We start from the raw sequence: 144,179 nt of genomic DNA, 5'->3' as shown, positions 1-144,179 counted from the left end.
TACCAAATCACAGTCTCTGTAAAGGCAACACCTGTACCTTGTGTTTGCATACTGACTTAGCAGTAAAGAGATATTTCTGTGAAGAGTGACTCTTGTTCTGCTTTCCTGTGTCACTCTTCTGGGCACCAGCTCCTTCCCTCTCCTTTCAGCCAGCCTTGCATCTCCCTTCCTCCCTTCAGTTGGATGATTTTTGAGGCAGCTGCCGAGTGTCAGGAAAGTCTTTGAGCAACCACTGTGAAAGAGTAGGAGAGATATGTGCTCTTCAGCCAGAGTGGAAGAGGACAGTTCTAAAATGTAAGTACCAGACAACAACTATGTGAGCTTATGCCCTTAGGAGGCAATTGTCTTCTCCTTAATTTACCCTTCTAGAAGTTGCTGCCCTCTCTAAAGCGGTCAGCAAACAGAGGGGAGAGACAAGGAACAACCGGAGAAGGATTCCTTTGCAATCAAGGTCTAAGACTAGCGGGAAGATTCACTGCTCCCAAAGGTGTTTACGTTCCTGCACTGATTTAGAAGTAGCCTTGTTTTACTGGCGGACACAAAGTTGGGAACATCTTTGTCATCATGCTGGGTGAGGCTCCCTTCAAGTACCTCCGATACATGAGGTTGTGGTACAGGTCCAATGATACTCCTCAGAGGATACTGAAAGAATGGAGGGAGCAGGAAGGGTGGATATTAAAACAGCTTGCAGCAGCACTGCACTTCATACCTGTCCAGATTGCAGAAGTAATTTTTCCTGTAGCCTACTTCAAGATCCAAGGAAGCAAATGGGCATGCAACTATACTGCTGCAGTCTTCTCATGCACCCATGAGTTCAGCACAGCATATTAATTACCTTACAGTTGATGCTGTAAAATCCAAAGGGAAAGCTAATTGCCTTTTGTTTCTGCACCAGTTTGCATTTCCTTTTCTCAGGATGGCTTTCCTACAGCTGAAGGAAAAGAAACAGAGCAAGTGTCCAGACAGCAACCATTGTTTTTCTCTTGCCCAGTGCTACCCTAGCTGCCAGAGCAATTTATTACCTCCTCTGTGCCGTGGCCACTAGGCTACATAGCTCAGAGTGAGCTTAAGCAATGCCCTACAAAACAGGTGGAAGCCACCTGTCAGAGCTGGTCATCTCCATCCTGTTCACCAGAGCACAGGCCTAGTAAGAGTCTGCCAACTCTACATGTTCTGTTCATGTTTTGGAGGACTGCCCAGCCACAGATCAGGCCTAAACCACGTTCCTAACAAGGAAGAAGCTTCCTCTGCCTGCTGGCCAACAAATTCCAGTGCTCCTACCAAATCCACTCCTACCAAGCCCCCCCAGTTAGATGCCCAATAGCTGAGAAGTGAACTAGCATACCCAGCAAGGACTTCCTTGTCTCAGGAAAAGCTATCAGCCTAACATGGGTCCCAAGTTCAGCCCAAAACAGGCTTAAGCAGGTATGGCATGGCCTGAGCTCCTGAGAGGGAAAGCTGAAGCTGCTGCCAGCATTTCAGTACAAGCTGAAGCACTTTGAGTGCATGCTCTGTGTCTGGGGACCTTCCTCAGTGAAGTGGGAAACATTTGTCTCAGTGGCCTGTTGACAGCCAGCAATGTGCACAGACAACATAACCTGGGGTGCAGGACATTTAAAGCCATCCTAGGTCATGCAAACTATGATGCCCATTTGCTTTTGCAGCTCCTTTTCCAGAAGGACACTACTTTTTGTGCAGTCCTTTACATTCAGTATAGGCAGAATGAAAAGCCTGAAATTTCTCTTCCAAAAGGTGAAAATGAGTCTCATTTGCCATCTAACTGTTAAAGAACCAGAGCTATCTCCTCCTACCCAGTTGTTATGGAACTGCAGAGGAAGAGTGTTGCATGACATCCTGACCTATTGTCCCATAAAAGCAAAGCTTTTCTCAAATTAACTTGCTGCCCCTCCATGAAAACTCAGTGCCATCAGTGTAAACAAAGAAACATGGTCTGATTTTCTCAGCATCAAGTGATCACAGAGGTTTTTATTCAGCAGCCCTGATACGCATGTGCTGATGAAAATAGTGTAAACTCTGTTGGAACCCTTCTGTGAAGAAGATATTTATTTGTAAGAGGTTGTAGCTCATAATAATCTGAAGGAAGGAAAGAATTAATGTTTGGAACTAGATTGTTGTAAACATTAAGAGACTTCAAAGCCCCAGGGACACCAATGATTTGAAAGTAAGGGTGGGTGCAGCATAAACTTGAGTTTATTGAGCAACCTACAACCTTCCTGCACCATTTATGGCATCATGACTGGTAACTCCCTTTTGCCCAGAGAATTAGTAAGACTTAAGGAGTTCCATCCCTCTTTCCTACAAGGTCTGAGATGCTTTTTTCCCAGTAAATTACAGGGTGAATTTATTCTCCTCCTGGGACTAGATGTATTCCAAGGACTACCTTTGTCCTCAACATAGAGCAAACCACCCAATCATAAGCAGCCCTTGGACTTACGCACTCTCAGAGCAAGCCATGGAGTTTGGCTGTGATGAATGATACTTAGCTGCAGGTAAGTATGTATGTGTAGATGCTGCGGGTGCACCAGGGGCAGCTGGTATCTCTGCACACACTTATGTTGCACAGTGTAAGTTCAGCACAGAGAGAGATCCTTAGGCACAACACAGCCAGCATGTATTAAGGTCTTTGCATGTGAAAGTGACTGCAGTGAGTATTGCATGATGTCAGCAAAACATCACTTGGGATTATCTTGGCTGCTGTTCTCTGTGTGGCATTATACAGTGTGAACTTGCTGTCAGGCATGCCTTCACATTTCTGCCTAGCCCAGATGCTCTGACTGCAAGCTTGAATAGACATTTTTTAATACAGTTCTGGGTTGGGTAAATTTCCTTCTCACAGATCCTTCATCACCCAGAATCCAAAGAAGGCACTGAAGGAACATGGAGGTTCATGGGGTCAAAATGTATGTAGTATCATCTACAGTGCTTACTCTACACAGTTGTTTTAGGAGGCCACTGTGGAGTCTATGTGCTTTTACCTTCTTTCAGGAAGCAGAGATATCAGCAAAATGCAGATATTCAATACAGCTAGCTTTCTAGTGCCCAGAGTGGACAATAGCTTCGTGAAGACAGTAGAGTCTTCAGTTGGTAAAGCAGAAGTTTGGATCTTGAAGGGAAGGATCTGGGTTCTGTCCTTGGCTTTAACAGTGTGGAACATAGGTCAAGTCCTAGTTTCTCTATGACCAGTACCTTCTGTTGGTGAAACACATGTGATCACCCTACAACTACATCACAGGAGTTTAGGGGAGGTTCAGGTTGGATATGAGGAAAAACATTTTCACAGAAAGGGTTATCAAGCAGATAGGCTGCCCAGGAAGATGGTGGTATCTTCCTGGAGGTATTTAAGACACATAGATGTGGTGCTTAAGGACACAGTCTAGTGGTAGTGCTTTAGCAGCAGTCATGGGATTGCGAGTTCTAGGTGAGCGGTTGGACTCAATGATCCCAAAGGTCCCCTCTAACCTCAACAGTTCTATGACTATATGATTTTTAGCAAAATTCTTTCACATATACCTCTGAACAGCTTTATACAAAACCAAGATGTCAATGTGCTAGCTCTGTTCTGTGAGAGATATCATTCTGGTGATCTGTCTAGAAAGTGTCTTACCTCTTTAGGGGAAGGACTGCTATGTTTAGGTTTTGTGTTGCCTATCCAAGGAGGTATACAGACAGGAGCAAGGCATGGGCCTTCTTCTGAGATAGCTTAGCCAGCAGGACCACTTCCTTCTAGGGGCAACACTGTAGCACTGCCAAAAAGGGACAGTAAGGATGGCGTCACTTCAGTGAAGTCTGGCTGCTAAATGATGAGTGACATGAAAGCAAGGACAGCTACCTTGAGCAGCTGGACATAGAGGTAGGGAGAGTGATGACTTCAGCTCCTTTTTTACCCCTTCTCTCCCACAATTCTGCCATTAGTCTCTGCATGGACAATGAGGTTCTGGATCTGTTAGGATTTATTTTTTTATTTAAAAAAAGAAATCTGGGTTTTGGACTCCTGCCTCTTTATGGGCTCATGAAGGTGGATGCAGAAGTATGGGATTCTCTGAGTACGTCAAACAATGCTGCAAGCCTTTGCTTGGACAGCTGTCACTTGAGGTTGACAATCTGGAAAGGACAGACTTGCACAAACTTCCATATTGTGGTTAAGGCTGTGAAGTATTAGAAAAAGCTAGATGTTCTCATCTAGCTGGCTTCAGCGTTGCTTACATTTCTGAGATTACACAGATGGCACTGACTTGCAATCTGCTCCAGGCTATATCTGTGAATGAGCTCCCAAAGTGGTATCTGTAGAGCTCACTGATGACTTTGGCATCTTTCATCACCAGGTGCCATCACCTGTCTGCCTTCCCCTGAGCAGGGATGCCTTGCAAGGACAGTTGGGTTTGTTCTTTGGAGATCCCAAAAGACCATCAGGAACACATTCACATTTAAAATTTTCAAAGCTGACTAAGATGCTCAGCCAAGCAAACACCATTCATTTCATCTGGGAGCTGCTATTAAATCCCCAATTCACAGTGAAGAGTCAGGGCTGCTTAAGTGACAAATTAATCAGAAATATCCTTTAACCTAATAGTCTCCTAAAATGTTATGTAGCTGCTTTTTTAGTATTACAGATGAGTGTGTTGAAAGAAATACACTGAATTCACACTTGCAGTGCTCTCGTTATATTTCACTCTTGGAAACTGATGGCTCTGTTTTAAATGCACACATGTATGAACACACATATAAATATTATCGGTGGGTTCATATATACACATATATATATATATATGTACACACTGTAAAATGAGTTCATCCTGAATTGTAACAGAACCCTCTCTAAAATGCTGCACCATAAAAAAAGCAACTTTAAGCAGAGCTATAGAAATAAACCATATAGAGACCTTGAAGATCAGGAGGCATCAATGTGCGGAAGTTAAAATTTTATGTACTCTGTAGCATGAGGAAAAGAGAGAGACAAAAACATGAGCGACATCTGTAGTTTGAAGATAATAGTCTATTATTCTTTGATTTTTAACAAAGTAAAGAACCAATGCCCAAGCAAGCACAATGTCAAATCAATGCACTAACTTTTGGATTGAATAGTCATTTTCTTGAAGAATTATATAAGTACTGGTAATGCATGTATATATGTGTATGCACCATGCACATGATTAGAATCTATATGGCAAGTCTAGTCAAAACACAAGAAAAGTGAAACATTAATTTGGAGATTTGGAGCAGGTTTGTTGGTTTGGTACTCTTTAAGGTAAGGGAAAGAATGGGAACTGAAAGCTGGAGCCCAACACAAAACACTCTGACAGTTGTCTCCAGAGCCATGTTGGGCAGTTCAGAAAATCTTTCTGGGCCCTTCTAAAATGATATCAGCTATTTTGCCCAGCAACTGACCCTTGATTTCTTGTGGGGATACAAGAGAACTGCCAAAACCCCAGAAAAGGTGCCCTTTATTGCATGGCTTTAAGAGGCATTTCATCTGGTAGTTGTATTGATTACCAAGATTCACCCTGCCCACTTCTGTGAGGATCACAGATACCCAACACAAGGAAACAGGTCACACTGCTTTGGCATTTTTCTGTATTCCGCCTTTTCCCATGCAGTCACGATAAACAAGTATTGGAGAGTCATACATACCCAGTTTGCAGTTGTGGTAAGTAACACACATCCTTTCCACTATGTGTTCAAAGGTGTTGGCATCTTCTACTGGAAGGATCTCACGCTGATCCCAGAGACTATTGTTGTTGCCTTCAATTGCACATTTTCTCACCCAAGTCTGCATGTGAGACAAAGCTCAGTTCTGTGATGATGTTGCCAAACTTCTGGACCAGCAGAGAACTCAGAATTTTTTATCTGTCATTAAAAATGATGTGACTGAAACAGTAATGAAGCATTTTCTAGAGTCTGGTTTCCCACTGCAGATCAACTCAGCAGCAACATTTGTTTCTCATTAAGTTTCTGTGGTTTGTTTTTTTTTAGCTCAATGGATAACCAGGCGGAGGAGGGTACAGAACAAAGCTATGGTCTCTGAATGAATCACAGTCTCAGACATGAAATTGTTATCCCATACTAAGTTTTCTTGCTGTAACAAACCGAAGCCATAATTTTCAGTCTGCAACCCTCCACAGCCATTCCTGTGAAGGTGCAAATACATTTAGAAATTTCCAGGATGGACTGTCATAGCGTTGATATAATTAATTTACTTTTCTTTGTAACCAGACCTCTCAGCAGTAAATCTACAAACAATAAGGACTGAGGTTTCCAAGCCATGAACAAGAGCCAGAATAAGAGGGTGGTGGCAGCCAGAATAAGAGGACAGTCTGCTCTTCTATCACCTAAGAAGATGACAAGACAGGAATTGGTTTTAGTTTTCATAAAAGACAGTTCTTGAAGTTGATAAGCACACAGGGTAATCAGACTGAAGAAAAGAAGATCTTCTCTTAGAAGTATTTATTTTCAAGCTGTTATTCCTCCACTAGTAAGCCAAGGAAAGCATCTTACACCTATAGGTATTTCTATTCATCCTGTTTCTAGAGGTTTTGTACATTAAGCCTGGACAGTAAAAGTTATCTTTTTTTTATCACCCAATATGGCCAACTGCATGTATCTGCAGATCTTGACATTCACAATTTATTGCAAAATGCATTTGAGTCTTTTTGGTCCCAGCCAGTCTGATCTAGAGTTTACTTCTGATCTACTTCAGTGCTAGCTTGGTTATCGATAGCAGAAACTGCTCTAAATTATTCAGACATGCCTTAAAGGACAGCACAAACACAGCATTATATCACCCAGCTGAAAAACAAACTACTGACATGGTTAAACTCAGAGATTTTAAGATTATAATTGAAAATTATATTCTTTCAGGCCCTGTTCAGGCTAAAACAACATTGTATTAAAGCACTAAACATTCTCTTCCATGCTGAAGGGAACCACCCTGTTCACCACCTCCCTGTGTGGCTGCACTTCATGCTACACAAATTTGTGCTTCCTTGTTTGCTTTGGAAACTTTTTGGCAGCAAGCCATCTCCAACTGCACATGGCATCTGGAGCTCAGTCTTTGATTTAGTGTGTTTGCCTCAAACTGCTCTGGATGAAAAGGGCAGATCAGTCAAGCAGGTATTTTCTTCTTCAGTTTCCAGTACCATGACAACAGCCTCCTTCTCCTTTTGTTAAAAACATATCTTTAAAAGACGCACCTTCAGATTTCTATGAGGACCCCAAAGGGGGAGGCAGTTCAATTCAGGTTCTTTATCAAACTCCAGCACAAACAACTTAATGGAAAACACTCAAATTCGATGACACAGGGCAGCTGCACTTTTTCAGGCAGTATCCTTTATTTTTCATTCAACCTGTAGTAACTGAATTAAGATTAAGGACAAAAATCACAAAGAATCTAGAAATAATATTTTTCAGAGCTTGTGCTTTCTAAAGGACACAAGACTTCTGCAAACTTGTATCTCAGTGTTTGATCCTGTGTACTCCCTTCTTCCTCTCCACCATCAACCCACTAGCTCTTGAACCACTGTGTTAAATTAAATCAAATTTGATATGAAGATCAAAACCACAATGATACAGTAAGACCCAGCAGCCTACCTGAGCGGAAAAAAAAAAAAATACAAACACACCAAAACACTCAGATGACCATTGCTACTTCATTAGACACCTGATAATCCAGCCATGAGGCACAAATCCCTAGGCAAAGCATGCTTCATTGCCTGTATTTCTGCTAGAGCAGCTCATTTGAAAAGAAGCTTTAAGAAAATGTCTCATTCCTTTCATCCATGTGACTCCTTTGACCTCATTGGATTCCAGCATCTGCATCTATCCTGCACTCTTTCAGGCTCATTTCTTTACCTGATGTCAGCTGATAATGGTTAGGCGGGTAGCAAACCAGATAAGACTTCTTTTCCCCAGTGCTTACTGCCTAATGCAGGGCAAAACAGATGAAAAATGTACAACATCGTCTATGTTCCCAAATTCTGAACTAAGGCATTCTATGCTAAAAGAAAAAAAAAAAAAAAGTGCTACCTGTTGTTTAAGGATAAATGGAGCTTTTCCTATTTAATCTCGTTGTAGAATATTTCCAGAGCAGCACCCATTTTTGAGGAAAATACATTAAATGTCCAGGAAAATGTTTATTTTGCATTCAGCTTTCCTCCCAACATTTTTAATTATTTCTAAGTAACCTTTTCCAGCTAAGACTAGTTTTGTTACCATCTTCTGTTCTCTTGCACATTCTTTGGCTGCTTTTCATGCCTATTATTTACATCTTGACTTCAAACCAATGCATCTGTCCCAGTCTTAACCCCTGGGAAACTACAGTACCACAGCTGGGCTTCCCATGTAAAGATTTAATTTCTGGTCAAGAACATGCACACTGGGCCTCAGGGATGCACCTACATGAACACTTCTGATCTAAAGTACGCCTTTGGAGCTAATCCCCTGGCAATCTCCACCAACCATGCTTTTTTTTCTCATACCACTGTGGCTTTTAATGGACATTCAGACCATGGGACAAAGCTAGAAATAGTTCAAAGTAAAAACTCCCTGCAATGTCCCCTGTATGGGTGTCATTACTACAAGGACCAACTGTTTTTCTCCCTGAATGCATTTTAACATCATCTTTTCCAGTGACAGCAGACATCATTGTTTGTGAGAGAAGAAATTGGCCAAGAATCTCAGGGGAGCATTTCTGCAATTTCAATGCATCAGTGTTTATAAATAACCCAAGTGTACCCTCAGCATTTTCCCTCTGCTTGTTTGACTTGTTTGCTATACATGAGGGTGAGTTTGCTGCTGCCTGAGCCCATTTTGTGACTAAACTGTTTTCCAAGTTCAAGTTCATTAGTAAGAGTCAGATTTGAGATTAATCCATCCGTTCGGGATTCAGTCAAGCTGGGAAGATTAAAGCTACATTACCTCCAGGGCAATAAAATACAGAAAGCAAAATACCAAAGAAAGTTTTCAAAGCTGAGGTTAGCTGTGTCATTTGGGAATGTGAACATGGCACCTTTGTTCCATATATAAAATCCACTGGTTCCATAAAAGGTTGGGCTGGGTTCTGTTGTCTGCTTGATCTTAAGGTAACCTGGATGATCACACATGCAGTGAGTTACAACAAGTACACTGTTTTGCTGTTGTACTTGTGATACATTGAGACCTGATTTCTCTTGACTTCTCATTTGCTGATTCTGACACTCGCTGGACTTCAGTGGTATATACCTAAGTGAATAAAACCTTTCTCAGTAACCACACTGGGTATTCTTGTTTTTTGTTTTGTTTTTCATTTGTAAGTGCCATGATATTTCTATGTAATGATATTAATGAAGTTACAAGGCTGAAGACAAGATATGAAGAGACATAGTATTCTTCAGTGCTACTGCACTGAAAAAAACAACTGACTCCTAAAAGCACTTATTGTGTTTCTTTCTTTGAGGTTTATTCTGGTTTAGATGGAACTAGAATCTGTAAATAATAATTTAGCAAATCAAATTAATGACATCTAAAGGAATTACAGAGGCATCTGGGTTACACATTCATCTAACCATATGCGAGTTTCCCTTAAATGGCACTTTATATTTTTGCAAATTGAATTAGACACAATCTCATCGTGTACATTAGCAGGAATTAAAGACTGAACTAGTTCTAGAAAAGCTACATCCCCAACATGCCCCCAAAACCGTTTTATTGATGAGTATGAAACAGTTTATGTAGGCTCAACAATAGTCCATGCATCTTTATTGAGATGAGTGAATTTTACATGGCAAATAAATCAAAATTACAGCAACCATGAATGCTCATCATTCTCTGACCTAGTCAGCCTGGCTTCCCCAGGGGCTCATGAGGTTAGTTCTCAGTTGCCACTGAGATTCACATAATGTTAAAAACAGACAGGAAAGGTTTAGTTTTTTTTCTTGGCTTCAATCACAACAGCAGACAGTTATGAATTGTGAGCCAGGGAAGTAGCTGTGAGACAGAAATGCTCACCCAAGGTCCTTCATCCTGAAGCCATGCCTGCTTGCTGTGGGGTTATGACAGTCTGGCATAGTTGCTATAATTAGCTTGCACCGACTTCAAGAAGTTACTTTCTGTTGTGGCTTTTTGTTGCCCTTGTTTGGTCGCTTAGGGGAGTAGTTTTGTATGTTGTTTTTTTCAGAAACCATCCATGTAGTCTATATTTACAGCCCTTAATATCCACCATCCAAGGAGCATGGAGGGTCAAGAAAAACAGCCGCTGGCCTCTCTTTCTGCTTTCCACCCCTGTACACAGGTGTCACACTCACTCACAGTTAAAAGTTTAAAAAAAACCCAAAAACAACTCCATTTGATAAGACTGTGAACGAACTGAAGCAAGCACCTGCCTCACAGTAGATGAGGGCCACCAAGAGAAGGGAAGTGATCTTTTCTGTTTGGAAATCCCTTTGGATATAGCTAACACCCCCTTATATTCAAGCCCACTGTGTATCCATTCAGGTTTATTTGTTTTGCATTGGTCTGGACTACAGACAACCATGGCAAGGAAATACTTAAGCTAGGAAAAGAAAGGACACAAGCCGAAAGGTGCTGCAGTCAAGGCATTAACTGAAGTGAACTGGAACTGGAACTGGAAGGTAAAGAGAAGCATCTGGCAGTTAATGTAGTCATAGCGATTTTGTAATTAAAGGAAAATAGCTACTGTGCTGAGGCCATAAATATCAAGGCACTCTGGCCTACTTATCGTTCTAAATCGCAGACTATTGCCAAGCTGGCAAAGCTATATGGACTTTAATGATAACAAAATAGCTTGTGTCAGCACCCACTGACTTTGGTAGAGGTGTCTGACAGAAGCAAAGGTGTGTTGCAGCACACCCTCTGTACGCTGACCAGGAGGAATTACAGGCACGATAGAAGAAAAGACAAACACCCATTTCTTTGACCTAGCCATGCCCTACGAGAATACTGAGAGCTTAAGAGCTTCCTAAGTGCAATGCTTTGTTCCTTTAATAGTACTTTTTTCCTTCTAGTGTCTCAGGAGTTCACATAAAATATTTGAAGGAAGGAGGAACTCTGATAATGTCCTGTCAGACCTACTTTAAAACGTGGTCAATATTCTGCTGTTTGTATCAATCTAAAGAAATTAGCTGTCTGACAGCTTTTCCTCCCCAAACTCATTATGGGAATCTACTCCAAATTAGGCCATTCATGCTACACTGCCTCTTACAGACAGCCTTAAAGTCCAAATATTTCATTCTCCTTTGTATGCCTACACATTGCAGCCAAACCCAACTATATTCTTGCATCAAAAGAGATCTGGGTGATCTATCAGAGGAATTGTTAGCTCTGTTCCCTCTTGTCTATGGGTTAGATGCATACATACATGTCTCCTGGTGGCATTTCTCTACACAGGTAACTTTCTGAATGTTTTTCCCTATCTCTGTTTGGACCATAGCTGCTGTACATTTGTCTGTTCTCCTGCTGTTTGATAAATCGCCATGTTCATGACATTATTACCAGTACTACTGTGAATTCAGAAGCCCATGTGTATGCAAGAAGTGCAAAGGGGAAAAAATGGAGAACCTTTTTGCCTGAAGTATTTGTGGTGGTTTCTCTGGATCACTGTGTAAATTGTGATTCTCTCTGGACTTCTGCTTTGTGGTCAGATGGCTTCTGTTCTCTCCTGCTCTGCTTACAGGTGACAAACCACCAGTTTGTATGCACCAGAAACCAATTCGCTGTTGTAGCTGTCTAAAGCTCTGCTGCTCCACATGCTGCCTTCAGACTACATGACACAAACACAGCTGAAAACTATTCCTCAGGGCACAGGTACCAGTTCATGTAGGAGCCAGATGTAGCTACGTGCGGTGTTACCATCCCACCTTGTTCACAGTGCTTGTCACCACCCCTTTTCTGAGGCTAGTTAGAAGAGTAATGCACCAAGGGCTGCCCTGATGTGTTTAAAAGAAGGCTGCTGCTGGGTGGAGGGCTGAGTTACATGACCAAGCTTCATACTGAAGTTCACATGCAGGCACTGTTCAGTCACCTCTGCTTTGGAGCAAGTGACCTATGGCAAAGGAATAAAGATAAGACAAATGTGTCGGATGAGTGCTGTGTAAGACCATGAGCAGCTATGTGCTCTAGCACATATTTTGTGGCATTAATCACTTTTGTTGGTGTAATGTAGTACTGAAATACAAACTGGAGACACTGAAGAAGACTAAGGACCCTTTGTGCAACATGTTACGCTCATCCATAGCAAGAGATTGTCTCCAGGCCAGGCAACACCTAAAGGGCTAATTGAGGAACCAGATGAAGTGGAGAACTAGGTGGAGCTGGTAGATGACTCAGCCCTGAGTAGATTGTCACCAGTGACAGAGCAAAGACATGCATCCTGGAAATGATCCATGGTGAAAACAAGGAACAAAACTCTAATAAATTGTTCTACAAAACCTTTTCCAGTGAGGTGTGCAGAGTCCCCATTTGACCTTACAGAGCAGGTACAGGTTAAAAGCAGACTTATTTGAAACTTCCTTTACTAGAATCATTCAACCATGACCCAGAGATTATCTTGGTGAATGCCACTCTGTATCCTGCTCTCCCTGAGAGAGGCTGATAGCTTGCAAAGCTGGTCGTCAAATGGAGGCAGCCTATGAATTGTCACAGATTTCATTTTTTGTTGTTACTATTATTCTGTGTGCATATAATTCACCTGGTCACTAATTGTTTTGTTTTTTTTTTTTTTAATCTGTTGCATTTTTTCTAGTAAAGGAAAGGTTGGAAAAGAAATCTCAGAAAATGAGGCGTTTTTATTACGGGATCTGCCACACTGGATGCTAAAAAGATAAGAAGATGCACTTTCACTTCCTAGTTTAATGTCATTTGCTAATTCTATTCCAAACACTTTCAGCCTTTGACAGAAAACTCGAGTGGAACTTCAAATATGTACTATGAATTATTCACTACAAATTCTTATTCTCTATATTATTGGTTTTCAAAATAATGTGTATTTGTAGGGATTTGTTTCTAGCAGCAAATTCAACCATAACTTAACAAATATGCACAAGCAGTCTTTCTTGTGCCAAAATAAGCATGCAGTATGCAAGAGCTAATCCTCAAAAACCTATCAAAAGCATGCTGATTTGTCCAAACCTCCAAACAATGGCATCTTGGTAGAAACAGAAACATTTTTTTAAAACTGAAATCTTAAAAAAAAGAACAACCTGCCACAACAGACACAGACAATGAGGAGAAATCTGTGTGACTGGACAGAGTGCACATCTTCTGTTCTGGGCAGTTATTTTAAACTAATTTAGACTAATTTTGTCCATGGTGTAAACTTTAGTATTAATGGTGTGGTGACTACTTGCACCAATTAGATTAGCACATACCTCTTAAAGACAGAACCATTTAACTGTGGTTTTGAAGGCTGTTAACTAAAATAGATGCTTTAGGAAGAGAAGGTGTACAGGTACAAGTCGCTGGGGGCTCCTTCTTCAAGAGCAAAGGAACAAACTCACTGAGTTCAAGAGAAATCGAGATTGTGATGTTCCTCCAAGAAAAGCAGGCTATATCCTTGTGGCCTTCAGGGAGACACAACTTCCTCAGGTTAGAATGATGAGGATGAGTGAAGCTGACTGTGGTAGACGGTAAAACAAGGGAGCTGTGAGGAAGAAATAGAAGAGAAAAGACGACTGCTTGGGGGGGATGAATATTTTCAGAGCTAGTGGCCATGCTTGCAGCCCTATGGGGCCAGGATAACAGTGCAACAGAGCTGGATATCTAGGGAACAGGGAAAGGTCCTTCCATTTTGGATCAAGGCCAAGCAGTCTGGTGCTGTCTCAAATAAAAAAATGGGTCTATGCCTGGGCATATCCAAGGAAACTTCTCTATTGAACACAATAGAGAGGAAAAAGTGCATTTAATACAAGCTCTTCTTTCTCCAAGAAGAGAAACAACAATCAATCCAAAGCCAGATAACCTATTTCTGAATCTGAAGCTTCCTAGGGCTGCAGAATTAGTGTTGCTTTTGGGGTTTATGCTCTGTTTCCTAGGAGCATAGGAGAGCAACGATTCTCAGAGGAATGACAGTTTTGAACAAGTGTCTTTCAGCTTGAATACGGGTCCTTGAAATTGTCATATTTTAGCTGGATGGTTTGGATGTTAATACTTTGGACATTTCTAGGACTTTCTCCTGAGATATCAGGAGCTTTGTCCAGCTGTCACAAAATTACAAAATTGAGTATGCAGCAAAAATATATCTTAGTGTGGATGAATGCTTCAATTTTAATAATGATAGCGGAAGACCTTCAGTTAACAAACCCTTCTGGAATAGCTCTGTAAGGGTCTCCTCATCTACATGGTTGTTAGTGGGAAATATTTGGCTCTCAGCAAAAGACTGCGGGCTTTGTAGCTGTTCACGAGGCAACCATAAACTCCAAAGTTTCTCTTCAATATTATGTTCCAAAAACTCTGACAGATTTTCACAACTGTCTGAAAATTTGTTTCAGAGGGTCCAGGGTTAAACTTCTATTTAGATAGTAGCAACTTTCTTGCATCTGCATATTTTTCCAGTCCTCTGAGGAAATGATGCCTGGAATAAGATATGTGTGTTAACCATCATGCTGCTTTTTCCTATGCCTTTTCCTACGTATGGCTTCCGTCACAGGTAGCATGACAAGTGATAAAAGACATTTCAGCATAGCGCTTTTCCAAGGTAGCTTTTGACTGCAGTTTTGCTTGCAGCCATACCATCCACATTCAGACACCTTGCACTGTGTTGAAGCAGTCGAAATAGTTTGAGACTATGGAATTGGTAAATGGCAGTAGGCAGGTATGTAGCATATTGTTTTTAAGCATCTCACTGCTCAGAATGAAAAATGACATTGAGTATTCAAGCGTGAGCCAAAATTAATCCATTTTTAAATGGTGGTGTCTCTCACTGAATAAAAATTGAAGGACCATACTCTAACAACAGAGTATAGCCACCTACTTATGGCATGTCAGGATAGCAGTAAGTGACTCACTCACCCACCTACACACCAAGGATACCAGGGCTCGGTATCTCTATCACAAAGTTGTCACAATACTGAACTCAGGCAAACAGTTTTTCCTACTGCCCACAGTCTGTACATCACTCCTCACTTGTTCACTTTTCCAGGTCACTGACTCCTAAAATATCTCAAGGTGAAAATGAGTGGGAGTGACATTAAGCAAACACTTCCCTTTATTAGTAAGCTTGTACTAATATTTGCTCTAAAAATTGTTTGTTGATAAATGTTAATTAAATACCAACTCAAAGCTCTATTTTGGCTCTTTCTTAGGGTGTTTTGAACTCCTTCATTTGCAGGGCAATCAACAAACCCCACCTAATGTGTTCTGTAAGGTGATTAAAACCACCACTAGGGGATAAAAACAGAAGAGGATTTTGTATAGTGAGAAGAAAGCGGAGAGAAACATATGGAGCAGAAAGATTATGAGAGTTCCCAGCTGTGCTATAAATTTGTTGATGATGTGAAAATTAAGCACAGCAGTGGCTTTTTCATGTGATGGCCAGTGAGCTGCAGAGAACATTCCATCTGAAAAGAGATTCAGGAACTGGTTTGTCCAACAAGACATCAGACTGCTTCCTGAGCTTTCTTTTTCTTTTGAGGAGCAAATATCTGTTCAGGAGCTAACATACGACCAAACTTTTGTGTGTGTTACATGGACATAGAAATTACAGTGAATGTTGTCTACAGGTAAGAAAAATCATTGTCTTCATTCACTATGAGGACAAAGAAAGCTAGTTAGGTGGAGAAGATAATATCACAGATCACAGAATCAAAGAATGTTAGGGGCTGGAAGGGACCTAGAAAGATCATCTAGTCTAACCCCCCTGCCAGAGCAGGATCACCTATACCAGATCACACAGGAACGCATCCAGATGGGTTTTGAATATCTCCAGAGAGGGAGACTCCACAACCCTCCTGGGCAGCCTGTTCCAGTGTTCTGTCACCCTCACAGTGAAAAAAACTTTCCTCACGTTTCCATGGAACTTCCTATGCCTCAGCTTCCACCCATTGCCCCTTATCCTGTCACTGGGCATCACCAAGCAGAGGCTGGCTCCATCCTCTTAGCACTCACCCTTCACATATTTATAAACATGAATGAGGTCTCTCCTCATAAGGAAGATGTTCCACTCCCTTAATCATTTTTTGTGGCTCTGAACTTGACTCTTTCAAGCAGTACATAATGGGAAAAGATAAAAATCATGGGTTAAATGCAGGTGTGAAAGGACAAAATTTCAGCCTCAGAGGTTGCTTGTACAATAATACATCAAAGGGGCCAGAGTCTGACCTCTGCAGGCTATTCAGTTAGTACTGTTCACATTTGAAGAGCTGAACTGTATCCTTCATATTCTTCCCCCCTCTCCCCAAACACCTGGTAGATATTATGCTCTAAACTATTGACTAGACATTGCCTGAAAGACTGGTAGGTGGCACAGACTAAAACGATATTGGGGACCACAAAGCGAACTAAAAATTAAGCACCCCAGGAGACTACATGATAGTGCTTCTGCACAAGGTTTGTTTCTACCTTTCTTTTAAGCACAGAAGAGTCAAAGAAGATGGTGTTTTGCTCCAAGGATTAAATATGGGGTCCTTAAACACAGAGAAGATTGAGGTTAGGGGGAAACAATGTGACTGAACTCTGTACTATCTGCATAGTTATTCCATCTGTTTTAGCAGTCAATTTGAATCACTTGATATTTAAATAACATATTCTCACATGAGTTCCTGGTCTTCCAGAATAACCTCAAAGTTTCATGCTCACTTGCTAAAAGATAGGATCTCAGCCTCTTCAATCAATGACCACTATGTTATGGCAAGAGCTGAACACCCTTTACCCTGTGGGTTCTTAGGTATTCACTCAGGAGTGATGTTAATTCCTCATTACACCAGCACAAGTGTAAACCCCCAGGGTCACTTTGTATGTACAGTAGAACCAGAAGTTCTTCTGTCTTTGATAAGGCAAGACATCCTTTCCTTCTCAAATTAGTTGCACTGCAGTGAATGGAGTCTTAGCATTGAAGATTAAGGGTGACTGTTCATGTCTGATGGCACTGCCCAAGTTGATCATTTCAGTATGAACAGCCACCAGCAGTGAAACAGTAGCTCAGATCTGAGTGCTTCCTCTTGCCACTCTTGCTACTGACACAGCCTGAACCTTGGGAGCTGGGGAAAGATTAGTTGATTTTCATGGGGTTTAAGCACAAAACGAGCAAGTATTGTACGGTTTGAAATAGTTTCTTCAGCAAAAGGCAGGTGATAAAAAATAATAATCCCTAAACCTCAAGATACTCAAATTGTGTTATTATCTAAGAATCTGAGTATTCATACAAGAACTAAAGTAGAAATTTAGTCCCAACTGCCTGAAAATTACTCCCAACCTTTCAAATACCAGATGGCAAATAAAAAAATACCCAAATGTACTATTTTTTGTCTATACATTAGGGGGGAATTAGGGAACAAAAAGATTCATTTTATATGCCCTTGCATTAGCAATCTGATACAAAAATGCCTATATCTAGGTAACAGGAAGACAATTTTCAGAGGGCAGGCATGAGGCAGTAGAAAGTGTGTGGAGAACATAACAGTAAATTCAGACTAAACAGTGTAAATGGTAGTGAGATGAAACATGTTTTCTTGGATATGTTTGAGAGGAAACATACAGGACAAAGCAGGACCATGAGTAAGGATGTGGGCAGACGGAGCCACAGCAATGATGTGAGTGTAAGAGATATTCTTAACTTTGATATCTGCAGTGCAGAATGCTGAATTTATACTATGAGTGCTGTATGAGATATCTTGGTATTGATAGGCTACATTCCAGCAAAGTGTTCATATTCCAGTTGCAGGTTAGACTGGGAAAACTCCACTTCTGCTGATGGAGCTTGTTGCAGCTGTCTTGAAGGGAAAAAAAAAAAAAAAAAGTAGTTACCCTGTAAAATAGCACTTTTGCTGATACATCTTAATCCATACTAGGGGTTTCTGCTGGCACAGCTATACTGGTTGCAGATCACACTTCAGCACTCCCCTGACTGATGTACATACCTTGCAACAGTTTGTCATGCTGACCTGGCCACGGTCTGTGCTAGGAGAGAGGGAGTCAGAGGATCAGGCAGGGAGGATCAGGGAGCAGAAGAGTAGAGAGGTTTCCATGTTGCAATCAATATGAGAGTGAGTAATAGCAGAAACAAAACCAAGATATTAAGAATAAACAGTATTCACCATGGTTTACTGGCTGGACTTCTAATTCCAACAATATAAACTTGGAGATTTTTTTGTTTAAAAAAGAAGTCTCTGTTTTTCACTGCTGTATTAGGTGTCTGGTGTTTTGTTGAAAGAGAACTATAAGATATATACTTTCTTAATATGAAGATACACGAGCTTGTAAATTTGAAAGCCAGCCTGTGGTTGCATGGGTCTTTAGAAATCATCGTCTAGTGCTTCATTACATGTAAAAATTGCTTTATTTTGATCAAAACATTGTGTTACCATTGCTGTTCTCTCCAACTTTTAAATTTATTATGCTGGCTGCTCTTCAGATTTCTTCTAACTACTGTTGATACTCTATATGCTGACATTCCATCTGATTTCCCATATATTATTTATTTAAAATATTATTTATTTCAAGATAACTAATATCATCCTGTTGTAGTGTGAACTTGCTGTGGCTGTGGCTTAATGAATGTAACTGATTTAACAGAGACAAGCAAGGTGCACTGAAATTTCTCAGATTACAACATCATTACTAAACACTGTACCGCATCTCTATATACTACACAGAGACTGATCCAGTGTGTGTATATGCAGACTACAGGTATACATAAAATGGGTGCATGTTTGTGTGCTTATATTGTGTGTATATAAGGTGGATGATGTACAGTATATATAGCCTATTTATGGTCACTCTGTCATGCAGTGATTAGTAGCATTACCTGATAATATAAAAACACAGATGATAAAAGCCTGTTTAAACTAAGGCCAGCAAGGAAGGCTAGAGTAAGGAAAGAAACATGGATCACTGATGCTGCTGACAAAGCAGAAGCAGCAAATTCCCAAGCCAATAAGCAAACACAGCACCGTTAAAATTCTGTTCATAGAATCATAAAATCAAAGAATCATAGAATGCATTGGTTGGAACTGACCTCTAGAGGTCATCTAGTCCAGGCCCCCTGCAGTAAGCAGGGTCATCAGTAACTAGAGCAGGCTGCTTAGAGCCCCATCAAGCCTAACCTTGAATGTCTCCAGGAATGGGGCAACCTGTTCCAGTGTTCCACCACTGTCATAGTGAAGAACTTCTTACTAATGTCCAATATAAATCTACCCTTATTTAGTTTAAAACCATTAGCCCTTGTTCAAGTGCTACATGCCTTTGTAAATAGTCCCTCTCCAGCTTTCTTGTGCTCCCTTCAGGTATTGGGAGGCTGCTGTAACACCATGGGGAACCAGCTTGAAGAGTTAGGTTCTGGACAACAGAGGAGGAAGAAATACTCCTTTTTTTCCACCACTGAGAATTACTTCCAGATCAGAAAAATGCCAGCACTCATTTTCTGTTTTCTCCAAATACTGGGAAAGTTAATTGATTACAAAAAAGCCTCCCCTTGCACTTTAATATAGACTTTTCTTATGTACAGGCTTCTATTCATTGCATTAGTGAGTGATGAACTAGAAAACATGTTTCAGCCATTTCTGTGACATACAGTCCCTGCTGGTACCTAGCTGTATCTGATGCTTATATACCCATGACTGCCATGCAACCTTGACTAACTATTGCTTGCTACACAACAGAAAGGTCTACAGAGCAGTAACAAGAACCACTATACCTACAGAATACCAATTTCACTATTACACAAGGAAAAAACAAGCAAACAATTATCTAGTGTCTCTGAATCTCCATAGGTTTTTAAACTGCAGGGAAAATCTAGGTAATTCATGAGTTCTATTGAACTGACTTCAGTAGAAGCCAGATCAGGTCTCATCAATGTTTTAGCATTGCAGAAGCACTTGGTTAGATACTCTTATTAAAAGCAGACCTTCACTGAAGTTCATTGTTTACTCTGCCAAAAGTATGATTTATTTATTATGGTCAGTGGCAGATAATATAAACACAGACAGTAAATTTGACATGTCCCACAGTGTTCTTAAAGTATGTGGTCTTTTAGAAGTCTGTGCTTGGAATTTTTAAAGGAGTAGCAAACAACTCTATAATTGGTTCTTGACATTCAGCACTGAATTTGGGCACAGGTATTAAAAAAAGTAATCAGAAGCTTCTGTTGCTGTGTTACAAGGAATTTTCTATACTTTGTTATATTATTTTGTGGGTAGTCTGAATTGGTCCCAAACCACTCCTGTACTATTCTTCAGGATGCAAGTTACTAAAATAATTTGACAGTTTCTCTGCCAATATGAGCAGACACTTTAAGAAGCCTGCAAACTGCCAGAGGAGCAGAACAGCCTCAGCTACCAGGGATGAGTGCTGCAGAGTCAGGGATCCCAGATCTTAGGTATCCCTTGCCACCAGTGCAAGAGGAAAAGCAGTCTCGGCAAACCACCCCATGAGCAGTATCACAAGTCTCCCCACAAACTCAGCAGGTACCACAAAGAATGCTGCAAAAGTTCTTCAGGCTATTAGATTTCAGACCAAGCAGTCAGGCTCAGTGAATCAGATTGTTTTTCCAATCAGTTCTACTTACAGATGAGTTACCCATAGGCAGGAAAGTCACCCTTTTAATTCTCCAGCTGTTGAGGGCTTTTTCCTTCTTTTTCTTTTCAAGTCTTGTTGTTTACAGCCCATTTACGCCATTTTGTACTAAGCCTGGCCATTCTGAGTCAGCGCAAGGCAAGAGATGATCAATCAGCACTGCTCCCGACCTGCAGCAGACTGAAAGCCCCAGTCGCCTTCCAAGAAGGAGAAAAAGCCTGCAAGCAGATTTTTTTTTCTCAGTGTAACCCGCATCTGAGCTGAATGGGAGTCTTGTTTTCACCCTGCAGAGTCACAAAATCCAAAGGCAAATCTGACTGTAGTGACTATCCAGCAAACAAAGCACATGGTAACACTGGTTTGCACAACTTTCTCTTCAAGCAATCCTGAGTAATGATCAAACAGCAGAAGAGCCTCAGGTTTTATTTTTTTTTTTTTGTTAAATCTCCAGTGAAGGCATAGCTCCCCTCACACAAATCCTTGTAAAAACTCGTTCAAGCAACTCTAATTGGCCTTTTGGGGAGGTTTTAATAAACCTAGGTATAGCAAAACATAAGCATGATAGGTTGTTAAGTATCTCTTAATTTGAAAAGGCATGCAATTTAGCATTCAGGAACAATATCCTGAGACAGTATTTTCTTTTTTTGAGAGATATGAAACTGAGGTTTTGTCTCCATATGTACAGGAAATGTTACAGCAGCTTCTATATAAGTAGAATCACTGCCAAGCGATTGGCGATTAAAATCGCCAAGATTTCAGAAACTCACAGAATTGCTTTAAAAAGCAGTTTCCAAAAGCATAAATGTGTGTCCTTTCCTATTCTCCTATTTATTTTCTCTTCCGAAGTCCCCACTTTCAAGCTTTTTTTTTTCCTTAGTGAGCTAAGATTGTTGCAAAATCCCATTACACAAGGATATGCAGTTCTAAGAACAGCCATGAATATTGTGAGACTCACCATAAACCAGCACATTGGCAGCTCCGTAGTAAGGATATTAACTTTTGTGTCCTCTCAAACAGCAGTTTCTATAAATAGCATTTGTCTGCCTTTACTCCTGCAGTTAATTACACAGATTCTCCTGAATTTCTTCTCCTGCAGTGTCCTTATGAATCAGTATGTTAGATGATAAACTGAAGCAATGCTTATGAATGTGTCCCAGCAAACATTAAGCATTAATACCAAAATAGCATATTTCTGCAAGTGGGGAGCTTAAGTGGGTCAGAAGGTGTCTCTGCTTTTCCACTGCAGAAGGAGGTAAGCTGCCACTGTGTATTATATTTTCTGTCAGGTGTGCCAGACATAACTGAGTGGTCACAGGATCATGACATGGCTGACGTTTCTCCTGCATGCATCTCCTATTGTGTGTGCCAAATCCAATTTAACCATTTCTTTCACAGTAGAGAGCTGGTTGTTCTGTGCTGTGGACTGGTTTGGCAGGACATTAAGGGATACCACCAGGAAAACACCTTCCTCAGCACTAGTCAGTCATGACTTCTATAGTTATCAGAAAGGAGTAAGTGCTTTTAAGCATAAGCTTCACCTGACCTGTTTACCTACTCACCCACTTTAGGATGGTCTTGGTGCCCTAAAAATGTCAATCTCACTCCACCAACTGTGATAGCACTTTTTCAGTAATTTGAGATAATTAGAGGAAAGTTCCACATCTGAAAGCTCTAAATGCTGATCAATAGCTCTGTATGGTTAGTCATTAGACAACTCAGAAGTTACTGGTCATTAAGTATCTGCTGAGTGGTATTTTCCACAAGTGTCATGCTTATAAGCTAACTACAGCTACCAGAACGCATGATTTCTTTACTTTTCAGCCCTTATCACACCTTGACTAGTTTCTTACCTATTTAATTATATGGTAGTACAGATTTTCAAATAATTTGTCATCAGTTTCTGCAGCTCCACAGGGAACAGATGGCTTATTTTGACTAGGGCCATGCGTGCAAACAGGTTCAGAAAGCAGGTGATGGAGGAAGGAAGTGGCACCCCTTTGCTTTCTGGGCAGTCTTCTTTCCACGCAAGACAATGATCAAAGGTATGTATTCCACAGTGCTGTAGCCTCCTTCTCACTCTAGCACCCCTCTTACCAAACACAGTCTGTTTGTGAATCATAGATTGGGTTGGGACCACCTCATGGTGTGGTAGAGCAGGAGATCCTCCAACAGTTAGCTGGCAGGATGCAGACACGGGTGCCCTAAGGGAATGGCAGATGGGAAAAAACATTTCAGTGAAACACAAGCAGAATGTGGGAGGCTTGCTAAGTCCTCATAACATTGATCTCACTTGCAGAGGGAAGAAGCTGTTCCTCAATGTCTTACCATTGCACTCAAAACATCTGTCAGGGCTGCTCAGGCCCTGCACAAGATTCACTCCCTCAATACTACAATACTTTCACACATGGCTCCTACTGACCTTGGGACCCAAACCTCCCCTCTCCAGCTGTTGAGAAACTAAGGTATGGGATTTGGAGGCTGCTTGTGGTACATACGCATATATACCTCTGTGCATGCATGCATGTGTCTATGTGTATCTATGTATCTCCTGTAGAATGGAAGAAAATGAGGAATGCTGTAATTTTGGCTGTCATCTCATTCGATTGTGGCAATTTTAGCAGGCTGTTCACACCGAAAGTCTCTTGCCTTCTTCCTGCTAGTTCTAAACGTGTATGCCTGTCCCCTTTATGGAGAGCCAGATGGGATATGTCTCATCTGCAAAGGGCAGAACAGATTTTGTCTGATGTGTGGTACCATGTCTTTACAGCTATTTTTATAGTTTTTAAAGTTCCAGATTCTGACTGAGGCCTCTAGGTGGTTCCATGATATTAAGTATGTTAAAACATTAATATTAATGTTAAAATGTTAAAAGAAGTCCTTTGAAACAAAGGTGTTCCTTTATGAGAATCAATTATAACTTGATAGATGTCTCTGGCAATATCCAACATGAGAAACCTTTATTTTAGGATAATATAAATATTACAAAAGTGGCCTAGTAAATTAGACAATGTGTTACAATTAGACCTGCTTCATCTTCTGATGATAAGAAGTTAATTGTTAAAATGGAATAATGATAACTCCAAGCATTCGAAAATGCTGACAAGTCAAATAATGAGGAGTATAATCAGTAATATATTTGGGATCCTTTCTCTTCATCTATTAGGTTTTCATTCTCAGAGTTTTTTGGTTCATGTCGTGATACTCACATACCCACAAAACCCCAAACCACAGAAAATACTTCAAATATAATCAGAGCTGATGACTCTGAGAATAAAATAAACTGTATCTCACTTCTAAGCAACCAGTCTGTTCACATAATAAGAACTAGTTATGGAACCGGTCATCCTGACTGCCATCACACGACACATACAAGACAAGCAGGCAATCAGGCCCAGTCAGCATGGGTTTATGAAAGGCAGCTCCTGCCTGACTAATCTGATCTTCTTCTACAATAAGGTGACCCACCTAATGGATGGGGGAAGTGCCTTGGACATTAGTAAAGCCTTGGACTTTAGTAAAGCCTTTGACACTGTCTCCTACAGCATTCTCCTTCAGAAACTCCTGGCACAAGGCTTGGATAAGTGCACTCTGCATTTGATTAAAAACTGGCTGGATGGCCAGCCCCAAAGAGCAGTAGTGAACGGAGTTAAGTCTCGCTCTCAGTCACTAGTGATGTCCCCCAGGCTTCAGTACTGGGGCCTGTCCCCTTTAATATCTTTATCACTGATTGGGATGAGGGGATTGAATGCACCCTCAGTAAATTTGCAGACAACACCAAGTTCGGTGGCTGTGCAAATCTGCTAGAGGGTTGGGAAGCTTTACAACACCATCTGGACAGGTTAGACTGTTGGGTCAGGGTTAATTCTATGAAGTTCAACAAGGCCAAGTGCCAGGTCCTACACAATAACCCCATGGTAAGCTACAGCCTTGGGGATGTGTGTTTGAAACACTGTGACTTGGAGAGGGACCTGGGAGTATTGGTTGACAGTTGATTAAATATCAGTCAGCAGTGTGCCCAGGTGGCCAGGAGAGCCGAAGGCACACTGGCTTGTATTAGAAACATGGTGGCCAGCAGGAACAGGGGGCTGATTGTGCCCCTGTACTCAGCACTGGTGAGGCCACACCTCAAGTACTGTGTTCAGTTCTGGACATTGAGGTGCTGGAGCGTGTCCAGAGAAGGGCAACAAGGCTCATGAAGGGCCTGGAGCACATGACCTATGGGGAGCATCTGAGGGAGCTGGGGTTGCTCAGTCTGGAGAAAAGGAGGCTGACGGGAGACCTCATTTGTCTCTACAACTACCTGAAGGGAGGTTGGAGCAAGGATGGGTCCAGACTCTTCTCCTTGGTGTCAAGTGACAGGACCAGAGGAAATGGTTTCAAGCTGCACAAGGGAAGGTTCAGGCTGGATGTTAGGAAATACTTCACAGAGAGGGTTATCAAACCTTGGAATGGTGGAGTCACTGTTCCTGCAGGTGTTCAAATAGCCTGAGGACCTAGCACTTAGGAATGTTGACCCTTCTGTGATGAGTCAAGGGTTGGACTGCATGATTTTTGAGATCTCTTCCAGACAGATATATTCTGTGATTCTGTAACTTAATAATGATTTAAAGCTGTGGGGTGTGTGACATCTAAAAGACCAAGTTAATACAGTATCTTGGGTCAGACAATCCTTTGGTTCCTTCTAGACTTCAAAGCAGTGTCATAGCTGAAGACTCAGCTTTTAATGGCCTAGGCTATCAAAGATGACCTCATTAGGAATCTTTTTCATCTTTAGCTCTTATCTGAAGAAAATCTGTACAGTTGAAAAAAAAAGTCAGACACTGGGAAAGGCTCTGTGAAGAGCTTGAAATTCAAGAGATATTTGGTGTTAAAGGCTAGATTCAAGTTAATGGCAGGAGAAATCAGAGAGCAGACACTTAGCAAAATGCAGAGTGTTTTGGCCAGTGAGATGGAGGATGGTCAGAAGCAGCCATGTGACAATGAAGGAAGAGCTGCTCACAGGGAGGAGCCATCAATGGATGGCAGGATTTGCTCAGTTGGTGCACACAGTAATCCTCAGGCACTCCCCAGTTTTACTGCTTTGCTCCAGTGACCCTGAAAAATAGTAAATGGCCCACATTTTTTGTTCAGATTATCCAGTAAATCTAGTCCATGACTTCTCAGGATTTTCCAGTTAGCTCGTGTTTCTGGAAGGTGATACCTGGTAGAGAACATGTATTTTGGACTGATTTAAAGCCAGACTCCTTCCATCCCCTTTTCTCCAGAAGACACTATAAAAAAAGAGGTGCAACAATGCAGTGAACAATGAATGCAACATACTTGCAATTTTTCAATTCAAAATCTTGGGACGAGGGTTGTGCATGTGTATTTGGCACAAGACCAAAACTCAATTTGGTGCCCGCCTCTTATTTGCAACTTCACATACTTGGACTGTGTGGGCAGGAAGAGCTCAGATACAAACACTTACGCTTTCTCAAACCTCTATGTGCACAGCTTTACTTAGAAAGGGAATGGAAAGACTAAATTCTTGGGAGTGTCTACATTCCCAAAATCTTTGGCTAGCAAAGCCTGGCAAACATTAGATTTTATAAGATTTTTTTAAATAAAACTGACTCTTGATTTTATTTATCATAGATTACATGTTCTCAGGTTTTAATATAAATATACAGGTCTTTGGATTCCTCACATGACTGAGAAGTTTTTATAGTCAGTGGAAAAATTTTCACTATGTTATGATACTCTAGCTTGCCTGTATTAATACAAAAACTCCAGTCTACTAACAACAGAGAAAGTTCCAGTCAATTATATGCGAACAAGTGTTTTTCAGCTCTTGATTTGTGGGCTGCTGCATACTTTCTACTCTTTTTTTGATACTGAAGCTTTGCAAGGGTGGTCCTTGATTCTGGTGTGCTCAAATGCAAAGGCTTTAAACTGTTTTGAAATTAAGGATTTAGCAAACAAACACAGGAGACTTCAGAGGCTCCCACCCAAATGTTTGTTATCTTTCTGCTGCTGTTCTAGAACCCAGCGATGTAAGATGGGGATCACACAAGAACTTTCTGCCTATGCTTAATATTTTTTAAATAAGTTTCAGTCCTTGTGGAAGAAAGCCTGTTAACGTGAACTCAAAACACTTCAAAACAAAATGCCAGTAAAACAGGTTTTAAAATATAGGCCACTGACTTACAGACCATTTCTCATATTTTTCATAACTGACAGTTTTGGATAACTGGTGTCATGGGTTCAGACAATACCACTAAGTGTCGCATTACAGGTAAGATCCCGATGTTTGCCTGTCTTCAAGTCCAGGACTCTTACTGGAACTATTTGGCAAAATGAACATTTGCCTCTCTTATTCCAGTGCCTCAGTAAGGACTTGCACTGACACAGCTTCAGAAGTTAAAACAATCAAATGGTTTAATTTTCTAAAGTGACGGATACAAGATCAGAATTGCTGTTGATAAAGGCATTAACTCCATGATGACCTCAGGTTATTAAATCCTAGGTAACATCCAGCACAGTCAGAGACACAAATCTTTGCAATAACTCCAATATAAAAGTGCAGCAAAAGTTAAGCTGTATATTGAAGGCACAATTCTCACCAAGAAAGGTGTCCCTGACTTGAGTGGAGGAGGAGCACAGCCTTTTGCCCCTCTGCATCTCTTTCTTTCTCAGCAGTGCAGTGCCCATGCATGCACCAAGAGAAGTCCCTCTCATGGGTTTTATACCCTAGCCCAGACTGTCCCTACCTTCTAGATAATGTTTAGCATGATTTGGGAGGGAAGTTGAGTAACATAGTCGTATATTTTTACCATGTACTTAATTTTCCTCATTAGCATATTGAGGAATGTCAACTTTAGTATTAAAATTGCAGTTAACTAGGCAAAGGTCTACGCTTGGGCACTGGTGCTCAAAATCTGCTTTGAAGTTGGGTTATTTTATGTTATTTTAGCCTAGCTTCATCAGTTTTAGCCAAAACAGAGGCATCTTATCTTCCCAAGACTCCTTTCAGCTCTTTGGCAGGCCAGCTTTGCAGATCTTCATTTAACACAAACACCAGCTGATTGTAAACAACCTTGGTCCCAAAGCATGCTAAATCAACTTGCCTTTGTGTCCCACGGGGAGCTGGGTGGTTTTCCCACACTAAGTGTAAGTACAAATCCCCTTAGGTTAGGCTCTCCAAAGTTGCCAATACACAAGTGTTTTCCTTAAACAAGTAGCTTAAGGGTTATGTGAGCATTTGTCTTTTCTTGTCTTGCCTTGAGCAGTGTGATTAAAAGTTTAATGTCGCCACATATTCAGTTCTTAATTCACATTCAGTTACTGTTTGTATCTGTGCCACAGTTTGAAGTGGCAACCTCTTACACTACCTGAGGAATCCTGTGTTCAAAGGGTCTGCTCTTAAATTCCAGCCCACAGTGATGCTGCAAAGTCTCATATCATGCTTGGTAAAAGTAATCTTAATTATTATCATATTTTTGTTATTTAAACATCTGCATGCATTTATTTGATTGTGACATAAGACTAAGTTTTTTTTAACCTGGATTATGCTCTCTTCTGTCTTTCAAGACTACCTGACACGCTTACAGTCTTCATTCACAACTGCAATCTCTCTCCAAGAACTGCAGTACCTAAGCCTCAGAGTGAGAAGCGGGCATTTTCCCTCCCTCACCAGAAAGACCTGCCGCAAAGGAAAACTCCACGTAAAACCCAACACACGTTCCAGCACAGCACTGCCTGGATGCGTGTGGGGCTGGTGCCTAGTGCCTAACATTTTCCATCAGAATCTTCGTTTTTGGTTTCTGACTTTTGGGGTTGTCCCAAGCACGTCAGCTCATCGACTCATCTACCAGTGGACCAAGCAGAAGCGGGGAGTCAGGAGACTCCCCGCTCAGCACAGCGCCGGCTACAGTGGTGGCACACGATTTCGGTCAGAAAACGGAGTAAATATTTGGACGTGAGTCAGCTCGTAAAGACTCCCGCCGGCCGCTGCTCGAGGACCTTGGATAAAGGCTGGTGCAGGGCCCCGAATGCTCAAGTGGAATTTGCCTCTTTCCACACCTAAACCTCCTCCTCCTCTCCACGTGTAACAGAAAGTCCAAAGCAGCCGACAAAATGTCACCCGTAGGTCTGTACCCGAGGACGGGGGAGCAGGGCGGCGGCGCGGTCGTTGGCCAGGCTGTGCGCGGAAGCGCTGCTCCTCGTTTCCCGCCCGCGGGCCCCTCCGGCCCCGCTGTTCCCCTCCCGGCCCCGTCGGCCCTGCCTGCGCTCCCCCGCCCCGCCAACGGCCGCCCCATGGCGCACAGGACGGCGGCCGCCGCATCCCCTGCGCCCTGGCCCGGCCCGGGAGGCTGGGGCGAGGCCCGCGAGAGGAGGGCTGGTCTCGTCGCCTGCCCACGTCCCCTCCCCGGCCGAGAATGAGGAGGAGGAGGAGAAAGCGAGAGAGGTCCCGGCAGAGCGGTTAGGAGAGGTTTCGAGAGAGCCCTCCTCTACCCCGGAGGGGAAGAGGAAAGGAGAGCCGTGGCGGACGGCGGAGGATGATAACTTAGGGCTGTGCCTGCCGGTGGGAACTGCCCCCGCTGTACGGACTAGAGAGGCTGAGGGCGGCAGGGATGTCCCAGGGCACGGCAGGAGGAGAGAGAGCGCTCCAGGTGCTGCCGGAGGGGAAGGAGAGACAGAGGAAAAGGAGGCGGAAGGAGAGTAAGACGCGGCTGGTGCACTCCAACTTACTGTTACCTGAGGCCGAAGCAGAGAAATCCAAGAGGACGGTTCTGGCCAGCAACCGTCTTAAGACCACCAAGTACACTGTGCTCTCCTTCCTGCCCAAGAACCTCTTTGAGCAGTTCCACCGCTTGGCCAATGTCTACTTTGTGTTCATCGCACTCCTCAACTTTGTGCCAGCTGTTAATGCTTTCCAGCCGGAGCTGGCTTTGGCCCCTGTTCTCTTCATCTTGGCGGTCACTGCCATCAAGGACTTGTGGGAGGATTACAGCCGTTACCTCTCTGACAAAGAAATCAATCACATGGAGTGTCTGGTGTACAGCAGGTGAGGTGGGGCAGGTGGGTGCTGGGGATGAGGAGCACTGAAATGGCAGCCAGCAGTGGAGCCCCACCAGGCACAAGGATTTGTGCGAGCAGAGGTGTGGAAGCAGGGTAGTGAACAAGTACCTTGTGGAGGGCTTTTGTTTCTACTCCATGCATGAAGAAACTTTCTCTTGTCCCTGGAGTTGGTGTCTCCCATCTCTTTACTTAGAACTGCCCGAGTTCCGACAGTCCTGTACCTCAAGGTGAAAGTGAATCCACTCTGATCAGTGGGGTCCCACAGTAAATCACTGATTTATGAGTAAGCAACACTTTTATAAGTCTGCGCATATGCTCTAGGCTTCTTAGTGCTTTATGCTTTAAAGGAATGATAGTGCATGGCAAAGGGAATGTAAACATCACAAGCAGTTTGATTTGCAAGACTTTATGCAAACACTTCCCAGTGTGAGTTGTCAGTTGTGTATGGTTTCGAGTATTACTTTGGTTATGGCAATATGAGACTTCACCTAAGTACTCTGCAGTTAAACCATCACTGAGTAAAGGAAGGATAGAAGCTGGAGTCTTATGCATTTTAGTTAGGTTAGTGAGGTTTCATGAAGTGCAAATTAGTGAGTGAGCCTAAGCTGTGTTTGCATTTCTGAAGAATGAGGCAATCTTTCCAATGAAAATTAAGTGAATGCTTTTTCTTCATTGTCTCGAATGTCATCATTCCCTGTGACTTTGCTATTTCTTGATGCTTATGGGTCAGTTATCTCCTTCAGAGTTTTATCATTTTTTAAATGATCTGGGCTATAAATTTAGAGCACAGTCTTCATATCTGCAAGTCAGACTGAACTGACTTATGGACCAACATTTATGTGATCAGAATCCAGCTTTAGGGAATTTTTGTTTTGCTTTTCTCTAAGTATCAGATAGTCATCTCATAATAAAGGCTAAGTTTTTCTTTGGAATAAGAGAATAACATATTTTTCTGAGAGAGCAAGTTTTAGTTCTGTTTCTTATCCTTCTAAGTCTAACAGAAACGAAACACATGCCAAGAAGCTTAGACTCTGATTCCACAGGCTGTCTGGGAGGGGTCCTCTGGGCTGACGTAAGCACTGAGGCAGACAGCAACCCTCCTATTGCAAGAAAGGCATATTAAAAAAAAAAAAAAAAAAGGAAGAAAAACTTAGAATAGGCTGCAGTTTCAGCATCAGCAAACTCAGCTTGCTATTTCACAAAACTGTACCCACAAAAGAAATCTCACCCTGGGACATTCCTCCGATAGTAGATGTGCATGCATAGAAACAAAAGTAAAATGGCCTTATTTCTGCAAACTAAACCAAGAATAATCTATCCAAATCCCACACGTAGGTGTTGCTAACCTGAGGCTGTGCTTAGTGCCTTCTTTGCCTAAAGTTGTCCTTAATGCTGAATACTTCTGGTATTTGAGGGTGATTGGTGGCAGGAGGGAATCGTCCCCTAAGAGTAAGGGACTATTCTTGAAATAAAATAATGCTATGGTTCTCCTGTCCTTTACCAGACAAAATCATTTTAGAAATAAGCTCTCGTGTCATGTTGGAAAGAAGTACCTGTTGCAGAAGCTGTTTAAAATATACTGGGATATTTAATCTGGAATGCTTCTTCCCCCTGCAACTTTCCATAGTACTTTCCGCTGCCAAAATAAGTAGACATGACTATGAGAAAAGTTGTACCTTTGCTGTTAATATCACTTGTGCTCTTTTGGGAGTGCCAGCTAAGTGCATTGCCCTCTGTAACGCTTGTGCTCTTCCAGAGTAAAAGTTAGAATTGTTCCTTTCACTGAAGAGTTTAGATTACTGTTGAGTGACACTTGCAGAGATTAATTTGGGAGTAGTTTGCCTTCGCATTTGCATCAAAGGTGAATAACAGCCTAATCTCTGTGGGGCAGCAAACGTGGAAGTTTAGGAGCTCCTGTCACCTCTTCAGGCACGGCTTTCTGGATGGTAGCAGGACTGAACAGTGCGTCCTTAACAGCCCACTGCAAAAGCCTAGTCTCTGGTAGGAGCTCACCTATTTGCTCCTTCACAATTAAAAAATAGAAACAAAACAGAAGATTAAAATAATTTGCTTATATGTTTTTAATCAGCCCACTTTTTCTTTTCTTTTTAGTCTCGTTTTAAACTTCACTCATCACCTTTTTGAACATCCTCCAGCCCCAGTGAGAGTTTGGACTAGAAACTTGCTATTTTTTGAGATAAAAACTAAGTTCTTAACTAACTCGAGTTACAGGGAACCAAGATTGAGAGATTTGTATCAAGGTCATGAAAGCTGCTGGGTATGAATTCAGATGAGCTGTTTCCTCAGAAGGGTGTCATGCCAGGAGTAACAGAAGTGATTGGATGTAACTTTTACTTTGTTTCCTTACTCTGTTTCTGGACAATGTTGCAGTATACATGCCACATAAGGAAGTAAAAAATGACAGTTTTTCTCCCCACGTCCTTTTTATCAGTTTTACCACCTTTTGACCAAGCCAGACTGTCTCTCCCCACAGCTCTGCTACTTCCTGTGGTGCCATGGAACTAGATTTTGATGTAAATGCTGTCCTTCATAGAGATGCTTCTGTAGATACAAGAGGTTAATTAATATAGTTGAAGTCATGTGTTCCTCTAGGTCTACCAAAGAGCCCTGACTCTTCTCCAGTGGTCAGTACTTAGTAGCTCTGAGAGGTCTTCTGCGAGACAGGATGTATCTGAGTGCCAGAGTGGTCCTCTGTGCAATGTTCTGCTCTCTTTCCTTCCATCCTCCCACACAGCTGCGAGAGCCGCCTCAAAGGTGAGCTACAGTGTTCAAACACAGACACCAGCAAATGACAGTGAATTGCAACGGTTAGCAACTTGAGACAGGGACTTTTGCTTCACAATAGCAAAGAAAAGCCCTCTCTCTCATCTTATGTACTGTTTAGTGTCCAGGTAAAGATTCAAGTTGTGTCACAGAATCACAGAATTGTCAGGCCTGGAAGGGACTTCAAATATCATCCAGTTCCAACCGCCCCACCATGGGCAGGGACACTTCTTGCTAGACCAGGTTGCTCAGAGCCCCATCCAGCCTGGCCTTAGAAACTTCCAGGGATGGGGCTTCCACCACTGCACCATGCTGGGTGACCTTTGTCCTTTGTCTTCTGTCATGTATCCTCCATGTGCTGCTTTCCTGGCAGATGACATACCCATTCCCTGTTAGATACAAGGAGCAATTAATGATGCAAGATCTACAGGAATGTGACAAAACAGGAGTTGGCAAAACCTCCTCACCTTGAGGAGGTTCACCAGCATCCAAGCAGTGTCCACTGAGAGGTCCTTTGAAACAGCCTATGCAGGCAGGTCAATTCAGAGAACTGGTGTGGGAGAAAATACTGTTCTGGTGTGCAGACTAGGCCTTCTTCCCGCCTGCCCAGTGGTGTGGACTGGGATGACCCGTTCTCATGCAGCCACTAGTGAGTCAATGACTCAGTGGCTCATAGTTGGCAACACTTAGAAGACGAAAGAACAGCAAAGGATGATGCAATCTAAAGTAAACTGAAGAGGGATGCAGCTTGTTTTCACAGAGAGAGGACAGCTTTTTTTTTTTTTAGAAATTCTGGATATTTTGGAGAGTCCCTCAAAAGTTACTGCTTTCTAGAGTCAGATGATAGGAAGGAAAAAGACCTGATTCTTTGGATAAATTGAAAGAAACTGTTGAGTAATGAAACATGCTGAAAAACTGCAGACTTGTGTTACTCTCTGATCAAGTTTGCAGATCTGCCTTTAGGAACAGTCATGGTCTGAAAGACAAAAGGTTCCTTAGCCTGGAGGCATTTAAGGACACCTCTCCTGTTTGTCAATACAGAGGAAATTAGGCACTACTTTAAGAGGACAGTTTCACAGATCACTAAGAATTTAGATTCCATGCAGGTGCTTAAATTAGACATGCTGGATCACAGCCCAAACTTATCGTTACTTTAAATGGAGGGAAATCAGAAAGGCCTTAGAGCCCAGCCTGTAGAAAATGGTTTTGTGTGTGTAACCTTTGGAAACCTGTGTTAATCTTAGTCTCCTCTTTTTGTTCCTATTCTTATTACTGTTACCAGGAATAGAAGCTGAAGACTGGAGATTACAAATTTGAAATCTTAATGGTGAAACCTTGTTTGGCTAGTTACTTTTATGCATTATTATCTTAGACTTGGGGGGATGGGAAGGAGATTTTTTTTCTTTGCGGTTGCTGTCTGCCAGTGCTCACCAGCTCTGGCTGGAGTTGTGGATCGCATGTAAATGTTTGCTCCAGGTAATTCCAGGATGCACATATTGCTGCTGCTGTTCTTTAATAGAACTAAATTTGTCTCTGGAGCAGAAGTGTTAAAGCTCTTCTAAGCAGGAGCTTTGTTTTCGGTGTACTGTTACAAAGCATGGTATACATTTATGTGGTATGTAAATAGAAGATGAATAGTGATTACTACAATCACAACAAATAATGGCACTCATCCAGCAGGGAATTAACTACATTTTGTTACTGACTCAGTGCTGTGTTGGTGCAATAATCTCTGCTAGCGTTTTTCTAGGAGCCTTATGTTCAAAACCAAAGGGCTTTGCTTTTTAAGTCTACCCTCTAACTCTTGCTGTGTTCATCAAAGATTATTGCTAAAGAGTGTCCTGGGCTCTGCATACTTACCAGAGAGCGACAACTGCTTCTTCTGTCAACCTGTGACTTAGAAAATTCATGAAAAATCAGAATTTATTATTGGATATTGGTCTCCCTGGAGGTGTGCAAAATGTTTAATGGGGCACTCAGGCAGCTGTCAAAGCAGCCTGTTTTACATTAAATGTTCGTTTCTTTCTGCAAAACTCAAGAGGGGGAGAGAAGAGAGCTTGATTTAGGCAACGTGTTTCATACAATTTCCAAAATATGCTCAATTCTTCTTCCCCTGTGTCAACGTGCCAGTGAAAGCAGTTCCAATCTTAGGGAAAAAACATACAGCAGCATTACTAAATCCTCACAAGGGCATGGCAGATTCCATTCGTGGCCTCTAAAATAGCCACATGATGACTTGTCCTGCAACCACTTCACTTCTTAGGTGACTTTCCTAGCAACCCCAGTCTCTGGGGAGTCTAACTGGAATTATCTCCCGCTTCTACCCAAATAGACCAGAATAGCTTCTTGTCCCAAAATGTCCTGGCAGGATAAGACATTTCTCACTAGAAGAAATAAGCTTGTCTCATACCTTCCAGAGCACAAATGTCACTAGATGTGATTCAGAAGGAAACTACCTGGGATTACTCAGTTTCCTTCGTTGAGTGTCCTTGGTTCACAGAAAACTGAAAGCAGAAAGTAGTGGTCTGAATCTGCTGGTGAAGTCAGGTTTCTTTCCTTGAGTTTCAGAGAGGAGTGGCTCTGTTCCTCTTACTGTGTCTGTCTTTCATTTCAGATTGGGCTAGGCTGGCAGATAGTAAACTCAGAAGGTGATGAAGTAGAGGCTCTTCTGTTAGACTGATAGGGAGCAATTTCATTCTGCATTAAAGTTTATCCTAGTAGCAAGGGATGTCTGTGCTAATCTCCTGAGAGGTAGATTGCATCTGCAATGCACAGAGAAGCCATCTGTCTGTTCAACTATGCGTATGCAGTTTATTTGCTCTTCAGTGTAGGAAAAATGTTTTAAGTGCCTTAGCTTCACTACCAAAAAAGAAGAATGCTTGCCTCTTACTACTAAGCTCTTTCATTTTTATAGGATATCATGAGAGCAGTTGCAGGCTGTTTCTCATGCTTCTGGCTAATTGCCAAAGAAGATGCTGTTAATCACCACTGAAAGACCTAATGATGCCCTCCATTTTTGCAGATATGTGCTGCACTCTGGAGATACACCATAGCTTGTGCTAAGCACTCCAGGGCCGAGAAGTATAGGCGGCCACCTTGTGTGCAAATGTACTTGCTCTCGTGTATCAGAGTGTTGTCTTGAGACCCTGATTACTGCCAGAGGTGGCCAAAAAGATAACAGATATACTTGATTCTCTCAGAGCACATTTCGAAAGAAACTATAGAAGAGGAAGGAATTACATGTATTGTTCAACTCTACCTGATACCCTGATTGCAGATTCTGCCTTCTGTCATCTAGTCTACAGAACCAAAAACCAGAATTGAAAACCCTGGCAACCATGCTAAATAGCAATGCTTTATGGAACTGCTTATTAGCTAGCATGACATAACTTAGCCAGGCACTCCTCTTGCTAGCAGACCAGTCCTCCAGAAATACTTGTTAGAGTAGTGCCCTGAAGCTGTGACTGGGAGGCCTTACTTTATTGTTAGAGGACTCCAGGGAATAAAGAATACTTGAAAGGCTTCTTGTATTTTTCTTTTTTTCTGTCCTAATTCTGACTAATGTGAGCTGATAAAGAAGACAAAAATAGGAGAAAGAAGGAGTGTCCCTGCCACTGTGCAAAACAACATCCAGGGTTACACAGCATTATGGATGGACAGGCTACCTACCTTGTCACAGCAGCAGAAGTCTGAATGGTAGATCTTCCCTTGCTACGTAATCCAGCGTGCTCCCCATTTGCAGGGTAGTTGCTCTGCCCAAGAGCAGTCTAAGATGTGCCTCTTCCCATGCAACAGTTGGCCTTTTGGGTATATGAAACTTTTGTGTATATACACAGTCAGGGCAATGCAGCTGGCAAGTCAAATATACAGACTCAGGGTTATGTCCCGGTTGCAGGATTTATGCTGTGCAGGCTTGGTTTTAGCAACCACATGTTTTGAAAGCAATTAAGTTCATGAAATGCAGAACAATTTGTTTCACTTCACGTAGTTGGGGAGGGGAACCAGTTTCCACGGCTTACCTTCACTCTCAGTGTTTTCCCTTGGGAGTTGGCACTAATGCAACTATGTTAGTGGCCACTCATGTTTCTGATCCACATAATAAACACAAACCCTGCTGCTACCCTGCAGCAATACACTCTGCTGTGCCTTGCTTCACCAGGATGTGGAAGCAAGGAAGAGGGAGTCTCTATGCACAGGGCCAAGGAGAGTGGTTTTCAGTGAATGGGAGTAATCATGAAGTGAGGAGCCAACTCAATGTTAAAAGCCAGGACACTGACCTCTTACTGATAAATTTGTCTAGGTATCGGCAGCAACTTCTTCTGATGTATGCCAAGTACAAAAGTTGGCACAGACTCAAAGTGCAGAAACAACACAAATATGTGAAAGACACTAGCTTATTGTAGTGGTGTGGAGGGAGAGTAGGTGCAAAGAGCATGATGGTGACATCTTGTCCCAGGAGCTTGAGTGGCCCAAATATTGAGCTCAACTGAGGAAAAGTACATATACAAATAAATCTTTGATTCTGAAAGATTTGATAAAACAAGTGTCAGATTTATTTTGAAGAAGGACCTGCATGTTTCTGAATGAATTGGTTTAATCTTTGCTGTGTGTTGAGGAAGTGTGAATGAAGGGAGTTCAAACTAAGAGCTTACATTGTCTACAAGATGTAAGCTGAGGGGAGCAACTTTCTCTCTTTTAATCCTTCTAAGATATAGCTACACAGCTTGTCCATAGAAGGCTGCTAGCCATCCAGCTAAAAGGGTGTTCTGACCTGTGGACTGGTAGGGATATCTAACACGAGCTGGCAAAGTGCCACCTAGTGCTTTGCACCAACAGGAGTAATGTTTTATTCTGTTTCAGGACTATTGCAGGTGAAGACCTCTGCCATGATCAGTCTACATCCCTAAACCCATGTTGGTCAAAGGACAGTCTGGGTGCAAGGCATATGTTTTAGGGGTGGGCAATATGTGCCATTTTCTCTGCTGCTTTATTACAATGTTATTCTTATCTGATCACAGTTTCTCTAGAGTGACAAATAGGCCAGTCTCTCCAGTGTAGTGGCCAACATTTGCATCATACCCAGTTATTTCATAAACCCAGACTTTGCTGGAGATTTGTTATAACAAGCATGGGGGTTACTTGTTTTGTTTTTATGTTCTGGTTGCCTGGAAATACTGACCTACTTCAAGGAAGAGTTTAAATATTTCACACTCCAGTTCTTATGTGTCTGTGCTGCTATTGTATTAACACTGAGGGTGTGAATGGCATTGCAAAATATTTAGTATTTCCATAGTTTTAAAGGAAGGTTTAGTTTTGACCTTTTGAAGAGAAAGTCCATTATGACATGACAGCATTTGTTGTAACCATAGCACTTTTACCTTTGTATGTTATGCTTGCTAGGCTTTTTCTAGGTTGTACAGCCACAGACTGCATATACTTGCCTCTTCCCTGTTCATCTTCCTGCCTTCCAGTAACAATCTCACAGAATCAAAGAATGTCAGGGGCTGGAAGGGACCTAGAAAAATCATCTAGTCCAACCCCCCTGCCAGAGCAGGATCACCTATACCAGGTCACACAGGAACGCATGCAAGTGGGTTTTGAACATCTCCAAAGAGGGAGACTCCACAACCCTCCTGGGCAGCCTGTTCCAGTGTTCTGTCACCCTCACAGTGAAAATTTTTTTCCTCACGTTTCCATGGAACTTCCTATGCCTCAACTTCCACCCATTGCCCCTTGTCCTGCCATTTGGCATCACTGAGCAGAGCCTGGCTCCATCCTCTTGACACTCACCCTTTACATATTTATAAACATTAATGAGGTCACCCCTCAGTCTCCTCTTCTCCAAGCTAAAGAGTCCTTGAATATGCCTGTTTGGCTATGTTACCTGATTTTGTTTTTTTCACTAACAAGTCTTTGGGCAGGTTGTTGTGAAGTCTCCCAAAATGTCGAGGCCAATGCACCAACTCACCCAAGTCTGATCTTGCAGTTGCAATGCATTATTTATGTGTGAGCCCACACTTACATTTGGGAGTTCATATGCTTCCCGTATTTCCTTTGTCTCCCCTTTTAGAGTTCCCAAAAATTTGATCTTACAGTTTTCCAAAACAGACATATATTGTTTCTATCTATACACGTGAAAGCACTTTGATCTTTCTTCCTTCACTATTGTGTGTTCATGTTTTATCAGAGATGCTTGGATGGCAGTGCCTGTCTCCTGATAAACAGGTTGATTTGCATCTTAACCCTTCTGCATAGGCGATTAGTTGTCTTCCCTCTAAACAGCAGTGAGCTGCTGATTGTAGTTGGCTGGCAGGAAACTCTCTCAAGTGCTAATTAGGTTCTCTTTGGCCTGACAAGGGTGTTTAAAGAGTTTGTAAGGCTCTTTCTTGGACATGAGCTGAGATTTATTCCACATTGCCTGTAGATGAAAGGTTTGTGTCCAGTCTGACAATTGTCCACAATCAGTGGAGAGTATTGAACACTTTGGGGTGAAGGGTGAAATACTTCCAGTTTATTTAAAACACTTACCTTAGGTTAGTTTGAATCAGGAGGTCCTTACCTCTCTCCAGTGATCATACAGGTGAAACTGAACTAGATGACTTGCTTATGCAGCTGAATTCAGGTAAGGTGAATACTATTAGTAGAGTTGGAGGGGATAGACTTTAATTCCCTTTAATGCTCCATATGATTTTTGGACTGCAGAATAGTAGCTTGGTTTGTTCAGTATGTTTAATGATTTAAAAACTATGCTCTGAGAATCACAGATCCAAGTATCTTCACCTGTCAGGTGAAGGGGATAACCCAGTACCCACTGCTTAATCTCCTACCACATTTTGCTTTCAGCATTATCCATTAACATGTTGTTAATACTTGTGAAATATATATGTATCATTTATATTAGTGCCAAGGAACAATGTAAGAGATGAATTTGCCTTTACTTTTGCATTTCCGTGGAGTTTTTCAGGCTGCCCACATAGTGTAAGACGTCTTGGTATTTGGGATGTTACTTGCGGAGCTTTGGGAGAGTGTTGGTTCCTAAATCTGCTTTCTTCTGTTTGAAAGTTCCTAAATATTAGGTGAACTAAAACCACTTTGAAAGCTGTATCTCTTAAAATACAGAGGGTGGTTGTGGGTTTGACATAATCATAGCTGTTAAAAGAGCAAAAGTGAAAGTAGAGCTTCACTGTCAGGTATCTCACAGATATAAAGTATCAGGCTTATGTTTTATGTGCAGTAGAATTAGATGTAAAAACCTGCAAGCAATATTGCTAGGTGATCAGGGACTGAATCAGAGGGATCAATGGTGAAATTGTTCTGCTGCATCTGAGTATTACTGATTTACCCTAGGTTTCCAGTTTCTGTGCTGGCATTTTGGTGTCTGTACATACAGGAACATAGGCACATGCAGACATATCAATGTAAGTAAGATGTCGTGACACTTGGTATCTTGAAAGCCCTGAGTTCTGTTCATCTGATTGTAGCATTTGACACTCTGCTCTTCCTGATTGTTCATGCTTGAATGTGCTGTCTCCTATCATGTTTTTCTTGCATATGTCTCACATTTATTTTCAGTGCAGTTCCCTGTGTCTGCCTGCTTTTTGTGGTGGGATTATGGCAGTGTGTGGGAGCTCCTATTTCTGTCAGATCCTGTGGGAGCTTTCCAAAACACAAGTTCAACAGAAAAGCTGTACCACAGATGAGCCAACCATCAGTCTAGTAGTGCTGATGTTTAATCTGCCACACCCATTTCCCAGGAGTCCAATTTAAAGTCTATAATAGCCCTTGTCATGGACTGAACAATTCATGCTATCCTTTCAATTTGAGGAATACCCCAGTGGACTTACTTTTTAAGTTGTACCATATTATATAATAAATTTGACTTATTAGCATTGACTTATTAGCTTTTCTTTCTGGAGTGAGACATCTACCAGCTCATGCCAGAAAAATGTAAGACCAGTAAGACCCATCTGCTGAAGAATATTACAGTGTAGGATCCTCAGCCTGACCATCTATTGCTATATAGAGAGCTAACAAAGATAGCACTGAAATGTAGTCTAGGATAAAAAGTCCGCAACAAATGGATTTTGTGTGTTTACCAAGTGTTTGGTTCTTGATGTGTTTTTTATAATTTGTGGTTTTGTATGTGTGTGTGTCTGTGCGTGGTTGTTCTTTCAGTTGATACTGACTTACATTGAAAACGTTTACTCCTTTTTCAAACAGAAGTACTGAGGAAAAATCTAGCATGATAAAGACAGAAATAGTGTCTTTGAAGCTGTCCAGCCATGGACTGCAGGCCATTAACAGTGCTGAGTCAAGCCAGGGCAGGTGACTCTAGTTTGCTACAGGTGTATCCCATACCATGAGCATCATACTCAGTAAAAAGGACAAGGTCTTCAGTAAAAAGGAGGGATGTCTTCTGTTGGTGTTTCCTGCTTTGGCTCCTCTTCATTTCTTTCCTGTTCTTAAAAACTGTCTTTCTGGATATTGTGACTGCTGCATGTTTGCTGGTCTGAGTATAACTATATATCTTGTGTTGACACTGGTATTAATTTGTCTATTTCATTAAATCTGTTTTCAACCTGTGAGTCTCATTTCCCCAGTTTCTCTTCTCTGATGGAGAGGAGTCATTGGGTGATAGAGTAACTGCTGTAGTTTAGCCCCAAATAGGAACTAAATGTAGCGAGGAGCACACAGAGTCTCTCTATTTTTTCAAAGCCTTTGTCAGCATTTTACTGTAATTTTTCTCTAAAATTCCCCATGGTTATTCTAAATTTAATCCTCCTTGGAATGCAGGGAGCAGAAGAGGAGAGTTTCTGAGTTTATTTTCAATGGCAATTGGTTTGGCTTGGAGGATTTTTATAATTCTAATTTGGTTCTTGCATGTTAATTCATATTCTTCCTCTGCTGCTCCTAAAATTGGAAACTTTCCATTTTACATCTGTCTGTCTTGTCCTCAGTTGTTTAACCTTTGTGCTTTATCACCAGAAATAGCTATTTTGTGCAGTGAATCCAGCCTCTTGTCATAATAACATTCCCTTCAGCTGTCCTATCCAAAAGCTTCTAGAAAGGTTTGGGTTTGGTTTGAGTTTTTTTTTAACCTCTGTCCATATTTACAGAGAGTATCCCTGAGCTGACGGTGCTGCACTGTACTAAAAGGTTTTAAGCAAGAAAATATGTGTTCTTTAAACTTTCTTCCAGTGTTAGAAATGCAGCCACAATCAAGTGCTTAATACCAGTGGTGCCTTGCCCCATCTAGCTGAGCAGTGTCCATCCTAGATGAAGACCTGAAGAGCTGATCATTTGGGAGCAAAATTCTCACTTCGCACATTTCTGAATATCCATCTAGCTGTCAAAAGCTTTGTGGGATGTCTCCTTATCCATGTCTAACTCTTCTGATATGATTTTGTAACTCATTAGTTCCAGTTAGATTCCACAGCAGTTTGCTTCACAGGGATCATACAAAATATGAAATACAATCTGCAGTCAGTGTTCCCTGTAACATTTATTACTGTGCTACACACATATTTAGTGAGGGCTCTCAATGTGTACTGCATGCCACCTTGGAAACTATGCACAGTGTATTTAGAAAACTTAGTCTGTTTACTTTTTTGCTCAATTGTAACTCAAGTAAGAGACAAAGTCCAGAAAAAGATACTTTGTGACTTCCTGTGCATTTGGTTATATGAATGTCAGTCCTTGGAACTCAGCTGTAAAAAATGCATTTATCTGGCACATTCAGCATGAAGCAGGGCTGTCCCAAATGGTATATCTAAACACCCTCAGAGCACCATGCAGAGGTGCCTGCTGCTCTAGAAGCAATATGGGCCGTTCTTGCTATGCTGGACAAGTTCACATGGAAAACAGTTTTCATGAATGAGGCATGGCCTGTTGGACCTTGCACCTTGCTCTAAGTTATTGTGCTTCGACTGTAAGAGGGTTCAGTAAACACAGATGCAAATTGCATGACTATGCTTAGTTAAATTGAAGTACCCCCCCCCTACAAATAATGAGCAAATGGGTGGTAAAACATGATTCTCATTACTGACAGTCAATACAGCAGTGTTTCCTGGGGAATTTTTGGACGAGGAACTAAATTGTAAGAAATAAATCCTTGTCAAAACACTTTTTTTTTTGGAGACGTATTTATAATAGAAGTGATTTACCACTTCAGCACAGATCAAATTGGCACAAGAATCATGATTCAGGATTGAAAAGCAAATTAAACAAGCTGAATATAGGCTTAAGATATTCAAGTGAGGCAGATGTAAACAAGTGCTACTGCAATTTGTTATCCTTCTAACATATTTCTGCTATCTGAATCCATTTTTACTGAAAATTTAAGTGAAAAAGCTGCTTTTGAATTCCTAGGAAGGAGCGATTACATTTTTAGGAGCTTTCTGAAGCTTCAAAAAAGTAACCTGTCAGTGCTAGAGCCCTGTAGTCAGTTCATGTTTCAGTGTAATGTTTACATTACAGGAGGAGAACTCCCTTTGAGCCATGAATTTTCCCCTGGGTTTCTAAAATAAGACCCTTTTTGCAAGTCAGACCTTCCTTTGGTCAATCTGACATCCCCTCTATGATGTACAGGAGCACCTCCCATGGCCTTAAACTTCACTGCCTTTCATGCTTGACATCCATCTGCATCAACCCCTGCTGTTGTAAGGGAAATGTCTCATGATTTGTGTTAGGAACTCAGAGGCACCTTTATGCCACCCAGCAAGGAGGTCTGGGTTGGCACTGTGGCAGGCTGGTGTGTTGGTATGGGCAGAGCCCAGCACAGCATTACTTCAGATTAGCATCTCCGAGCTGCTTAGCAAGGCTTGTTAGCTACTCTGTGTGAGGCGTGTAATGGTTTGTTACAGTCATACTGCTTTGAGAGGAAAGTCAGGTGGACAGTAGTTGAGTCAAACGTTTCCAAGTTGAGTTTCAAGACAATTTTGCTTCTCAGAGGACTCTCTGAGCCTAGTTTACATACACTTTCTAAGCAAGAAAAAGTATTGAGATTAAAATTATTACAGCTGTAGACAGCACTATCAAATGTTCAGTCCTTGAACTGGGAAAGTATGAAAAAGATGATTGGGAGCTTATATAAGTCTTAAAATATTTATTAGTAGAGTTGTAGCTCTTTTTCTGTAAAGAACCAGAGGGCATTTTGTAAACATCCATTGATTTGCTTTACAACAGAGTGCTTACAACAAGGAGAAAACCGCCAAGGTGACAGTTTCACTGTCTTGTCAAGAGAAGGTGTGACTTCACACTTAACAAGTTAGCAGTTTGTATGCTGGGACAGCTCTCTGTTTTGCATAGTTGTATTGAGTGATGGACAGCAAACAGTCACCAAATGGGTAGCTATTACAAAAGCAGAGGCAGATCATTTTCCACAGGCCTTCAAAGAGTCCAGAAAGTGATGACCAAAATAACCAAAAGCCGACAATGCGTAACAGCCAAGAAAATGAAAATCCAGCTTCACATGATTTGAGATGATGTGTTGGCAATCTGAAACATTCGGTCCTGATTTTACAATTGCGGGAGAGGTGCTTTACTGCTGAAGTTGTGCTTTGAACTCTGCTGGCACAGAGACAGCTGATGGTTGACAAAGAGATCAGGCTGCAAGGGTGGTTGGTGCAAGCAGTCCTTGATTCAGCCTGCTAGGAGAGAGAAGAGCAGGCCTGAACATAGTAGCACTGGCTTTGTCTCCTATTTCAAATTATTAAAATAACACTTCAGTGGTTTTCTAAAAGGCATTTTCCTAAATGCTCTGTAATGCCCATAACAGTTTTAGATGCTGGAAAGTAATATTTTTCTTCTACCAATGTGTTTAGGTGGTTTTTTTTTCCCATTTGGCAAGAACTGGTATTTGGGGGATTTGTGTTTTGTTGTGGTTATTCTTCTACAGTATTTTGGATGAAGTAGAAATTAGCTTTGCTACCAACACCTTGCAGTTATACAGACACAAAATACTTAAACTTACCAAAACAAGTTATTTTTTGCATCAACATTCTTGAGTTTTTCTGCTTGCATGTTTTCAGAAAAAGAACAGTTTTTACCAGCTGCTGTGAACAAAACATCGTATCTGGCTTATTAGTTAGTACTGTGAAGGTCAGATGTGGGAGAGATGGAGAAAAACAGGCAAAAGTTGATTATTACAAGGCTACTTAAGACCAATGTTAAAATACAAACTAAAATATAAGGCAAAATACAAATGTGGTTCTGACCTCTAACATTAGAAAGAGGAAATGTTAGTACTTGCAGCTGGACCTGGAAATGAACCCTAGGAGTAGACCAGTGCTCTGTGATGGTTTTGATTTATGTCCAGCCCTTAATTTTGATTTTTGTAGACAGTTTTCTGTATCGTGTCAGACTAATTTTGTTTCACAAGTGTATGAACCCCCCTGCAACAAAATGGGACCGTCACCTGTAAGAGAAAGTCAACAGTCCCAAGACAAGCTATGTCCTCCCCAAGCCATGGTTTTAAGGATGTCAGTGAAAGAAGATTTGCTTATCATGTCCTTCCCGTTCATTCAGAGCACTGTTAAATATTTCATCTGCGCTAGAGTCACATTCCCTCCTGCCTCATTTTTTTTCTTGTTTGGTCTACTGTTTTGTTGAATTGCTGAAAGACCTTCAACCATTTTGTGAAAAAATCTTAAACACACTTGTGCAGACAGCAGATCTCCATTAGGATCTTTGATAGGATCCTGAGCAAGCTGCATAACCCTTTCTGTGCATCACAGTCTACAAAATGGGAACAGCATCATTTATTGCACAGGAGTTTTCATGTTTGAGTGTTTGAAGTCCCAGTTCTGCTGGTGATTCAATTGCACTTGAAACTGAATGAGAGTTCAGTATCTTGATTTTCTCATTTCAGGGATTTTTCAAAGCAGTTGTCTTATGTGGCAAATCTTGATTTTATTTTTTTGTTTTTATTGTTGTTTGTTTTCTTTGGATTTTTGGGTTATTAGTGGTCTGATTTCAAAATCTCTTTAAATGCAGTAACAAACAGGTTATTGGAAAACTACAGTCTCAGTTATAAAAAAATCCATATCTACCATCTGTAAGGACCTGATTAGTCCCAAGACTGCTGTGGCAAATGCATTATAATTGCTCTGCTTCTATCATGATTCTCAGAGAAACTCTGAAATTTAAAAAAAAAAAAAAATAAAAATTAAAGGGGCATTGTCAAGCACACCAGAACAAAAAGATGGGAATTTAGTTAAGATGAAGCAAAACATTTGGAGGTACCCTGAACAGAAATACCCCCTTTCAGAAATGCCTCTTTGCAGAAAAAAAATTACTGCACAATAAAAACAGTTGCCAGCTAGTAGAGATAGAAGAATGTAGAAGGAAAGCAAACACATAGACTTAAATGTGCTACAGGAAAGAGTATTTCAAGTTTGCCCTGATGTTCCTTATCTACAAATCCTGTCCTTGTTCCAAAGGACAAATATTAAAAAACTTCAGTTAAAAAATTGTGATTTTTGAAGCTATCTTTAGAAGGTTTATTCTGTAAATATTTCTGAAGGTGAGAAACTTTTCTTGTGCAACAGTCTTACAGGTTTTCACTGTAGGTAATGAGGATTTCTGCAAACACCTACAGGTGAGGATAACTCATCAGCTTAAAACAAGGTGTGGGTTTGGAAAACCTCTTTAGAGGAAGTGCAGATAAAGAAGGGAAATGTTAAGCTCAATCCTGTGTTCGCTGACTTTTTCTACAACTGGACTATGCAATGATTTTAAAGTCAAAGATTTAGATTGAACATTAAGAAGACTTTTTTTTTACCATGAGGGTAGTGAGACACTGGAACAGGTTGTCCAGAGAAATTGTGGTTGCTCCATCCATGGAAGTGTTCAAGGTCAGGTTGGATGGGGCTTCAAGTAACCTGATGTAATGCGAAGGATGCCTGTGCCCATGGCCAAGGGGTTGGATTAGATAATCTGTGAAGGTCTTTTTCAGCCTAAACCATTCTATGATTCTGTGCAGCAAAGTAAAGGACTTCCACATGAATAACTAAGAGGAAAAATGAGGATTCCCATAAAGGGTGAGAGTAAGGCATTAATTATCCTCTGTACCCACCAACCAAACTTCCTTTAAACTTGTTTGGTCTTCTCTGAAACCATCTAAAGCAGCATGAGATTTGTCTTGCTTTCCATCAACTATTTCGATATTAGGTACTCAGTCCCACCAAACTCGCTATCCTGAGCAGAAAGAATAGCATCTCCAGAGAGCTGTTAGTCCCATCCATCGTCTGCTGGGAAGAACCACCCACTAGAAGTACCCTTGCCATCTGCTGGATGGAGATATCTAGGCAAGTAAAACAGATAAGATCCCTCACATCTGGACTGCTGAAATAAGGTGAAATGAAAACTTTGCCTCACCAGGAGGGTGTATGTAAATGTGCATAACGATGATTTTAACAGGAAAGTATTTTACCTTTGTACTGATAAGAAAATTGAATCATACTAACAGACCCACCACCTGCTTGTTTGACTTTCTTGTAAATATCAAACTTTTTTATGAATTTTAGCCTAAATATTGAGTTTAAGGCCTAGTTGATGCTGTTCTATTCTGTAACACAAGCCAGGGATGTGCTCTCTCAGAAGCAGCTCTTTTCATCATGCTGCACGTATCACTAAGCTGCTCATCAGCACCAAATCCCATGCTCCATTATAGGCCAAATTTTGTCAAAACTCCTGTAAATTTGTTAGTCTGTCTGCAGTTTTTCTAACAATTGTCATGCTTAATTTCTCACTGGAGAGACTGTGTTTTTCCTGTCAAGTCTGATTTAAGCTATCAAACACAGCAGTAAGCCAGAAGTCCAGACCCAGACCATCTCCAACCCTTTGCCCACATGGTGCCAAGGGAGCCTCTCCAATGTCAGCCTGATGTTGGCAGCAGATGGAACCTTTCTGCCAGTGTGCCTCTGCCATAAATCTCACCTAAGACATGCAGACTTTCAGAAGCTGTGGGCATATCCGAATCCGCTCACATCTACTAACAAAAGAGAAATGTGAGGTTAGCTCTCTATGGGAGACCTTATATTTCCTGAATAGTAGTCAGGTTTTCTTATATAAACCTGGGTACCAAAATGCTGTTTATCGTCATCTGTAATAAAGAAGTTTACATTTAAAATAGACAGTGCTAAAATCTTTCTGACAAAGACTTTTATGCTACAGGAAGCATTCCCCTATTAGATACACAGCCATTTTGAAGGCAGTAGCATTGACATCTCTGTAGTATGGTATCCTCCATAAAATGGGCAGATGTCTGAAAATGTCACCTACTTCTAAGTCTGCTCATTGTCCCTGCGATCTTCTGTGCCTTTGTACTTTGTAAACATTAGGCTGTTTCAAGCAATGCAGATGTTCTGCTTGATCTGGAAGGGAAAGAGACCTTGCTGAAGAGCTAATAGAGAAATAAAATACTGTTTTGTGCAGAAATCCAGAAATGGGAAATTCACATCTAGTGTGACTTTCTCCAGATTCTTTTGGCCATTGTCTACAGTTTTCTCCTGTTTCGCTCCTCATGGGGCGGCAGGGAGAGGAGCAGGAGAGGGAAGGAGGGCAAGTTTATAACTAAGATGGGAAAAGAAGCAGCAGTTTTCTTTTGCAGAATGAAATACAGATGTTATTCACTGAAACAGAAAAATGAGCCACATGGACAATATTTAAACCTTAAAAATTAAGGACCACTTTTCTACCAGGCCTATAGAAGGACTTTGAATTGTAGCAATTAAGGTGTAGGAGTGAATGCTGGGACTCAGCACCATTGGGGTCTATTCCCTTCACCAGGTCTGACAGTCAGCCTGTGTACTCTTGCACATTTTCTCCTGAAACGTACTTGGCAGTAGTTTTCCACCTGCATCTAGAAATCCTAGGACATGCGGGAGGCATTACACATAGGTTCTGTGAAAGGTAAAAACAGGCTTCTTGTCAGCAGGCTTAAGAGGATGGATCTGTTCTTCACTAGAAAAATGCTTGCATACGAATAAGACAAACCTCAAAAACCTCTGCTATTGCTTACGCAAAATAAAATTTTCTGTCTAGGGTTTGGGACTGAAGCTTGCTTCAATCTCCAAGGACTGGGAGACAGCCTGCTTATTTGAACATATCCAGTTTAGCTATTTTAACCAGTGTCAACCCAGCACCTTTTGCACTGTTTTGGAACATTACAAGTATAACAAGTGGACGAAATCTAATTTAGTGCTCTCTTCAGGGGGGAAAAGCAGTACTCAGTCATTCTGTTATCACACTTATTTCTGCCACCCCATTGTTTATTTCCAGACTGGTATTTATTTAGGGTAAGTTTATTCTATAAATACAACCTGAGCAGACTTGTAGGAAGGGCTGAGGTACATATTTTCTTTAACTAGGGTTGTGCGGCATGCCTCCAATAGAGAGACCCTTACTCAACAGGTGGGGATTATGAGTAAAGCCTCTTTACTCCAAAGAGTACTTAATTGTTTTTATTTGGGGTGAAAAAAAAAAGGCATCAAACAGAAAATAGAAGGGTTCCAACTATCTTTAAAAGTTCTGTCTTCAATATCATTATAGCTATGAGGAATAACAGGGATAGTCAGACATTCCTCAGATGGGAAGTAATTAGGGTGTGAATTGCTGTAGGAAAGCATTATTTTGAGTAACAACATGGCAGGTGTTTTGAAAGAAAGCTACTTTAACCTTTCAGATTGCAGAGGCATCCCAGTAATTCTAAGAATCACAATCTACAAATACCTAATGTCACTATTGCTTTCCTAATTAAGAGAGGGGGGGAAAGCTGAATTTGAAAGACATTCTCCTACAAGGTAGCAGCTTCCTATTTCTGATCTGTCACTAGAAATAAGATTATTTATGTATAGTTTCAGAACCTCCATGCTGTGAGCGTAGTGTTGTTAGCATTAATGGGTACTCCAGGTATAAAAACTTATGCTTTGAACAGAGCCTAAAAAATGTAAAGCCATTGTACCATGGAAAAATAGATTACAGTCAGTGGCACCAAGATCTTTGCTGTCTAATAATGTTGTCTTCACAGGACAAGGTACAACTTCTTTAAAAATATCTGCATCGTGTTGCTGTTTGATGTACAAAATCTTGTCTTAAAGATTTAATCTGCATGAAAATCCACTGTGTTCCTTTTGAAATAGTCCTGATTCTACAGTGAAAAACTTGCACATCATTTTCCATCTGAACTTTGTTTATATTTGGTTCTTAGCCAGTGCATCTTGTTCTTTCCTTGCCTGATCACCTCGCTCAGAAAGCCTTGCCTGAGCAGCTGTTAGCAAATTATGATCAAGTCACTTCTCATCTTTCTTTTTTTTTTAATTAATTTCACCCATGATATAGAAACCCAGTATTATCCCTGTCATTCATGGTATACCACAAGCTCAAGACTTGGTTAGATCTCCCTTGTATGTAGTTGTGCATTATCTGTTCATTTAACAAAGTAAAGTTCTTCATTTAAATGTTAATCCATTCTTGACAACTCAAATTATGAATAGCAAGAGTGTAGTGTCTTCTCTTACCTGGACTAAACAGCACAGCTCCCATTGTTTCTAATTATGCAAATTAGTTCCCTCTTTTTGCATGGTAAAACTGTAAGACTCAGAAGTAATGTGGACAGTTATAGTAAATAAAATCAATCTTTTGTCAGATTTTCAGACCATAGATTACACTTTGCATTATTACTTCAGCACAATATTCTGTATTTCATTACTCTCTAAGGACTATGTTTTGCTTTTAGTTTTCATGCAAATCAGCTTTTAGTATAAGGGGGAACTTCAGTGTCAAACACTGTGCGAGATATTCTGAGCACAGTAAGGCTCAAATCTCTTCCCACCCTTTCCAGCAGAGGAGTGTAGGGGTCAGTTCAGAGCCTTTTTGCTTGGCAGGAATCTGAATACACCAGAGACCTGTCCTAAAGCACACAGAAATCACTGCAAAAATACACTTGTCACTTCAGGGAGTTCAGTATAAAGCACTGGGATGATCCTAAAAGGGGAGGGAAAAAAACAAACAAACAAACAAATATTTTTAATTGGAAGTCATTTTAAAGCAGACCACTTTGTTCTCCAAAATACTTTTTAAGAAGTTGGTAGAAACTAAAAGCATGTGTAATTTGATTAGTTTGATGTCTAGGATATTTTTTCCTGCTTACCCTTTTTAGCTGATGGGAAAAAAAGGTATTTTCTAACAAGCTTACCCCAGATTGATCACAGATAAATTAAAGAGCTTTGATGTGTCCAGCAAAGCATACTTACTGATCTAGTAACAAATACAAGTGCTCTTGGAAAAAAAACTTTCGGGCGTATACTGAAATTTCATGTTTGTTTTTCTCCCCTTTTCTGAATAATAATAAAAAAAGAAACCCTTTTTTTTTTCATATAAATGTTTCCTCAGGGTGATTGTTCTGCTTCAGTTAAGCACACACTCTGTGGCAGAAAGGATAAACAAGTGGAGCTTTGTACTTGGTCCAGAACAAGAGACCCTACATTCAAAACTCTGGTCATAAAAGCTGCTGAGAATTTAATCTGACTTAACATTGCTGTTGCCTGGCTGTTGTTGTGTGTAAGGCTTACTGATACCAGGCCCATTGCTCCTATTTGACCTCAGTGCCAGGGAAGTTCATGGAGCTGATCATCTTGAATGCCATTATGCAGTGTATGCAGGGCAACCAGGTCATCAGGCCCAGTCAGCATGGGTTCATGAAAGCCAGGTCCTGCTTGAGGAACCTGATCTCCTTCTACATGATGGGCACTCACTTAGTGGATGAGGGAAAGGCTGTGGATGTTGTTTACCTGAACTTCAGTAAAATATTTGACACTGTCTCCCACAGCATCCTCCTGGAAAAAATGGCTGTATGTGACTTGAATGGGTGGGCACTTCACTGGGTTAAAAACTGGCTGGCCGGCCAGCTCCAAAGGTGAAAGTTGGTGAAAGGATTTAAACCCAGTTGACAGCCAGTCACAAGTGGGGTTCCCAGGGCTCAGTTTCGGGCCCAGACTTGTTTAGTATCTTTATCAGACTCTGGGTGAGAGCGTTGAGTGCACTCATCATTGACACTAAATTGGGTGGGAGTGTTGATCTGCTCAAAGGTAGGAAGGTTCTGCAGAGGGATCTGAACAGACTAGATCAATGGGCTGAAGCAGATTGTGTGAGGCTTAACAAGGCCAAGTGTCATGTCCTGCATTTGGATCTCAACAACTCCATGCAATACTACAGGCTTGAGGCAAAGTGTTTGGAAAGCTGTCCAGCAGAAAATGACCTGGGAGTGCTGGTTGACAGCTGGCTGAATGTGAGCTAGCAGTGTGCTCAGGTGGCCAAGAAGACTGGCAGCATCCTGGCCTGTATCAGAAATAGTGTGTCCAGCAAGAGTAGAGAAGGGATCTGCCCTTGTACTCTGCACTGGTGAGGCTGCACCTCAAATACTGTGTTTGGTTTTGGACCCCTTACTACAAGAAGGACATTGTATTTCTGGAGCATGTCCAGAGAAGGGCAATGAAGCTGATGAAGGATCTGAAGAACAAGCCTTATGAGGAGTGGCTGAGGGAACTGGAGTTCTTTGATGTGCAGAAGAGGAGGCTGAGGGGAGACATTATTGCTCCTACAAACACCTGAAAGGAGGTTGTTGTGAGGTGGGTTTTAATCTCTTCTCCCAAGTAACTAGTGACAGGACAAGAGGAAATGGCCTCAAGTTGCACCAGGGGAGGTTTAGATTGGATATTAGAAAAAATTTCTTTACTGAATAAATGGTCAGGTATTGTAATAGGCTGCCTTGGGAGGTGGTGGAGTCATCGTTCCTGGAGGTGTTAAAAAAACATGTACACATGGCATTTCGGGACATGGTTTAATCGCCATGGTGGTGTTAGGTTGATGATTGGACTCAATGATCTTTTCCAACCAAAACAGTACTATGATTTTACAGTTCCTAATATTAAAAAAGAATATATGGAGATTAGAAAATGTTTTTGTTTGTCCTAAAATTGCATTCCATTCCTCCTTTTGTTAGCCTTTCTTCTTTAGAGAAGGAGCTATGAATTGTAGCAGTATCTGATTATAAGCTCCAGTGTACTCCTTTTTAGCTGACTGTGATGGTGTGTTTTTCAAACTGCTGGTCAGCATCTTGGAAATAAGGACACTTGCTTAGGCACTGCAAAAACATAGGTGTCAATACCTTACTGGTCTCAGTGGGGACAGGAACTTGCCTGCCAGTAGAAGTACAAGGCTGTGCAGAGTTCACTAGGCTTCATTTTCAGAAACTTACTGCATGGCTGAGAAGAAAGTGACTCATAATGCCCTGTCCCTGTTACCTGCCAAATAGCCTCCTCCATGTATGCATCATACTCTGCCTTAAAGCATCTGCATGGCTTGTCCAGACTGCTGCTGTGAGAAGAGTACCTTTCTTTGGTCCTTAGAAGGGGACCTCTACCTTTCATTGGTCCTTAGAAATCCCATTCTTTCCAGCTATAGTCTTCCATGGGCAGTTTTATACCTACTTGGGCTTGTCCAGAGATTTCCCTTGTGGTTAAATAGCCATCGTCTTTCTCTTCCATGAGAGCAAACACAAGCAGTCAAGCTACTCTCTTGGCTTGGTTTTGTGTGCCAACACAATCAAAGGTAGGTGAAAACGAATGTTTCTTGGGTTTACCCTTAGATCATCTTAAAAGTTCAAAAAGAAACCAAAAATTTGTTGATGGACACAAACCAATATTATTTCTTTCCCCTGAAATTTGATCACTGAAACCTTGAAGCTGTTCTTCATTCAGGATGAAACACTCTTAAATTCTAAAATCATTAAGGAGCAAGAGTTTGAAACAAATGGTTGTAAACCAGAAAAAGCATCGAACTCCTGAAAATGGCAATCTGTTTGCCATCAAGCATCTTTAAGATTCACTGCTTGTTGTGGAATAGCCCTCCTTTTAATTTTTCCTTCTGAGTTAATCCCTTGTGCCTTGGAAATAATGCTTCTTTCCTTGCCTTTGACACACCAGCCTTTTGCAGCCCTGGGCTGTGGAAGGATAAGGTTTCTCTAATATTCAATTTCTAATAAATTATCTGTTGTTTCTGAAAATGCAAACTCCTCCTTCCAGTGATTGTGTTCCATTTGGAGATTCTGGGTGTCAGTTTGTTCCACTGGTTATTTTTGTTGGGAAAATAACTTACCTTAAGATGTGTAATGTGCCTGGCTGATTCTATTGAAAGGAAATTATTATATTGAAAACTAAAAGTTGAAGGGTGGGTGTTTTTTTGGTTCTTTTGGTATTTCTTTCTTTCTTTCTTTCTTTCTTTCTTTCTTTCTTTCTTTCTTTCTTTCTTTCTTTCTTTCTTTCTTTCTTTCTTTCTTTCTTTCTTTCTTTCTTTCTTTCTTTCTTTCTTTCTTTCTTTCTTTCTTTCTTTCCTTCTTTCTTTCCTTCTTTCTTTCCTTCTTTCTTTCCTTCTTTCTTTCCTTCTTTCTTTCCTTCTTTCTTTCCTTCTTTCTTTCCTTCTTTCTTTCCTTCTTTCTTTCCTTCTTTCTTTCCTTCTTTCTTTCCTTCTTTCTTTCCTTCTTTCTTTCCTTCTTTCTTTCCTTCTTTCTTTCCTTCTTTCTTTCTTTCTTTCTTTCTTTTTTTTTTTTTATTCCCTGAAGCTATCTAGTAGATTTCTGTCATGGCTAACTCCAACACTCCTAATGAAAACCAGAACAGAACAAAGTTGTTGGGAGACATGTAAATTCAATATTAGTTTGGAAGGAGTAAATATTTATCCAGGGAGAAGGAGATGAATTATTTAAAGACTAGCCTAATTTATTATTTAGGAAAACCACCTTTTGGTATCCATCCTGCAGCCAAGAATTGTCCTTCTTTTTCCTAGGGAATAGTCTAACAAATGAACCACACAACCCAGAATATACTAGCAGGAGCAGCCTCCCAGAATGGAACTACTCATTAAACTCATTTATCCTCCTAACAGACCATTCTGAAGGTATTGCAGCACATTAGGAACAAAGCTGGACTGCTGAAAGGTCATGGCTGTCAGAGACTGTAGCTATAGTGGGAGGCACTTTGGTCAGGTGTGGGTTTGTACCAGCAGTTTCACAGGACACTTGTCCATGGCAGACATTGTCACTCCCTAGTTCTGTTTAATACCACATTTTTAAGACATGTGCCAAGTAAACTCCCAGAAAAATAAGTCTTGGAGTGTGTGAAGGGGCCAGGGAAGTTGTTGGATTTGTTATTTCATACCCTGTTAAGGTAAAATACTGGATGAGGAAGAGGATCATAAATATGGTAGAGTTTCTTATTTGAAGTTGATAGATTTTTTAAAATATTTTTTAATCCTGTCCAGACTAGTAACAATAAGAGAGTTTCCTATTTGCTGATAGCAGTTGAAGTGTCAAATAGTTTGTGGTCCTAGCTTAGTGGGTAGTGGACAGGCCACCACAATTACTGCTAGCCCCAATGCTTTCTCAGCCAAGAGGGTGTGAACAGGCTTGGACAAAGAACTGCTTTTCTCTAGCAGAAACATCCTCTCTGATAGAGAGCAGGGGACAGCACTGTGGTTGCACATCCTGTTCTAGCTGCAGCTGAGCCCTGCAGATGTGGTTACCCCCAGGATGCTCTTCCACCCCCTCAGCTGCACAGCTTAACTAACTGCTTTTAAGGTCTTTTACTAGCTTAATTCAAGATGATGATAAGGGATGCCATCCAGAGAGACCTTGACAGGCTGGAGAGGTGGGCACAAGCCAACCTAATGAGGCACAGAGGTAGTCCTAGTCTAATAGTCTGTTAGAATATTTGCAGCCCAGATGTGAAATACCTAATGGATTTTCATTCTTTTTGTTCTGTCTGTGTCTCTTCATACCATACTAAATGTTTTCCCTCTTTCTGGAACGTATTTTTAAGGTTATCACATCTCTGCAGATTATTTCGATGCACCATACAACATACTTAGTTATTTTTATATTCCTCATAAAGACCTCTCTGTGTTTGTGTTCTCTGAACTCTGCCCAGATTCTCATCCTTTTCATTCCGATGTTAAGGCCCCTGGCAATATTTCAAACTACAGAGTGGTAAGAGGAGTAGAAATCCCAGCTAGATGATGGGATCATTTCTGTGTTTAGCTACAAATTCTGCTGACCTTAAACTGCTGTGTTCACTACTGCTGTCCACACCTTCTTCTGGTGTGAGTGGGACTTGTGCTTCAGTGTGTTCTCACATCCTAATCTCTGTCATCTAGACCTGTGACTTGACCAGAGGATATCACAGCCCTCTTCCACCCACAGTCTACAAGCCCATGCTTCCATCATCTTTAGTAGTTCACTTTGTTTCTTCTTCACACTCATAATTGCCAGAGGATTTTTGGGAGACAAGTTTATCAATGCTGTTTACCGTGATAAGAACTCTTATACTTAACTTGAGTATCTTGTGGTTTTCTGCAAGCACTTAATTAGGAAGCTTTCTCTGAAATGAGGAGCTGCCTTAAAAAATGACTGAATACAGCCTAGTGCTAATAAAACCATCAGTTTAATTCAACATGGCTATGCCTGTATAATAAAGCAGATAGGAGATATAGATAGGATATACAGAACAGATAGGATATAACTTACCTCAATAGGTCCAGTACTCTATGTATGTGATGTGTCAAGTTTACCATGGTGCATACCACTGCCTACAGATCCTTAGCTCTGATGGTGACTAAAACTGAAGTTAATCAAGCACTCCTCTGTGACTCTTTCTTGCTAGTCCATATGCTGTTGTTTATTATTAACCTATGTCAACAGTCCTTCCAGTAATTTATAAGCCGTATTATACTGTTCCTTATACCTGATATTATTTAAAGTAACATTTCCAGAAAGCTGTTGCAAAATACTCTATTGATGACAGCACTAACAGTCAGACTTTTATCTTCTCTTGTATCTTTAAGATACAAGATGTGCAATCACATTAGGATTAGATCCTTGTAGGTGTTTCTCTGCAGCTGCCTATTGTGAGAGAGGCCAGCCAAAACTCTGGCAATTGTCATCAGTGAGAATTTCGAGATGGCTGTGATTCTTTTGTCTTTGTTAACAATTCTGTTGCTTAATGTATTTCATGTGTTATACCATCACCCTAAAAACATGAGTGCAAATTTTGAAACTCGTAGTACCCAATTCTTAAGTTAAAAAAAAGAAAAGGTGAGGATTTTGAGTGTATCTGCATAATCCCCATTTACACCAGTGACACAATCCACAAGTGTCTCTCATCATGTCACTACAGTTAAGAAACCACCATAACAGTCCATCTCTTCCTGTGAACTCCAAAGTTTCTTATAGGTGGTCACAGAATCTTTAGTTACAAATTAGCTAAACACTTTAAAAAATTCTGTAGTTTTACTCACCGAGTTATTCTGTATATATAGACTTATGTCATGACCTTAGTAAGTGATCTACTTTAGGCATAGAGTTGAATAAGGTACATTAGCAGTTAAAATAGTCACGGTCCCCAGGCAGTTGTATCTTTTCTCTTTTTTCCACTACGCTATTTTAAAAAAATATACAAGTATACAATTCTGTTTGAAGAAAAGAGTATGTGCCCTTGTATGGAAGGAGCCATAGATTTTTATCGAAAAAGAATTTAGTGAATTCACCTCCATAGATTGTAGACATTACTGGACTTTAACTTCAGCTCATATCTTGGATATGCTCAGAGTAATTGATTAAACTTAGAGAAACACCTTTATATATTCAATAGGTTGTATTAGACCAGGACTAATACCCTGAGGGATACTTACACATGGTGTTCCATCTTCTACTGAAATACAGACATTCTGTCTATCCTGCGGCCTTAAGACAAGTTTCCACTGGAAGCAAATGACAGCAACATCATCATGTCACAGTTTTTTAAGATAGGGAAGTCTGACACTTGAAGAGAATATGTAAGCTAACTACCTACTTCTACAGATTTCTTAAAGGTGACATTATATGAGTTTAAAATGCTTTATTGCAGTGTTTTATGATCTGGCAACCTTGTTTTCTACATTTTCATACATTTTTTTCCTTTTAGAAAGCAAGGAGTCATCTCTGTTCATTTTCAGATGGTGATGGTGTTGCCCTTATGCCAAACACAGCTTTCTTTGGTTTTGGCTTAGTTCTAACCAGAAGCCAGTCACTAGTTTGACACAGCATTTGTGTAAATCTGTAGCTAGTAGATGCCATAATTTGGCTAAGGCACTCAGTTTTGGTGCCTTGCTGGACAGATTCATAGTCTCTGGTAAACCTAGGATTGCCTGACTCCCAAACTCGTATTTAAAACCTTTCATGTTGAAGCTGTAGTGTACTTGCTACCTCCAATAAATAATCACTTGATACAAACATGTTTTGAAGCCATCTGGGCTGCTGTGGCTTGAAGTCTTGTAATGTTTTGCTGAGGAAATACAGAGTCCAACCTGTGTCCAGCTAAATACTGGATAACTTTGTTGATAGCTGTCAGTAGTTAGAGTTCTCCTGAACTCAGCACTGAAGTTTAAGGTCACTAAGCTGAGGGCCAAATACTCAATCCACTGCAAGACTGAATCATTTGAGTCTTTCTGACTTAAGTGTGTATGTGCATGTGAAAGATGGACTGTTTTCACTGAAAAGGATTTCTGCTGGTTTCCAGCTTTTCCATTTTCTGCCATGCTTCATTTACCTGTCTGTTAAGGGTTGAAGGAGACACAAAGACTATCTGGGTTGACCAGTCTGCTCTTTAGTTTTCAATTGCTGGATTTCTTTACACAAAATATGTCCTAATAAGAAACAGAAAGAATCTACTGGTAAAGTGTACTAATCAAAATCCTGACCTATGGATTATATTACTTAACTTTATCCTTCAGGAAGACTTTTCAGTCTCACCATTCTTAGTTTCCAGATGGATTAAAAAAAAAAAACAAACAAAAACAACTAATGAATTTTAAATCAAAGCGGAACAAATGGATCTGTACAGTTTCTGTAATGTTTCTCAAACTGTTGTGGAAGCAAAGTGTGATTGATGACAAATGTGATAGGACGTATTGTACATATCATCCACACAAAAATATTACTGGCTTCTTTAGTTTTATGTCATTAAAAATACAGTATTCAAGATACTTTATGAAGTGAACTAAAGGTGGCTGTGAAAGACACAAAGGAAATCTGTTTTCTTTCCCTAGGTTTGTTTAGAGAAACTGAACAAGTAGGTCTTTGCAACACTGCCAATAAAATGCAACATTTTGCTGCAGCAGCCTCTTTCTGAAAGCTGTATGCCTCAGGTGTGAAACTGAATAGTCAATTTTACTTTGGTAAAAGTCATTTCAGGAGTGCAGCCCATACAGTCAACATGTGAATTTATTTTGCAGTCTGCATCTCCAAAGTTCGTTGTGGCCCTCAAAGTGGTAGTCTCAACATCAATGCGGCAGATGCAGAAGACAGAATTGCACAGTTCTTGACTGTATAGCAATCTTAGCAATAAAGTTTAGGAATCCTTAGTAAAAGTAGAGTCACAGAAGCAACAACCTGTTATTACTAACCAACTTCAGTTTCTCCATATATTCAAACTGCAGACGGATTTTTTTCCAAAACCAGTATTTTACTCTATTGCTTAAGTTAAAGGAAGTTTCCCTTAACTCTGTGTTTTCAAATGGTCATTTGTTTCCTTTCTCTGCTTTTAATCTTTACAGGTGTTTATCCATGTACACCTCACACTTTTCCTCTTCTTGTATCTCATGTATTTCTTCCCACCTCTCTGTCCCCATCTAGCAGACTCTTCTGCTGTCACTTTCATCAGTGTCTGAGACATACATGTAAGATCAGAGTTCTCCTAAAAGGATATAAACCCAGCACAGAAGAGATCTGCTTATTGATATAAAGATGGTAAGAAAGAAGGGAAACTTTTGGATTGCTTGTCAAAAATGAATGTATAGACTGGCAGATGCTTAGGGTTAGAAGCTCTCTTTTTGTCTGAACTGATAATCACTTGCATTGTAACTAAGATGGCTTAATTCCACAAATCAAATTTCCCAAGTGTAGCTCCATTACACAAAGTGCCAAATGGAAGTTCTTACAAGAGTCTCATTTAGCGCTGGCTCAGACTAAGGCAGATGAACCATGACTTACGAACAGTGGCCTAGTCGTGTCCAGCAGGTCACTTTGCCAGCTGTGTTGGAGTAGCATATGGGCAGTAGCATAGACTGTAGAAACCTGTTACTGGAGAATGCTACCCTTTCTCATGGCTATTTGACAGTCTCCAGAGACTATTTACATCAGTAATATGTAGTAGTAGAATGTATGTTAGAAATTAATACCTGTGAGACACTTTCAGCCTTGCCAAACACAGTGGTTTACATTTTTTTTTTTAGAATTTATCAGCTGGATTTTTTTGAAGGCATGATCACTGGTCACAAGAAGACTGTGGAGATGCCTACAGCATTGCCTCTCAGATTGAGATCATGTCACTGTTTTTGCTGTGTCCTGTTGTTTGAAAAGATGAAGGACAATGATGTGTTTTACAATGTTTTGGGCCAATAACAATTTCTTTTCTCATCTTAAACAAAATAATTACTGAAGATGCCTTCCTGTCCTCCATAAAGCATTCTGCATATTTTTATACAGAGTAAATGAATGTGTCTAAAACTTCCAAGGAAACATACTTATTTGGATTACACTGGAAACAAAAATTTGCAATATTTAGTTTAACTCTGAAGAATTTATACATCTTTCTCACACCACTGTCTTGCTCTGATACCACAGTTCAAGTAGTAAAGTTAGGTCAGTGGTTTCTGAAAGTGCCAGTGGTGTATGGCTTTTGTCTCCATAGACAGCCCAAGCTGAACACAGCACACAAGCCAGAAGCCTGCTGACAAAGTTGCCTGCTATATATCAGAAGGCACCTACGCTGAAGTTTTGTCCTGATGACACAACTCTTGACATATGTTTACAGAAGAAATGGAATGTTTGGGGATAGTCAAGGAAGCATTTTCAGAATTTTTACTATGCATTCACAAAGCATCCTGCTCTAAATTAGTGCCTGCAGATAAAAGATTATTTTCTTTCGAGTAAGACCCACATCACAGGAGAACTGCAACCATGACTTTCAGTTTTAGGTATTTTACAAGCTAGAGTGTCTTCCTTACAAAGAATTCTCCTTAGTTAACCTCATAGTTATGGAACTAAATGTAATTCATCTAATGGCTGGAAAAGTGTTTTACCCATTAGAGGAGTCCTGTAAAAGATATGTAATCATGATATGCCAACAAAATAGATCTCCATCTACAGAGATGTAGCAGAAGCTAGACAAGGATTTAGCTTTCAACTGAATGTAGCAAAGAGGAGGGCGAGAATAGAGAGAAAACAGCGATTGTAGCAAAACCAGTATGGAAAAAGGATGGAAACAAGACTGAAAAATATGTATCTTGATAAGAGTTTGGCATTAGGGAGAGAAAGAAAGGCATGAGTTTAAGATGTTGTGGGGAGAGGAGGAGTGTAAAATAACCCTCAGTTATGGGTTTGAGTATCACAGAATGTTAGGGGCTGGAGGGAACTTGAGAGATCATCTAGGCCAACCCCCCTGCCAGAGCAGGATCACCTATACCGGATCACAGTGGAGCGCATCCAGGTGGGTCTTGAATATCTCCAGAGATGGAGACTCCACAACACCCCTGGTCAGCCTGTTCCAGTGTTCTGTCACCCTCACAGTGAAATAGTTCTTCCTCACGTTTCCATGGAACTTCCTATGCCTCATCTTCCACCCCTTGCCCCTTGTCCTGTCATTGGGCATCACTGAGCAGAGCCTGGCTCCATCCTCTAGGCACTCACCCTTTACATATTTGTAAACATGAACAAGGTCACCCCTCAATTTCCTCTTTTCCAAGCTAAAGAGCCCCAGCTCCCTCAGTCTGTCCTCATAAGGAAGATGTTCCACTCCCTTAATCATTTTTGTGGTTCTGTGCTGGACTCTTCCAAGCAGTTCCCTGTCCTTCTTGAACTGAGGGGCCCAGAACTGGACACAATATTCCAGATGTAGCCTCACCAGGGCAGAGCAGAGAGGGAGGAGAACCTATCTGGACCTACTGACCACACCTCTTCTAATACAACCCAGCATACCATTGGCCTTCTTGCCCACAAGAGCACTTTGCTGGCTCATGGTCAACCTTCTATCCACTAGGACCCCCAGGTCCTATTCCCCTTCACTGCCCTCCAGCAGGTCAGTCCCCAACCTCTACTGATACGTGGGGTTGTTCTTTCCCAGGAGCAAGACTCTACACTTGCCGTTGTTGAACTTCATTAAGTTTCTCCCTGCCCAACTCCCCAGCCTGTCCAAGTCCCACTGAACGGCAGCACAACCCTCTGGTGTGTCAGCCACTCCACCCAGTTTGGTGTCATCAGCAAACTTGCTGACAGTGCTCTATGTGCCCTCATCCAGGTCGTTGATGAATATATTGAACAGCACTGGTCCCAGTTCTGACTCCTGAGGTATTCCACTAGGATGGAGATGAAAATGGTGATGTACAGGGGAGAGAGAAAAGTTTGCAAAGGAAGTTTAAGAATTGGTCTTTGTGTTAAAATTCAGTTAATTTGAAGAACTGCATGCTCATTAAAAGCTGTGATTCAAGTTTGTTAATTTCTTACAGACTTGTGAGAGAAGGGTTCAAGATAAAAAAAAAAATCTTTGGTTAGGCCTTCATATTTTATTTGCGGAACTAGATTGGTTTAATTTGGCATAACGCACTGAGAGAGCAGAATGAAGTTCAGTTTTAAAAGTAATGATCCTGCCTGTCTAAGCTAGCTTCCACCTAGAGGCTGTGACAAAAGTGTTTTGTTCTGAGTATATACTAGGCTGCTGAGTGCTGTTTTTTTATACTTACAACTATGGTAGCCTGCCACCTCCTGAGGTATTTCACCTCTCACAAGCACTTTTAGGCTGTTTGACCCCCTTCATGATTCAAGCCTTTTTAGTAAACAGTCTTTTTGCAATTGCTTGCTCTAAGCTCAGTTTCTGGGTGTTTCAAAAGTGAGAGTTGTTTGCAGCCAGTCACTTTCTTCTTTTGGTTATGGTCACCTTAATAATTTTTTTTCCTAGGGTATTAAAATTCACTGTTTTATCATTTTTCCCCCAAGGAAGGTATGTATATGAACTACAGAGAAGTTTTCTTTCTTGAATTTAGTCAGAAAGTGTACTTTTTCACCTGAGTTTAGACATATATTTTGTACCTTGCTGAATCTAGGCCAAGATCTGTTGCCTGCTTTTGGAGTTCACTGAACAATAAGTGAAAATCATACATGAACTTTTTTAAAATTGTGAGAACAATATTTGCAAATTATTTAGTAATTAGCAAGAAAGACTGAGCTTGATGAGGTAAATCTTTCATGTAAAAAGAATTAAAGCACAATATCCATTCCTATTAGTTGGCCCACTTAGATATTAAATTCTTCAAAATAAATTAAATAATTTCTCTGAAACAGTGTTCACAAATGACACTATTTCTTTGTAATAGGGCAATATTAAATGTTTAAATATGTACAAGCATGTACAAATCTGATAACCAGAAAGCTCCTGAAATTATTTGGGTGATAACTGTCTCAATGATTTTTAAAAAGCATGGATATCTATTATGGAAAGATAGACTTTGTTTTTGAAAGCATGTTGTCTAGTAAATTGATGGAAACAGGCTATCAAAATTTGTATTTGTAGCGTATCATTCTGCATGAATTCCCCTTTTTATTGATAGCTCAGTAGTTATGAACAAGTGGCAAAGATGACTTGCTTCCCTGCAGAGATCTTGAATTACAAGATCTTTGAATAACTGTGTTAACAGGTTGATATGTATTGTCTGCATTTGCTGACTATATATCATAATTTCATTGGGCTGAGAACAGTTTATAGTAATTTTGATTGTAAATCAGTGTGGCAGGAAAGCAGTGCATTTATATCTGAAAACAAACATATTATTCTAGCTTAGTATTTGTATTCAACTAAACTCATTGACTGGCTCCAGTAAGTTTGGAATATTAACAAGATGAAAAGACCAACTTTGATTCAGAGGAAGTAACAGATAGTGTGAAAAAAGGGCTCTCAATATAGTTATTGAATTGACACTGAAAACATCCTCAATTTTTATATGTAGGTACCAACAGTAATCAAGTTGTTGAATCTGAACTACTCAAATGTTACTAAAAGCATCCTACATTTCCTTTAAATAAAAAAAATTTGCATTTTGTGGTTCTCATTTCCTCAATATGGATCTCTATTATTTTCACCAAGAATTTTGAATATAAAATTTGCATCTGTAGACATATTTGCTTTGACTCAAACCTTCAAAGATCTATATCACTGCATATGATTTGCATGGAGTTTGATCTTCTAATTCTTCTCTGATGGAAGTGAGAAACATTTTTATATTTTGTGAATTTCTATAAAACAGTTTTGTATGAGGCTGAATTCAAACTGCATCAGGACCTAGAGCATTGCAAACTGAGGCTTACATACACTGCGGTTTCGTTCTAATGCAGGATACAATGCAGTGTGTGGACTTAGTCATCAATATTGGGAAGTGCTCCAGGTACCAGTTTAGATGTGTCCTTCCTGATCATCAGTAAGAAAACATTCTTGGAAACTTGCATTCTTGCAACTATTTTATGCCAGAATCTTAGAGATTTTCAAATGTTTATTCTGACTTGAGAACAATATGGTTATTTAAACATCTCCTAGTACTAAGATATAGCCTGAGGCTGTTTGCTTTTCCTCACGTTAGTATTCTTGTCTTGTCAAGGCAAGCAGTGAAATGTAGCGACAGGCTACATAACCTGTGGGAGCAGCTAAGTATAGAGAAATTGGCTACATATAGCCAAAGATAAGTCACTGTTTAAAACTTCAACTGTGCCTTTCAGATCAGCCCAAAATACAAGTTAAAGCCTATTCTCCTATTCTGCAAGGCCTTTTACTACTCCTTTGCTCTTGGGATGTACCGATGCTGGATAGATGTTTATACTTCAGATCAGGGTCTCCCAAAGGATTTACACTGATACTGTTTCTCACAGAGTGACTATGTAGATCTAAATTAAAAATGCCAGACAGTTCTTCCACTCTGGTACCAATACAAGCACTAGTAAGAGCACTGCAGCAACCTCCATCTCTTACTGTGATAGAGATGTCTCTTCTGAGAAGTCTCATATATCTTGTGTTTAAGAAACTGTATGCAGAAATAGCAACAAAAAAGAGATAATAATAGTAAATCCTAAAAAAAGGCTTTAGATAAAAAGATCTTTATGTTCTTATTTCAAGTCCCTAGCTGACCCTTGTGTTCCTCCAGATGAAGAAGAAACTTCTGACATTTATCCCAAAACTTTTGACCTCCTTTCTGCTGAGCCATAGCCCGTTAGAAAGATACAAGTGTGATGGGGCATGTGTAATGGCTCACAAGTGAGACATTGTCTCAGCCTGCTGAGAATTTGTACCTGGGTGTAGGACAGCTGTACCAGTAACAGCAGTGTACAGCACCTGATGAACAAAAGTTTGCCAGATGCTACTGTGATACACGTTTTGGGTGACTCTTGAATATTCTGAGGCCTTTTTTTATTTGCAAACTGGCAATAAAGATAAGGTCAACGTGTGCATACAAATCCTGACATCCTTTCTTCCATTGCCATCACAAAAGCACACATACATAGCCAGTTTGCTTTGCCTGCTAGCCAGTAGGCATCTACAACTGCCAGGTGAAACTACCTGCTTTGCTGTACCTACCTGAGGATGTTAGGTAGAGACAGACCACAGTTTTATCCAGGAAAGCACCTTAAAGATTCCATGATACTTCTCAATGTCAAGAGAGGTGTGCTACAGTTTGACGTTTCACTGTTCATGCACTCTCTATTGAATGCACGTCCTCTGACAGAGCACCAAATAATTCCTTAGTAACTCTAGAGATATATAAAATTCATAAGAACTAACAAATGAGTACAGCAAAACATGCTTACAATATCCTTGCAAATCAGTAACCCACATATTACACAGTTTTACACTGGAATTTCTGAATAAAAAGAACTGTTAATGTGTTCTGCAAATATATAGTAACATCTAACTTTGTTTTCTTCTGCAGAATTCTTCCAATAATATTACAGCCAAAATGGTTTTTCCTACTTTAAAAAAAAAAGTCATTACCCTTTTTTTAAAGCAGTTTAGCTTTGTGTGACACTGGAAGTAGCAAAGTCTGGTATACAGGATAAAGGTAATTTATGGAACTGCAGCCAGAAGAAATTTAGAGGCAACATCTTACAAAGCATCATCTCAGTTATCTCAAATGTGAGCATTGCACCCTGGACCCACTGAGATCTCACCTGGTATTTGGAGAGGTGAACAATTTCCTATCCTCAACCTGAACTTTAGGTTGTCCAGATAAGAACATCCAAATGAGATGGATGCCATGGATGGATGTTAGTCAAACAAGAAGAGAATTTGGAGGCAAATGTAAAGCTTTATAATTTTCAGGAGGAACTGGAAGAGATCAAACACTTACACCTCAGTTTGAGATGTTGGTTTTGCCTGTTGAATGTAAAAGTAGTCAATTACTAATGTTTTTTTCACTAATTATCTCATTAATGTGAAATAGCTGAACTACGTTGATACCTAGAATGCTTTTGTGCAGCAATTAAATAGCATGCATGCTTAGAGCTTTAAAGGAGATGTGTTTGTATGGCACAGCTATGGGGGAAAAAATAGTCTACCAAACCAAGGATCAGTGAACAGCTCCACCATTGGCAGTAAACAACTTTCCTGATAAAAATTCTTTCAGCTGTTATGTGTTTAGCTAAAATAACTGGAACGATTTTTCAAATAAAAACGGTTGCACTTAGGAAGCATCTTTCTTTAGTAGTTCTTTACAAACTGCTTTTTGTGTATATGTAGTGAATATATTAATGCATTTTTATGATCTGAGTCCTGAGATCAACTGAGATAAGTGTGCAGAACCAGAAAAGTGAGAAGGAAAAAAAAATTCCATTAAGTGTCTGAATCTGTTAAAGAATGGGATTTTCCTCATTAATTCTGCAGAGCTATTCTAAATTTAGCTTTTAAGATGTACCATTAAGATATGAAGAGATCCCTTGTCACCTGATCACACTGACTTAAATACAGTGGGAGAGCACTGAATTGAGGGTGTAGTCCATCAGATTCATGCATCTAGCTCCCACCAGAATTTTAGGCACTCGGATAGTTTTCCTACTTTTCCACTTCATGTGATGGCCATTTAGGAAGCCTCAATACTAACCATTACCTAGCCATTACCTTTCCATCCTCCTTAGTATAAGCAACTGATAGTCTCATCTCCCAGTATATCTATTTACTGGAAGAGTGATTGTTCATTAGCATTTTTGACAGTGAACTTAGGAGCGTTGAGAATCACACCACTTTAAAAACAAATTCATACCAGCTGTGTCTCTGAAATAGTCCTAGAGTTTTAAATTAAAGTTCTGGAAGACGGCTTGTTCTTTCTTTAGTTTGTGTAAAGTTTCATTACGTGCTCTGCTTTTATGTTTCATGTTGTTACTGCAACAACGAGCTTCTTGGCTGAAAAATTATTTATTCCTGGTAGCAAGTGTTTCATTGTAATGAACAATAGTGAAGTTTCTTTCAACGTGAGGTATAATGGAGATAACACTGCCAAAATAATTGAAATTATTGCTTCCACATTATAAACCTGAACCACTGAAGTTTCCTTGGTACATTTTTTTTCATAGCAAGTTTAACTTGTAACAGAAAAATTAGCAGTTTTCAGAAGTTTGATTTAATGAAAGGCACCTTTATGCTTCATTGCTATGCACACAGGTTTGCTTCTGGTAACTCTAACATACATTTGCACTTGCTAATCTCCGGAAAAAAAAAAAAAAAAAGAAAAAATAATGTCTGAAGTCCATAAAAATAAGAAAGCCTTCTAAGTGTCCTTAAAATAATGTGAAGATTAAGGGGTGTATTTAGAAACTTAGGTCATGGAGATATTTTTATTCTCTACAACATTTCTCAAGAGCACATTCTGTTATTTTGCCTGATTAATATCAGATTCAGAGCCTTCTCGTGATTCATTTTCATAGGAACAGATGTTATCATTTCTGGTGGAATTAAGATGTATTGTGGGTATTTTGTAGCCTACTTTGGCATTAACTTATGCTTACATGTTTTTCCTTCATTCTGCCACAACACTGTAATTGTACTCAAATGATTCTCAATGCATTTCCACAGATATTTAGCATGTTCAGACTTTGTACACTGTATCCCTTGATCTCATGGATGGGTCTTGTTTTTAAACTCTGAGATCTGATACATCTGTAGTTTTCAAATCATAACTGGAACTTGTTATAATACAGCAGGTTTTGTGCACATACTTCAGTGCTGCTTTTGTAGCCTGTCATGAGTTCTGCAATATCTCTGTTTGCCACCCAAGTGTTGATTGTGGGTTCAGTTAGTGTGAGCCCCCTCCACATCTGCAGAAGTGTCAGGAGGAGAGGTGGAGGATGGAAGGTGATCCCAGGTGAAAATAAGAACAGACAATTTGGAAAAAGTGTGTGAGCATGAAGGACTTGTTAAGAAACACCTAGATGATAGATTTTTCCTAAAGATAGTTTAGCCTGATGTGACACTTCTGTGTTTGCATTACAGTTTGAGGTTCTCCTTCAGGAGCTGCTGTTCTTATTTGGCCCTGCCAATTAGCCTTAAGGTTTTTCAGTTAGCTTGGTCCTAACCAGAAGACTTGTCATGGCACTTGCAGCCAACTAATTTGAACATGTTTTAAGTCACTGGGGGCAGAGATGTACCTGCGCTATCCCACTCAATTTCTGCCTCCTGAGATGGAAAGGAAGGACCTGGTTGACATCAAGAACAGCACCAAAGTATGCTTTTTATATATAGACAATGGTTCTTTGACCTGTCATTTACTGAGAGCTTTTCCTCTTCCACAGCCTTAATTTCTTTCTGTTTTGCTGTTAAGCTGCTGGTTAAATGACCAACCTCAGCTGACAAAGAAGGCAAAGGAGTTTGATTTCTTTTGAAGTGAAGATGATTGTTACTTCAAAAGCAGGTCAGCGGATGGGCTTGGACTGAGAAACAACATTTCATTTAAATGTTTTGAGAGGCTTGAAAACCTCTGGGTTGCAGCCACAGCCTGTGTAGGAAGTAGTATGCTGTGTAAGCCAGATTGACAGACTGAACCCCAAAAAGGTACAAGAGAACATCTTCTATCTTATATTAAATGCATTTTACAAGATCTGCTGAGATGAATATAGGTGCCTATGTTGGGACTAAGCTAGGGCACTGTTACATAGAAGTGCAGGTGTCCCAGCCACTTACTGGAACTGGTGGAGCAAATCCATGTTAAGTCATTCCCACTTACTAATGGTAGTTTTTGTTGGTGGAGAAGCATAGGAGGTAAGAAATGATACCTAGCAATGTCATCTTCTTAATTTAATGTATAAAATTTCTAGTATGCAGGCAGGCCTGGCACAAGTGGAACAAGCTGTATGACCTTCATGTTTTCTTAACAAGTGTTGCTTGTGGCATTTTTCTTAGACATAAGAAAAAAAAAAAAGGAGGAAGAGGAAAGATTCCTTTTAAATTTTGCATGTGTAGGATCATAGGATCATAGGATGTTAGGGCTTGGAAGAGACCTCTGAAGATCAAGTCCAATTTCCCCTGGCAGAGCTGGACCATAGAATCTAGCACAGGTCACACAAATGCATCCAGATGGATCTTGAAAGTCTCCAGAGAGCAAGAATCCACAACTTTTCTGAGCAGCCTGTTGCAGTGCTCTGTAACCCTCACAGTGAGAAGTTTCTCCTCATGTTGAGGTGGAAACTCCTGTGCTGTAGTTTATATCCATTACCCCCTATCCTGTCACAGGGTGCAACAGAGTAGAGCCTGTCCCCTCCTTGACAATCAGTCCTCAGATATTTATGAATATTTATTAAATCCCCTCTCAGTCTTCTCTTCTCCAGACTAAAAAGCCCCAGGGCACTCAGCCTCTCCTCATAGGGCATGTGTTCCAGTCCCTTAATCATCCTGGTAGCTCTCTGTTGGACTCTCTCCAGCAGATACCTGACCCTCTTGAACTGGGGAGCCCAAAGCTGGACGCAATGTTCCAGGTCAGGTCTCATCAGGGCAGAATAGAGGGGGAGTAAAACCTCCCTCGATCTGCTGGACATGGTCCTTAATGCATCCCAGGATCCCATTGGCCTTCTTGGCCACAAGGGCACATTGCTGACCCATGGATAACTTGTTATCCACCAGGACTCCCAGGTCCTTCTCCCCAGGGCTGCTCTCCAGTAGATCACCTCCTAACCTGTACTGGTGCAGTTTATTATTCCTTCCCAGATGAAGGACTCTGCACTTACCCTTGTTGAACCTCATTAGGTTCCTCTCTTCCCAGCTCTCCAGGTCCTTCTGAATGGTCACACAGCCTTCAGGTGTATCAGCCAAGCCTCCCAGTTTGATATTGTCAGCATACTTCCTGAGCAGATGCTCTGTTGCCTCATCAATGTCATTGATGAAGACGTTGAACAGGATCACACCCAGCACTGATCCCTGCAGGACTCTTCTAGTTACAGCTCTCCAGCTGGACTTGGCACCATTGGCCACCACTCTTTGGACTCTCTTTTGTAACCAGTTCCTAATCCATCTCACTGTTTGTTCTTCTATCCCACACTTCCTGAGCTTACTCACAAGGATGGTGTGGGAGACAGTGTCAAAAGCCTTACTAAGGTCAAGGTAGTCTACATCCACTGGTCTCCCTGCATCTATCCATTCAATTACAACATCATAGAAGGCTATCAGATTAGTCAAGCAGGATTTCCCCTTGGTAAATCCATGCTGAGTGCTCCTGATCTTCTTCTCTTCCAAGTGCCTAGAGAAGACCTCCAGAGATGGCCTTTGTTTAAGGAATTTTGAACAATTCCTTCTTATACCAAAACAGTTAAAAGCTATTCAGAAGGAAAACATTTTTCTCATCATTTTAAATAGTTTGAAATCTTAGCCTTTTGTAGATACAAACTGATGTCTACATGGCAAGAAATGCAAAATTTCAGCTCATGCTGCAAGGAAGGCCAGAATAGGGAAAAGCATGGTTAATTGTAAAAGGAAATCTAATGACTGGTTTCTGTTTCTAAGTTTAAACCTGACATTTAAAGAAAAAGATCGATATTTTTTGTTTAGTTTTTAATGTTGACTAAAGTCAGTTTCAAGTGTGGCACAAATCTGCGGACTGTTCTGCTTCAAAGCATAGCATAGGCCACATATGCAGTAGGTAGACTAATACGAATTTTTAATAGCAATTAATTTTCTTAATGTTCATACACTTGAAAGGACATTGCAGACTTTTCCTTCAAAAGCAGATATATTGAGATAATCACACTTCACTGCTGCAAAAGAACATTAACTTTTATAGGAGTTTGACTCGTGCCAGGGCCACGTTTGCTGTTGGCCAACATCAGTGTTGATGTTGTTGCAGGTACACTGGCTGACGTTTTCGCCATCCATCTTTCAGGACTATCGAATTTCGATTAGTGTCTAACTCTAAAGGTATGTTCAGAAAAGTGAATTTGCTGGCAAGTTCTGCTTCTGATTGTGGCAGAGAAGAGCGTGAAGGTTTATGTCACTGTGGGTTTAAATCACAGCTGACAGATATATTCTTTGCGTGCAACCATATTGATCAAGATCAGGTTGTGTGCAGGAGGATGTGCAGTTTTAATATGTGATCCCAGCACATGTTACAGTATCTGGTTATAGCTGTCTGCAATTAATAGTTTAGCATGATGATTTAATTAGAGAGTAACAACAGTGTTTATGTATTGGTTTTGCAGAACAGCAGTAATTCATGACAGCATATTGACCTGGAAGAATTTTATCTAGCTTTACAAGTTTGAAAAATAAGGATTAATATCTATGACCCCTTCCTATGCTTAATCATGGTTTGCAGCTTTAGTTTCCTGCAGTATCAACCTCCCTTATAGGTACTAAAATGTATCTTCAGGCTTCCATTGAGTGAGAGCAGGTAGAACTAGAGTTGTGGGTGTTTGCTTTTGGGCTAAATACCCATATTGGGGTTTCCTATGACTGTCGGAGGGGGCCAGGCCCACTAAATGAGATACTGCCCCCCAGTCCTGATGGAATTCTTCAACAAAATATTCCAAGAGGTTGGGTGATCCCCTTATCACTCTCTACAACTACCCGAAAAGAGGTTGTAGTGAGGTGAAAGTAATTCTCTTCTCCCTGACAACAAATTATAGGATGAGAGGAAATGGCCTCGAGTTGTACCAGGGGAGGTTTAGACTGGATATTAGGAAAGAAATTCTTTACTGGTAGAGTGGTCAGGCATTGGAATAGGCTGTCCAGGGAGGTGGTGGAGACACTGTCCCTGAAGGTGTTAAAAAAACACGTAGACGTGGCCGTTCAGTACATGTTTTAATGGCCATGGTGTTGTTAGTTTGATGATTGGACTCGATGATTTTAGAGGTCTTTTCCAACTGAAACAATTCTGTGCTGAAAGGTTTTGTTGAAGCTGAAGCTCTGTGCTGGAACTGCAGAAGACCGACATCAACCACACGGTAATGATGATGTCAGGACAAAGCAAGAATAGATGACAAAGTCTTAGAGAAATCATAGAATGGTTCTGGCTGGAAAAAACCTCTAAGATCACCAGACCAAGGCTTCTGTGTTTAAGACATTAATTTCTCAACTGGGTAATTATGAAATGAAAGACAGCAAAATTTGCACGTGCTTTTAGGATATTAAGGATCAGAGACAAGAAAGCCTTTCGGAAGCTTCTGCAAGGTAAATGGGTAGACAGGACCCTGGTAAAAAGTTTCTCTCTTTCTTAGAAGCCCCCTCTATACACTGAAAGGTTGCAATAAGATCTCCCCTCAGCCTTCTTTTCCGCAGACTGAACAACTTCATTTATCCCAGCAGACTTGTTTGGCCTTGTCTTGCTCAATATCCACCCTTCCTTCCATAGTGTATGCCATTGTGGCAGTTGCTAAGCACGTAACAGATGAGGAAATGCTAAAATAGCAACACTTTTCAAACAATAGGAGTGAAATAAAAAATTATAGTGCTTATAGCATAATATGAGACTATTAGCTATTTTTAGCCCAATCATACATCTATACTGCTACTCGTTGTACGTGCTTTTGAATATCACCCAGTTTCACAGTTAATTCTAAAAGAATGTGAAGGGGTTTGGAGTTACAGATGGCGTGGCTAACAAACCCTTCACTCAGGACTTCAAAGCAATTCATACTTATTAGCAGAAGTTTAGTGTTGGTTTTGGCCTGAGTGTGAAGGGAATGGATAATTTCAGCACCTAGTATGTATATTACTTGCTCTTGTTAGGTTATCTTATTTTACACTTGATTCTTATTTGTCCTTTTAAGACTTTATCAAAATAGAAATCACAGAAAAAAAATTGATTGCTCCTTTTATAAACTGGATGTTAGGAAAAGACAATGAAGAAATTGTGGGAGGCAAAACTCGATCTGATGCATCCTTGTTGTGCTACCCAACACATTATTGTTTAAGACTAAGTTTAAGACTAAATACATAAATAGAATCCAATGAAGGTGCTCATTCCTGCAATGCCAGTGAAAATGTTGCAAGGATGAGTTAGGCATGGCATGGCTGTCAGTAACTCCAGTGTAACAAACAGCACTGGCAGCACTTGCATGTTTTCACTTTGTTACAAATCTATTCACCATATCACTGTATGTGATGTATTTTAAAATAATATACTTCAGAGAACAAAAATATAGCCACCACCAATCCCCATCCCCATCAGCATCCCATTCTGCCATTTAAAGTGTTCTCACAGGAGACCATCTCTGATGACAGCAGCAGTGCTGACAGCCATTTCAGTGCTCACACTGCAAAAGGCCATCAGACATCTTAGAAAAGTGTCAGAATAGCAGCTTCCCGTTTTCAGAAGGTATTTTACCAAGTTGGTATTGTGGTTGTTTTGAAGTTAATTTTTTTCAAAAGCACGACAGAGGGAAGCAATTTACACAAATGCCAAAAAAACCCACAAGTCTGCATGTCATAAAACTAAAACCTTGAATTTTATCTAGAATTAGTTAAGCACTCACATGTTGCTTTTTTGTCTTGCTCTCAAGAAAAAGTTAAAAATTTTAAAATGCTAAACTAGCATGACCTTTAAAACTTGAGAGGTTTATTCATTATCTAAATGAACATCATACACATCAGTGTTTCAGGTGGGTAAATCTTTGAATTGACAAAAATTACACTCCAAAGCAAAAGGTTCAGCATAACTAAGCAGAAATTGACTATAAAACAGATGATGCCATGCTTAGAATGGAAATACTGTAGAAAGGTTTGAAAGAAATGACAATGTCCTTTCCCAGTAGAGCAGCTGGGACTGTGTTTTTCCACATCCTTGTAATTCTAGGTTCAGTGATGAATAGTGGAAATTCCTTTCCGTTAGGGATTTTTGGATCCTTCATCCAAATATCACATGCATCACTATAAAAAAATTGTCCCTGCTGGAAGAAGCAAACAAGGAGAGGCTCTCTGAGGGGTCATTAGAGGATGGTAAATGATGGAGCCATGCCAAGCAAGTGTCATGCACCCAGTTCTCAGTTGGCCTCCGTACCCTGTCAGTGACTCCTTTTTACTCTGTATAGACAGTGGTCCCCTCCCCTTTATGGGATTAGAGGGACTGCTTGGAGCATGGAGGGAGGGAAAGGAGACTGTTTGAAGCTCCTGATTTATCCAAGTCTAACATCAATGCATCATTCTCCAGGCCTTAAGAGATATCTTGGGAACTCAAACATGGTTCTGAGTCAGTGGGAAGTAGCCTCCTGGCATTCTGCATTGAATTTTCCCAGTATAACTTGAGAGTACCTGAGGACCTTCCAAAGGCACTATACTCCTGCTACAAATCCAACCAGATCTTATTAGAAGCATCCCAGTCTGTACATTCTTTTTATATATGTTTTGTAAATGTTCTTTTCTTTTTTCCAGAAATGAGAAGAAATATATAAGCCGATATTGGAAGGAAGTGAAAGTTGGAGACTTTGTGCAGCTTCGCTGTAATGAAATTATACCTGCTGACATATTGCTGCTCTCCTCAAGTGATCCTGATGGGCTATGCCACATAGAAACAGCTAACCTGGATGGTGAAACTAACTTAAAACAAAGACAAGTGGTGAGGAGGTTCTTAGAGCTGGTAAGTCACCATTCCTAACTCTCACTTAAGATGAAAATTTGTTTCAGGTAAGCAAACTGTTCATCAATCCACTTCATGCCAGCTAAATCTACTTATTCTAGTAGTTCAACTGTTATGGTTGTCATTAAAATACTAGCACTTGCCAACAGCTGACCTCAACACTGTATCAGAAGTTTTACCATATTTTTTCCCTGAATTTGAATAGGAATTATTTTGAGCAATTGTGTGTGGTTGGAAAACTTTGGGGGTTTTAAATGGCTTCTATTGTAGCTTGAATTTTGAAAATACATTTTAACTGGCCAGTGAGAAGATATTTAAATGTAAACAACTACTTTTCTTGCCTGCAAACTAGATCAGTTTCGTTTAGGAATTGTGCCTGAAACTCCATGTTCCAGAATATCCCTCCAGCGCTTGGAGCATTAAAGCTTGCAGGATTTAAAGGGACAGCATGCATCCATTCTAGTTTACTGCTCTCTCACTGTGCTTATCTCTCTCTGGCAGCACTATTTTGAAACAAAACAAAATCCAGATCAATTACAATCAGCAGAATTACAGGAAATTACCTGACATTTTACTTGCTTTAATAATCTTACTGAAATCACATTTAAATAAATACGATTTAAATCCCAGCCCCCTTGCCAGCTAACCCCTGTTTCCTGTATTTTGTCAGGAAAAAATATATTTTCTAGAACTCAGCTATGTCTTTTTATTAGTAGCTCTTCTCTTGTTGTGAGATTTTGCAAACAATGAGAGCAGCTGCCCTTATCACTGCCATCAAAGGTAACTACAGAAGCCTAAAGTTGTGCTGAGGTATAGCAACATTAATGAAGTTGTAATCCAACCAATACAATAAAAATCAATTGTCCTCCAAATAATTCTCTATGGTAGATGGAGTCTTTCTCTTGTGAATAGCTTGTGAAAACATGAGATAAAGACTTGTTTGTCAGTGATTTCCACATAGAGTTTAGACATGACACAGCAGCTATCACCATGGTAAGAGGCTTAATCAGCCACAGGCCAAATGTTTCAAAAACTCCAATTGTTTCAAAGAAGCTAATTGAATTGCTTCTCAAACATCCCATCCTGTTCACACTGAGAGGAAATTTGTCCTGGTGGGTGGAGTTCCAGGGAGGTACTCTAATGGTTTATTTCAGTTCTCTGCCAGCATAGACTTCCTACATGACCTCAGACACAAGCTATAGATTGCATATGGACTACTGAATACAGGGATGTTTTCATTTGGGGTACGTTTTTAAGTTAAGGGCATGCCCCAGCTCAATCTCAAAGGAGGACCTGGGAAAGCACCAGTTCCTCCACTCATTCATAGCAGATGGTTGGGTTTCTGTCATCCAAGACCATCTGACACACAGTAGGAGGTGTTGGTAAACATAGTCAAAAGGGTTGATGTTTCCAAGTACAGATCATCACAAGAGCTGCTTTCAGGAGTCTTACTGCCCAGAGGAGTCCCTCATACTGTCAGGATTCCCAGCTTCTTGGTGGTAGTCCCAATTCAGTGCTAGGAGCGTTATTCCTGGAAGCTGGTGGGCTAAGAGAGGACCTACTGACCCTTACAGATGCTCCTGCTCCCAAATTCTATGAAGCCTATACGTGCGCCAGTGCCATCAGTTGTGAAATCAGTCTTTGGTCGTTAACCAGGAAACACATGCATGTATTACAGAGCAAGAAAACTGAGAGTGAGTACCCCTGCAAGCTCATGTTTGGCATTCTCAGCTGAGGCTTAAATTGCTAATCCACATCAGGCAGCTAGAGACTTCAAGGCTGCATTTTATACAGTTTGACAAAGCTTGGAACTTTCAGACTGCTGTGCAGAATTGAGTACTAGTGCTATTTCCTCCTCAAACAGGTTAAAGGTTATCAGAGACTGAATTGAGATGATGCTCAGGAAAGGAAGATGCTGAGGAAGCAGTGTCTACCAAGGGGAGCAAAGATAGTTTTATGTCTCACCAGGTCAGCACATCAGGATATACATGTCATGGCTTGCTCAGGAGACCCTTGCTTTGCTGATGAAATCATACAGATACATATGATCAGCTTTGACTGGAGACACCTAACTTACTTTACATTTCCAGCCCATCCTCCTTCCATATCTTAGTTCTATGTATTATAAGATGATTATGGAACTTCTCTGTTTCAGAAGTGTCTTCAAAATACGTGGATAAATATTTTTTTAAATAAATTTTAGATCACAAGATTCTTAGCTACAATAGCAGTGAAACCCATAGTAAATTGTCAGGGGCTAAACTGGGGTCAATGACAGAAAGCTCATTCATTCCAATGAAAACAGGACTGGGCCCCAAGAAGTCAAGTGCTGAGAGAGAACTTTGAAGAAAACCACATGTGACTACCTCTTCTGTCTTAAAATAGCTGAGAAAGCAGGAAATACCCAAGCCCAGGTTTCTGCGTCAACTAAGTTGTAGTCAAAGTGCACACCTGCAAGTACGAAGTCCTCAGCAGCATCACAAAGCTTCTCTGTAACAGTATCCAGTAGAATATGTTCCCCCTTCATTAAAGTCCTTACCAAAACCTGTCTTAGCACACTTAATTCTTTCAGCAGCATTAGCTTCCTCACACCATACTAGCAGAGATAGGCTCTTACTAGTTCTTGACAGTGTTGACCTCCTGAGAGACACTCAGCAGTGGGGTAAGGGGAGCTGCTTGGGAAATGTTGGATGAATAGTAGGCCCGTAGCCAAGCAGCATGGAATAGCCCATTTTTTTGGAGTGAAGCTCAGTTCCTGTATGGGTATGTCTTTAGTTGCCACAACTGTAGAGAACATATTGTTAGCTCTAATAAAATGCTTTAGAAGGCCAACATTTTCTTGCACCAAATGCTGACTGTCCTTTTACAAAACCTAAGAGAAGTTCATTCCTGGTTCTTACAGGACCTGCATCCCACCCTCTTCATGCATTGGACAGGAATGCTTTTATATTATTTATTACTATTGTACTCAGCAGAACAACTCTGCTATTTATGTTTATAGCTGTTGGGTTCAGTGTTGCTTTGAAGTCCTTTTGTTCAAACCTGAAAACAAGCAAATAGATTATGTAGTCCTGAACCTCTCTTTCCCACACTGTTAAACTCTTCCCCGCCCCCCTTACAGAATGACATGCCTAATCATGTGGCTTATCATAGGACAAGAAACAAAGATTTTTTAGAAGCTTCTTCTTAAAATATCAGCTGCTCATAGACACCTTTGAATAATATCTCTGTAGTAGTATCTCCACAGTTTAAAAGAAGCCATGTTACAAAGCTTGTCATTTCTGTGGTTTTTAAATGAACTGATAACTTCTGAGCACGTGCCTGCAAAGCAGGTCAATGAAGGATAGCTATTTCTATACCTGTCACTCTGCTGGGCATGGGAAAGGAGCAGGGGTAGTGGCAGGAACAGTTGTTTTAAGCCAGTTTTATGCTTTCCTAATTCTGTCCCTGCCCTGTGTCCCACTCATACAATTTACAGTACCACAGGGCTGTGCCAAGCTGCTTGCCACAGAGAGCTTGGTTGCCAGTTTGGCGTTGCTGAAGTGGGGTATGCACTGGGCAGACCTTTCAACCACAGCACAATCTACAAATGCCTTCTTTAGAGGACAGCAAGCCCAGCACCATTGGGGCAGCTGTTCTGCCATCATGCTCTGAAGGCTCTGTGTGTCTTTCTTCAGCATTAACAGCATATAATGTTTGTAATTTGAGAGAGTAAAACGTCTTAAAGTTTCCCTCTTCCAAACCTTAGTTCAAAAAAGTACTATTCTGATCTCTTTTAAGCCCAAATCTTGAAGCAGCAATAAGCAATTGTAGAAACAGTTCTGTATCCTTGTCTGCAGTGTTTTGCAGGCATTGTTATCCTCTAAACCCATGCTCAGAAGATCCAAGATCAGCATTTGTGGGCTTGGATTGGATCTCTCTGCTTGTGAATTCCAATAAATTGTTTTCCTTTACAGTGCAAGTGACCAGAAATATTGCTTATTTTAGTGCTGCTTTCATTTGTCTGAGTAATTCATAGCAGAGTGGGAACATACGGCTTCTTAGCCTTGTGTGTTTGTTAAGTATGCAATCTCTCTGACACAAACCTGCACTTTTGTTCATGATTCAACAAACTATCAGTAGACAACCTGTGGGAAAACACAAACCCATTCGTTCCTCTGTGGTTGGTACATCTGGAGATAGCAGTTTTATTATACATCTTGTTGTGCAGTCACAACAGTCAGTATAGAAGAAATTACCTGGTGGGCAGGTTTAAAAAAAAAAAAAAAGATAAATCTTTCAGATCTCAGGGTTTTTTTCTCAGAGATTTTATATACTGTGGTCATGTTATCCAGCTACTACCACAACAGGATATGCTAAAAACATTTAAAATAGTCAGAAATTTACTTCTGCATGCTCCGTCTTTAAAGCCAGAAGGACAGTGGACTGTCTTTACCCTGAAACACAGATCAGATCTGTTTGTGCAGCGGGACACATTGGCAAGTGCAGCTAGGAGAAATCACTGTGCTAAATCCCATTGTGAGTGATCTAACAGTGTTAACAGTGACCAGTAAGCATCTTTTGGAAAAAAAACTCAAATGTTTCTTAGTAGTCTACTAGCTTGCTTCCAATTTCTAACCCACCCTCATTGCTGCCGTGTCACAGCAGCCATTTCTGGTGTGCTGGATCTAATAGGAGACACGGTAGGCAGGAGGAATCAATGTGTTTTCTGTGCTACTCTGCAGGCTGCTATGCCACCACACCCTGCACAGTTGCTTATGGAATGTTTTCCGTCCATCTGAGACATCATGTCAGCCGCTTTTCAGAGAGTGGATAAGCAGATACAGCTTTGGCTGCAAGAGCTCAAAACTCCCTTTCAGATTTCATAAACTTGATTTAGGATATTTTAATAGTGTGAATCTAGACTCATGAAAAACATTTACATTTCCTTGCTCCACTGTTTTTATTCAGTGTGTTTTAACAAAATCCACAAAGACTCACTGTGGATTCTGGAGCAGCTTATGGTTTATTAAGCACTGACAGTGTCCTGGATGTGGAAAGCTTCAGTTCAGCTGAAAGCCTAAGCTAAATCTAGTAGCTGCCATGCCCTGTGAAGAGGGTGCATGTATCCCTCTGAGGGCTGATGGAGGTAAGGGATACATTTTCATTTTTTTTCCTCTCATTTTCTCCTCAGAGTAGACCTTTGTGCAAAACAAACTTGTAGTAGCATGATTAAACAAGTTTAGCTAAGCCTTGGAAATTACTTTGTGTCTCCTTATTTAGTTTGTCGAAAAAGCACATCTGAATTTGGTATCTGCCTGTGAGGGGAGTTCATCTGCATGCAGACTTAACACCAAAATGACTCATCAGTCTGATTTCCTCACAAGTCATATGTGGACCATTCTGAAATATGTGTATAAACACAGAGCCTATGCTTACTGCAGGCATGTTTGCTCATCTGTCCTGGCCTGGAAGCCAGGCTGAATTGACAGATCCAGCTTTCATTCCAGCCCTACCTGTCCTTGCACAGTGATGGAAGCACACTGTGTACAGCTGGACTTCCAGGAACAGTCACATAGCTCCCTGTTCCAAGCACTAAACCATTTATATCATAGCTGTCTTTCACTGTGAATCCTGGGCAGAAACCAGTCAAGAAAAGAGAAGGCTGCTTTCTAGAAAAGCCTTACTGTTGATGGTTGCAGGCTGCTCTATAGATGAGGCACTCTGGGAAGAGCAACTGATGCTAACTGCATGAAAACAGCTCACAGGGCAGCCTTGGTATCTCAGTGTAGATGTTCCTTTTGCATTCAGGTTTTGGGTTTTTTTGTTTGGTTTCTTTTTTTTTAGACATTATCTCTTAAGCCTTTCTTTTTTTGCAGTATTTTGAGAAGGTCAAGGACAGGAAAAATGGCTCCAAAGTTCCAGATAGGTACCTGTTAAAACAGCAAATTTGCGCTCCATCCCACACATGTTGCCAAAATTAAATTTCCCTGAGGGAAAAGAGTAAAAAAAAAAAAACCAAACAAACAAAACAATGGTTTTCACTGTGCACTACCAGAATATTAAATTACAAACTATTTTTTTAGTTTTATAGTTTAGCTGAAGATTTTAAGGAAATAAGTGTTGTAAGGGCACTGGTGTTTGTCAGTGTAAAATGGGAGTGTGTCACACTCTGCAAAGACCTTCTTCTGAGGTCATGCCTTAAACATTAAGTAGATTTCACTGATGTGGGTTGAATTCCTATGAAAAACTCTATACCTACATTGGAGTCTCTTTTTTGAATAGTACCATGTCCAGAGATTATTTGTGTGGAAAGTGTGAACATGTCTAGTTAAAAAGGAAGCAGCTGATGTCTCTCTAACAGAAATCAGATGTATGGCACCTGCGTACAGAATAGCCCGATGCAGAGCAGGGCCCAAACCAGCACTGTGGAAAACTCTTGCATGAGCTGAAAGTCCTAAAGGAAGGCTGAGAACAGGTTTTCACTCTACTGTGGCAGTTAGTCAGCAGTCTCACATTGAGACATATGGAGAAATAAAATCTCAAGAATTATGGTTCACTTCCTCCTTGGTCAGCTTTGAGCAAGGTTATAATCTCTTTCTAGTTTCTATTGTGCAGGTGTCTAAGCCTCATGTTTGACTGTAAAGAGACCTATGTTAGAGAGACAAAGAACTTGAATAACTGTAGGAGAAAAATTTGGGTATCTTAATCTAAATATTTTGAAGGGGGAGGGGACAGAGGAAGAGTCCAGTTCTAGTCCAGTTCTAAAGACTTATTTGCATTGACTATTTGGTTTTGTGTTTAAATATAGGTTAAATGGGCTAAAATGATGATTCTGAGTTTGAATGCCTCAGCTGTGAAGGGCCTCCCATCCCTGGGGTAATCCTTCCAGCATCAGTAAAAGACTGGTAAATCCATTAAAGGAAATGTAAGGAAATGCCAGTGCTTGTGCTGTATCCAATCTCTAGAGAGGCAGGACATTTCAGTCTCTGTATCGATAGTCCAGTATCTCTCCATTCTGCTGTTTCTCTGAAAAAGCAGTAGAAAACATTAGATCATTTCAAGTCCATAGAGAAAATAAAATGATATGTGTTTTCATGCTACAGAGAAATAAACATTTACATTTAAAGCTAATAAGAGATTTTTCCATTTTTTTAAATTTTCTTTTTCCTTTGGGTTTTGTCAGTTTTATCGTGACTTTTCTGATTTCCTAGCCTAATTCAGTTTTACTGAACGAGTTTATTCCTGGAAATATTTATTCCTTAACCATACATTGGGCCATCAACTGGGAACAGGAAATACCTGGAATATCTGTTCTCAGAAAGTAGATTTTGTAATAGAACACAGAGAACTCCTCATGATAGGGCCAGGATTTTTGAGCTGAAAACACATCATGCTACACTTGTACCTCATACCACAACCCCATTTGGCTGCATCGGTGGTTAGGAAAGGATGGAAAGGGCTTCTTTCCCAGGGCAAGAGGGTTCATAGTATTAAGCCACATGTAATCCCAGCCATGGTGTTATTGTCATTCTGCCCTTTGGAAGCACTGAGGTGAAGAAGGGGTCAGCTTCTCTGCCAGAAAAGGCAGAGCGACACAATGAGGAACTCAACATCCAGGATGTGAACTCTCATCCCACTTCTCTTTTCCCCACCTGCTACCCTCCAAGTTTTTACACATTTTAGTACTGATAAGGCCACAGAGGCCAGTAGAAATTTGCATTAAAATGTTACAGCCTGTCACTTCCCATGTAAGTATGTCTCAAATCTGTTATTTCAATAAACTCACGAAACTGTCCATTCATTGGTAATAATCATGTTCATACTTTCAAGCTCTGCTATGACTGTTATGGTCAAACACAAGACATCTGTGTCAAGTGGAGATTTATAGACAACAGTGCTAATATTAATTCAGCTTTCTCAATGGCACAGCAATGGATTGGTTTACATCAAAGCAGGGAACACTTACTTTTTGGCTTCTAGGAGAACAAGAATTTGATGGTTAACATGCATCATGGTTAGAAAATCCATGTAAGTTGTCTTAAGCACTTACCAGCCTCCACTTAACTTTTCCAAGCTTGTTTGCTTATTACATTTTTGCATGGCTTGATTAAATACCAGACTCAAAACCATGGTTCAGATGTCTGAGTGTACTCATATACCTGTATAAGCAATGTGGCCAATATGGCTGAGATCACAGGCATCTGATTTACAGGCTGCTGCAGGAAGGGATAAAAATGACTTTGTCCTGCTATTAATTACATAAAGGTAGGTCATGTCAGCTATCAAGAAAAAAAAACAATGGAATGCTCCACAGCAATCTATTTCAGCAATCTTTGACTAAGGCAGAAAACTGACAGTGACACAGAAGAAAAATTCCACAAGGTCTTGTATGAATTGATGTTCTCCCTGTTGGTCTTATTCCTTACATTTGTTCTCACTTCCGCGTGCCACATTTGTCAAATGCTTATAATAACAAACATTTGCATAAAATTTAAATAACCACAGAATACTTTGGGTTGGAAGGGAATCCTTAATGACCATCTAATCCAGCACTGCTGCTGTAGGAAGGGACACCTTCACAAGACCAGGTTGCTCAAAGCCCCTTTCAACCTGGCCATGTACACTTCCAGAGAGGGGGCATCCTCAACATCTCTGGGCAACCTGTTCCAGTGTCTCACCACCATCACAGTAAAATTAATCCTTATATTCAATAAAACAGTTGCCCTTTGTCCTATCACTGCAGGCCTTGGTAAAAGGTATCCTTCTTACAAGCCCCCTTTATACATTAAAAGGCCTCAACTAGGTCTTCCCAGAGCCTTCTCTTCCCCAGGCTGAACCCCAACTCATTCAGCCTTCCTTCATAGGCAAGGTGTTTCAGACCTCAGATCATTTTCATGACCCTCACTGTAATCAGGTCCATGCCTTTCTTGTACTGAGTACCCCAGAGTTGGATGCAGTAGTCCAAGTGGGATCTCGCCAGAGTGGAGTAGAGGGGTGGAATCACCTCCCACTACTTGCTGGATACACTGCTTTTGATGCAGCCAAGGATGGGGCTGGCCTTCTGGGCTGCCAGCTCACATTGCCAATTGATGTCAGCTGAGAGCAGATGGACAAGAGAGCAAAGCTCTCAGTGTTCTTCAGCCAATCCACCTTCTTCCATGTACCATGAGTGACAACTACAGCCCTTCTGCCTTCAGACTGACTGTTGACCTTCACAGCTGCCTCACCATTCTCTCCATGAGGCTGTAAGAGAAGTACAGAAACAGCTGGGATTAAGCAGAGAACTTATACTCTGAATTTTGTGTTTTCCTTAGGAACATTCATGAGGCAGTCATGTTAAGTGTTAAGTGTTGATACATGATAAAATTCCAAGTGAAGATGGCATGCCAGTGGCCAGCTTGAGGAGTTTTTATTTGATTATACAACCTTTTCACACTGGAGATGCTCATGGAAAGGCTGAAAAACCTGTGGTAGTGTTGATATGAATGCTCCTCTGTAGTATTTGGAATAAAATGTTTCTTTTCATTAGGTCTGCTTCTTTCCCTCTATGCTTTGCTGCAGCTGGCAAGGACTGAAGTCTCTCAGTTCCTTGGGCAGTGGCTGTATGCTGTAAGTTGCCCTCACATCCTAGAAATGTTTCTTAAACATACCTTGCAAGGTAAGGGTGTTTTTATCCGTATTCCCTGTCTTCAGGTTCAGATGGGCTTATCAAGATTTGGTGGTTTTAACTGCCTCCTGACACTACAGCTGCTACTGTTATGTTTTACCATTCATAAGGAAAACCCTTAATTAGCACCCACTCTTCATCAGGAGCCTGATGGTCTGACTTTTGTTTATGAAATTATGCGAGAAAGGTGCTTGGTATTTCCCTCATCTGTTTGAAAACTCTTAGTCCTCATTCCCATTTCTTCTGGCAGAACTTCATCACACAAGAAGTCAGGCTTGCCAGCAGCCGCAGTAGAAGGGAATGTAGGCCCAGGTATATTCAGAGGCTGACCTGAGCTGTTGTGCTACTAAACTAAATTAGTGTGCAATGGTTCTGCCACTAATCAAGTGAAATTTTCTTCCAGTAGTTACGACATGCAGCAGAAAGACTGCTAGAAATCTCTCTAGAAAGAGGAAAGCACTGGAGAGTGGGGAGGGTTACATCTTACTTAGTGTATGTGAGCATGAAGTGAAAAGCCTCTGGAGGAGCAGGTAGTACACAGAGTTTTGTGAGCCCTTGAAAGGCTTAGTTTGTGGTCTAGTTGAAGTGCTGAGCTAATGCTGAGATTGGTTCTTACAGACTATTAGCCAGTTCATTTATTTCAGGGGCTGGCTTTTGGAACAGGCAGATACCACTTTCTTAAGTGTCCAGGTCTGTGTCCATATTTCAGCATTGACATACTCTGTTCCTTATCACTCTCCAGTGCTGCTATAGTCTATGAATGAATTCATTCACAACACTATGATTTCAGTGTATTGCTAAGGATGGCCCTCATCCCAAGGGGCATGAGAACTTGCATCTGTGTAGTTTCAGTGTTGTTGACATTTTTTTCATACTTTTGTCCCATGATTGACTAACAACAGTTTCTTCAGCTGGCTGTCATAGAATTATTGAGGTCTTCCTAGGCTTTGCAAGAAATACATTTCTTTTCCTGCAAGCTGGATACTGTACTATTCCTTCATATTATATTCCACAAAGGGTAAAGCTTTTACTTAGGTCAACCAGAGGAAGATCAGTCTCCTAACATTTATTTGGCTTGCTCAGCTGTTCCAGTATTTCTGAATACTGAAATCTGTTCCATTTAAACAAACAGTAGTGAAAAAAAATCAAATTATAGTAGTCATTGTCAGCATGGAAAACAAAGCTATTGAATTCTGATGTGCAGCAGGATCTTTTTAGTTCCTAAATAGCATAGCTCAAACTGTTTCTTCCTTCTCATGTGAATTAGAGGGACAGATAAATTCTGACAGAGTAGTGCAGTTTAGACATTAAAACATTTCATTCTTTTAGTATATAAACAGTCTGCACACTTTGAATACATAAAATCAATATGTAAATCCAGTTAGACATTAAGAAAAAGTCAGATTAGTTTTATATGATAAATTCAGGGTATTGCTATATAAAGCAATAATAAGATGGATCAGCGCATTAAGGGCATGTGTTCTTATTGTACTGAAAAGCTCTTAAACTGAAAAGTTATTTTTCTGACTAAGGCAGATTTTTGTCTATTAAATATTTCCTTTGAGTTGTCCCCATGACTCCATTTCGCTCATTTTGTTTCCACCAGACATACACACCAAAACAAATCCTCATCCAGAAATTACACTTCATGAAGAAGTCTGAATAAAATCCCCAGCATATCCAGTAAACACAATGTGATGAGTGGGCAACCTTCACTGTCACGTAAAGGCATCCTGGGGAACTTGTACTGTCCTGTTGAAAGGAAGGACTGAACATTAGACTCTGGTTTCTGCAGCAGTAAAGTGGGGCTGATGAATAACGGAAAACATTTTAATAACTATGCATTATTAGTATCACTAGCAGTCCATTAAATCCCCCATACAACATGCATTTAATGAAGGAGAATGTGGTGTTTGAACACTACGTAATTGTCAAACTAGCTCATTTGGCAGAGCAGCATGGTGTTGCTTCTTGAGTTACGATAGTTCCGTGAGGTTGCCAATGGAGTCGGAAAAGTGGGGGTTTCACTGCAGAGGTTTAGAAAGAGCTTGCAGATGAAACTCGGAAGTCATGTTACAGAGAACACAAAATTCAGTATACCTTTTTCTTTATGACAGATCTCTTCCTTAATCCATCTATTGGTTTCCCATTCTGTAAACAAGGCACTGTAACATTTTCTTCCCCTCAACACTTAGCCTTTTTAGGATACAAGTTTTTCAGAGGGTGATACCTTAGTAGTCACCTGAGAGTTAAGGAACAGGAATCTGTTTTAATGTAAATGTAAAAGAAAACACTTCTCCATTTTCCCTTCTATTTACATTTGAGCTTTCCCCAGAGACAAAGCCCAGTTACTGCAAATCTAAATTACTGTTTTAAATGGAACTCTTTTCCAGGTTTAATAGGTAGAGCATTGTTAATGCCCACTCCCAAAGCCATTAAAAGCCAGCTTTGGAGGAATAAATATGTAGCAGATTTGCAATCCAATTTGGTTTGCTTCCATAAGGAAAGTAAGCCATCCTCAGAGTATGAATTTATTTCCCCTAAGTTTTAAGAAATTGAAAGAAATAGGATTCATGGATAGGATGTTAAACATTTTCCTAGCTAGAGACTCCTGAAAAAATGAAATATGTTCTGCAGAATCCCCAAGTAAATAAAACACCTAAGTATCCCTGTGTGTTCTTTTGACACATTTCAGTCTTTATAGAAATACTTATGAGTTCCTAAACAGTCAGCACTTTTTCAGAGGAAGACAAGTGAATTAAGGCTATTTTGGAAAAATCAGCATATGAAGTCAGGTATTTGAGGAAAGTCCCTTCTTTTTTTTTCCCATCCTTTTTTTTTTTCTAGTTTTCATTTTAATATGACAAAATAATGAGAGAAGAATGATTCAAGAACTTGTCTTCACTCCTCCCATGTATTTTGTGCATCATTTTGTAATGCAGAAACTGTTAAGACTATTTTTGATGATATTTTAATCTTGTTTTCCATGTCATAACAGTGATGCAGAAATTCAGTGTAAGAGAAAAATTAAAGGTAGTGGTGGAGAATTTAATTTTTCATGGACTTTTACCTAGGAAACTACAAAAATCATGAGTCGTGTGCACTGTAAACTTCTATCTAGCTGCAGCTTCTCTTAGCTGTTAATACATAAGAACATCACTGCAGTTAACATTTTATTTGCTGCCAGAGCGTGGGTATCAGCACAAAAAGGAAAAAGCTTTGATCATTTTGAAGTCTTATGTTAACTTTGTGCTTCTTTATAACCACTGAAAGCAGTCACATGCAGGCAGTGTTGAACATATTTATTCATTCATTCACCAAAAGGCATTTTCACATCAAAACAGAGGGAACTATTTGATTTATTATTAAGTCAAAGAGCTTTTGCCATAAATCAGAATTCAGCGGCTTTGTTCCCTTACATAAACTACAGTTATAACTGGATTTTCTCTCCTCCCGGATATTATCTGGTTAAAGATCATCATCACATATTTCAAGTTAATTGTAGCAGAACACAAATACACAGACAGTTAGATTTAATGATAAAGGACTTTTAGTTCCAAAACTGAGTCATAAATGAAAAGGTTCCAAAAAAAGGAGGAAGAAAAGACTGTGTTGCATAGTAATGATGGTGAAGTTGAGTAGGTTTAATCCTTCCTGTTATTGACAAGATTGTTCTTTTATTTGCAAAAACTAGGTCCAGACTTCAAGTAGATTTTTATTATTATTATTACTTGTAAAGTTGGTGGCTTTGCTTGTAGGCTTTCTTAACAGAAAGGGAATTCAGTCTGCAAGATTCCAGTTGCTCTACAAGTCATTGTGTCTGTACAGCAGTGAAATCGTGCTCTTTCTGCTAAGTTCAGCACCCAATGAAATCCAGCATTTGATTACATTGGGTTTTGTTTATAGGTGTCTCTAGGATTCCCTTAGGCCATTCATCAAAGATGTTGAGATTTCTTTATTTTCTTTTTATAAAGACCACTGAATGAAAATTTGTGCTCAATTAACTATATACTAAGACAAAAAGTGTTTCCCTTTCCAGTCTATTCTTTTCCTTGTGGTTTACAAATGCAATTTAAGCTGTAGTGGTGACTATTCTTTAACAAAGTACTTAAGCAAACAGTATATTATTGAAACACCATGAGTAATGTTTGAAGATTATACTTCCTGGTTTTTGGGTTGTTTGGTTGGCTATTTACTGCCATGGAGCATGCCAGGGCAATGAAAAAAAAGATCACATTCAGGGGCATGACTGTTGGAGCCAAGGACTCAGGCAGAGTGAACAGTTCAGGAGTTCTAGCAACAGATTTCAGGTGTCAAGGCCTGAAAGCTTCGTGGTGTCTGTCATAGCCAGTGATTCCTTCCCTGTGACTGCTAGTGTCTGTCTGAAGTCAAAAGCTGAGGAGCAAGGGTCAAAGTCATTGAATGGGTGACTTGACAATATCTGGCCCATTCTACAGCCTAATAATGTCTTGCATGCCTCCATGGAACTAGGTACTTCCAAGCATTCCCTGCATTCAAGTTCAGTCACAGAGAGAAATTTAAGGCTCACCTGGAGAAATATCTAATGAGCTTAAACACCAACAGTATTTAGTGCTAAAAAGACCATCTGGATTTCTTGCTAAGACTCAGGCACTTGACTGCCAACTTGGATGTAATTTAGGGAGTCTGATTCTTATTGTAGGCATCTTCTTTACTCAGAACTCCCCTTCACTTTTACTCACTTTCTTTCCCCCTTGTTTACAAGCTGAATTCTGCTTATGAAAGTGATGCTTCCCTCCAGTGGGCTGTAGCTGCCTCCAAGTGACAGCCCATATTCATGGTGGAGTCACCATCGCCGGAGACGTTCAAGAGGAGACTGGATGAGGCACTTGGTGCCATCGTCTAGTTGATTATTTAGGCCTGGGTGATCAGTTGGACTGGATGATCTTGGAGGTCTCTTCCAACCTGGTTGATTCTATGATCTCTTATTTTTTGAAAATACAGGAAAGGTTTCCAGAAGTGTCAGGTGTGAGTGGTTTGAATTGTCTCCTATAGTGTGTTTATCTTCCAGGTGTAACTGGCAGAAAAATGAAGGAGGGCATTGATGGTGATGCTGCTATATCACCTGGTTTCTTTTATCTCTTATTTAAAATCTACTTTGTTTCATCTCTTTTGAGTAGAGACAATATCAAAAATCAGAGAAACTGGCAATAAGATTGTGTCTGTCCTTTGGTTAGTGATTCTCAGTCAGCTATTCCCATAGTATTCCCATACCATTCCAAAAAGTACTGGTTGAGGTGTACAGCTGCTCAGCAAAACCATTACAAAGCATAATATTTGTGTTGTTATCACAATTGAAAGCTTAATAATATGATAATTCACAATCAATTCTGCCGTTTAAATGATGTACAAAGTAGTTTTCTAAAGATAGTCCTCACTGATGGAGACAGCCTCCTCAGCAGCATCAGGATAAGGTATCTCTGGTTTTTCTGCATACTTTGTTTGGTCTGGCAAAGGAGAAGAAGGGGGAATATTGGGTTTTATTGAATAAAGTCAAGTAATTATGCTGTGGTAGGATGTTTTTCATCAGACACAACAAGATGATAACTACAAGTAAACATACGTAGTCAGCAAAAATACCAGCTTCAGACTAATGAGCTAGAGAATCAAAAAAAGTTTTTAAGTGTTAATTAGAAAAAGTTACTCTGCTATACACGTGTAATTTACTGTAATAGATTAGTTTATCTGTGTTGGCATAAACCAATTAAGAAGTCTTGCTAATATTTCAAAAGCTTATATTAGCTTTTTCATAACTGGCAGTATATTGACTTAAGTTGTCCTAAATTTTCAGTAGCTTCACTGAACGTAGAATGTAATGATACTATTGAATATTTTGAACCTTCCCAGATAAATTTCATTTTTTGACTCCAGATGGAATTCATTTTACTTCTGAGCTAAACATCTTTTATATAATGCTTCTATAATCCCACATTTTTCCACTTGCAGAACAAAAAAATCATCCTTGTAAGGGAGATTTTGGAAAAATTCAAGGAATTTTGGTGACTAGGTCCCTTTGATTTTAAGTGCCAGTGGTCAGTGTCATTCATTCCATTACCTTTGAAAAAAGCTGGACTTTAATATATTAGGAAAGCTAGAAAAGGAAGTGATTTTGGCTATAATTTGCAAGTCCTTTCCCTAAGTAATTAACATTTTTATAATTCCAGGACTCAGAATTCGACCCCTTGAAGTTCACCAGTGTCATTGAATGCGAGAATCCAAACAATGACTTAAGTAGGTTTCAAGGTTACATGTGAGTATTTCATATAAAATCCTTCAGTGTATGAACCATTAATATGGAATAAAATAAATGGTAGTTTGTTTTGGGCTGTATTCTTTAAGCTGCATCATCATCACATACATATATTTAAGGCCCTTTTAGAGGATTCTTACTTCAGCATGACATGGGAGCCTTAATTTCCATTCCTCAGGATGGATTTAGTTATTAGCTTTGCTCAGTTTACACTCCAGAAAGGAATGCATGAATCAGTGCAGTCACAGATACTCCTTTTCTTCCCTCCATGGATCAAAAGGCCCATCTGGAAATGGGAAGAAATAGACAACCAGTCCAAGAGAGCCAATAAACAAACACAATCTGTTTTACACTGCTTTTGCAAAGATGGGTCTGTTTGATGCTTCTTTTGATACGTGTCACTGAAGAAAGTCAGAAGGCAAAACTATTTCCTCAGCTATGGCAGTATTCCTTTCCTCTCCTTCAGACAAAATAAAACAATTGACTTGATTGATGGTTGTGCTTGTGTGTTACCACGCAGAATCATCTGTGACCACTTGACTTAATTCTAAACAAACAGAACTGTGTTAAACAGGTGCTCATCTCTGGCCAGTCAGTTCTGCTCAGAATCAAATGGTTTACTATGTGCAAAGTACTTTGCCTCTAATATATCCAGGACTGTAGTGTGTGGGCTTGCTGATGGCAGTGACTTAAGAGATATACTCTTGCATGGCTTATTTTTCCACAGTCTGTAACCACATGGAGAGTGAGAGCCCAGGATATTTAACTTTTGTCTAAATTTTAATGAACAGTTAAGCAGACACAAATTATCTTTAGAATACAATGGTTTATCACCTATATTGTTTAGGAGTGATAAGAAGTATTGAATTATGTAAATAGCACAAGGTAAATTGCTGGAGTTTGGGGAGTTTTTCATAGTGATGCTCTTTACCACCTCAGTTACAACTCTCAGATGTCATAGATTGTGTAAGATGTACTGTCAACGGATGTAAATCAGGTCAAGGTTTTGAAGCTACGTCAAGTTGCAGCATGGGGAAATGTTTTCCTTTATTTAGCAGCACAAAGCTCTACAGTTCATTGAAAGATAAAAGCTTCATAATAGACTTACAGCTGTCTAGATTAATAGAGATGTAAATGTTATTTCCAGATATGGAAATGAAAAGTTTGGCAGCTTTTTTAGCACACTTCATATGTATGAATCTAAGCAGAAAACATGATAATACCTTTTGGATGATTGTTGTTCAATATTGATTGTATTTAATTTAATTTCTTTCTATGTTAATAGTTCACAAATCATGTGAATATATTTTGACACACAGGAAAAAGCCAAGACATGAGGTGATTTCCAGGTCTCATCAGCTATGCTGCAAGAGAGTTACAATTAAAGGACCATGGAGCATTTAAGTAAAGAGCAGGGACCATGCCCTCAACAAATAAACACGCAGTCCCTTCATTTATCACAGAGAAGACTTTTTTCCTTCTCTTTTTTAGATTTCCTTCATTAATATCATGAAATCATGATACCAGAAATTGTGATACTAGTCATTTCAAACCAGTCATTATCAACATGAATAGTAATTAACACATCTGAATTGAAACATGTCATTGTCATGTCAAACTTGGATCTTAACTCTTGTTCGAGATCTTACCAGTAGTCACTGCTTGAAAGGTTCACATAGCTCCTAGCTGAGAATGGATCAACTGAAAAGAACTAAGATATTAAATAGGGTTTGCAATAATAGATTTTCAAGAGATCCATATGTAAAAGCTTTGCTGGATCATTGCTGTCAAAATTTGTTTGAAGTTATGACTATTTAGTAGGTTTCCAGTTTTGATTAAGATTGTCTTAGTTTTTTTCTTGTTTGAACTACAAAGAGCTCTTTGGCTCTGATATCTGTGTTGAAAAAATCTTTCAGAGAATAGAAATATTTGTGTGTGTATATGTGTTGTAAACATGTAAAAATTCTGTTGCCCACAATTATTCTGAAATGAGATCAATATAGGTAACCAATTTAGCACAGGCAGGCCAGTGTAAAAGGAAATACGAGAATAAAAAAATAATAAAAATACTGCAAAATGCATTGAGATGGCCAAAGTGCATAAGATAGATCGTTCTAGCTTATATCTGCAGGAGCATAGTGTACACATTACTGCCAATGATTTCTTTGGTTATGTTGGCACAATCAGCATTGAACACATTCTGGGTGTGCAGAAGGGAATAGGCAGACTGCTGGTTCAACTCAGGTGTTTGCTTTAATACTGTTTTGCAGTTTCTGCACCCCCAGATATCCTAAGCATATTTCCTCATTTTTATTTTTCTCATAAGAAATCTTGTTAACATGCCCCCTGCTTGTGTGGGTCTAGCCAGATTAACTACAGATTATGCATGGCAAATGTTTAAAAATCCCATGACAAGTTCCAAAAACAACAAAACTGGCTTTAAAATCTTGTTTCTAGCTTTTTGTATGTATATAGCTCAAGGGAAAAGGAGTAGTTGGTGGTGGTCTGGATTTTCAGCTTTTCTCTGAACATAAAGTTGTTATTTTTAGACAAGAACAGAAAAGTTTTTCAGATCATACCAAAATAAGTATAGCAAGGAATTACAATAATGCTAATATGAAAACAAGTCTGTATTTCTATTTCAAAGTTGGTCATAAGATAACAAAAACAAATTAATATAAAATCGTGTAAGGGTTTTTTTTTAGTAAAAAAAAAAGGCCACAAAAGTATATACTGTGGTGTCTCCTTAATGAGCTATAGTGACACCACCTCTCCTAAAACAAACAAGCAAATTTTAAAAAACAAAACAAAACCCAATTAACAATAACAACCCAGACTATGTTTTATCAGAATTGGGAGTCAAAAAGATCTTACTGATGGTGTTCACTGAGATGATATTTAAGTTTGTTTATTTTCTTTGAGAGTGTCAAGCCTTGGAAAGTAATGCCAGCTCTACAATTTGCTTTGTAAGGCACTTGAGAATCCAGTGAGTGAAAGAAGATACTCTGTTGAGTATAGTTTTGATACCTTAGTTTTTAATGTTGGTAAACATGTAACAAGTAAAAATATAATAGAAGGCTGAAATGAGCTACTAAGTAAGTTGTTTTTGCTTTGCTGTATTAAACCAGGAGACTTATTGCTACAGAAACGTTTTCAGAATGCTGTAGCATAGTAGGTAACTGCATCTGCGCTGTCTGTTTCTCCTAATTTGTGGTGTATGTGTATTTTAAATGTTTAGAATCTGCATATTTGCACTGTCATCTGTGTGAGAAACTGCAGAGAAAAGGAGCGTTGCACCTACACTAGCCAGGAGGTTTCCTTGTGGGCTAGCCTTTGTGTTCCAAGCACCTGAGCAGCTTCAGCCAGCCAGTTTTAAATACTGACAAAGTTCCCTTCTTTGCCTACAAAGTTATACTAGCCTGAATCCAGAAAGGGGAAAACAGACTATTCAGCCTCTGTAACAAGTTTAAAGTTTATAGCACTGAAAAGCTAGAAATGGGACCTAAGCCCATCTCTCTACCTGGACATACAGTAGTAGTAGACTTAGCAGGTTTGTTATCAAAGTTTAATCTGACTCTAGGTTTTTAAGACAGACCTTTATGTCTGTAATTTTTTCTTCCTTTTATCATCAATTCCCAATTGCCTTATATGTAAGTTCTGTTAGTGAGTCACTAGGAGTGAGTTCAGACAAGAGGAAACAATGACTTTCCTCCAGTCTCTGCCAGCTTCTTTCCCCCAGATTTCAGTTTCATCCATTTTTTTTTTAAATGTCTGGTGAGTAACAGGTGACTTATTTTGTATGCAGAAAAATAAAAAGCAGTGCCAAACTGTGGGGTGAGAACAGTAGACTGGGGTCCTGGAACCTCAGCAGACCTCAGTTGTTGCACCCTTGCTTGGGAGCAGTTGTATAAACTAAAAGAGTAAGAACAAATATATAGTTGTATAGAACAAATACACAAGTGATTGTATATAAAGGTTACCACGTGTAGTAAAGCTGTCACAGTCCATTGTGTCTGTGAAGTGTACAAAATTAATGAAGGCTATAAAATTATTAGCCAAAGAATTACTTCTTAAGTAGATTTATCCTTTTTAAATCCCATTTATTAACAGGAATCATAACTATGGTTCAGAGACTTCACTGGAAATTCAAACCAACACCCTCATGATTTATGAGAAAGCTTATGTAGAATTTAGCCTTAAAAAGAAGAATAATGGCAAAATCCTGATAGTAGAGTAATCTGGAAGTGAAGGTAGAAAAACATTTCAGATTTTGCTATCTTCTCTGAGGCATTGAGATAGTGCAGTTGATTAAATTGTATTTCTATTCATTTAGAGAAAGCTTGAAAATATTATTTGGTTTTTCTTTTTTACCTAATAAAACATTCTAATGTTATTTTTTAATTGTTGTTAATTTTTAGCATTTCCCTGGTGACTGTTAAATTTTCATAAGGCTGTTTTCTGTATTTCTCTGTCAGCTGAAGTTTGAGTCAGTCCATGCAACAATGGACAGTAAGTTGTGGTGGAAACATTACTTTGTTCCATTTTCTTCACATGTTTGGTGCTAGTCAACAAGAATCATCAGGGTGCAACCCATTTTTTCGTTCTAGGAGAGTCAATGAGACACTTCTGAAAGGAATTTCTCTTCTTCTCACTGATGAACACATTTTTTTCTTTCTTTTTCACTGAACTGGTGTACATTATCCCTGGCACATCTTCCTTAGTATCTATTACTGTTTCCAAAGCACAGTCCCTTCCCAATTTCAGCATGTTTCTTTCAAGGTTTTCTTTGGCAAGGACATGTGAATAGTGGGTTAATCATATGCACTACATAGCTCCCATTAGGTGAACTGGATTAACTGTGGTCAATTTGCAGATGCACAGAAAGTCCAATGCATTTTCAAAACATTAGATGGGCTACACACATGCTATAGACTTGGCCTGCATAATTCTAATGAGCATTTGTCCAGTACATTTGAATATCCAACAGCAACTGATACTGCTCCCACTGGGCTGCTGCATATCTGAGATTCTTGGGTAGGAATTCTCAGTTTTCAAAGTCTGCCAGAAAATATTCCCAGGAGGAAGATCTAAGGAAATGCTACACCATCAGGTTAAGAAAAACTTCTTAAGCCTTGAACATGTTTCATGGCCTTGTAATGTTACACAGTAGTATGATTTACCAAGCTTAATGTTTTGACATGACGTGTTTGTTCTGTTTTTAAATTTTTTACAGTGTACATAAAAGCGGAAAAAAGGATGGACTGTTCAAAGAAAATCTTTTGTTACGTGGATGTACTGTTAGAAATACAGAAGAGGTTGCAGGAATAGTGATCTATGCAGGTAAAAGCTGATTTTCTGTCTGGTGAGGCATATTGCCTTTTTATAGTTTCCTTAAAATAATAGCAAAAATCCATGTGACATCATTTGATGTAACTGTCTCTGCAGGCCACGAGACCAAAGCTTTGTTAAATAATAATGGACCCCGTTACAAACGCAGTAAGCTTGAAAGACAGATGAATGCTGATGTCCTTTGGTGTGTCCTCATACTTCTAGTCATGTGTCTTTTTTCTGCCATTGGTAAGTGCTCTTTAAAAGTAGAAACCTACATATCAGACTCTCTTGGCATTCATGCACTTAGCTTTATCAAAAACGTGTATCTGTCAATACGTGAAATCCATAAAACTGCCTCCATATCATCTAATTTTTGTTGCATTTTTTTCTTTGAAATCAAGAACTCTTGATATATACACATAGATTCCTAGTATCAATCAAATATATGCTACTAGTACCAGAGGTTTAGATTTTACTACACTCGATAGCATCCAAAATATTAAGTTCAAAAGAAGCCACTTTATAAGCAGTTCTCTCAAAATTATAGGTGATAGAGTTTGACCTGCCATTAATCAGTTGACAAAGTAATTTGTGAGCATAGGATAAACATAAGTAGCACAGTGCTGCTCCCCATTTATTAAATCAAGGGCACAGTTTGCAACATTGATGCACTGTCCCTAAGACTGCAGCTTTAACATGGGAGAAATAAATTAAGGTCTAAATCTGCATGAGTCCAAGCAGAAGACTCTCTAGACTTCATGAAAAGTTTAAGTAATTGCTGAGGTTCAGATAAATACTCTTCAGGGGTTTTTTTCTATTAATTTGTGAGAAAAATTTGAGTTTTATGTTTGGCATTCAAAATTATTCTTTATGTATGGCGTATCAATTTCCTTATCCTTGATGTTTATGTGTGACTCATACAGCATAAATGCCAGAATGTTTCCTAACAACCACAGTGCAGTTTCATAACAATCTTACACCATTTTAATACATCTCTGTGTGCCTTTTTCCAGGTATTGTTAAATGCTGCTTAAAGATGAGTATTTCCAGCTGTGAATTAGAATATTTGCTTCCACTGAGCTCATGATACTCTTTCATAGTGTCTCAGTGTTAGGGAGCCCAGTCCTCAGGGCTAAAGTGCTGCGGTAGGTTTAATGTCAGGGAGTCACTGCCTGTGCTGTTCCTTCTGCCACCGTACCCAAGGTGTTACTCCCAGAGCAGCAGCAGCGGGGTGTGTGCAGCAGTGGCTTCAGTTCAGCTGCAACTGTGAAAGGGACGCCCTCACTTCTACCACTTCTGCTACAAGGCTAGAAGCCACCAGCAGAGGGCCAGAGCAAACTTCTGGAGGTGGTAACATCCAAATACAGCTGTGAAGAAATACGCTGAACCCCTTGGAAAGTAGAGGTGCCTGGTGCCTCAAGACATGAAAAGCTAGGTTCTGTAAGAGTCAGGCAATTTTTGTACCTTCTGTAGAGAAAGTGTAATTTGGGCTATGACACTTAACTAATTCTTTTGAAAATCTGAGTCAGGATATTTGTAAAGCAAGTCTTTATGTAGGTCATTCTCAGTGTGAGACTTCTGATTTTTGCTATCAATAAAAATACAGACATCAATAAAGATCAGAATGGTGATAGGCTCATAATGGTAGTACAGGGGGAAAATAATTTGTTCACTTGACTTAAGTATAGTTTTTATTTTTCAAGAGTCCAGTACTGGGTTTATATATCAAGATGTAAAGGACTTTGTCAGATGTGGCTTACAAAAGATTACTTTTAAATCAGACCTTTGTCCTTTTCCTTTCTGATTTCTGACATACAGTGAACATAGTTTGAATGTTTCTTATCAAAGGATAATTCTTCCTTCTTTTTAACTTAGAAAACATCAGGAATGCAATTTAAGGTCTTTCAGGACTGCAAATCCTAGCACTGTATTTTAAAAGGCAACTTTCTTTTACAAGAATGTAATAATAGTAATAACAAGAACAATGATAACCACCACATTATTTACTTCTCAGCACAATCAATTTAAAAAAAACCCAACAACAAACAAAAAACCCACACAAAACAAGCAAACAAAAATCCCAAAAATGTTTTGAGCAAGGGTATCAATTTCTTCTCTTCTTAGTTCCTCAGTTTCCACGCTGTTAACTCCACTGATGCTGTTATTTCAGTAGTTCTGTGGATGTGGTGGGTAAGATTCACACAGTAAAATTCAAATACCTTCTGACTTTTATCCAGCTGAAACTAGTTTAGTAATATCTGCCTATTGATATATCCAGTGTGCACCAAATATCACTGAAATGAATAACTTTCTGAAGAAGTCAGATTTTCTCTGCTGACTACAAAAAGAGCCTAAACTACTAATTTATATTAGCTAACGTAGTTTATTTCAATATGTGAAACAACCATTGCATTCTGGCCTGAAGGACAGACCATGCACTTTCTCAAATCCCAGAGCAGAAAAAAGAAGATAGTTTTGGGGCCTTTCTCAAAAGTCATGCAGATTAGTTGAAAAAAAAAAACTACATTCCTATGTAACTGACATCTAAGAACAAATTCATGGCGTAAGCATTTTTTCTTGGAGATAATTTGCTTTTTTCTCTCTTTCAACTCTTCTGCAGGTCATGGCCTATGGGTATGGCAATATGGGGAGAAGAAGAAGCCAATTTTTGATGTTCCAGGACCTGACGGCAAATATTTGTCTCCTGTTTTAGCTTCAGTATATTTATTTCTAACAGTGATCATAGTTTTCCAGGTAATCAAGTTGTATGTGCTGTCACCTCTGTTCATAGTTTGCTGTAATAACAATATAAGGAACATCTGGATGACACTCTTAGTCATACAGTTTAGTTTTTGGTAGTCCTGTGAGGAGTAGGGAGTTGGACTAGATGATTCTTATGAGTCCCTTCCAACTTGAAATGTTCTGTGAATGTACAGTATGTGTGGTATCCCTTCTACTACAAAGCACTAAAAAATACATTTAGTCACTTTAAAATTAAATTTTAACTAGAGGCCACATGATCGTATATGACTAGAAAGCTAAATGAAATAAAAGAAGTGGTTAACTCAGTGTTAAAAGATGATAAATTCTCTAAAAAAAAAAAAACAAACTAATGCATACAGTAACCTGTCAGAGCTCACTTGTCATTGGAGAATGTGTCTGAGAATCTTCCCCAAAAGACTCAGGTATTTTATTTTAAACAAGTAGGAAGAGATACGACACAGTGGTCCCTGCTGGGAGAACACAGGCTTTGTGCTTCATACCCACCTACTGTGGAACAATACCACAAAGACTGTGGGTGCCACTTTGGGTGCAGTGTCCTGGTGTGAACAGAAGTTGTGTACTTTTTGAGCTGCTTTCCAAAGATACTGCTCTTAACAACTTTTCTGTTTTTTTTTTTTTTTTTTTTTTTTTCTGGAAAACTTTTCAGTTTTCTGGCCCTGAAAAGAAATGCATTGAATGGTGAAAGTGGCAGAAAGTTAAATAACGGACATTCATGTCACTGAGACATGTGGAAGTATGCCCAGTGGGACACTAGAGGAGGTTGAGTTATTTGAGGTAGCAACTCCTTAATAAAATGTAATGAAAAAAGGATGTTAAATTACTTTTTTTTCTCTCAGGTATTGGCTATAATACCAATTAAAAAAAATTCACAGAATTCTTTGAATACCAACCTTTAACTAGTTTTTGTTTAAATAACCCCATTTGCCACTTATATACCAGCTATAATTTGCCCCTCATAGCTAATCCATCAAGCTAAATAATGTATACATGGAATTTCTGTCCTGAAAAATGTCTGCAGAGAGAAACTCAAGTACAAATTAATTAGTTATGATAATCCTCAAGAAATGGTCAAATTTTTTTCTGGAGAAATTTCTATCTGTTTCTTCATTTATAAAATGTGTTCTTCATTCAGATAATCTGCAGTCCAAAAGCCAAGGCCAATTGGATTGTTCCCGTGGAGAGGTTAACACTTCTCATTTTATTTCTCATATTCCTGGGAAATGAATTTGTAAATATCATTTATGCGGAAAACATTATCCCATTCCTTCTCATTTACAGTATTCTAATTGTACTGTCTGGGTTTTTTTTGTTTTTTTGTTTTTTTTTCCTTTTCCTTTCCCAGTTTCCAGCTTGTGTTATTAGCCTAGAAAAGATAAGCTTCTATACAAGTTTTGATACTCATCCTCCTAGACATAGTAATGCATTTCACCTCTGCAACTCACCATGTGTTTTCCTCAGCTATCAGAGTAAAAATAGTAATAAATAAAAATAATAACTTTACAGTAGATGCTCAAAGTGTGTGTTCCAGTCTAGCACAAAGTTAACTAGATCTTACTAATTAATTGTGTCCTTGCTTCTGTTTTCTCCTAATTCTTTTTCTTTTTGTGTATTCTAGGTTATGATTCCAATTTCTTTGTATGTATCCATTGAAATAGTTAAAATCTGCCAGGTATACTTTATTCACCAAGATAAAGATTTATATGATGAAGAAACAGACTCTCAGCTGCAGTGCCGAGCTTTAAACATCACAGAAGACTTAGGTCAGGTGCAGTTTATCTTTTCAGACAAGACTGGGACACTTACTGAAAACAAGATGGTTTTCCGAAGATGCACTGTATCTGGAATAGAGTATTCCCATGATGATAATGGTGAGCTCATGATCTTATTTTCTGTCTAGCAGTTCTATTTTTGGTGACCTGAAGTAGATAGAAAAAAGAAAAGAAAACCAAGAAATTGCATGTATCCACTCATCAAATTGTGTAATAGCTGTTTTCAGATTAGTATAATTTGATGGTTGCGTTCAGCTAGCAATGACAATCCTACCAGCGTTCTGTAACATCTACAGTATGTTGTCAAGACAGGTAAAGCTCCTGATATTGTAAAGCACTTGAGCACTTGACTAATTTAAAGAAATTGAATAGTGCTGCTGCTATCACAGTTGTTTGGTGTGCTAGAAGTATACTACGTAAAATACCGGTTTTAGGCATAAAACCAGATTAGGGCTAACACAATATCTCAAATTAGGTTACCAATTTTGTGCTGAGAAATAAATGTAAACAAACTTGCTGGTTTTCATATTAACAAGAACTATAATCTGATCTAATAGCATATTTTCGTAGAATCATAGAATGCACTGGGTTGGAAGGGTCTTGCACCGGGTTTTCTAGTCCAACTTCCCTTTGTCAGATTCTTTAAAGCATTACTGTGTGACAGGTGTCTATGTTAAGGTATCTTCAGTGTTGTATGAATGCTGCAGTTGATACAGTGTCCCCAAGTATCAGATTCTTGAAACACTAAAACATATCGCTTTGTCACAAGAGAATGAGGGTTGTCATCTCTGTGTCTTCTCGTCACCCTTTTGAAATTATGAACTGATTTCCTGTTTTGTGATTTGTTTCTAATTTGTGTTATTTAATATTTGGTTGTTAGCATTTTTGACATAATAGATCTTAACTCTTCAAACGATACTCTGTATGTAGGAAAATATAGGTTGCTGTAGTATTGTATTCACACACACACAAAAAAAGTTTCTTCATCTCCATAATTTATAAAGATCAATGATCAGAATATTTTCTCAAAAAACATTATAGAAGTTCATTTTACAAATAAATTACAGAACAAGACAAATGACTGAAAAAGACTGGAAGAATCTAAAAAAATGCTTTAGAGAGTTCATAAGGTTCAGAATTGTAAAAAGATATTTTGAAGTTTGGGATCATGCAAGGATTGTTCTTTTTTCTCCCACTTTAAAGTATTACTGAGACCTTACATTTAAGGCACTCTTTTTCATGAAACTAGGTGTTTGGGTAGTGTTATTATCCCAGTGTTACAGAAAGAACTTAGGCTGAAGCTGTGACTTCCTACCTCTGTAATGTGGGTTAGACAGGGAGAGAGATGAATTAGAATTAAGGGTATGTTTCTGGACTTTTAATTTTGGTTGTGACGCTCATTCTTTTTTGCTTCTTCCTTGTCATTGATTGTTTGCTTGCTTGTACTAATTTCAGAAGGTAGAATGTTCTTTGCAGGAATGATGATGGTACTGCCAAGTAAAACAGTACAGAAAAGGTATTTTTATGAGCTCGATATCATCACCTAATATGTAAGCTAAAGTAAGGCTCCTGACCTTCAGTATTGAGTTTCAGATCTTTCTTTTTCAAATGTGGTGTATTTAACAGAACTCTGTAGTTTGATCATACTTTCCTCTTACAATTTCAGATTATGGTATAAATGTTAATGACAGCAAAATGAATTTCACAGCAAACAGAAGTTTTTTTCACTCATTCATTTCCCATATGGTTATGTTTGGGCTTTCATGTAAGTTCAGTCAATACAAAATTTCTGACACACATAATTTTTAAATTGACACAGAATTTATACGCAATACCTTATACACAGTAATTTATTCCTTTTTTTCTCCTCTACAGAAAAAAAAAAAAAAGTCTTTCTCTGTTATTCTAGATATAAATGGTGATAATTTCTATTGATTTTTTCCCCCTATAGTCAGGATTAATATCACAATAAAAACTACTCTTCATTCAGGTCTTAATTAGCTCTATTGTCCAGTCTGATTTTCTGACAATGTCTTATATTTTTTATGCTCAAATCTTCTTGTTTAAATATAATAAAATATCTATCACATCTCTTCCTGGTTTTAGGGGGTTACATCAACATTTCTTTGCTGTGCGCTTGCAAATTATTTGTCAGCTGCTTTTCTACATCTTATACCAGAGTATCTGAATTCCCCTCTGAAGTTTCGGAGCATATGTTATAACTGATGTCATCCTGCTCTGCACCTCCATTTTTGCTGAAAATTTTGTGAATTAGAAAATTGTAAAATCTTTAACTTGGCAAGTGATCTGAGGCTGCCATATATGCCAGAAAACCAAGTAAAAGTGTCTGGTTTTTATTACCTAATTCAAAGATGATCGGTGTCTTTCTTAGTTTATCTGATTTTTCAAGCATAGTGGTTTGTTTCTTGAAGTCCAACTCAAAGTAATACTTTAGATGAAATGAATTTAAAATTGTTGGACACAGGTCAAGATTCAAAGGTGAAGATAGCAAGCAATTTTCTACTGTAAAAGCAGAAAGCTCAGGATGGAAACGTCCTTGTTCTGAGCTCTTTGGTCTAAGTTTGTTATTCTACTGTGTCTGAGTAGCAGTGCCTGTAATTCCAGTTGCTTTACCCTTCCCATAATAAGATCCTGGCTTTGGTTATGGATAGTTTTACAGAACTTTAGCTATTTGGTTCAAGTTTTCCATGCCAGATGTTTGCCTCAGGCATGTATTCTGGGAGTGAAAATTCAATCAGAACAGCTCCATTCAGCCATATCCGAGAACAAGGATAAGATGTGACACACTTTTTTCCCATGTTAAGAAGTTCTGGGAAATTTTCCTCTGAAGTCATCTAGAGGCCCTGTATTCTGTGGCTCAGCCATACAAGCACACAGTGAAGAAAAGTTGTGCCTACAGTGGCAGATTAAGGTCTGAAATCTTCTTACTTTAGTACTTTAACTTTTTGTCGAAGCATCTTTTCTTCATAATCTAGTACGGCTGCGTATCTGTTAATTACTCAATGAACAGGTTGTGCAGAGCCTTCAAAAATTTTCTCTGAAACTTCTTCACACTTATTAGCAATTATCCCATTCTTTTCTGTTCCACAAGGATCATTGTACTGCATTTGTCATCATCATATCCAAGTTCCTTCCACTAGCGCATTAAGCAGTGTGCATAGGTTTCCTTATGTGTAGTTTGGTGTTTCCCCTTCTTGCTCTCCCTATGCATGCAGTGCACAATTTGTTTGGGTTTAAGAGCTACTTAAAAGGCATACCCTACACTGTGTTAGGTTTGCTCTTTTTCTTGCATGGTGGGAGTTTCATTTTCTTTGGAAATTTGTTTCACAAAGCCATGTGACTTCTCCCCATGAAAGGTGAGCTTTATGATTATAAGGGAAAGTTCTGGTTTGCATCAGACATGAATGCATTAATCAGGGCTTATGTGGACCTTATACAAGGTTGAAACAATTAAAAGCTTCTAAAATAAAATATGAAACCCTGAACAAGACTTACCTTTTTTTTTTTTTTGGTAGTATTTGGAACAAGGGGAAGTTTTCATTAACTTTCTGGAGAAAACATTTCACTCCAGAATTCTCTATTAGTTCTAAGCTTCTTGTGAGGCTGATGGTGCTATGCCTAGGAGTATTGCATTGTCTTAATCTAGACAAGAGGTGACAAAAACATGAATAATACAGGGCAATAAATTGCGCCACTGTGGGACAGACTCTTGGCCAACTGAAGGTTATACAAAATGTTACTCATAGATGCTACTATGTGATAGCTTAGCACCAAAGAGGAATCCAGGAACACTTGTGAAGACTGTGAGGGAAAGTGTAAGTGTATTCAACAACAGTTCTATGATGCAAGCTCTATCAAATATTCATCACTGTTGATATCACATGTAATATTTTGGTGATGGATTATGTGCTGATTGGGATCAAGCTACAGAAATTCATGTTGCTCATTTGAGTCCTGTGGAGACGAAGTTGTTAGGGATGTTTGTGTGGAAGGTAGTCATCTAGCGATTTTACAGTTACAGGAGAAAATTAAGCATTTGTGGTATGCAATTCATCAGACCTGTTTTGGACACATATGCTTGTTATCTAATACATGCCCATTTCTCAGTGGTTTAGAATTCTAAATACAGGTGAAGAGAATTCCTACCTCATGTCCGTGTGACCTGTGTTCTTGAATCTGTTTCTTCATTTGCAGAGTGTTAATTCAGGTGCAAAGTATGTCACAGACTGCTCTCAGTGGAGGAATGTTGTGGATTGCCTATTGGTATTATACTCTGCTTAAATCCTAGAATTATTCTTCCAATCAGTACTTCCTCCTAGCCCAAAAGAACGTTAGCACTAAAACTAAAAAAAAAAAAAAAAAAAAAAACAAAAAAACCCATTACTTGTCTCCCTATATGTAAAACTGTTGCCATATCATAGCTCTTCCCTTCAGGCTAGTAGCCAGCTTCTAACAATTCTTGGAACTGGGCATGCCCCTAGTCTGCCTGCCAGCCCCAGAGATAGTAGGTGCCCAAAAGCTGACTGTGCTTCTGAAACTTGTTACATGACACAGTTACAAGCAGATGCTCTTGGCCTGATATTTGTCCTAGTTGTTTTCTAAATGCTGAATTAATCATAGCTCTTGCCTATGGTGTACAATGTGTGCTTTTTAGCCGCCCATTGTATGGAACTTTTGACAAAACATGAGTTGAATTTCCATGAATGCAACCACACAAATCTGAAAATTTTGAGTTTTTCATTCCTTGCATTCCTTTTCCTTCCTTAAATGACTGTGAAGAAAAACTATATACAGCATAAGAATAACAGAATTTTATGGGGGGGCAGATGATGAAAACCTCAGTGATTTTCTCTTACCTAACAGAGTTTCTTAATGGCAGAATCTGAGAAAGAAGGAGTTTCTTTCTGCATTCTTTTTTTATTTATTTTTTACTTCTCACAGGAAAGTGCACTATATTTTGAAAAGTTCCTTTCTTATTTTGGGGGCTCTCTATTAGTGGAACTTTCTTAGTCTTTTTTTTATATAGTCATGAATCACAGAATTATAGGGGTTGGAAGGGACATCTGAAGATTGTCTAGTCTAACGTCCCTGCCAGAGCAGGTTCACATAAGAACCAGTTGTACAGTACAGCATGCAGGCAGGTTCTGAATGACTCCAGAGATGAATAATCCACCACCTGTCTGGACAGCCTGTTCTAGTGCTCCACCAGCCTGAGGTTATTCTGCACTTTTAGATGAAACTTCCTACATTCAAGGTTGTGACTGTTACCTTTCATCCTGTCACTGGGCACCACTGAAAAAAGAGTGGTCCCCTCCTCCAAGACCCACCCTTTAAATATTTATAACCATTGATAAGATTCCCCTCAGTTTTCTCTTCTTTAGCTAAAAAGCCCCAAGTGCCTCAGCCTTTCTTTGTAAGACACATTTTGTAGTCCCCTAATTATCTTTGCCCTTTGCTGTACCCTCTCAAGCAGTTTCCTGTCATTTTGTACTGGGGTGCCAAGCACTGGACACAGTACTCTGGATGAGGCCCCACCAGGGCAGAGTAGAGGGAGAGGAGAACTTCCCTTGACCTGCTTGCCACACTCTTCTTGATGCACCCCTGGATTCCATTGGCCTTCATGGCCACAAAGACACAACGCTGACTCATGGTCATCCTGTTGTCCTCCAGGACTTCCAGATCTTTTTCCACAGAGCTGCTTCCCAGCAGGTCATCTGCCAACTTGTACTGATACATGGGATTATTCCTCCCTATGTGCAGTACCCGATACTTGCCCTTGCTGAACTTCATTGTGTTACTCTCTGCCCAACTCTCCAGCCTGTCCAGGTCACACTGGATGGCAGTGCAGCCTTCTGTGTGTCATCTGCCCCTGCCAGTTTTGTGTCATCAGCAGACTTGCTGAGGGTACACTCTGTCCCTTCATCCAGGTTGTTGATGAGTATATTGAACAGGACTGGACCGAGTTCTGAACCCCAGGGAAGACCTCCAGCTAGATACTGTGCCACCGACCACAACCCTCTGAGCTCTCTTTTAGCCAGTTTCCAATCCATGCTACTGTCCATTCATCTAAGCCACAATTGCTAAGCCTGCCTATGAGGATGCTGTGGGAGACAGTGTCAGAAGCCTTGCTGAAGTCAAATTAGACAGCATCCACTGCCCTCCCCATATTTAACCATCCAGTCATGCCTTTGAAGAAGGCTATCGAATTAGTCAGACATGACTTTCCCTTTGTAAATCCATTTTGACTACTTCTGATAACCTTCTTTCTCTCTGCGTGCTTTGAGATGACACCCAGAACAAGCTCTTCCACCATCTTTCTAGAGATGGAGGTGTGGATGACTGGCCTGTAGTTTCCTGGGTCAAGAGAACATGGACTGCACGTTGGATAATTACATTAATTTTAAGAAAAAATAAAAATGAAAAAGCATGAAAACCAAGAGAACTTTTTCTGTAATTGCAGCTGCTGCTTCCAAAGGGGTATAATATCTGCTGTCTTTACAAAATTTGACAGTCCAGAAATCAGGCTGGTTCATTTAGGCTTTCTGCAGAAAGATCAAAATCTTTAGCAGAGCTGGATGCTTCAGACACTGTGTAGCTTGTTTGTAGTTTCTCTTTACATTGATTAATTGCATTTTGAAAAATGTTAATTGGTATCTGAAGAGAGAACCAGTGCCAATAGATGTAGAACTCAGGACATTGAGGGTGCCCCACTTTAAATCCTATAGAAGAGAGAATAATTCATATTTAGACCAGATTTTAGGAAGACGTTCTTCAGTATGAGGGTGGTGGGCCTCTGGAATAGGCTGCCCAGGCAGGTTGTGGACGTTTCCTCCCTGAGGGTGTTCAAGGCCAGGCTGGATGAGGCCTTGAGCAGACAAGTCTATTTGAGGTGCATCCTTGCCCATGGCAGGGAGGTTGGAGTGGATGATCCCTGAGGTCCCGTCCAACCTAAGCCATGCTTAACACTCAAAATTGCTCTGGAAATCTCCAGAAAAGTAGGAACGGTCTCTATTTATAAGTGTAGTAAAAAATCCTTCTTAATGAAGGATTTAAGGTTGTTTTTTATAAGCCCCTGGGGATAGCAAGAGGGGAAAGGAAGGAAAATCTTGGTGTTTCTTACCTCCAGACTTGTCCTTATGGGAAAGGACTTGCAAAGTAAATCAAGTTACAATTATGCTAGCACACTTGTACAAATTTATAGCATGCTAGCTGCTCGACTGACTCTTTACATAAACAGTAGAGTGCATTTCAAAGTGAAATAAGCTTGCACTCATAAAATAAAGGAACTAAGGTGTCGTGGTGGTGTAAATAAGTACTGCACATCTAGATTTACTTCATGGTAGTTCAGTAACAGCCTTATTCAATGTTTTGGGGTGAAATGGAATTATCCCATGGTGAAATCAGGGCCAACACACTGACATCTGAATTAGTCTGGTTTAGGGGGTCTGCAGTTTTATTCTGCTCAAAGGGAAGTTCTTTAGAGTTTCCTGATCCCACTTTCCTGGTTAGTGGAACATCTGGCTATGGGGTAACATCGTCTCCATCAGCCTGCAAAATGGATGCTGCATCATAGAACATAGGTAGCATGGAAGGTAGAACAAAACCAAGCAAAACCCAAAGAAAATAAATAAAAATAGTTTTAAAATAAAAGAATGTCCTTTAAAATACTTAGGAGCTACTACAGTATTTTTATTTACATCTTACTGTTTTCTTCTGAAAGATGGAAGAAAGTTCATGAAGTATTAATTATTATTTCTTCTTTGTGCCATAAATATAAAATTAACTAAAGGATAGTGAAATCTGACTTTTGTTAATTGCATTGCTGCATTTCTCAAAGTTGTTTGTGTCTTTGCCATTAATAAAAACCCCTCTCAGACAAAAGATCAAGACCATCCATTTTCAGTGCTAAAACTGAAAAGCATCCCACAACGATGCCTCTCAGGTTATAATGTTCATAGGAAAAGGTTCTGATTTGGAGAGGGCTGAGTGGGTGGAGAGAACAGTGTGTTCCTAAAGAAGCACACTTTGCACAGCTGAAGTATTGTGAACCTTAGCCATAATATAATGACTGAACTGGATTTCATTATTTCTTCAAACTTCTTAATTCTTGCCGCATAAAATGTAAAACTGCACTTGACAAAATGCTGAAAGGTGCCAAGGGATGTTTTTTATTACCAAGCTTACCTTGGTATAAACTGAAATAACACCATTTGTATCAAAAAAATTCCCATTTGACTTGTCTAAATGATATTCTAGTCTTGTATCTACTTTCCCTTTTTCTCAGCAGCAGGAAAAATTAAATGAACGTGCTACAATGAAAACCTGTGTAAAGAGCAAGAAATAGCTGGCATTACATAGGCTAGAAAGATAGATACACTAGTGATAAATAAGCTGAGTGCTTCATTAAGAATCAACTTTTGCTATGTTGAGTAAACAAAGTAATTTTAGGTGTAAGAAAGAGCAATGAGGAATAGAGAGAGATGGTGTGAGTATAACTATGTATTCTGCATGAAATGCATCCTGTGCTTAGCCACAAAGATCTTACACATGGAATAAGATTATAATCAGTTCGGGATCTTTGAAGTATGTATTTCAAGGAGTATTTTCAGAGCAGAAGCTTAAACTAGGTAGGATTATTAAAGAAAACATGTCCTTTTTTATAACCTCCTCTCAGAAGAGAGTTGAACTAACCAGGTAGTACTTTTTGCAAAGCTGAGAAGAATGATTGTAGCCAGTCCTTTCCTTGTCAAAGAATCTTAGCTTTTATGAGAAGTGCAATGTTCTCTCAGTCTACTATTCAAATGCCCAGGATTCACAGTGATGAACATAATCCCTATTATCCCAAATTCAAGCTTTTTTTATGGTTTTCCTGAGAGAGACTGAGTGTCCACAGGTTGCAACATCTTCCTTAAGACTGGGTTTACTGCTAAGAGGCTTAGTGAAGATGAAGTGCAAAAATGTGCTTCTTATGATTTAAGTTTTGAACTTTGGCAACATGCAGAAAGCCTTACTGATGTGTTGTCTTGAGCAAGGCTTTTTTGACTTGGGGTTTCCAGCATGTATATAGGAGGTTGCAGAAGATAATTAAGGTAGAGCTTGTTCTGTCAGGCTAGGGCAGTGCTGTCCAGGCCTCATTCCAGGGTCTACAACCCAGTGCAAAGAAGGACAGAAGTACTCCAGTGTGCTGCTCCATTCTAGTACTTGAGGCATCCTCTTAAAGTGACACACTGTGATATCTCTATGTCTCCTTCCTTTCTCGGTTGCCTGGGTTTCTTCTGGAAGGAAACTGGGGTGCCTGGGGGAATCAGTGAGCAAGCCTGGCACATATCTCAAACAAGGGTGTGGGTCAGTGCTTATGAGATTCTGCGTTATGAGATTGGGACTATGGACTCCTGATATAGATAAATCTGTGATCAGTTGAATTAAATTCGTAGTATGGGGATCTGTGCTTCCACTGGGAAAAGACACAGAGGCTTACAGTGCAGGAGAAAGTGGGAATTAGTAGGGTAGAATGATGGGACAGATTAGAACTGCTCTCTCAAAGCAGTGCAATAAGTCGCAGAAGGTAGACTATCCAGGTGAGGTGAACTTCATTTCCTTGCAACTCATTAGCATGCAACAGAAGGACCAAGTTAACTAGTGACCCACCTAATTTTTTGAGACATCTTCTAGGTTCTGTCATGTGAATCAAAGGACAAAGTAGGCACTGTGTCCTGGTTTGAGCTTCCAGCTCAGGACAGAATGTAGATTTATCCCAAAGGAGTAAATAAAAACACTTGCACAGAATTGGAAGATAGTATCAGTAATATTTACAAAAGTAAACAAAGTACAAAAGGCAGTAAGGTAAAAGGAATATATATACCCAACCAGAATCAGCAATGGACTAGGCCTTCCAATGGACTGGGCACCACTATGCAGCAGAAAACAGCCACCAGTCACCAGCCACCAGCAAGGCTCTTCCCCCATGCTACAAAGCAAAAGCAAGACCCAAGAGAGAGCTGACCAGAAGTTCTGGTTCTTAAATAGGGAATATGCAGGAAAAGGAAAAGCACATTACATTATCCAGTGCCTCCCCCTTGGGACAGACTTTCCACCCCTCCAGGAGGAGTTCCATCTCTATAGTACAACACTTAGCTCTTAACCTACAATACACTGAAAGGAGAAGGCAGCTGTGCTGTACCCTTCTGTTTGCACCTGTGTGGCTTTAAGGAGCAGCTCTATGTGCCATTGCTCAATCTCTTTCTCACCACATAATAAAAAGGAGCACAAATAACACCAAATAATGCCAGTGAAGGAGAACCCTCAGACATCTACAGTCTACAGCAGCTGCAGGGCTTCGTTTGAGCTGTGGGGCAGAAGTGATATGCAGTGTGCCTTGCAGTCTCTGTCTCCACACACACGATCTCTCTTTCAACCTCTATGGCCTAAATTTTCTTCAGCAGGAGCCAGTGTAGTGCAGGGTGTCACATACCTGGGCATGCAGCTGGAGCAACAACCAGGTGTGCATTCACAGTCAGGACTGGGAAGCTCTCTCAGCTCCCACAGTTCAGAAGAAGCCTATACATGTTCCAAATGGAGTTGAAAAAATGTCCAATGTATGATACTGAGCTATCACCATGTACTGTGTGTGGTCTGATTTCAACTCCTCCAACTGCTTTTTGACAGCTAAAACATGTTTGAAAGTTGCAGTGGATGGCAAGGAAGGGGTTTTCTTTGATCATAAAGCTAGCTGTTAAAAAGTGATCCCATGCCAAACTCAGCATATGCAATGCATGATTTTTCTTAGGAAGTATATTGAAAGATAAAAAAAAAATTAAATGTCTGAATAATTAACTTACTTGCTAATGATTTATCACTTGATATTAGGAAAATCAAACTTGTTATACCAGAGAACAAAGCCAAACCAGAAGCATATGGCTTGTACTGTGTATCTGGATTGCGTGGATTATTTGGAGAGTATAATGAAAGGCCTTTCCATGAATACCTAATGAAGGAATAAATAGATATCTGTTTAAGTGGCATGTGTCTGTTTAATGACTCACCCAAATTATTAAATGCCTGTTGTATTTAGGAATGGAGAAATATGTTATACATCAGATAGAGGTAAATGGAGACTGTCGTTAGAGGGGGTGAATTCATGGCTGTTCATGGCTTCTTTCTGTTTCTTTTCTAAGTTCTGTATATCAGATTGCCAGGGTTGGTTTCTAACATTAATTGTTGTAGTCGGATTCTTGACTGAGGAGGCATTCATCTACAATATATAATTTAGAGCTCTTTCCTTCCATGTGCACTAGATACTGCTCACTGCCCCAAACTGTGATAGAAACAAATGTTGCAGCAGATGAGGGTACCCTGATTTTGATACTGCATGCTTCATTGTCCTGCTTTTCATGCTGTTAAGAGAGGAAGGGATGAACTCCAGGATAGTTTTATCACAAGGGCAGGAGTCAAGAATCTAAGTTCATGTTCCTGCATCCTTGAGTGAGGCTTCTAAGCTGTCTGTATTTCATCTCTATTTATAAAGTAAGGACAATAATGCTCTGTAGTTTTTTTCTTCTGAGTACACTTCAGGTGTGAGTTAATTGGTACTAGGTAGATGTGATATTTCTCCTGGAAAATATTTCCTATTAAATTTTCATATTCTGTTGGAAAGGAAAAGAAAGTTTTCTGGATTATCTATTTCCTTCTCAGACTGCAAGTGAAGACCAAATCATCTGGTTGATTTCATCAGACTGAGGTGTAGAACAGTCTTCAGGAGTGCACTGAATTACCACAGAATCTAACTGCCCTTCAGAGAGAGTGTAATGCATTGCAGTACATTCCTAATTCTGTTATCTGCATCCTCTGTTAGATACTACCATTCAATTAAGACTAGACTTTGTTATCCACTAATAATGGAATCATTCATTCTTACTGTGAAAGCACAGTATAATATTAAAATTAGATCACTTAAAGTCACCATATCCCTCTTCCTCCTTCTCAGCTGTGTTTAATATACACAACATTTCTCCCTCTGTATTTTTGCTGATAGCCAAACGCTTGGCAATGTACCAAGAACCTGATTCTGAGGAAGACGAGGCAGCCCCAAAAGGAGGGACTCTATCCCAGCGTGATAGTATCTGCAGCCATCAGAGCATCAAAGTAATCCACAGAGGCCAGAGTACCAAAACCCACCGGCGCACAGGTAGCAGAGCTGAAGCAAAAAGAGCGAGCATACTCTCAAAGCACACTGCATTCAGTAGCCCAATGGTAAGTCATGAGAAATAAATGCCCAGTATACTGTATCTTTTAATAGAAAAATGTCCTGAAAAGGGAAAGATAAAGGAATCTGCAGCACACTGTATGCCTCTTAAGGACTTCATCTTGGCATGTTTTCTTATGTAGTCACAGCTGTTTGTACAAAAAACAATCAAATGCTGGCATAGATTTTATCTAACTACCTTCTCTGTGGGACCAAGCTAAAGGTAAAGACAAATTGAAACCTTTTCTTTAGTCATATCTTGATTTTGAAAAGAAAATGTGTGCCTTTATCTACAAAAGCTGAGAGTAACATAAAGTTTGAGGTCAAGGATTCTCGTTGCTCTGCATAGGCCTCTTTATTGTCTGAGGATTTTAAAACTATAAAGTGCTGGGCTGCTCACTCTGTGTTCCAATTCTTAGACGTGGTTGACATACACCATAGCATAAATTTTTTGTGATTTAAGTTTATTACTGGGTTGCATGTGTTATATTTTACAAAAAGATAAAAAACTTCTACATTTCAAAACGTTGATGAATTTTTTTTTCTTACAACTTTACTTTGTTTAAATTTAATTTTATGCTATTGTAATTCCCTGGAAGTTTTATGTGAGCTGAGTGGTGATAAAACATCATAGAAGATGTGTCTGTCTAGGTATTTTGTATGGTGGCACTGTTGACACAAATTCACCCTTAAAACAATTTACAAATATAGACACAGAAAGATGCCATTTTCACTGGTGGAACTTCTTGATTTCAGTCAACGGTAAGCTCTTTTGGTACAATTCCAAGCTGCAGTTTTTGTACACGGGGTTCTGTGGTTGCTCAGATTCATCAGCTGCTGAGCATCAGCAGATAAAATTCTACTGAAGAAAGGGCCTTAGATCAATTTATATTTTAATCTTTTGTATCCTTACATCTTCCTGTCTTAAGAAATACTAGACTTTGTTTTGACAAGAAATAAATAAATGCAAAGTACTAATGAAATAAAGTGTGAAGTGCTCTGTCTTTCAATATAAAAAAAGTGAATTAGCTTCAAATCTGTGGATGGTTCTTGTTCTCTAACGGTCCAAGATGGTTTCATTTCAATGTAAGGCCAAGCTTGAAATGTCATTGCTGTCTAATGTTTTCATTTTTTTGGTTTGGTTTATAAATATCTTGAATTAGATGAGAGGGAGGAATATTAGTGTGTAACTTCTCCTCTTCACTACCTCCAAAGCAGATGAATATTGCTGGTGTAGTGAAAAAGTTGCCTGCATTGTCATTTCTATTGGTAGGGTCATTGCTAACTGTTTATTGTCCAGAATGGGTGTCTTACAGGCCTCTCCAGTTCCACTCTGTGGAGTAAGACCACCACAAAACTCTTGATATTGACACTGTTTTGGATGCTTTGATTGCTTGTTGCTGCTTTGGAAATCTGCAGAATCACAGGTATTAATCACTGCTTTGTTATTACTAGGAGAAGGACATCACACCTGATCCAAGTTTGTTAGAAAAAGTGAATGAATGTGCAAAGCATCTGGAGATCATGAGGAGCCATGAACAGCCATTATCCCATCTGAGTCCAGAACTATGTGATATTTTTGACTTCTTCATTGCTCTGACTATATGTAATACAGTCGTGGTTACTGCACCAAATCAGCCCCGACAGAAGGTAAGTTAAAGAAACAGTAAAAGAAAGTTTATGCTTCTTTTGCATTGATACTATTTTGTAAGTTGAGGAAACAAAAGCTCCTGTTCTAGTGAGAAACAGCTGGAACTAGTTCTGAGACAAATCTTTGAACCACGATGTTATTGAGCAGGTTTAGTTATCATAGAATCATAGAATGGTCAGGGCTGGAAGGAACCTCAAGGATCATCTAGTTCCAACCCCCCTGCCATGGGCAGGGACAGCCCACACTAGATCAGGTTGCTCAGATCCCCATCCAGCCTGGCTTTAAAAACTTCCAGAGGTGCAGCTTCTACCACCTCCCTAGACAACCTGTTCCAGTGCCTCATGGTGAAGAACTTCTTCCTAACACCCAAACTGAATCTACCCACCCTAGTCCTATCACTACTCAACATTCTAAATGTGCAAGGCTTCCCAGAAATGAATGTAAGCTGTCTATGAATATCTTGTACATATGGAGGAAATTAAGAAGTCTGAGACATTTTTAAAAGTTTAAAGAGAGAATATGCTTGAAAAACATCACTTAAAACTTTCAAATTATGCCAAAGATGCATCTTAAGCTCATTATGAGAAATAATGGTCATTGCTGCTTAAATCAGCCTAAATTGGTGTCATTGATGAATGAAAATTTCAAAAACACAATCACAAGATGATCTGTAAGACAAAATTATAATGGAATGTTGTATTAAGGCTAGCCAGCAGCTGGAATTTCCATTCTGGAACAAATTCTGTGATTTGTTTCTGTTCCAGATTGGAAAGAAAAAAAAAAAAAAAGGTGAACTAGTCTGCAATGTTTTTGTGCCAGGGAAACATTTGGAGAATGCTCAATTCTGCTGTTTCAGGAATACCACACTGTTACACTGTGAATATGATGTTGCTCTTAATAACATTATATCTATTAAAAAAGTTTTATATAAAATGAGGTGAGTGATAAAACTGAACCAAAATACTTCAATGCTGAAAAAGACAACAGTGGAAATTATTTATTTCGACACGTTCCTCATGAGACCATTGTCATCATTGGCGTATTCTCATAAAAATTTCTGATGCTATACTTTTCAGCAGAAAAAACTCTCGCATTAACCTCTCTTTTTTTTAATACCTTCACTGAATACGCACAAAGAATGTGAATGTTTGCTATTAATGGTAGTTTTTAGTATGCAGTAGTGATGGTACTACAACATTGACAGTCTTTCTTCTAGTCATAACTGAAGAGGTGAAAGAATAAAAATAGTTTTAATACAAACATGTGCTTTCACACACAGGTGTAATCTGAAGTTCTAGTAAGTTTTTTTGCTGTTGAGTCAGTTTTGTCCATTTACTTTCCTTTCTCAAATACAAATACACTAATTTTTGCTTTCAGATAAATTCTTCTCCTAAGATTGAGATGCTTAGACTGAATATCAATGTCAAAATTCTTGTACAGCTTTTCTTGAGGTTTTGCTCATTGGTTTGACTTTTGCTTCTCAAGGTTAGAGATCGATTTGAACTAAAATCTCCAGTAAAAACCATAGAAGATTTCATACGAAGATTCACTCCAAGTCGCTTGACCTCTGGATCTAACAGCAGCAGTTCATCTAGTCTAGCTACAAGCAAATCAATGCACAAGTTTGGTTTAAGTGTGCTTTCATCTACATCTACGGATAGCACTCTGTTAAAACTGGAAGAGAAGCTGGCATACTCTGCACAGATGAATAACAATGGCTACAGCTCCCAGCAAGGCCGGACAGCTGTCGGGAGTGGACCTGAGGAAGGAGAACTCCGTTATGAAGCAGAGAGTCCAGATGAAGCTGCTCTTGTCTATGCAGCAAGGGCATATAACTGTTCTCTGGTCGGAAGGCTGTCTGACCAGGTATCAGTGGAGCTACCTCACCTGGGAACATTAAGCTTTGAAGTGTTACATACATTGGGCTTTGATTCCATCAGGAAGAGGATGTCAGTAGTGGTCAGACATCCTCTCACAGGTGAAATAAATGTTTACACTAAAGGAGCAGATTCAGTTGTTATGGATCTTCTTCTGCCCTGCTCTTCAGGTACACCTCTTACTTACCTCTTGGTGGGAATGGGGGTAGGAGAGAGGCAGTGCTCAATAACTGATGAAAAGCTCATCATATCTTATTGCTTCTTTAGCAAGTAGACCTATCTGCTTTTATTGTGAATATAAGGAATGGTAGAATGGCAGCTGTCTCTCTTCTTTTATAATACTTTGTTATTATGGCAGATTTTCTGTAAAAATAGGTTGTTCACCTTACAAGAATGAGTTAATATATGTACAAGGTCTTTTACTAACAATCTTTACTTTGAAAGAAATTTTTGAAACTCTGCCAAAGCAATTTACATTTCTTCAGGAAATCCTTCCTGGCAGTGCTTGATTATTTGAGCATTTTATATGAAACCCAAGTACTTCCTATTGCAGCTCCCCTTTCTCTTTCGTTTGTGACTCTTCACAGCCTTTTGCTGTAATATGTTTGCATGAATTAACACATTTACATTGGTGTGACTATGCCATAAAACCAGAAAGGTTGTGGCAAAAGAGGAAGAGGTGCTGTTTAGATGAGCTGGTAATAGACATGTAGCTGTGAACATGGAATACCTTCCTAAAGCATGGAGTCTTACCAGCACCCAGATATTGTATGAAACAGGGAGAACTTTAAATAGCTGCTAATTGTAATCAGTTGGATTCAAGAAGTACTCTGTAAGCATTCAGAAGTTCAAGGAGACACACAGGTATCAATTTGCATCTAATTTGCTATATTTTCAACACTGAATTTAGTTCAGTATTTAAAGCTTACCCCAGTATGAATGGACAGAGCCTGAAAGTGCTAGAGGTACTTCCCATGTTTCACTAACTTCGTGGTTACTTTGACATCAGTTGAGGTAAACAATTGTGAAAGGCTTATACTGTGTGATTTTAGTTTAATGAAATAACAGAAAAATGTTGGCATTAGTTTTCTGTTTACAACCATATAAATCAAAGCTGAGCCAAAAAAATTAAGAACAACTTGTTCTTAACTAACAACAAAGTATTCATGATTAATTTTCTGGTAAAGATCTGATATTCCAGAAGCTACAGAGATCATCTGTGGAAACTTGTTTCCCTCCAAAGTACTAACAGAGAATTAGTAGTACTGAGAATCTCTAATAACATACCTAGAAAAATAATGTTTGAAAATGAGTTATCAGAATGAGAACTGAGCATTACAAAGAAAATAAAATTTTATTTTATGCAAAGTCATATTTTGTCAGCATCTACTAGACCATGTTTGCAGCTGCTGTGTCTACACACAGTAAACTCAATGGATTACAGAAATTTCGGGCAAATTTCAGGAGGATCTAGGACCCACCTAAGTGAAAACAAGGCCAGTGGGAAAACTAAACAATAGTGACATTACCAAAGGTGGTGTATTTCAGAGAAAGGAAAGCAGAGTTCCTGAAGATCAGTAATGACAGTGAGCAGATTCTGTAGATGGGAAAATACAGCTATTCCACCATCTTTACAGGCAGGTGCATTGCAGGTGGCTTTGAAATTGTGTTGTGGTTTGTTTTATTGCTTTGTTTTAGTTTTTTAGCTCAAATTGAACTATGAGTATTAGTATATTTTGCCTTTGCAAGCACTGTAAACTGCAGCCACTAGAACATCCTAAGCCGTTTCCCTTGTTTTCTAGCCCTCTGCTGGCTTCAGTAATTCTGTAGATTTCAGTGGATCTGTCTGAAAAAAAAAGTTTGACATTTCTCTTGGGCAGCTTCACTCCTGGAACTGAATTCACAGCTTTGCCTGTGGTATCCTAATGTCAGTGGATATGTTGCCAATTCTTGAGGGAACAGCATCTTTTTCCAATTACAGGAATGTATTCTCCAGGTAGAGAGAGACTCAGAAGATTTGTGCTGTAGCTATTATCTATATTGCAGCTTCTGTTAGTGGTTTCATCCTGCTCTCTGGTGTGGGAGGAGATGTAATGCTATGAGAATTCAGGCATTTATCATTTTAAAGCTTTGACCAGTAAGTGAATCAAAATGACAGCTATTCCCAGTGCTCAATTTTTGCTGTGTTAGTGCCTCAGGGACATGTAAATTGTGTACCAGTCAAGCATGCATCTTGAGACTTTGTGATACTTCTGCCCTTAAACTGAAGGATCAAGGCAGCACTGTGTCTGTAATGTCCCAACTCAAACATCACATGGCATAAAAGTCACTGTTTGGAAGGAAAAGTATTTTAAATTATGACACGAGGAACAGCCCAAGATCAGAAGTAAAAGCATTATCTTGTACCTTCAGTTGTGTCTTATAGAAAATCCAAGATTGCCTTAAGCTTGAAAATTGAAATTACTCCCTTTGCTCTGCCTGTAGATCTAGTTGAAACCGTGAAACCTGGTGTTCTCTGATAGCATGCAGATATTTCCAAAAGCCTTGACATAATTCCCAAAAGTGTATTGTTTTTACTTTATCGTAACAGTCACCATGTTCATAAATAAGAAAGTTACTGATTGAGTCAATACCCAAATCACAGGAACTGTGAGCATAAGTCATTGAGAAAACAATGGACTGGGCTGGCTTTCTGCAGCCTGTAATTATGGAAGGAAATGAAGCAATCAGAACACCGCTATCTCTCTATCATTCTTCTGGAGAAGACTTATTTGCTGATTTTCACTGACGTGGTCGACGTGGTTACACTGCTAAAAAAGAATTCCAGCTAAAAAAGAATCTCCACAACTGTGTTTTGTCTGTGAGAGATTCCTTCCCCCTTCTAACTTCTGAGCAGAAGGTGAATCTCAGGGTAGGACTGATAAGGCACATGAAGAGTTACAAAAGGATTTAGCCATCATTGGTATGCTGGTGAAAGAGAAAGATGGAGTCTTCCACTCTGGAATTGAGAATTTGTATAGAAAATTATGTGCACATCTGAACTTGTAGAGAATTACTGTCTTTGTTCATTGAAGGTGGTATAAGCATTTGACATAATGATCAACTACATTAGCACCCATGGTATTCAGACAGATCTGAAGTGATTAACACCACCTAATCCTGAAGACATAGAAACAACTTCTGATGTATTTAAGCACCCATTCAAGTTTGAAGCGTTTGAAATCAGTGAGTGACTGCAGTAGCTAGTCCCTTAAGACAGTGTCATGAGGGATATTTTTTAAAAAAGGCATTTCTCTCTAGAATAGTAATGGTTCACAAAAAATTAGGAAGAATCCTTGCTGGCTGGATGTTACAGAGCTAAGTCACATATGCCAAAAACATTATCATTCACAAACAGAAAAGAAGCTAAATTAATCTGTGTTAGGCTACCAGTCCCATGAAGTATTTCTACTTAGTGTTGCAACTGAATCTAGTTGTGATCTGTTTCTGTATCTTCTGAAATAACCTGGTGGTGTGTGTGTCAGAGACACAAGCAATAGTGTAAGAAAGGGGTTTCCAATTGCAAATCGTATTTTAGGAATATTCTTCCAGAATAATATATCTGCGTTGTCCTTTTAAGAAAAGGGGGGAAATGGGCACTGAACAGTATAAACAGTAAGATTTTAAAAAAATTATAGGGCTCGAAAGAGACCACTGGAAGCTATCTAGATTTATGCCATCTAATTTATGTACCCATGTTAAGTGTATCAGGGTATAGTACCCATAGGTTCTCAGTGGGATCAGTTGAGAGGGGTGAGCATATCCAGTGGCGAGCTGAGATCGTATGTAGTAGGTCTCTTCAGATGCTCAGACTTCTTACGATGAATGGCACGCATCTGACTCTTTGACTGGTTACTGTGCAAGTACCAGTAACACAAATATTGCAATTATAAAATTGTAATCCTGAAATCCCAACCCCCCCCCCCACCCAAAAAAAATCAGACTTTAAGGAAAAAAAATTAAAAGAAACAACAAACAAAACCAACCAAACAAACAAAAAAGCCCCATGCCATATGATACCAGTCATTCTCACTCAGGGGTTGCAATCTAAAACTTACCAGCTTGTACATTTACTTTAGTACTAACCCTGCAATTCATCTTATTTAAGATTGCTACTGGAGTAGATTGTACATTAACCTGTCTTGATCGTAGATGATAAAAAAGATGCATATCACCTGTTTTTAACTTTGAAAGACATCGTTTCAGGTAATGAGATGGAACAAAATGTTCCACCGTCATAGTCATTACTCTTTTTTGATCACAGTGTGAGCACGTTGAACCAATCCCAACTAAAGAGAGAAAAGGAAATTAGTCCTGGTTTTTAGTTCTTACACATGGCTTTTAGCAAAGAGTAAAGCTAGTGGGAAGTTGTGCCATTTTATTCAAGGTAGAAGCTAGCTGTGAGGTCTACATAAGTATAAATTCTCTTATAAATGAAATCACAGTCATATTCAGAACTTCTTGAACTGATTCAGTCCAATAGGTCATATCAATACAGCAGCAGCAGAAGCACCTTCATACACTTAGATATACAAAACAGAGCACTCCTTCTGGTTCTTTTGAGATGATAATTTTGGTGGAAAACTAAGTGCTGTTTTCAAGTAAGTTTGATTTTTCTGCACATGATGAGATGTGGAGAAGTGTTTCATAGTAGTGTATTGAAATCATACTATGCTTTCTGGCATTATTGCTTACTGTGAAGATTACCATGATTTCTCAAAGTATTCAGGCCAAGCAAATACATAAGGAATAAGAAAGAGAAGGTCTTTCTGACACACATTCACAACTACTTTTGAAGAGAGAAGGCAGAAAAGACAGAACAAAAATATGTGGGTTTGTTTTTTTTTTTTCCCCTAAATGGAACATTTTACTTGAGTTTCCCAAGAGACATGAGCAGCTCTTTAAAAGTATCAGTTATAAAGTGCTGGTACAGTGAATACTGTAGGCAAATTTTTATCCTCTGAGGCCATTCAGCTGCTGTTATTTTTTTCCATCACTAATTTCTTTTTTTATTATCTAGATGACCCTCGGGGCAAACATCAAAAAAAAATCCAAAGCAAAACCCAGAATTTCCTTAATCTTTATGCTGTAGATGGGCTGCGGACCCTCTGTATTGCAAAAAGAGTGAGTAAATGCAGATCCTCACTTGGCTTTTAAGGAGAGTCTTGACTTTTTTTTCTGTAAAGTATGAATGCCTCTGCATTGCATTGACTGTGCCCTCACATACTCTTTTTAATAGGTTCTCAGCAAGGAAGAGTATGCCTGTTGGTTAAAAAGTCATTTAGAAGCTGAATCCTCTATTGAAAATCGTGATGAACTTCTGTTTCAGTCAGCACTGCGGATAGAGAAGAATCTGCATCTGCTAGGTAATGAAATGAGAGCTGGACATTAAATTAAAATGTGTTAAAAATTCTGAAAGCTTCTCTGTGAAATCCATTCTTTCCCTCGAATGGTTTCTGACAGTACAGAAATTGGCTTCTTTTGGACTTTGTCATGGCTGTCTTGTGCAGCACCAGAAAGGAATGGGATATAATTAACATAACAGACATATCCTGTTTCCCTTGCACCTACCATCATTTTATCACTAGTGAAAGGAGTGGAGTTATACCAGCAATGGATGTGACACTATATCGTGAATGGGACCTGCTGCTCTAAAGAGGAGGGGGACTTGGCCCAAACCATCTGCAGAATTTTGTTAGCTCAGTGCCTTTTCAACGTATTAGAGACTTCCATGACTCCAGGGGTACCAGAGACACTCACAAAGCTCATAAATTGCATTTGTGGAGAGGCATCAACTCTCATATCCATCAGGTGCATCTCGTGCTCTCAGGGTTTGCGTATTCTGTGGAAGAGGATTGCAATAATTCCTTATGATGCAATTAAAATCAGTGCATGTAAAATGTATTCCGAGAACTAAGTCATATTCTTCCTTTACTGAGTTGTGATGTTGAAAGCACTAAGATTCTAAAAAATATATATTTCTACACTGTTAGTCCAAGCATGCAACTGCTTTCTCTGGTAAAGAAACTAGGACAGTCATAACACTGTTGGAGATAACCTTCGCTAATTGCTAACTTGCCTGTCTCTGAGAGACCAGATCCATGTCAACCAGCTTCTGATGTATGCACTACAGATTAAGGCTCCCCACATAACCAAGGGAGAGACAAAAAATAAAAGTGCAGTTTATTTGGTCTTAGATACCTGTTTTAGGTATGATGATGAATCATGCCCTTGAAGTGAATATTTCTCTCCTCTGACTTAAAAGGGACTATGAGGTGACTAATTCAGACCATACTAATCAGGAAGATCCCACTGTGATTTTCTATGCTGCCTCTTGCTTCATTATGGGGGTGGGGAGGGGTCAGGGAAGTGAAATTGAACAGCCAGCCATATAAAAGAGCTCTAGCCAGGAATAAACTATCTATTCAGTCACAGAATCACAGTAACTTCCATGTTGGAAAAGACCCTTAGGATCACCAAGTCCAACTGATAACCCTACTCTACAAGGTTCACCCCTAAACCATATCCCCAAGCACCACCTTCAAAAAACCTTTAAACACACCCAGGGTTGGCAACTCAACCACCTCCCTGGGCAGCCCATTCCAGTGCCTGACCACTCTTTCCATGAAGAAAAGTTTTCCTAATGTCCGGTCTAAACCTACCCAGTCACACCTTTAGGCCATTTCCTCTTGTTCTATCACTAATCACCTGTGAGAAGAGACCAGTACCAGCCTCTCCACAACATCCTTTCAGGTAGTTGTAGAGAGCAATGAGGTCTCCTCTTTTCCAAACTAAACAACCCCAGCTCCTTCAGTCACTCTTCATAACATTTATTCCCCAGACCCTTCACCAGCTTTGTTGCCCTCCTCTGCACTCGCTCCAGCAACTCAACATCTCTCTTGTACTGAGGTGCCCAAAACTGAACACAATACTCAAAGTGTGGCCACACCAGAGCTGAGCACAAGGGAACAACCAACTCCCTGGACACAGCATTTCTGGTACAAGCCAGGATACCACTGACTTTCTTGGCCATCTGGGCACCCTGCTTGCACATACTCAGTTGCTTGTCAATAAGAACCCCCAGGTCCCTTTCTTGGTCATTTCCCAAGAACCTCCTGCTGTGGTTTGTGTCTTGCGGGAATAAACAAGTTGATCTGGAAAAGGAGTATTCTTTGTACACGTTTGGATAGAGTCATAGAATGGTTTGGACTGCAAGGCACCTTGAAGATCATCTAGTTCCAATCTCTCTGTCATGGGTAAGGACTTCTTCCACTAGACCAGGCTGCTCAAAGCTCCATCTAACCTGGCCTTCAATGCTTCCAGGGAGGGCATGTCCACAGCTTCTCTGGGCAACCCATTCCGGTGTCTCACCACCCTCACAGTAAAGAAATTCTTCTTTAATCTAAATCTAACTTATTTCATTTTAAAATCATAGCAGCTCTTCCTATCACTAAAATACCTAAAAAAGGGTCCCTTACCATCTTTTCTGTAGGCCCCCTTTAGGTACTGGAAGCCTGCTACAAGATCTCCCTGGAGCTGCCTTCTCTCCAGACTGAATAACCTCTGCTCTCTCAGCCTGCTCTTATATGGGGGAGGTATCCCAGCCCCATGATCACCTATGGAGCCCTCATCTGGATTTGCTTGTGCAGATCCATGTGTTTCTTATGCTGAATGCCCCAGAGCTGGGTAATAATAACTTTCCCTACGTTGCCCTGAGAATGTGTTCCCACCTACATGACTAGTGCTCAAACTTCAGGTGGACTTCTGTTGCTAAATTATTTTTTCCAAGGCACAACCATAGAAATTACAAATAGCTAAGAAAAGTTGACTTTGCTTTTCCTGTTGTTCCAGGTGATCTGCATGTGCTCATTCTCTAGTAGTTAGGGCTTACATTTCCTCACATTGAAGCCTCTCTGGAACTCAGTGGAGCATTGTTGTGGTGACACTGAACTTGGATTTATTATTTATTCTCTGCTATATCTACTTCGGTGTTCAGTGTCTTCCTGCAATAGCAGAGAGCAGCAACAAGACAGGAAAAATGTATGACTGCAGCCTTAGTGATGTTGCTAAGCTGCACTCCTGCTGTCATTCCCTTTCAAAAGGGAGAAATTTCTTTCTTCTTCTTCTAATGGAAGAAAGGCAATCAAGACCCTTAAGAACTGAAGATACAGAGCAGAGAGACAATAAGCAAAGCTACATCAGCCTTGTGAACCTCTGAGACTAAAAGTGGTATCAGATTGCTTTTGAAGTTTTGAATTCTGGTTTTGTTGATGGCTGTGGATGAAAATGGTTACCTCAGCTACTTTCTGCTCCTCTCAATACCCAAAGAAAGCTGCTCAAATCTTGCAACCATTAGAAGTTTGGCTATTCCTCAAAAAAAGTGATTGCTGCTTTTTGAAAAATCCAAACGTACAATTTGAGATGAACCCTAAGTGTTCATTTAACATGCAGTATGTTTCATTTTCTATGTGCTTAGGTGCAACTGGCATTGAAGACCGTTTACAGGATGGTGTTCCAGAAACCATTGCAAACTTGCGCAAAGCTGGGTTGCAGATTTGGGTACTTACTGGAGACAAGCAAGAAACAGCTGTTAATATTGCTTATGCCTGCAAGCTACTGGATCATGATGAAGAAATCATTACTTTGAATGCTGAATCACTAGTAAGTAGAGTGCAAAAGTTTACTTGTGAACTAGCTTTGTTTTGTTTTCAACTCATAGGTTTAAAAGTTTCATGGTTTCTTTTCCTTTCCCTCTTGGTTTTTTTTTTCTTCTTCTTTTCCTGCTTCAGCTGTAATTGTCAGGTAGGACATATCTTTGAATACTTGTCAGTGAATCATGCTTCTGAGTCATAGTGTCATGCATCATAAACTTACTGAAGACATGCAACTGCGTGCAGTGGGCTTTACCATGAATGAAAATATGCCATAGCAGCATAAATGCCTTTCTTTGGTATGCATTCTCAAAACATCCCTTGTTTTGCTTATTGGCACTGTTGGGTCTCCAAAAGCAACCTATTATTAAACGTGTTGTGGAAGAAAACAATTTATTACCTTTGAAGAATTTGTGCTTTGTTTTACACTGCTGAAATGTAATATTTAGAAAGCTCGATTATTCATGCTTTCTCATCTGGCTTTGTCTCTGGAGATAGAAGCAGCATTTAAATTTTGATGCTAACACTGTGAGTCAGAAAAGCAGTAGTGCCTTGCTTTCTAACAGACCTTTTCTTATTCTTCTGAGTTACTAATCTTTCCTGTGCTCAACTCATTGCAAACAGACAGTCACAAAGACTTTACTGATATGGTCTAACATACAAGGAACCAGACTGATAGTGCTCTAGTCCTTTAAACGGGGTGATAAAATTGGACTTCAGACCAACAGAGGAGAGGTAGGCCAGCAGTATCCAACTCCAATTTCCTTTGAAAAGGAAGAAAAGATGGCAGCATTTTCCAATCTTGAGTGTGTCAACTGAACTGGTAAATTGAGTTTTTCATGATCTTTCTTTTTGTCATACTTTGCTGTGAGTGCAGTAGTATTTCATTTTAAGTGTTCATGTAGTCTCAATAGCATTTTATACTTGAGTGTGGCTAGGAGAGAGAATTCAGTTTAAATAATCTTTAGTCGGTCTTTAACAATGCATAACTATTTGATCTGAGTTGTAGGTGTGTACATGGTGTTCACCACACTACTTAACTTGGTACTGATACTGATTATATCATTTCCCAGCACTGTTATTCTGAAAATGAGGTAGAAGAAATTCTTTTAGCAGACAATACTGCATGTTAAAGTGGAATTAGATTTTAAGCCTTTAGAGTCCTCACTGCTATCATATCTTCTGTAAGAATTGTGTTCAGAGCAAATAGAAAAGAAGATTCTTAGAAATTAAAACATTAACAGTGCAGCAAACATAGCACATTCTTCATAGTCCTTATGCCTAAATATACAGCAAATACAAATGTTTGAATGTATGTTCTTTTCTCTCAAGTGTATTTGTTTTTAATTTTTTTCAGGAGACATGTGCTGCCTTGCTGGAACAGTGTCTGCAATGCATAGAGTCTAAATTTTCAAACAACACAGTAGATGAAGCTACTGGAAACATGACTGTTGGGTTCACCCCTCTCTATCCACCTTCTTCCCCTGTGCTTTCCAGCTTGGGCCTAGTGATTGATGGAAGGACTCTAGCTTACGCCCTGGAACCTACACTAGAAGATAAATTTCTTTCACTAGCCAAGCGATGCCGTTCAGTACTGTGCTGTCGTGCTACCCCACTCCAGAAGAGCATGGTAGTGAGATTAGTCAGAGACAAACTCAAAGCAATGACCTTGGCAATAGGTAAATATCTCAGTTTAAACTAGCCTGCCTTGACACGTGCTGAGCCTTGAGAATTTTGACTTTTTAACTTGCAATAGAACCCTCCCAGCTGCCTCATGACTCGAAACAGCCTGCCAGTTTTGTCTGAAAATGTAGTGGACAACTCTAACATATTCAAAATCAAGATAGAACTGTGCAGCACTATTTGGGACTTCTTTCTACAGAAGTTAGATAATTGGGACCCAGTATTCTGTGAGGTCTTGTGATGTCTGAACACAGCTGTGAAGAACTGGGTTAGCTGATGCTGTGAAGAACACCGTGTTGTAGTTACTGTATCAGACAGAATGACATTGTGCTTAGTGTTGTTTCATCCAATCATGTTTAAACTCAGGGCTCTGCATTTTTCATCATAAGGCAGCCATACAACATTGGATCTGAGTTGGTCTTGTCAGTAGAGAGAATGCATTTACCACTGGCATCATGCCAGAGCTTATACTTCTTCCTAGCTAATTACTCAGTTTGTGAAGGAGAGATTTTGTCAGTCTGTTTTAAATCTGGCAATATCTTCCATGTTGGCATGGTTTTTACATAAGAAAAGTCAACCAGCCTTTCTTTTCCTGTCTGAAGCTTAGGCTCAAGTTGCATTAGAAAATATGGTTGCAGCATATATTGTCACACACTAGCTTTCATCTGCCTTTCATCTACCTTGAATCATAACAGTGGCACATGTGGATTGGACCTACCCACGAGAAGCCCTAAGTACATATAATAATTGACAGGCCCCTGTGATGTCCACATCACCAAATGTGCACTGATTATAACAATCCTTATGCTCACCATATCATGCCTAGCTCAAATATGCCTTCCTTGTACTGAAATTATATCTTTGGCTGACTGATTGTAGACATAGCCATTTGCATATGCTGTCAAAAAAATGTCTGGCTGGTAAACTTGAATTACCCAGATTGCTGAAAAACACTAGCAAAGACTGGGCAGCTTGTATTTTCATTCTTTCTGAGCATCTTGAGCCTGCTGAAGTCAAGCTTCTGCTCTGGTGTAACTGCCCAACTGTATACATCCTCTCTCTTAACAAACATGAGCTAACTTGGGTTTGTTACGAAGACATCAGCTTTGGCAGGTGAGGAGATACCACTTGTGTGCCAGCAGCAGGGATACTAGAGTGAGATGTATATGTATGCCTCAGCCACTGAAATTTAAAAGCAAGTGTCTTGTCATCAGTTAATACAATTTCATTTTCCACTAGCATTCTGGCTATTAATTTAAGAGGTTAAGAAGCAGAAAAATATCCTATTCTGGTGTGCTTTTTATGCCACCCGTCGCTTGTCATCTTATGACTGGAAGCAGAGCATGTCACAACCATTGCAGTTAAATCTACATGTGATGGGTGTATTAAAGATCTCAGACTGATCAACCCAAGTCAGGAATTCATCTACTTTTTAACTTTATTGCAATTTTTCTTGTGTAGGCATTCTCATTGGCTTTAGGTCTCCTTCCATTTTTCATTCTTAGTCATATCTGATTGTAGGCAGATGGTTAATCAGGAAGCAGAAATATTGGGAAGCTCATTCTCAGCCTTTCAGTGTTTTAGTATTTGTGCATTTCAGGACAGACACTTGAATTTTACGTCATATTGAAAAATAGAGGAATATATTTAATTTTTAGTTTTCCATGATTAAAAAAAAAAAGCCTACAAAGATGAGAATGTCTTGACAGCTTTGCTAAGCTTTGTACCTTTTATTCCAAAGATGAATCATTTTCTACCCCACATCTCCCTTATTATACTCAGCCAGCACTCAGTAACAACTGGTTTTCATTTGCTTTGCTGCTGCTAGATTTTCCTGATCTACTACTGATAACAAAACTGTATCTTGTCACATTTAGGTGATGGTGCTAATGATGTCAGCATGATCCAAGTGGCCGATGTTGGTGTGGGGATCTCTGGTCAAGAAGGCATGCAGGTAAGGTTGCTCATTCACTGGAAAGCATTTCTATGAAAGGGTGAAATTGGCACTTCCCATAAATCAGCATGGCTGAAGTGCCTTTGGATAGCCAGCACAAATGGTGGAGAAGCACCAGTTGTGCTCAAGGGTGCCAGCTGAGTGTCCTAAGGATGCTTTCAGCTTGAGGATGAGCTTGTGTTTGTTCTCAGATCCATGACAAGTTTAAATGTGCTACCTTCTTACAAAATTCAGCTTATTAGATACCTCTAAGCAGTGTGTTTTAAGAACTAATTTATCAATACTAGGTTAAAGAAAGAAAAATGCTTAGCTATGCATATTTAGGAAATAAAGGTTCACCTTATTCTTTTTTTTTATTCTTCTCTCTTCTATATTGCCTGGGTATACTTCTCCTGTAGAGTAGCTGCACAATTCCATCCAGCTGAGACAGCTTATTTGCATGATGTTGTGGTGACCCTTAGCCCAACCGCTTACACATCTCACTAGCTCAGCCTGTTCAAGCAGCAAAGAAAAAGAAACTTTCAGCCATTTGCAGAACCACTGCTCCCTACACTCTATTCCAAGTCTTGCTTTTCACCCCATTTCCTGCCACAGGGAACAGCAAGATAAGGCAGTCTTTTGGAAGTGTTCAGTCTGTGATTACTGTATTTACCACTGCATAAGAGGCACATCTCCTCTCCCCAGAACGGAGTATGAATATGTATAGAATGTACAGTAGGTCTATTGTGTTACCTATTACCTCTGCTTCCTCTACTGCTCAGTTCAGTTCAGTTACAGTGTTAGCACCAGACATGGCAGTAAGACATAGATAATGAGGAAGATACCTTATTTCCACAACTTACCTTGTATTTGGCCTGAGTGCAGGCTAATTACATGAGAAAATAGAATAGCTGAGTATATGTCAGGGCTCTTCAGAGAACATGGGAAATGTTTCCATCCTGAGGACCCGAGCAGATGAGCATGCTCCTTAACTTAGTTACTGGTGGGTGGTTCTCTGACCCACATCGCGTTTTTTGCCACACTGGCTGGATGTTTTGCCTGAAAGGGAAGAAAGGCCTCCTTCACACAGTGAGCAAGTTGGCTACAGAATTTGATTCCACGGGATTTCCTGAATGCTGTGATTTATTTAGGTCACACACAAATTTATGAAACAAAAATTTAACTGAGCTATGAACTTGGATGTCAACTTTGTGCATTTCTTAACATGCAGATTACCGGAAGCTAGGACAGTTCTCTGGAGAAAAGACAGTAGATGTTTTTCTTATTTATTCATATGCTCATCCGAAGGCATACTCTCTTGGCCGTCGTTGGAGGCTGGGTGCTAGGGAAGATGGGCTTCAGGCTGACCCAGCAGAGCTATTGCACTTGTTCTCCTTTTAATCCCCAGGGCAAATGGATTTCCGTCAGCACCTTTCATACAGGTTTCAGGCCTGAAATCAATTAAAAATGTTTCTCCAAATACGTTAGCAGCTGCAAATTAGACTGGAAATAAGCCACCGCAAAAATAGCCAGATACTCACTGTGTATTGTATGGCATCCCAAAACCAGAACCTATAGGCCTGACTTTGATGCCCAGAGAGAGCAAGAGAAAAGGAAGTCTTGGATTAAGCTGATAATTGGTGTGTTTGCTGTTCCACAGCCTTCATCAAGCTTTGAGAGCTTTGCATAACTTCTGCAGTATCACTCCGCAGGCAGTCCAGGCTCCAGAAAGCCCAGAGGAAACTGTTTTTTTGGGGACTGCTCCAAGCCTATCAATTCAAAAACTTCTTGGGTGTTATCTCTTATGAACTTACCAGCTCCTATCATCTGTGTAATTCAGGTCACTTTTTGCCCCCATGCAGACATATACTGCTCATAGCATTTTATTAACTGCTCTCCCCACTATGCCACTTTCAGTTGAGCTCACAGACTTAGAAAAAGCAGTCCTCAGATACCCCTGGCTTTTGCAATATGTTCAAATTTGAAAACTATTTGCTCATTAACTCATTAAGCCACATGTTTTTTTCTAAATGAAAGTTCAACAAAGTGGAAAATGTTTATGGATCCATTCCCTTACTGCAAGGTCCTAAGGAACCATGCAGGCCAGTTTACTATAAACAACTGTCAAAATCTTACACATGCAGTTACTCAAAAAGCTCTGAGAATTTAGATATCTAAAGCAGCAGTACTCTGATTTGTTCTCTATCCATATTCTATGGGAGCACATGGAGCATGAATCACTTTTTCCTCTGAAAAAGCTGTAAGTAAAAATAAAAATGTGAAGATCAAGAGGATATTTTGAGATTAAATAAACATGAAAATGTAATTGGATCCCACACTATCTTCTTCACCATGTTCCTCACTGTAATCAAAATGGAATCAAAAAGAAAAAAAAACAACAACCTGTCACTTCGCACAATGTGTCATGAAGTGCTATGTTAGAAGCACAAATAAAGCTAGTGGTTTTGTTTTAACATTGGAATAGACTGAGATGGGGTGGAGAGCAAGGAAATGGGTATAGCACAGCTCTGTTGTCTTCAAACTGCAAGCTGGCTGTGTGTCTGCAAGACAAAACAGACTATTCTATGCAGGGAGGTTATAACAACTGTATATCACTACCAGAGAAATCTCAGGGTGTTTCAACATAATAAAAATGCCCCTGTGATTATGTACATCTACTGCTTAGATAGCAATGCATTATTGCACCTTCTCTTGCATACTGTTTTAGAGTTTGTTTTAATAGCTTGTACAAGCACTTACTTGGGGAAATTGAGTCCCTTTGATGATTCATCAAGAAAATAAATTAGGAAAAAATTAATGGAAAGATGTCTCTCTTTTAAGAGTGCAATGAAAAAAGACCCTGCAGAGGTTGAGGAAGATATTGCTCTTTTGGAGTTTTTCACCTTTCCTCCTGTTTTTGCTGAACTGTGAGAAGAAAGGTGATACCAAAATAGAAAAATAAGTGTAAAATAATACGTGGTAACACCATCATTTACAAGAAGGTCTCATGTAGATGTGCGTTACCTGAATTTTAGTCAGAAGCACAGAGAAACTGTATGATGCATTTTGTCAATGTGATTTGACAGTCAATACAGTACCAGAAGAGTCTTACTTAGTGTGATTTTTTTTTCATATTTTTAGAAAACAGTTTTTAAAATCCCTCAAAATACTGAGAGGACAGCCAAGTAAACTTTATAAGCCAGGACTGCAAATATAATTAAAACTAATATTTTTCTTGGTTTGTCTTTTAAAGTCCAATAATTGTGCTTTTCTTATTTTATTCTCTGGAAATTAATTTTATTCTCTAAATACCTGTAGTTTTTGCAGAGAAAGATGTTACAGCCACCAAGATGTTCACATGTAGATCCTGAGACTTCATGCTCATGCAACTGCAATTGCCAGACATTCTCCCACTTTTTGCTTTGATGCTGCCTGTCACCCACCATCTGTAATTCCTTTGGGCAAGAACCAGGTCACTTTGCATGTTCTGCCAGGCTGCCAGGTTTGCTCATGGGTGTTCAGTCAGTGCAGCAATAGCTGCATTTCAGAAGCACCATAATGGATTTCATTCTTCATCAGAATGGTTTCCATGGACTGTGAAAGATAACCAGGTTCACTGTTGGTGTTGAAAGTGATGCTTTAAAATAGTAATTCAAACTTTCCTCTCCTTAAAGGCGGTGATGGCAAGTGACTTTGCAATTCCAAGGTTCCGGCACTTGGAGAAACTCTTGCTCGTTCATGGCCACTGGTGTTATTCCCGACTCGCCAACATGGTGCTGTATTTCTTCTACAAAAATGCTGTAAGTGCTTGACTTGGCACCCCTATGCTGCCACAGGCTTCCAGGGTTTATTTTGTGCTAAGTGAGCATTAGGTCGGCTTTCAAATAGTTTACAAATAAGCTGCAGAGAAATTTGCAGGGTCGAAAGACAGCTGGCTGCCGTTTGCAGAAGTACAGGACACACTCCTGTGTACATAACAGCTATAGTGTGCTGCTGAATGTGCAGATTAGGTAAGAGAAATAACAAACACTGCTTAAGAAAAGTTTCTTTATAGAGTGGTTTTGCAGAATTTATCTGGCTAGACATAGGAGTCTTTAATGCCAAAGGCACCCAGTACTGGTCCAGAGTAGCAGCTGAGTGTATTCTCTCTTCCTGACCCTATCTTGTCATCACTTACAAATCACTGTACATATTCCCTTGTTACTTGAGATAACTGAGTTCTCTCTGTCTCTCAAATGCAGAGACTGCTTTTTTCTCCTTGATTTATCTTACTTCAACTAACTAAAGGAGTTAATAAGAAAGGAAGCATACTGTGGTAAACAACAGACTACAGTTCTGCATTTCCTCCTGGATATATGAAACAAGAGTTAGTCCAGTACTGGGCACTGAGCCAGCTGCAGCTCGACTCCTTGGCCCTGAAAAGGCCCTTTGCATCAGCCTTGGAGTACAAAGATGATTGATTGAAAACTGCCTAACAAGATGACCAAAAATTCTATTGGCTGTGTGGGACTCGCTGGCAGGCACACAGATCTGCTCACCTGCAACATCTACAAATACAAGGGATATGAAGGAGCAGAAAAAAGAGGGAAGCCAGAGCTCTCAGGTTTCTGTTTACTTCAGAGGGCAATGCGTGTGAGCAGGAGACTGGATTTTATCCTCAATATCAGAGAAAAAGAACCTCTCACCTTTATAAAATTGCTTTCCAAATTTACTCTAATCTTCCATTATTTTAACCAGTGGCAACTTTCTAATGCAAATTCCTCTCGGCCTGTTTAATTCCCCTCTGACCTCAATCTGAAGGTATTTTATAAGGAGAAGACCATCATTTGCTCAGAATTTTGAACATCACAGGAATGTGTAAGTGATCTAAAGAATTAATAAAACATCTTTATCTTGACATAAATATGTTAAAATCCCTTCTGTGATCTGATCAGAAACTGCACGCAAGCAACTTTCCAGATACGAAAGTAAGAAGGGACTTCTGGTCAGAACTGCTACCTGAGTCTGAAGTAGCAAGCAGATTTAAATAATGCTGTATTTGTTGGAGAGCCACCTGTTGAAGCAGAAGTATGGAATATGTGCAAGTGCTCAGACGCATGAAGTTTAAGGTGTAATCCTGAATGATGCTGGAAGTCTGTGTGCCCACCCCTAGTGCTGTATGTTTCCAAGATACCCTTTGACTTGACTGTATCGATTCTGAACTTTCAACTGTATGTAGAGCCATATTACATTAATATTTTTTTAAAAGAAATAATACACTTAAGCCATTCCAGCAGCCAGCAGCCAGAGATGTTGTTTATACATCTATGTTTTTGTTCAGCTCTTGTAAAATCTTCCACTTCCTTTGGTGCAACTCCCCTTGATTACGAATATTATTTCTCATGCTATTTTTAGTACGACATTTGGAGAAGCTGCTGCCTCAAGGCTAGAATATAACTGAGGAAATCTTTTTGTGTTGGCTCTGCTTTGGCAGCCTTGAGAGCTTTCTGAGCAATACTTGTTGCTACTGACTCTAAAACTGTAGTGGGATATCCAGCATGTAGATGAGAATATGTCTGATACAGTGCCTGCCCTTAAGGAAAGAATATTCAAAAATGAAAGACGTGAGCACCAGATCTTTTTGCAAGGAGCTTATTCTGGATGATTCTCTGTAGAAAGTCAACTACACTGCATATATTCTGTAAGTTTTTCTTTTTCCTCAAGTGTTTTTTCCTAATTTCCTCTTATTATGAAATGTTTCACTCTCCATTAGAAAATAGTAATTCAAAGTTTAAACTCCAAATTGCTGCAAAAGCCATTTGGAAATGCAGATAACTTATCCAAGAAGATGCTTGGCTTGGTGGAGATAATATAAATACAAGTAAAATATAAACTAAAACATAGCATGACTGGAAATATTTGAGCTTGATGAAAAGAGATTTCATGGAAACAAAATTCTACCTGCACAATCATGCACTACTTTTTCCCCTTTATACATTATGTCTGCAGGACAGCACTGGCATTTTTTGACATATATTTCATTCACTGAGGAATTCTGTTTGGGACCACATTCATAAAACTGGAGAGAAAAAGAGGAAACCATTTTTATTTAAAATCCAATTCAATTTTATGTAAATTTGGTTTGACTTTTTTCAGGGGGCTAATGAACAGAAGCAAGAGAGAACATTATATTTTAAATTAAATGCTTGTTTAATCCAAAATAAAATTTCAGTAGAAAAAAAAAATCTGATTTAAGCTTGGTTACTGAAATGTCATTTATTTGTACAGCTTTCTTAGACAGCGCTGCTGAGACCCATACTAGAGGTGGTAGCAAAATTTTCAAATACCTGTATTTTCATCAATCCACCCATTTTTGTCAGAGCCAAACTGTTTCCAAGACAGGTGAATTTAGCAAGGCCTTAGAGAGGAAAATGTCTTGGGTCCAGGATTACCTGATTTTTATTTATTTCAAATGAGTGAAAGAAAAGTATCTAAATTCACACATTTATTGCTATTCTCTTTTAAGAAAAGAGAAAGTTTTGTTGGCTTTTCAATGTGGAAAGGAAATGCATTTCAAAATCTGTTCTAACCAACTGTACTGAAGAGGGTCAGCTCTTGTAACTCAGTCTTGTTTTCACCAGAGGAGGATATTTTTCCTGAAATATCTTACCAATGCGTTTCTAGAGGTGATCCTTTAAAAAAATACCACCATTTAACTTTTAATAGGTTAGTTTATTTCAAACACTGTGTTATCTCATGAACAATGAGATATGTGTTGCTACTCAGATGCAAGCCACCTCAAATATGGTATGCAAACACTGCCTGAGCATACATACATACTATATATATATATACACACACATTTATGTACAATGGAACTGACCCTCTTACTCTGTGACAATTCCCCTTCACAAGATGGGCTTACTCTCCTTATAGCAGTTTTCACTGACTAAGCAGATGATGGATTATTTTTCCCCCAGTGTATAAATTTCAACCACACTTCGGCATTCAAATAGAACAGATCTGTATTTCCCTCTGTATTTCTAAAAATGACGAAGGGTTAACATTCTCCAGCTGGCTGAAATATTTAAGAACAGAATACAAAAAGAAAAGGAAGTGAAAGGAGAGGGCATATCATTTCCCTTCTTCATGGTTAAAATGGGGAAAGCCCTCAAGGGACAGTTGCCAAGGTGTTTTGGTTTTTTTTCTGCTTCCTTTCATTTAGTGTTAATCACTTTACAAAGAGTAATAGAAATTGCAGTTTTAGGAAAAGCAAGCAAGCATGGGAATTTATTTCCTGACCTAGGAAGCTGCCCGTCTTTGTCTAAAAATCTCTGGGTTCTCCATGCTGTGGAGATTATAGAAGAAATTAAGTTGTGTAGTTTCTCCTTTTCTGGGTGATTCCAACACAACTACAGGAGCAATCCCACTGCAGCTGTGTATGCTGCTGATTTATTTTATACAGGTGAAGAGTAAGGGAGACTGAGGAATCTTTACATCACTGCTAATTTGCTGAATTTCAGAGCAGAGAGAATAGTTGAGACAACCTCCCCCTTGCTGCTGCTAGTCCTGTGCTGGTCTTGCAAAAAAGCTCTGCATTTACCTGTTGTGGACCAGCAAACATCTCAAGCTAGCAGAGGACATTATTATGGAAATGCTTGTCCTTACAATAGTAATCTAAGTGCTATGAGATCAGTACTCATATACCTAGAGGTCAATGATGGTTGAGAGAACTTTTTATGATTCGTTAAACTGCACCTCAGAGTTTGACTTGAACTGAAAGTTAACTTTGCGTGAAGTAATCCCTGACACCAGAGATCTGAGGTTCCAGCAGTAAGAAGATTTGTGGGTGTGCCAAATGTATGGAGCTTAGCTAAGTGTTCTAGGCATCAGGAGCAGCAATGAAATGTTTAGCATTTGTAGATAGGTCCTTGCAGAATTGGAATCAGAATGGTTTCAGAACACAGTGGGATGATGATCATACTTCTTTTGTTGTATTTACAGCACTGCTCATTCTGTTTCAGATGTTTGTGGCTCTTCTCTTCTGGTACCAGTTCTACTGTGGATTCTCTGGATCATCAATGGTTGATCAATGGTATCTCATCTTCTTTAATTTGCTCTTCTCTTCTCTTCCACAACTGATTACTGGTGTGCTGGATAAGGATGTGCCAGCTGAAGTGTTAACTGCTGTACCTCAGCTTTATAAAAGCGGCCAGAATATGGAGGTAAAAACTTCTGGATTTTGTAATTTTTTTTCTATACATCTTTAGTTTCAACTGAAAAACAGCCCTGTTCCCAAATGGTGGATGACTGGTAGCAACAGTGTAAGAAGTAACTATAATTATTTTGTGATATTTATTATCTGAGTCAAAATGTCTAAATACCAAAAGTAAATTTTTCAAAAAGGCAGAACAAAACCCCAGCTGTATTTTGAGTTATGTAACAGGAGAGAAGCTGGATGCTTTAAGTCAGCCTAAGCTGAACACCTCCCTCATGGTCCAAGCTCACAAATAACCACCAAAGTAAAGCTGATTATACCTTGTAGACTTGTGCTGACTTTCACAGAATATCTCCACAGTACCTACTCAGAATTTCAGGCCCCAGCCCTTTACAAGCAGTCAGAAGAGAAAGATGGCTTTGGGAGTAAGCACAGAGGTTGATCAAATTAGATTCTGAGGGAGGTAGTCACGAGCGGATGATAGATTCAGTTGAAATGTCTGTTGAAAACACCTTGTCCCCATCTGCTTGAATTGTACAATGAAAACAGAAGGAATTGCAGGAGGGATTGGAGCCAAACTATTTCTGGTAATTACAGCTACAGTGTACTGTGGAAAAATCTTTCTGCTTGGCAAAGCTATCCATATTGAGACACTGCTTCCACGGCAAAAGCCTTTCTTAAAAGTGTTTGACACTGTGCCTCTGAGAAGAGACAGTGAGTGTGTTTTACCTCTAACTGTACACTTGTGTTTGATGCCTCATCTGTCCAGTGACACTGATACTCATTGTCCTGGAAAGACAAAAGGAGAATTTTAGTGTAATGTATTTTCAGTGCTTTAGTCCAAATTCTCTATTTTACACCCAGCTGTTCTTTTCCATTTTCTACACTTTCTTCTGTTCCAGTGCATTGCACTTCGAAGATCTCTAACATTAATACCTTCCTTTCTTGCACATTTTTAAGGTGATAGAAATCTTGTGATGGTTAAAGCTTCTTGTGAAGCTGTGTTTGCCTGAAAACTGAGAAGTCTCCCTGGTTCACAGTACAATTATTTCTCATGGGCAAGCCCAGTACTATTCTAAATTTGTCTGAAATCTACTGAGTATATTCTCTGAATAGTTACCTGAAAAGGCATTTTTAAAACTTGCTAAAAATCCTGCTTCTCGTAGGATCTCCTTCAAAAAGATATTACCAGTTCAAAGCCTGCAGAATTATAGAATCATTTAGATGGCTTGGATGCTGCCTGATCCAGACCCCTAGTGAAAAGAACATCAAATCTAGATGAGGTTGCTCAGGTCTTTATCTAAGTCTAGTTTCAAATGTCTTCAGCAATGGAGATTTCACAGTCTCTTCGAGCATTCTGTTTCAATCCTTAACCACATTTTATTTCAGTAGGCCAAAAAACATTGTAATTCTTTCTAAGCATCTTTCATTTCCCATTTTTAGGCTGCAATAATATTCTCTATAGAGGGAGGGAGCCCTGATGAACCCAGTAATTAGAGATGTAACCTATATCCCAAAATTAAGTAAATGGTTTTGCCACTTACAAACTATTTTTCCTTATATCTAGGTCTTTTATATGACTATCCATACCCTTGCAACTGTATGTTTCTCTAAACCAAAATGTTAATTTAATACTGTTCCTTAATAGGCAATTTTGTGCACACACAGAGCGAGCTATATGTATATATGTGGTTATATGCTTATTTATAGTATATGTTGCTGCATTAATTACTGCTAAAGATGACTGTTGCAGATCTTCTTTTCTAACTATGTGTGCTTTTTGTGTCTTCTGCCTTGTGAATAAATACCTTGTGCTTGTATGTATGTGATGTAAAATCCATTTACTCATGTGCTTACACCTCAGAGAGCTCCTTCTGAAATCAATGGTCTAAACTGTAGTGTATAAAGTTGAACAGCTTCTTAAATGTTTGCTGGCATGAGTGTCAGATTCTAATTGCAAACTCTGCCAAGGGAAAAAAAAAAAAAAAGTAAGTCTCCTGCCAGATCAGAGTGTCTTGCAGGCAGACTCTTCATACTTCATCCCCAAGGATGTCTAACTGATTGGCAAAGTTGTGAAGCTATTTGCACAAGCCCTTCACAGTGCCTGTAGGAATAGCTACCTCAAAGAGCATTTTCATTAGGTCCTGACTTTCTTCATTGTTTTTATCTTACAGGAGTACCAACCACATATGTTTTGGATGAACATGATCGATGCAATGTATCAAAGCCTGGTTTGCTTCTTCATCCCCTATTTTGTAAGTGTTTGCTTTAAGCCCTTCTATTTCAAGTATTTTGAGGAGAACTGGCAGTGTAGCTCAGGCTAAATTCTGTTTCCTTCTTTACAGACCTACTATGATTCAGAGGTCGATGTCTTCACCTGGGGAACTCCCATCACCACAATAGCTCTCTTCACCATCATACTACATTTGGCTATTGAAACTAAAACTTGGGTAAGGTACCCACAGCCTATGTAGAAACTCACTGGCATACATGTTATTCTTTTCTTAGTGCCATTCTTCAAAACCATAAGATGGTTGTTTCATTCCCTTAGCACATTCTATTTTTAGGAAGCATTTCAAGCAAACATGAAAAAGGTTTTAAACTGTGATATGCAAACAGCTTTTTAGTGTAGTATCTATAATAAGAATTTCTGAAAATACGAGGTCCTCAACTCTTTGCTCTGCATGGATTAGGCTGCAGAAATTAGGAAGTTTTAATTCAGAATCACAGCAAATGTCTCAGAATATAAAGAATCATTACTCTTTTGTTGTTTGTTTGTTTGTTTCTAGACTTTTCTCCATTGGGCATCTTGCATCTTCAGTATTCTTTTATTTTTCTTTGTGGCTCTGGTTTACAATGCTTCCTGCCCAGTATGCCATCCTCCATCCAATCCCTACTGGACTATGGAAAGGCTGATAGGAGACCCTATGTTCTATTTCACTTGCATTATATCACCAGTCATGGCATTACTGCCCAGGTATTGTATCTTCTTTCATATATTTTCTCACATATGAAAGCGCTTCATGTATATGGTTGGGAGGGCAGGAAACTTTTTTTTCCATTCTTAATCTTTCCTTTTGCTTTACCAGCCAAATTATTTTTTTTCAGTGGTTGATAATATGAAATCAGTTTGTCTAAGCTCTCTGTGCTCCTGACCACAGGAACACACCCCAGATTCTGGCCATGAACCACAGGAGTGAGATAGTTATAGACTGTTGCTTGAACTTTCTGGCCATTCAGAGTTTTGCACCCTGTGAAGTTTCCTGTGGTGTTTCCAGATTCAATCCTCCCATAACATGCACAGTACAGAAATTCTAATAGTACGTTGTGGAATTATTTGCCTACTTGTGGATGCAGGAGGCCTGCTCTGCAGACTGATCCCCATTGCCTTTCCTTATCAGGAGGGATGAAAGACTACGTGCAATCACACGTAGGTGTGGTCACTGGCTAAAAGAACAGATTTATTAGTCTGCTTGTTACCAATCAAAATATTAGCACAGCATTCAGAGCTTTTCATCTGCAAGCTTGCTTGTGTCAAACATGAGAAAGGCACATAAAACTTTCTGTGTTCTACTTTTCTCTTAGTTATACCTTGAGTACTTCCTTCTTTCAGTTCTTTTCATGTGCACATTCTCCTCTTGCAGATTTCTGTACAGAACCCTTCAGGGAACACTATTTCCAACCCAGCTTCAGCTCGGACGCCAGCTAAGTAAACTGTCCCCAGAGATACGTACCCAGCTTCTGACCAAGTTGAATGTGAACGAATCAAGACTTCAAACACAACCCTTTGCAAGCAGCTTTTCACCAAGCTTTGGCTCCAATACCAGTGATTGTTATAAGGCTTATAACCAAAGCACACCTTTGCCAACATCTGCAGAAACAAGTGAGTCACTTTTCCAAAAGCACACAAAGGCAGAACATAAAACACATCAGACTATGACTGCCTCTCCCCGGGGTTCTGTGTTATATGGAGAAAACAAACTCCCTTCATCAGCAAGTAGTCTGGAAAGGTCTATGGGATTTCATAAAGTTAGGCACAGCTCTTCAGAGGTGGAATCCTTGTCTGTGGGAGCAACATTCCCATGGAGCTCAGCAGTTGACCAAACAGACTTCAGCTTGTTGAAGTGGATCACATCAACTCCGCTGTTCAGTCGCATTGGGACTGTTTTACAGGTGTCATCAAGCAGTTTACAAAATGAAACACAGGACAGTATGTGTGTGCTTGGCTCTTCTTTGCATGTGGACTTCAAAGGCTTAAAAGAACAGAGCTCAAATAACTTGCAGGACAAAATGAAAGGGACCCCAGCTGATCATTGTAAAAGTGACAATTCCGAGACCACCTTTTTATGACATGGGCCTTAAATATATTTATGTATGTTCTATTTGCACACATTTATAGTGAGAATACTCTATTTGTTTCTAAAGATGAAACAGAAAATTAAAGGTACAGAATGATTATTTAAGAATGTTTAAATACAGTATATTGAAATGAGAGCTTTAAATATTAAAAAAAAACAGAAGAAAGAAAACACTTGAAAATTCCATTTATATTTTTATTTTTTCATCTCATTTTGTAAGAAAAAGCTGTCTCTTTATTTTTCAGATGTTTCTCTTTTATTCTGACATATACTGTAAAAACAAAGGACCTATCCACCATATTCAGAAGGATTAGATTCAGCAACAGTTATTGATATCATAGGCCATTCAGTAATCAAAGAGGAAAACCCATGATAATAAATAGGCACTATCTTTCATCACCATCTTCTTGCCAGGGTGTTTTGTCACTGGAGCAAACCATTACACAAGACTATGGAATTATTATACACCTCTCTGTAAATGTTAACAGTGTCTTACCACTGCATTAATAATACTAGTATTTTATAAGTGACACCATATTTTGATGTTGCAGCCATAGCATTTTATGTGTCATGATAAAACAATAAATAAATGACCATCCATATTGCAAAGTGATTTCCCAGTCTGGCATTAATAGTAATTCAATCCTTCACTTGTAGCAGCTAGCATTTGGCCTGTCATGGCCTTATGTCAGGCTGTTCAATTGTTCAGCTGAACTGAACAAGCTGTTCAACTTCTGAAGAAAAGCTCCAGCCTGTTTGTGAGTAATGATTTGGTGACAAAGAGCTGGGGCATTTTATCTACTGTAGAGCTTGACCTGGAAAGGTCTATGATCCTATGTGCTGGAACACAATCACAAGTAGGCTGGTTTTGCTGCAGAACTCAGTCTTGCTTGCTTGTGGGGGCCATGGAGGACAGGCAAGGCAAGGTTTTGTTAGGCACTACCACTTATTTCAGCCAGGCTAAATCAAGTCCTTCATGGTTGGGAAGAGACATGACCAGCTGTGAGGGAGCAGTGCTATATGGAAGTACTTTAACCTGGTCTAAGACAGGCTACTTCCAGTCCCTAAGGAAGCTGCATTTCTTTCTAAGGTTATGCCTGAGCTGACCTTATGTGGTTATACATCATGAACTGCCATGGGTGTGTGGCTATGCTGTGCCATCCTGACAGACCTCTGGAGTTTAGCCTGGGGAGGCTCTTGGTTCTTTCATATCTGGTCACCATGGCCATGTATGAACTAGCTGCTGCACTTCATTTCCTCACTGCAGATTTTTAGATGGCCTTTGCCTTACTTGCCATTAGTTGCATAAACATGCAAAACTTGTTCATGCCATGCTCTGTGCGACAGAACCTGCCTCCTGCATGGATTGCCTCAGCCCATTAAGCCACAGTGCCTGACATGGGTCACTTGCTAATCTACTCAGGGTCTCTTTTTTCAAAGATTTATATGCTGGCCTCTTTCCCAAAGACAGAATTGATAATAGAAAACTGTAAAATGCCATTGAAAGGAGGAGGTGAAAGCAATCTAAATAAGAGCTGTCAGCCTGTAAATATATTATCCTCATGAAACATGACACATCGCATGTAGCTAAACTGCATTTTGGGATTAGAATTGGCTAGGGACAAATTCTTTCAGTCTCCTGTTGACAGCTTTAATGCAACCAATTGATTAAAAAAATAATAATAATTACCTGAAGCACAGGTTCTTCCTTTTAGTATCTAGTTAAAGGGAAAGATGGGTTTGTGTGTTTAGATTTTTTCAGAGGAAAGCACACCTATTAACTCATTTGTTACTGGCTGAAAACATCCTGACAAGTCTCTTCTTTATATTAATTATGATTAAGAGTGGACACTCAGTTTCCATGAGGGTAGGTGGGCATCTGCAGCGCTGGTGCCACTGTGAGCCAGGAGCCACTGGGATGTGCATCATGACACCCACTTTTAAAGCAGGGCAGAGTCCTACATTCTCAGAACACTTGTTTCTCTCTGCTGTCTGGAAAGGGAGCGTATAGGACTCAGCTCACGTGAAGAAACCTCCTTTGCAAGTGCCTCTAGTTGGGCAAGACAGCTCCGAGTTTAAACATCTCTACTTGCTCTACCAGCTTCCTCAGTCTTGATAGTAACTCTGCTGAGATAACTTTGCAGGTAATTTTCTGCAAGGTTATCTGGCTGCATTTCACACAGACTGTGCAGAGATTGCCATTGTAAATAACTCACCTATGTGGTGCTGCAGTGTCTCTTAATGTCAGAGGGGAAATCCAATGGCACTTCATAATAGGTAAATGTTGCCATCTAGTTAGAAACATTCCTCTGCTTATAAAACAAGATCTTACAGAAGGACATAGGATCAGATACCAGGTAGGCAGATTTCATGGTGCTACAAGGTGTTAAATTCATTCTAAGTGGGGGGTCATAGCAGGAGTTTGCCATGGGTGTCACACATGTCCTCTCTCTGTTACTGCAGCAGTCCAAGCAGGCAGGTGAGAATCTCTTGATTCTCCACAGCATCCTTGATGTCCTATGGGCCTTCATGGGATGTGCTCGGTACTTGCAGCAAAAAGGACTGAAACATCGCTGGGCTTTGGCTGAGAGTTCTAACTGATGATATTCCCATCAGAAAGAACCTACATTCCTCTCTAACTATGCCTTTGTGATGCAAGATTTAGTTTGGTTGCTGTCCCCTCAGTGTTTCAAAGACTATTTTTGTAGATAAAGGATAAAAGGGTTCCCTTGGGACTGAGAGATGTTCATATGCTGCCAGATAGCTATGTTAAGTTGCCACTGTGAGTATGAGACTAGGACATCTGTGTCATGTATTTAGGGAAACTCAGCATCGCTATAGATCTAGATTCTCAGCTTCTACAACCATTGTAGTTCCTTCAGTTTCTGCAAGCTGACTTACCCCAGCTGGGAATCAGTCCTCAATGACGGCCGTATTTTGTTGGGGAAAAAAAAAAAT

General features: G+C 39.7%; 1 protein-coding gene across 1 annotated transcript; it reads left to right on the top strand.

Annotated features, from left to right (window-relative positions):
• Window positions 1-29,345: 29,345 nt before the first annotated feature.
• ATP10A (ATPase phospholipid transporting 10A (putative)) lies at window positions 29,346-141,213 on the top strand. Its single transcript, XM_054383218.1, has 21 exons — window positions 29,346-29,779; window positions 74,544-74,748; window positions 90,601-90,686; window positions 95,920-96,026; window positions 96,132-96,263; window positions 98,638-98,771; window positions 100,417-100,669; window positions 112,623-112,840; window positions 114,288-114,482; window positions 115,969-116,530; window positions 121,420-121,523; window positions 121,639-121,765; window positions 124,876-125,060; window positions 126,408-126,729; window positions 128,611-128,687; window positions 132,341-132,466; window positions 136,670-136,870; window positions 139,038-139,118; window positions 139,209-139,313; window positions 139,653-139,840; window positions 140,508-141,213. The coding sequence occupies exons 1-21, from the start codon at window positions 29,346-29,348 to the stop codon at window positions 141,211-141,213; spliced, it is 4,548 nt and encodes a 1,515-aa protein (XP_054239193.1).
• The last annotated feature ends 2,966 nt before the right edge of the window (window positions 141,214-144,179 follow it).

This window comes from Indicator indicator, chromosome 1 (genome assembly GCF_027791375.1).
Source record: "Indicator indicator isolate 239-I01 chromosome 1, UM_Iind_1.1, whole genome shotgun sequence".
Lineage (NCBI taxonomy): Eukaryota > Metazoa > Chordata > Aves > Piciformes > Indicatoridae > Indicator > Indicator indicator.
The sequence above is the reverse complement of the archived record's forward strand: the minus strand, read 5'-3'. Positions and strand labels throughout refer to the sequence as shown.

Coding starts and splice junctions, on each gene's coding strand:
- ATP10A (XM_054383218.1), top strand. CDS start 29,346: ATGTCCCAGGGCACGGCAGGAGGAGAGAGAGCGCTCCAGGTGCTGCCG. Junction 100,670..112,622: donor GTATTCCCATGATGATAATG/GTGAGCTCATGA, acceptor TTTTGCTGATAG/CCAAACGCTTGGCAATGTAC. Junction 139,119..139,208: donor GCTTCTTCATCCCCTATTTT/GTAAGTGTTTGC, acceptor CCTTCTTTACAG/ACCTACTATGATTCAGAGGT.